General features: G+C 41.1%; 2 protein-coding genes across 4 annotated transcripts; both read left to right on the top strand.

The window, feature by feature from the left end:
• The first annotated feature begins 47,551 nt into the window (after positions 1–47,551).
• Positions 47,552–110,012, top strand: RSPO3 (R-spondin 3). Its single transcript, XM_065734053.1, has 5 exons — positions 47,552–47,848; positions 83,981–84,172; positions 85,518–85,664; positions 87,982–88,179; positions 108,977–110,012. The coding sequence occupies exons 1-5, from the start codon at positions 47,752–47,754 to the stop codon at positions 109,168–109,170; spliced, it is 828 nt and encodes a 275-aa protein (XP_065590125.1). The 5' UTR covers positions 47,552–47,751; the 3' UTR covers positions 109,171–110,012.
• Positions 110,013–131,610: 21,598 nt separating this feature from the next.
• On the top strand, positions 131,611–141,251 carry RNF146 (ring finger protein 146). Of its 3 annotated transcripts, none has more exons than XM_065734073.1 (3): positions 131,611–131,708; positions 135,938–136,094; positions 139,482–141,251. In XM_065734073.1, exon 3 carries the CDS (start codon positions 139,483–139,485, stop codon positions 140,539–140,541), a length of 1,059 nt encoding a protein of 352 aa, XP_065590145.1. In that variant the 5' UTR covers positions 131,611–131,708; positions 135,938–136,094; position 139,482; the 3' UTR covers positions 140,542–141,251. The 3 variants fall into 3 exon arrangements, with proteins under 3 accessions (XP_065590145.1, XP_065590136.1, XP_065590153.1); XM_065734064.1 differs by having other exon boundaries at positions 135,935–136,094; XM_065734081.1 differs by lacking the exon at positions 135,938–136,094.
• Positions 141,252–144,179: the final 2,928 nt, after the last annotated feature.

Below are 144,179 nucleotides of genomic sequence, written 5' to 3'. Positions count from 1 at the left end.
GTGAGGGGTCTGGAGCACAAGTCTTATGAGGAGCGGCTGAGGGAGCTGGGATTGTTTAGTCTGGAGAAGAGGAGGCTCAGAGGAGACCTTATTGCACTCTACCACTTCCTGAAGGGGGGTTGTGGTGAGGAGGGGGTAGGCCTCTTCTCCCTGATAAGTAATGACAGGACGAGAGGGAATGGCCACAAGTTGCGCCAGGGAAGATTTAGATTAGACCTCAGGAAGCATTTCTTTTCTGAAAGAGTGGTCAGGCACTGGAATGGCCTGCCTAGGGAGGTGGTTGAGGCACCATCCCTAGCGCTGTTCAAGAAGCGTTTAGATGAGGCGCTAAAGGACTTAATTTAGTAGTTGGGTAGAGATAGTGATAGGAGGATGGTTGGACTAGATGATCTTATAGGTCCTTTCCAACCTTATGAACTTATGAACTTATGAACTTATGACACTCTCTTCCACCTGTCCTCCATTCTACAAGTCATTTCCTTACCTACTTCTCCATTATTCTCTGTCCCTGGTTTAAGTTCCCCACTCACCCTGAGTTTCTGACCTGTAAATTCTCCAATGTCTTATAAATCAGAGCACAAGCTTGAGTGTCTTCTGAATTGTACTGGAATGTTATATTGAGGATTTCAAAGAGAAGTCACTGTTTAGCTATAAAATCATCCATTTGTTTTGATATGTACTAGCTACAGACTAGTTTATTACAACTGATTTTTATCTTGTTTTGTCATGATGTCAACAATGTAGTCAAGTAATCGCACAGAAACAGTATGGCACACAGGAAGTTTAATTTTCATGTTGGTAAGTAGCGAGCCAGGCTACAATACAACTCTGACAACTCTGATTGAGATGTAAATTACAAAAATATTCTCTGATTCTTCCCAGATAAATTATTTGTGTAATTCATTAAACTGTGTGTGCGTGTGGGTCTGGAAAAGCAGGGATTTCTCAGTTTAAATACAAGACAAGACTGCAGAGCAAAAAGTGAGACTGTCATGTGTAATGAAGATAAAGTGGCTTTGAAGTAAATTTAATTATTCACTGAATTGCCAACATGGTGTGCAAAGAAATTGCTCAGGGTTCTCAGGGAAGACTTTCATTCATTTAACTTGCATTCTTGAGAGCTAGTAGTCAGAGTCCTGAGAGAAAATATAAGTGTTCTTTGATTCTTTAAGATTTACCAGATATTACAGGTACAAGTTGGTTAAAGCAGTTTAAGAATGCAATGGACAAGAAAAAATATGGAACTGAATAATGTAAATATATTTATTTATTTATTTAGTTAGTTAGTTAGTTTCCGCATGGTGTTCAAACATAGCATCTTAGATTTTTTTTACCAGAAGTATTACAGATTTATTTCACCATTTATGAACTTTCCAGTGAACTCATTGCCCATGTCTTGGGTGGACTGGTTCAAACAGATGTAGATCTCACAGAGACTTTATCTGTGTGACAAAAATGACCATAAACGAAGTGATAATGCTTATATTGCTCTTGTATTCACAATCAGCTGCTGTGAATAGAGAACACGACCAAAGAGCATTTAAAGAAACGAGATCATAACCGAAATTGATATTATTTTCCTTTATATATATATATATATTTATTATTATTTATTTATTTGTTTATTTTTTAATATCTGCCTTTCAACTCAGAAGTCCAATTGCGAAATGGCTAACTTCACTGTTAGAATCGCTGTTAAAATGCTAGTCAGGTAGTCTACCTTCTATCTGGTTTGCATCCAACTTGAAAGATAGGCACACCCTAAAAACACAAGTCAACAGATCTTGCAAACTTTTCTTTTTCCTCCCTCCTTATTCTTCGTTTTTTTTCCTTTTTCACCCAAATGTTTCCTTACTACCACCTTTAACCACATGACAATAATAGGCTTGTATGCATTTCTGGGTACAGTGACCTGTATTTTATTTTGTTATATTCTGAAAGATCCTCACTGACTTCAGCAGAGCTCAAATGAATTTGAACTCCCAAAAAATTCAACCCACTTTTCCTTAAGATCCTTTGTATATATTCCCCTGAGAAGATAAAAATCATCTCAGTATTTTCTTGTAATTGACAGTCCCATGTGCTGCAGCCCCTACTGTTGCCTGTCATGTTGGTCATCACAGGAGGTAATAAGGTGGTCTGTGAGCATCCCACATTTTGTTCTGTGTTTGGCCTGTAAACTGGTGGTGTTATGCTGTACAATTTTGTGGCTTGCTATATACAGATTTGGGCTTGGCTTGTGCTCACTGTGGTATAAAGTCATGTAGGAAGGATTAGAAATGGACTCTTGAGTAAGATGGTTTAAAGCCCTATGGAGGTTTTCTTGTGAAAGGGGAAAAAACTCTCCCTCACAACCATCTCTAAAGAAGGGATTACCTGTTTTCATTTACCACTGAACCAAACCCGAACATCTCCAAGATGTTTTTGTGGCTAATGCACAGCTGGTATTGTGAGAAATGCTGAAAGTTGTGGCTGAATCCTGTTCTCAGCAATGCCCATGTAAGGCTGAAATAACTACTTTTTGTGAAGGAGTTATCCAGTTTTACACTAGCATAACCAAGGGCAGAATTTGCCCCAGTGGTTAAATATCTGTCTCAGTGAAGAGACTAAACATAGTGAAATCAAAGCAGCCAATGAGCCCTCCTCAGAGGTGCTCTAGTTTACATTAGCTAAAATGATCCTTCATACTCAGTCATGATTTTGGAAAGCATTTTGATGTGTAGCTGAGGGCAGCAAAGCAGTTAAATGTGTTTTGAATTTCACACTGATACTCCTGAGATGACAGTGCTAGTCATGAACACTTTTCAAGAGCTTCTACCATGCTGCAAAGCAATGGAAATTCGGTGAACGTGTTGGGTGTCACTGCCTGCCCTTCACTCCTGCAAAGCAACCTCAGGGGCCAAAAGGATTGTAAGTTTGTGTGAACCAGACAAGCCTGCAAGCATGACAGCTCAGTGGAGCTGCTGGTGGCTGTGGGCAGGGCATTCACATGATCAGCTTCTGCCTCATATTTGTAACTGGGAATGATTTAGGTGGGCTCATGGTACATTCATCATGGCATGAGTCTGGCCTCTTTTCCATGTTTCCATGTTCTCTTCAGACCTTTTCCGAGACCCCATTTTCTGGACAGGTGAACAAAGTGTTGCTGTAAGAACATAGCAAACTATATATTCCTCCTTTTGTGTTTTTTTCTTTTTTTGTTTTGTTTTGTTTTGTTTTTCATATATGGCATGGTATTTGGCCATGTAATATAAAAAGCTCTGTATTGCACAGGATATTTGTCAGCTCTTACATTGGTGTATGAGAGCTGTGAGTTATATTAAACTGAATGTCCAGACTTGAATTTATGGGGCCTTGCCTTGATACACAGCTGGGACAAGATTCTCCCAAACTCGTATTAAAAAGAGCTATTCCTTCCTCTACACTTTCAGTGTGGTTGTATGCAGAAGATATTCTTCCCCTGAAGTATCCTGCCAAGTGTGTTCAGAAAGGGGTTGCATCCAGAATTTGCATCAGAGTAAGATTTTGGCAATGTTTTGCTCCCCACAGACTCTAACTCACTGAGTGAGAAGGACCGTTACTTCCAGTGTCCAACCAATGAAACATACTGATAATGAAGATCTGTGAACCGTGTATGTCTATAATTTGTCAGCTGTGGGTCTTTATAGAGTCATAGCCTGAACTCTAGGATAGCTGTGTATCAATGGCTACAAAAGTGTTTTCAGTCAATTAAATAGTGGTTCCTGTTTTCTCCTCCACCAAAATGTGTTAGTAAGGTAGTGATACTATGGAGACCAGAGATTTGAGTGGGTGGGTTATTCAACTTCCAAAAGGCCATAAAGTTAAACGAAGTGCCTACCTATACCTCATAACTGAAAATAATAATAATAATAATAATAATAATAATAATAATAAAGGTCTCCATTCTTTTCTGCATTACAATTATCTTGTTCCAGACCTCATATACCTCTCTCTTCAGTAGGCAACATACTGAAAATTTTAGATAAATTTAATATTCTTTTGGCATCCTCAATTCCTTCACAGAGGTGAACTTGGTGTTGTAGACGAGGAGCACAGTACTACACTGATGTGCAGACACGCTTACTGTGCAAGCAGCATAATTACTTGAGATCATGTATGCTTTTAGTTTCATAACAGAACTGCTAAGGTCAGAGACAAAACTGCTTGCAAAACATCTCAGGGCATCTAGAAATTTTGGAACAGCCATATTACACCTTAAGGAGCCTCAGTGTTTTTCTTCAGGGAAGTAAGCTCTGCTTATAACAATATCATGCACTGGTCATTGTACAGTAAAGTATGGGCTTTTTCCCCAGTGTCAGTTTCAAGCTTTGGTTTTCCCTTGACAACTCTGATATTTTCACAGGCCATAACCTATTTGTGTATCTCATATTGAGGACTAGTTTTGTTGCAGATGTTAAAATGGCATCATACTGTTTTGACACAAGCTCTGAAATCAATATTTGTAAGAAATGCCCATACCTCTTTTTCAGCATGCACATCACAGCAGCATACAGCCATACTTAACAAGGACGCTCATGGGACAGCACAGATCTGCTTGCAGCAATCAGCCCCAAAATAGTCCCTGATGGAGTGCTGGGGCTGTGATGAAATCTACCCCCATTCTAGAGTATCCTTTCAGAAATATCAGAAATATTAAGTCCTGCTGAAGCAGTGGAAATCTTTTCATTGTTTTACATAAGGGCATTTTGGTCTGGCTTTGAATTAAATGTGCTTAGGTGGATGTGCAGTATGGGAGAAACCTTTGAGAAAATCCCAGATACTGCAAGAGAACATCCAAATCAATTTGGCAGTAGGCAAGATGAGTGAACTAATTGAACTTTGAGGAAACATAAAAAAGCATGATTATTTTCACATGTAACTTTCAAGATATGAAGTTCTGTGCCTCCATAAAATAGGTTCAGAAGAATAAAAATTCAATGGAACAAGAGATGTGGTGGAAGCCCTGCCCTGGAGATGTTCAGGACCAAGCTGCTGGGGACTCCGAACAGCTTGATCTAGCTGTGCATGTCGCTGTTCATTGCAGGGAAGTTGGACTTGATGAACTTTTTAAGGCCCCTTCCAACTCTAAGGATTCTATGATTCTGTATCTTTTCAAAATTCCCTTCAAAAATAGGCAAATTCTGCATGTATGATTTTGTATGTAGCCAGTTGAATACGATGAATTCTTTCCTTAGCAACACAAAGAGAGGTCCCTTGGAATTTCTCTACAGAAATATATATATATGCCCAGAAAACTATGGAGTAGATAACTTCGGAGCTTTTCCCTTTTTCTTTTTGTCCTGCTTGACTTTAGCACCTACTCCAATATGTTCAATGTGTGTTATCATTTCACTTTCGCACTGGATTACATCACAGAAAAAGGGATGGTGGTGTTGTTAAAGCCAGAATGCATTATGTGCCAAAAATTCTTCTTCCCCCTCACACTGAGGGAACGTGCTGGATTTCGAGGATATTTTAATGTCTTCTATTGGAGCTGCTCTGAAGGCAGAACTAGTTTATATATAGCAACTTAGAACAGGGAGGAAGGGCAGCATTTGTGCACTGTAGGGACAAGGACAGATCTACTCAGAAGCATCATAAAGTAACATAGCTTGATGACATGAAAAAAGGGGACCTGATTAATGAACTAAATTGTTATTGCAACGAATGTTTATTTTTAGAGTTACAGAGGTATATTTTTGAGGATATTAGTACAAAAAATAAAAATTAAAAGAAAAAAAGGCGTGGGGCTGATTTTGCTTAACATCTAACCACATACTTCTGCCCTGCAATGCAGGGAAACAAGGAGAGCATTGAATTTCACAGATAGCACCACAGACAGCTATTAAGGTCTAATCCAGTGTCACATTTCTGCCCAGTGCTGGCTAACGACCAGCCCAATTTGCTGTCTTCTCTCTCCCAGTGTTTCTTCATTGTTTCAAGCCATGCAGAGACTTATCCTAATAACGGGTCAACCCTCAGCCAAATGTGTTCAATTGAAGGCCACCATGGGAGAATGGCAGGATATTGTCTTTCCAACAGCAAGTGAATTTCAGGCAGCTTAAGGCAGTATCCATTTCACTATAATGCTGGTTTATGTTACAGCCCTTTTCAAACTTCTAATTGCCCTGTACTGCTGACATTTATAGACATCCCCTACTTTAAATGAAAACACAACACTGAGGTCAGAAGGAGGTTCTGGGACAGCAGAGATCCCAGGTGAGGCCAAGGGAGGAAATTACTTCAAAACTTCCAAATGCCAAACATGTTGGGGTGGGGGAGAGGAGAAGAGAGAAGAGAATAAAATCCAGAGGTGAAGGAGAACTTGTTCACAGCCCCAGAGGTATGGATGAATAATAGTGACTCTTGCTTAGCCAAACATTCAAGGCTTTGAGCACAGCTAGCCCTCTCTCCTCTCACTTTCTCCCCCCAGGTATAAACATTTTTCACTATTTGTTCATCTGAATGCATGTCTGTTTTGGCCTGGCTTTTCATCTGTGTTAAACTGGTGGATCCCCAGCAAACTCAGTTATTTAGGACAGACAGAAACTTCATCATACTGCAGTGAGAAAGTGATCTGCTGAGCAAAGAGGGGAAAATTCCCTGATTTTCTGTCCTGTTCTGGCATCCTCATCCAGAGGAAACTGATTTAATAGCTGCTGACAGTAGAGATATGGTTACATAGGTTGGCACTTGCTTTGCAGCATGCTATGCAACCTACCAGCCACAACATGAGGTGAAATCCCAGTCAGAGGTCAAGCTGAAGCAAAGCGAAATGTCATTCCTTCACATGGGTATCTACTGGAGTGGTAGATCTTGTTCTTTTCACATCATTCCAACAGTGTGATATTATTGTTCTAGTGCCACGATCCCAGGGGGAAAATATCTGGTTAGGACAAAATGGAGGGTCACTAATGTGTTTCAGTGAGGCGCTCTTTATTCTCCTATAGATATCTACAGCCACTCTTGAGCAGTTCTGGGGAGTTGAAGCTTGGGAGCCTGGTTGAGCAGGGCAAGGCAGGGCGGAGTAAGGTGGCAGAAATCATGGGCAGGACCAAGGAACACACATTTTTATTCAGCCTGTTTCCCGTTTCTGTAAGGATTTGGGTGTGGAGCATAAGATGCATTCTTGCCTGCAGGAGTGCAAGGCACAAGCTCAGAGATCATGTGCAAGAGAAGATAAGACAGCAGGGGGGACCCCTTGGTTCTCTGGTTTTCCTACTGTATCAAAGGAACAACCCCTTCCTGATTATGAATGGAGAGAAATTCCAAGGGAGTTTCAAGGACTGAAGAGATTATGATCTTCTGGTTCTGTTCATTGCTAATCACCATAAAGTGATGTTACATTGGAAATTTATTCTTCCTCTCTTTGTTTTATCAAACACAAGCAAGAAATAAACTAGCTTGGAAGTAGAGATTGGGATGTGAAAAAATTGCACTCCTACTTGGTGCTCTCTTTGAGCAGGCCATTTCAAGGACTGCAGCAGATCAAAACAGGAGCTTCACTTCTTTCCGTTTTAGTATCACCTTTTGAAAGACAAGATTATGACCTATGACACTGCAAGGGAAGATATATGACATTGAAGTAGAATTTGGACTATGTACCAATAATACTACTCTGGAACTGGAAAAAATTAAGATAATTCTGTCCCAGTTATGTAAAAATATGCTGAATCCCAATGTAGACTGATGAAAAACAGAGAATATATGGCTTATAGTTCAAATACTTTTAGGAGTACTTTTATAGTACAAGTACTTTTAGGAACATATCACGTTTTTACTTGAAATACATTTATATATAATTCCAAAATTCTGTGATTATACGTTGCTATAATAAATATTTGATTTTGGAATAATAATTGTATAATAATATGCTTTTGTACACCAGTATAAAATCTTCTAAACTGTCAGCAATGTGCTGACTTTGAAGTCCCATTGTTTATCCTGCCCATGGATACACTTCCACACCTTTCCTGGTGTCTTGCAGGATCTGGCAGATATGCACCAGCTATTACACAAGATAGTCAGCAGACACAAGGTGATAGGTTAGAATGCTTCAGACCATTTGCTGATTATTAAAATGTAGTTCCAGTGATTTTCAGTGAAAGAATAGTGACAAATGTTTTTGAAAATCCTATTACAAGCATCTCAATTGCTTTGATTCGGCTGCTTGTACACAGATAACTAGCATTGCTCCAGAGATCCTATAATATCTGAGAGAGGATATCTGCTATGTAGGACTGGCAGATATCAATAGGACCTCACAGAAGTTCCTACATTTCTGGACAAATAAATTGAATATCTTTATGATAAGATTTGGGGGGGAGGTGAGGGTGTAGCATATTCTCCATGTTCAGGGGAACTTAGCTCTGGGTGTCAGGCAAAACCTGTAGATCCGACCTCTGTTGGTCATGGCAAGTTTAAATATGAATTATCAAACTTAGAGCAATTCCTGTTAAAGAAAGTATACATTCATTGTACAGGAAGAGGTTCACTAATTTGGCAAATAAATAAAATAAAATAAAATAAAATAAAATAAAATAAAATAAAATAAAATAAAATAAAATAAAATAAAATAAAATAAAATAAAATAAAATAAAATAAAATAAAATAAAATAAAATAAAATAAAATAAAACAAAATAAAATAAAATAAAATAAAATGTGGGGAAGGAGTCACTTTCTTCTTTATCTTGAAAAAGAAGCATGAATGCCACGTAGCAATGTGAGACTATCTGGAGGAGATCTGTTCAATTCAGTGGAGGGATGATAATCTGCAGCTCTTAAGGAGATAACCTGGAAATATTCCTCTGCCTGGATTTTTGCAGTTTTGTCTTCTGACCTTTCCTGGGTTAGAGGATGAGGAAAAACTCAGATTCCTTAAATTTGGTGTTTGCAGCAGTTTGGAAGAAAAAGTTTGAGTTCTAAATATCATTTTATCAAAACAGAGAAGTTTAAGACCTTACAAGACCTAAATGAAACTTAGAAGCACACCTGGCACTAAAGTATCTATTTCTATATTTGCATCTGTTCCCATCTCCAGACATCAGCAGAAGATAACTGAAGTTCTTCCTAGTAGGCACAACAGCCACATCCCATAAAACTGCAGTGGTAGTTTGGAAGCTGAGCTGTTGATGTGAAAGGACAACTGAGCATCGGACAGATTTCCTTCTCCTTCCCTCCTGGAACTGTTCTTCATGCTTTTTCTCATTACTTACAGAATCAAGACTTAAAATCCTTCTCCTCCAGCATCCCACTGTCATGTCAGGGTTTGTCAAGTAACATTCATGCTGTGGTAGGCTTCCTGTGGCTTTTCTGCTCACACCCTGCAATGCCTCTACCACTGAAAACTTATTCGGTTTCAATTTCCTCCTGATCCATCCTGATCCCATGATGCACAGAAAACTCCAGAGCTGGAGAGAGGGAATGAGTAGGGAGAGCTCTTGCAAATATGTTCATGCATCTTTGCCTTTTTTTCCAAGGGTGGTGACAACCTGAGTCCATGTTATTAATAGCTCCAATGCCTGCAAATAATTTCACCTGTTATTGTACTCTATTTTTGTGAGAGATGATATTTCCATTAAAAATTCTCCAGCTCAAATGTATTACCACAATACATAAAGTACATTTTTTATTTCTTCTCTTAATTTCTCTCAAGTGACAATATACTATCTCAGAAAGAAAAATATCAGTCTCCTAATGGGATGTGTCAGTTTCCTTAAGCCCTAGTAGGTTTTTATTTGAAGCTTTTGTACCCTTCTGACTCTAGCTGTTCATGAAAAAAAGAAGCCTTTTCCACACAATGCTTATCATAAATATTTTTATGAATGGGAAACCCATTTCTAATGCAACTCCTTGTTCTTGCACTATCATTTCTGAGCAGAAACTCTGATCTATGTTTCCACTGTTTTCAGATTTCAGCTTGTTAAAAGGAGTATTTGGTATGTAGCACAACGTTCTGCCAACATTTCATTACATTTAGGGATCCAATTACCCATGCAGAGAGTATTTTTTTCTAACTTGGTGTAAGTTTCCTTTTTCTGGGGAGGTTTTATCTTAATTCCTTTCAGTTTGCAATATCCTACAACTATTCAGCGATATTTTTTAAACTGTGGCAATAATAAAATAAATTTTCTTTTTTCCTTTCTCCTTTTCTTTTCTTTCTTTTCTTTTCTTTTCTTTTCTTTTCTTTTCTTTTCTTTTCTTTTCTTTTCTTTTCTTTTCTTTTCTTTTCTTTTCTTTTCTTTTCTTTTCTTTTCTTTTCTTTTCTTTTCTTTTCATTCTTTTTTTCTTTTTTTTCTTTTCTTTTCTTTTCTTTTCTTTTCTTTTCTTTTCTTTTCTTTTCTTTTCTTTTCTTTTCTTTTCTTTTCTTTTCTTTTCTTTTCTTTTCTTTTCTTTTCTTTTCTTTTCTTTTCTTTTCTTTTCTTTTCTTTTTTTCTTTTCTTTCCTTTTCTTTCCTTTTCTTTCCTTTTCTTTTCCTCTCCCTCTCCCTCTCCCTCTCCCTCTCCCTCTCACTCTCCCTTTCCCTCTCCCTTTCCCTTTCCTTTCCCTTTCCTTTCCTTTTTTCTTTTTTTCTTTTTCTTTTTCCCTTTCCTTTCCTTTTTTCTTTTTTTCTTTTTCTTTTTCCCTTTCCTTTCCTTTTTTCTTTTTTTCTTTTTCTTTTTCTTTTTCTTTTTCTTTTTCTTTTTCTTTTTCTTTTTCTTTTTCTTTTTTTTCTTTTTTTTTTTTTAACAAATCTGGTAAAGAACCAAATCCAGATGAAATGCATCTACAGGATTTTTTGAGTAAAGGCAACATTGAAGGATATCTAATTAGACCTACAGTAATAACATCACCATCCTTATTACGAGACATACATATATATAAAGGCTTGTGATCTGCTGAGTTAGGAAGTTAGCAAGCTGGAGGGTCTACCACAATTTCTGAGGACCCAATCAGCTACACCACACATTACACACACCATGGAAATTATAACCTACTGTATAGCTTTTGTGTAATCAATTTGGAATGACCAGATTTGCTCTCAAAACAAGACTTCCAGGATGCAAAAACCACCGATCCAAGCAAAACCGCAACTCCCTATATGCAAACTATCACATTTTTATATAGTACACTGAATCTAAAGAATTTAAAACAAGATGCAGAAAATCTCAAATGCCAGCAAACTAGTTCTGCTGTTTGCCCATGACCACAGAAAATGAGTTTGGATGTCCTATGTAGTCTGCAACTTTTTAAAGAACATTTAATGACTATATTGGAATTACTATCTATGAATCTAGGCATATAGCTTCACCAAATCCTAATAAAGCACCTCTTCTTCTTGGTCCTGCTTGACTCCTGAATTCCAACTCAGTCTTTTAAGGACAGACCTCCTTATTCTCTGAAATGTTAATCTGTGCTTGTGAATTTTAAGTAACATCTGTTCCTAAGAATTTCAATTACTTTGTTCAGCATTTGTATCTTTTTTTTTCTTTAATTTTCCTCTTCTACTATATCTATTTGCCATTTTATGCAATATAGAGTTTTAATGCTTTTATTAATTTTGGCAAACAATAGGAAATGAAATATAAATAATTCTAGTCAGTTTAGAGAAGCCCATGACTGTCACATATTGAAAGTGGCCTTTTAGATCAATCCTGTTCAAAAAAACATAGAAGTCAGTATTTTACCTTGTATGTAAAATACCCCTTTATTTGACACATTTCTGTTACTTTATCACATGTTGTGAACACAGTAAAATTAGTTGAAGGAAAATGAACACTGAATGATAAATTTATCCCAGGCGTTGTGGATTACATTCAATGTATATCCTGGACTAAATCTTTTTCTAGGCAGTCTGTTTAATACTCTTCTCTTGCTGATATTTTAAAAGCGAATGTTGTACTTTTTAGCATCTAACAAAGCGTCTTTTACCAATTAATTTCGCTGCAGATGTGTTGTTTTGGTTTTTTTCTTTTCCTTATTTTTGCTTGAGTGATTCAGATTTTAAGCTGTAAAACTAAAGCTCAAGAGATCTGGAATTACCCCCAGACTCTTAAGTAGTCCACTTGTGTTTCCTGAAGCTCACCACATGAGATGAGATGTGGATGATGGAGAGTGGTGCCTTTCCCTCTTTCATTACAATGTCCTCCTGACATTACATGGGCAGAACTCTTCTGGTCTCTCTACTTAAATGATGCTGTTTAGAACGCCGCAAAGAGAGTCTAAGTGCTGAGCAGGCTGAGGCAAACTACAGAGCTCATATGGGTAGCAGTGATCTCCCAGCAAAGGATGTGGCAAGCTCTGGTGGGTAGCAAACTGACAGGGCAATCAAATGACAAGCTAGTCTGGCTAGTTAAGTAAGAGTTCACCCATCCATATCTTTGGTACTTCAAACATAAATTGAAATTATGACATTTCCCCTCTGATACATATTAAGGATATAACCATTGATACCCGTCCAGTGCTTCTATGCAACAGGAAGACATTGGGAGAGATTCATTTCTTCACAGCAACTTGCCCTCAAATTTTTGAGGTCAAAGTTTCAGCGTTCTATATTCAGACAACTCACATTACACTATTAGTACTGTCTTTAGAAGTTTCTTAGTGTCATGAAACTCCAAAGTCATTTGATCATAGATATTAACCTGTTAACTGCTTGTCCTTGTTTCCCTTTATATTCACTTGGGAGAAAAAAGACTATTTACAACAGAGTTTTTTTATAAGACACTTTATGATCAAACTCTTCAGCAGGGAGGCGTAGAAGAGTGTACAAAAACTAGCTGGCAAATGCCTTGATTCATTTAAATGAATCTTACCAAATGAGACAGCTAGGACAAGGCTCTCGGGGGACACTGCTCACAGAACAGTGATATACCAAGGGCATATAGAGTAAACAGTGGCAGCTGAAGCTGTAACCTAGCTGAAGGGGTGTGCATCTAATAGCCACAGCCATCATGTAATACAGGAGCACATGTTGGCTTGGTCAACAACTCAGGGAGCTAAAGCTCTCTCCTTTCCCCTCTGCAGTATATGCATGCTTGCAAGTTATAACTGCTTAGGAGCAGAGAAAGAAAAGTTACACAAAACAAGTGTCTGGTTTGAAAAACATATGAGTAACCTGAATCAAGTGGCAATGCAGAGGTGTCTATTTTGACACATACTAGCAAAATATTTATAGATCTTCTCTGGGCTCCAGGAAAATGTTCTGTTTTCTGTTGCACTCAGTTAAATAGATCTGGATAGTATGAACCCCTTCTGTTATCACTAACATATTTATGCTCCTAAACCCTCACTTCCATTAAATTGTGAATCAAAATGAGTGACCAAATCTTCTGAAACTTTAAACCACTAATCCGAAGTTGTTCCAGAATATGTCTGCAGATAGTCAGAACAGAAACAGTTTTACTACATGTCATGAAGTGATGGGGACAAGAATTCCTTCAGTATTTGGTGTTTACTGGATCAAAATAAATGGTTAAGCCCAAATCATTTCTTCCTCTATCTTGTAATTCTTTGGAGAAATCAACACTTTTCCTGAGCAGTAACAGGAGCTTCTGACGCTTCACTGTTCTCAAACAAGACTGATTGCCCAAGGCTGGAGACCCACTGATCCTGCCCTTGGAGCAGAGCTGTCAAGAATGAAGAGAATTTGCAGAACATGCCTTTGTTTTGCTGAAAGTTTCCCCAATTCATTATATTTTCAGGAAAACAAATACACACATCACACAGAGAGCATTCTACCATCAGGAAAATGTTGGCAGGATGTGTTCACAATAAAGAACAAAGGCATAAAGATAAATAAGACACTGACAAAGACAACTATTCAAACATATTGAAGTGTGTGTTCAGAGTCAGGCATCTTTGTAATTGCTTTCTTGAAGCATATCCAAAATACTAAACTAACTTACTTGTTTTTCTAGAAATAAAGATGGACAATACTGTCCTGGTTTTCTTGCATGCCCTTGCTATCAGCTGCATAGCCCAAGAAAGAACAAAACCCCCTTCACATGAAAGCAGTTCCACTTAATATGTAATTTCTATCCACAGAAATATATCAAGCTTAGAAAACAGATTTTATGTGTATGTGTATGTACAAACTCATCTACACATACAGAGTTTGCATGATTTCCTAAACTGCTGCAAGGTATAAGAAGACAACACAGTCAACTAACCCACTGTAACACTTCTCCCTATCAAATGGAATATAAGTGAACACTGCAGTATAGCTTCACACCGTGTAAGAAAATGCATTAATTAATGCTGAGAAGAGGACTGATGAGGACTAAAAGTGGTCTTATGTCCCTCCTGCACCAGTGTTGGGAACAGTGTCATGTCTGTGCATCTTCTCTCTATACACTTCCTTTCACCTTTTTATAATGTACAAAGAATGTGACGTAGCACTATTTTCAGTCTACAAATGGTGATGATGGGTTGATTGTTGGATTTAATTATTCTATGGTATGATTCTATGGATTCTATAAGTACTTTAAGGAATTTGTTTTCTTCTATGCCGTAAACTCTGAAGTTTTTCTGCCTCAGGCAGAGTTTCTCTTTCTCTCCAATGACAAGAAAAGAAAATTAGAAAGTCTGCCCCTAACTGAAGTACACCTGTAAAGTAACTGAAATTAGATGGAATCATTCTAGGTAGTTCTGATGACCTGCCATAATCCATCTCCACTAGAATTTCAAAATGTATCTTCAATAAAATGTCACTTCAGTCATTCAAACTGTCCTTGCCCTGCCAAAGATTTCACATTGATGTATACTGATTTGTTCACATTAGTCAATGCAGAGAATAAGCCTAGCAGGTAGGCTTACACAGCACTTTATGATCATGTACTTTGGCCACATATCCTACGACTTTTTCCTAGCTTGTACACTGACACAACAGCTAATTATAAGAGCAACATGTAAGCCTATCTGTTTGCCCTTCCCAGTTGCCAAGTAATGTTAGGTTTGACGTGTGACAATAGTATCAAGATGCTTGATCCAAGGTTGATGTATAATAAGAGAATGATGTTGAGATGAAACAATTGCAATATGTAACTTTCCTTACAAGGCAAAGAAGCAGGAAACTACAGGTTGTACATTTGAAATGCTCTATCACTTTAGCAGTAATTTCCATGCTAGGGGATAAATTGTTCTCAGTTTCTCAAAATCACACAATCATTTTACCTTATTTGATATTTATAAAAAACAAAGAAATACACACCTTTATAGAATTTTACATAAAAGAAGAAAAAGAAGAAGAAAATCCATATATAAACTATCCAAGTATGATTTTGGACCCATGATTCTTGAGCTGTCTGGTTACTTAATCTGTGGACTTTGATCCAGCCAGTGTCTACAGTTATGCATAACTTTACATATATTGAACTCTATGCAGACAATTACAAAGATTTTGCAGCTAATTCATAAGCAATTGCAGCTTCACTTACTAAGCATGCAGTCACTAGCACAGCACAGCAAAGATAGTTCTATCCACCTTCATACATCTTTTCAAGTTGGAATAATTTGTCTAAAATTATCTTGATTTCAAAGTCATCCAAAAGCAAACAAAATGAAGTCTTGCTTATATATATGTAACTATTTGGTATCTTTGAGAATTCTGGGAAAAATTGAATCCACTGACTTCCAGATATCTGAAACCTTTTCATAAGACAGAATTTTTTTTTAATCTGCTATGTATCATTTTATACCCTAAACCCACATTAAATTAAATAGACCCCCTCCCCCCCCCCTTAGAATCATATGGGAGAGTTGAACTGGCATTTCTTTTAGTGCTACTCTAGTACTGACAAGTGCCTCACATGTAATCTTTTGCTTTTTAAATTCTCTTAGTTGTCAAACCTAAGCAAAGGTTGGAAGAGCCTGTTCATAATCCTCCTAAACTGTTGTTAACATCTTATTCTTTTCCATGTCCTAAGACTTGAGAATAATTACTATTATCCCTGCTCTGAAGTCAGAGTAAATCCCTGTGAATTCTACTCAAGTCAGAGTAGAATTCTACTCAAATAGAGGACAAAAACAGTGCCACTGATGCAAGTGTGTCTGTTTTGTTGGAATAGCAATACTATTATCAACAGCAGTAGAGCCCTCATTAATTTATAACAGAAATGTATTATGTCTCAAAGAAAAAGAAACAAAACAACAACAAACAAACAGTAAAGCAAAATCTCCTCATTCTCTCCAGTTCATAACCATTCCAGCCATTTATGGCCTGGTCTTTCTACACCTTGTGGAGGCATCCATGTTTTTCCCTGGATGCTTCCATCTGTAAAGAAAGAAGTGGGATTGACTTTTGATTGATCAGTTGAGTCTCTAGTGAGAATGAAAATAAATTCCCTCCTGTGGGTGAAGAAGGAGTTGTTTCAGTGGCTTGACCTGACCTGACATCAGTCTGTTTAGTACATTATCTGAAACACTTATTTTTGGATGTCAGCTATTTATCTCAATCAGTTGAAATTTTTAGTAGGAGACCACTGTAAAACAGTTTTCTATTACAACTTATCAAAGTTTAAATAACAAATGACTATATGGTTAGGATTTGTAGGGAGAAATCTGAAGCAGAATGTGGGATGTATTTTAGTATTTTACTATCATTTTGTGTTGTTCAACCTTGTTTAATTACTCTTCTAATTTAAATAAATAACTAACTAAATAAAGCATGTCATCACTGCATCCAGGAGAAAAAAATCCTTCCACCTCCTCCATGTTCTGTCCAAAGACACAGTTGTGGGTTCAAGAGACAACACATTCTATTTCTGGATGCCAGATGCTCTGCAGGGTAATCATTATTCATTGGGCACAGGGATTTTCAGGCAGACAGCCAAATATCCCATGTGACTCTGCTTATTACCACATTTCTTACAGGAGGGATTTTTCTTGGAAGAGGGGAGAGTTCATGTGTGAATTGCTATGCAGCTCTTGACAAGTTGTTTTTAAAATTAAATGCTGTCATATTTTTTCACATGTACAAAACTTCAAAGAACATGATCTTCTTCCTCCCAAACAATCACACATTAAACTATAATTCTCTGCAGAACTCAACTCTCCATAAGAAGATAGAAAAACTGAGGCCTGCAGCTCAGACCCTTAGGTAAGTGCATGTAAAATGTAATTAACATATCTACTATAAAGAGCAAGCAATATCTTCACTAACATGTACCTTCTCCAATACAAACTGATCTTACCAGATATTCTTCCTAGGTACCTCTATATAGACCGCTATCTTCATCTATGACCTGTACAACATACTCATCCCAAATGGCAGTAGATAAAATAATCTACAGATGAATCTAATTCCAGGATTTGATGGACACGACAAACATATGGTTCACATACTCTAAATCCTGTCTGAGAATTCATGGCTGTGTAGATCACCAGGTCCTTAAACTTTGTTCTATAGGTATAGGATGTAACCCTACAGGGGTAGAATGATAGGACTTCATTTTAAACCAAATAAAAGGTGGTGAAAAGATGAATACATCTGTTCACTGCAAACTTCAAAGGCCCAACTGTATATACTTTAACTTGTTTTATGTTTGTAAGAGTTAATTTCAGCACCTCCAAATGAAATTGTCATTTAGACATATAGATGTACCTAGTTGGGCTTCAGCTTACTTCATGCATGTGTCAGCAATGTAAATGCCTACATCTGAGGTGGTCATCTAAACTCTCCTTTTAGATAGTTAGAGGACATGGTACCTTATAAGGCTCTTCTCTTCCTGAAGTAGATTTCTAGAGTAAATCTTTTAGACACATCTTAAAAAAAGTCCTTTTTTTGACACTGACAATAAATTGAAGCGAAGGAACTGGCCCTAACCCACTGGACAAATAAAACACAGCCACATTTAAAAACTGGAAGGAAGATGGTTTACCTTGAGGAAAGACAGGAAATGCTGGCATATGAATGCAGCCTGGTTAAGCTGAGACAAAAATCCTTCAGGAAATATGATACATATATATATATATGATATGCTAGGACTGCCCAAACTTAACTACATCAGCTGACTGACAATAAGACTGAGTTTGCCTGTGGACAGATGTTTGATCCAATCTCCAACTGAGAGGAAGCACACCAGTGGATAGCAGCATCCCAACCACTCTGTAATGGAACCATTGGGTGCTGCAGGAGCCACTGCCACCTCCTGTGATTGCACTCACTCTAGGAAGTCTCCTTGGCATCTTCTTGGGGACAGATGCTCCTTCACACCCTTCTGTAAGCATAAGAGAGTATTGCTGGAGAATAATGGGAGGGAGAAGGCAGATGGATCCATGACTTGGGACCACCAGGAGCTCCAAACTTCTGCCCTACTCCCCAGCTTCTCAGATAAATAAGGGATCTGAGATTCTTATGAAGGAAAGAAAAAGAGCATCTCAGAACAAAAATGCCTTTGAAATGTTCTCAGATGTTGAAGAAGTCCTTAGGGGAAAAATTAAATTTAAAATGAGAAAGGGTTGAGAGCCACTGGTCGAAATGATTAAGCAGATTTTTCCATCTCTAATTTCTATGACTTCATACTTGTGTGTTGAAATCCAGACTCCGCTGAAACTAAGGATGAAACTCCCACTGAATTCCAGGAGCCAAGCTTTTATCTGTAGTACTTAAGGAGATCCTTTGCTAATTCTGAAAGTCCTAAGTGCTATTCAAGGAATTTCCCCATTGTCATTAAAGCCATTGTTGTCTTCCTAATGCTGCAAGAGCAATTCCAGCTGAAAAGTGATCTGCACAAATACAAGTATTATTATAATTTTAAGCTCCCTTCCTGTTTTTCATTGTCTTTAACAAGAGATGCTTCCACTAATCAGCCTGAGATGTGAAGATGTTAACCTACAGATAGGAAGTAATTCTTGATAAGAGCAAGTTTGGCCCTACGAGTCCCCATGACCTATATTCTGTCTGTCAGATTCTTTTTATACTGAGACCTCCTACTAGCCACAACCTGAAGTGAAGCACTCAGGCTTCACGGGTATATATATAGGAGAAAATAAGGGAGATCTGAAGGGAATGTGGAGATGTCAGCTTGTTTCTTGCTATATCTACCCATCGCAACTTACACAAAATATAGAAGAATTTACATGATTTTTCTCTTTTTGTGCTAGACTCTCTCCTCAACATGAACACTCCACATTTATCCTTTTGGATATGGTCTCCATCCTTGCCTGAGGAGGAGTCACACCATGTTTCTGTGGTTGTTTCATTTTTGAGAAGTGGAGATAGTGAGAGAATGTAATAAACCCTTGCACTTTAACTGTGGCTGTTTAAATTCATAAGCACAGTAAGAGGGAAGCAGCATGAAGGCACCTCTGTGTTTTAGTGGATGATGGGAAGGTGCGTCCTTCTCATGATATTTCTCTTTCCTTGATGGCATCAGGCTCTGCAGTATTTCCAGCCCACCCTCCAATGCTGGAAATGCTTCAGCTTTGAATCCTAGGTGGATCAATGAGTGCTGGGAGGCTCCGGTGGATCAATGCCAGTCAAAACAGGAGGGCAGGCCTTTGTTCCCTTATGTGCTTCTGCTTTCCCCCACGCCACCTGGGCAGCCTGAGAGTGCAGTGGGTCTCAGTCTCCACAATGTACCAATAGCCCTGAGTAGATTCAAAGCTTAGGAGTCACCCTAGTTCGTAATCAAAGAGAGCTAACAATGTGGGTATAATGAAGATAAGAGGCTGCCACAGCCCAGCCTAACATGGTTGTTATTTTTGGCTTTATCCAGGAGCCTTAATTTGGCTGGGCTTCATTGCACATCATCTGTATGGAGTCAGTGTTACTTACCGTGCTTTCCCTACATGACAGTTTGGACAGTATCTACATAATTTTGTTCATATGAAATACTAAAGGTGCTTGGCACTGTTTTTTTTTTTGCAGGATATTTTCCCAGGTTCTTTCATTGATAGTGCTTTCTCTTCCTTGTCTGCTTCATATTTTCCCACATATTTGTAACTGCTTTTACCAAATCTGTGCTTCCTAAATTAAGCATTCAACTCTACATGCTGGAGTGGTCCACAGCAGATAGACTGCAAAATTGTGTTCAAATTTGTTGAGGTTTCTTTCTCTACCGACAAAACCAGAGAAGGATTATGAAAAGAACAAAACCACCTCCAGAACATCCTGATGGCAATTGTTTTGTCCTGCAAATGGCAATTTAATATGACATTTTTTTCATCTGATGTGTAAAATGGTGAGAAAAACATGGGTTTGATTACAACCACGTGCACAGCCGTATGAATAACAGATTATATGGATAACATTTATACTCTTTCTATCAAAAGGTTGGGAGCTTTTTTCTTTACTTTTCCACTTTATGTAAAATTACCATTATCACCAACTTTTTCCAAACGTCAAGGCAACCAAAGCAAATCAGATACCTGTTGAAGTTAAAGCAGGAGAAACACTGCTACACAGAAAAGAATCCTGTGTGGCAACCAGACTTCTATCTTCATTCCCGAGATAAACTAGCATAAGGCTATAGGTTTTGACAGCTCTAAATTTATTCCTGGTTTCTGATTAATGTGATATATATGAATTGATCAAAGTGATACATGTACACCAACCTTCCACATGTGAATTCAGCAAAAATGGTTTAGATTATCACCATATAAATTAGGAATGTGTCATTTTATTGAATGAATTTGTATCAAATTTTTGCTGCAATGATGGCCAAACAGACAAAAAAATCCCTGCTCTGGGAAATTCCTTGGCATCAGCTCTATCCATATTCTAAGAATAAGCAATTGACTGCTTATGTTTAAAACAGCAAAGGAAAGAAAAGGAAACAAATGTCTTTTTGCACAAATTCTTACAGACTGAGCATTCTGATAGAGTATCTTTGAGACTCCTGATAGTAAAATAGCATGAGAAAAGAGACATATTTTTGACCAGAAAAATCAGCAAGAAAAGAACCAAAACGACACTTGTATGTAACAGAAAGCAGAAGTACTGAGGAAGTTTTCTTGCCATCTAACAAATTGGTTTCTAGCAACAAGAAAGGCAAAACTGGATGTGGCTCTGGGCAGCCTGGTCTAGTGGTTGGTCGCCTTGCCCAAGGCAGGGGAGTTGAAACTAGATGATCTCGAGGTCCTTTTCAACCCAGGCCATTGTATGATTGTATGATTCTGTGAAATAACTGAAGAATTACAGTACTTGTAAAAAAAGTAATAAATAAATAAATAAATAAGCAATAACTTAATAATAAATTGAGTTGCATTCTCAAAGTGTGGAAGAAAATCCTGTGTTTGTATTTGTATGTTAAAAAGTGAAAATACTGGCTCTTAATAAGTGAGATATTTTTCACTGCTATGAATTTGCAGTGCCTTAGCAGATTGCATAGGTAATCATCAGAACAAGTCAAAGATGCCTGTCTGTGCTTCCTGGAATCATATTCGCTAGAGAGAACTGGCTCACACTATTAAATAGAATTAAAGCTACTGTGGTAGGTTTAGTAGCTAAACAGCAGAGAATACCTTGGAAATACACTGTGTATTTGTCAGCTCAGTTATGGCTTTCTGAATAGTTCTAAACTACAGATGTGGAAAAAAGCTTTAAGGAAATAAGATCTTGTTATACTCCCCTGTCCCTCGATCCCTCAAAGAAAAAATATAGAAAGATATATATGAAATACTCTAATTTCCCTCTTCTGTAAATTATTTTTCAAACTCCATACCCATAAGAAGCCTCAAAGACTGTATAGATTACAAGCAGCATCTTTGTATTCAATAAATTATGATCTGGATAAACTTCGTAAATCTCTGTGCAAGAAATAGTGCTATAATGAGATCAAGGTCATCTAAGAGGGTATTTTGCTTCCTTTGCTGTGAGATGGTCCTTTCCCTGCAATTTTCCACCTTGGTCAGTACAAAACCATTACCTTCTGCAGCAAAGGAGCCAGAAAATTAAATGGTAAAACATTTTTCTCATCATACAATTCTTTCTCGGTCCCAACATAGGTACGCTGGATTTGCCATCAAAGCTGTTCTTCATGTAACTGTCCTGAGGAAACCTCAAGTTCTAATTATTCATGTCAGAGATCCATATAAATTTCCTGCTGAGGCTGTTGTTTGCATTGTGATTTTTATTTCCAGTATTTTGGGGATTTCCAGAGCCGCAAGTAAATCCACAAAGTTCAGAAAACTTGAAATCTGCTATTCTAAATTAATCCTATTCTCCCTCTCGTAAATAAATATAAAATAGATTTTGGAATTTTTGAAGAACTTCTGTTACTAGCTTTAATTTAGAATAGCAACCAATGAATTTTTAATTTCATATGAAATGTGGCTTTTCTAAAATGATGTGATACTTACTTTGTCAGCATGGCAAAATGCCATTAGAATTGCAAGATTCCTCCAATATAGAGTATTTACTAAGACTTGCTTCTAGGCAACACGTGACAAAGCTCAGTGGTAATTAGTGTAACCCTAGTAAATCAGTTGTCCAACAAAAGACAAATAGATACAACGTCAGCTTCAGTGTGTCATCATATCAGGGTGAAAGCTATTTTACTGGAAAGATTAATACTGAGCTGTGCTCTCGGATACATTAACACAAAGTTGGAATTATTGTGGTTAAAATCAGTCAAATTACTTTAGGTTCCCAAAAAATTTGCACTGTGATGCAATTTTCAGTCTGGTGGAATATAACAATATTGTCACTATCTATCACTTACTTCTAAAAATCTCTTTGTAAAAATCTGCACATGGGAAGAAAGGATTTTTGAGACATTTAATCACTTTGCCTTCTGAATAATAAAGTTTTCATACATCGTATCATAACCACGCACTGCATACCGAGATTTATTAGTAACGGCCATTGAAGGATCCTATCAGTTAAAAAAGAAAAATTACAAAATAGCTGTGACATTTGACAGGATTACCGTTTGCAAGAGAAGAGTTACACAAATGCAAGAAGCTGAAAGAGTAATCACTTTCTTTATTTCATTGTATTCGTTTAATTGGATATTAATCTTCCTATGGTGTTTCCAACCCCAGGAATTATGTGGGGAAACTGTCAAAAGTGTTTTCTGTCTGGCACTAACTGGCTTCTGTTGATATTCATGAATTCAGACATTAATAACAGACTGCCCGACATCAAGCATATTTGAAAATTGCTTCTGCAAGTTACTAGTGACTGGGGAAAATGTTTTCTTCAGGCTGAGCCCTTCTTTGGTCAACTGCCTCAAAATAGATCCCACAGTGGGACAAATGTGTTTGTTGCTTAGATATGGTCTGCCAGATTTTCATGTGGAGTCTTTCAAGCCAAGGAGGGAGAATGACCTGTACCGTGCAAGTTCTTCATGGGTGTTTTAATACCCACAGTTTGAAACCCTAGCTCTGTTTATTTTCTCAAATAAAAACCAAGTGCTTGTTTCTGGGTCCTAGGTTTGGACCAGACCTCCCTGCCAGTGAGGCCTGGCAAGAATGACTGAATAAGCAACTGCTTTGGGTCATGCTGAAGTAACCCTGTGTGACTGACTGGTGGGAGCAGGCAGAACTTGCAGTTGCTCCTGGGCTGGCTGACAACTGAAGCCTGTTACTGCTTGCCCTTCCCCTGACCTTCAGCTTATCTTCTAACTGCTGGCTTTGTTTGGTCCCTGAATCTTCATCCTAAATGCTGACTTGCACCATGTCCATCCTATTGCTGAAGCAAAGGTCGTGTGATATGTTTACCAAGAGTGGAGAGTAAATCTTAAAAGTCTCAGTAAGTCCTTCAGAGTATGCCACCCCTGTGAATGTCATTCAGACGCTTCCTAGCATTTGAGTTAGCTGCATCTGGATGTGAACAGCTACACCAGAAACCATCCTCTAATCACTGCCTCCAGATGTGCACACCTCTCATATGAGGTGCTAGGAGTTGTAAGGACATATCCTGTGACTCAGAGTACTGCCTGAAATGGCACTACTCCGAATTGATTTCATTATGTGTTAGGAGAGAATCCATTCATTTCCAGATGCCTACACTGAAGCACTCACAGCCCACCAGCTCAGCAACATTTCCTTCCTATTTCTTATACTCTGTATTTCTGGCTAGGATTCTTACTCTAACAGATGGCAAGACACAGACTCTACAGAGGGTGCAGACCTGTTCTGGCTGCTTACATTAATCCAGCTTTCATTCCGTAGCCCCAGAGAAGATTTCATGATGTGAGGTACATGCAGTACAGCAACCTGGCATCTGAAGAAGGCATCTTGGTCTTGTTAAGGAGATCATACAGACTGCAAGTGGGTACAGCAGGCTTTAGTAAATACAGCATTTCCTTGTGATGTTGGTCAGTATTGGAACAGAGTACAAAGACTGTATCACTGTGCAAAAGTGAAAAATAAAACAAACCTTTTGAAAACTGTAAGAGGGACATCCTTCCACCCAGATAAGGACACACAAATCAGAAAGACCCTATCATGCTAGAAATTGGTTGCTATTAAACATAATACGAATGGCTTTTAAATATCTAAAAGTTTGAGTTTCACAACATCTTAATGCTGGCAACTTATAGTGATTGGAATGAAAGATATTCTTCAGGTGAGCTACTGCTGGGATAGTGGTATTGTTGAAGACTTCTAAAATTCCTGAAATATTGAAACAAATAAAATATCAGGGCTTTCATCTAGTCCATTGAGCTGGAATTCGTGAAGCAAGAGACAAAGAATCTCACAGTAGCTTACAGTGCTGGCATATTCTGAGGATGAGATGGCACTGGAGTTGCTGAACTTAGCTAAGGAGTGGGAAGGACTCTGGCAGAAGCATATCTGTGTATCTCATTCATGGAGCTCTCCTGAGATTTGGTAACAAAAAAAATGGAAATTAACTTTCTTAGAGAAATTATAAGTAATTGTTCTGGTCCATCATAGTTTGGACAGGTTCTGCTGACAGGTGAGTCAGCAGATGAAGGCATTGACTGTGCTTACGAACACTAAGAATGTCAGACACAACAGATTTGCAGTACCATACTGAGGCAACTCCAAGTGCAAGACAGTGCAGACAGATTATTAGGAACAGCTCTAAGGAGGTCTTGGATGAGATTCAAATCATTGGAATTGCTAATGTGTTTCTGGTTTTGCCACGAGGTAGAATTGAACCTTCAATTTCAACAGAAAGGTGCCTACCATTAAATAATGCATTCTCTGTGACACATCGCTTTTCTCAACTTTCCTGTTACAGCGCTTTAGTCACTGGTTACTTTTACTATCAGAGCCAACTGTTACGTGAGGTTTGTGTGCAGATAGGGTGGTGCGTTTCCTACATTCAAAATGTTAGCTGGAGTCTGTGTTTGCTGCTAAGTAGATAAACCACATCTGAAGCACAAATACTGTTATAAACTGACTTGTGCTTTCTGATCGTTCCTTTTAAACACAGCTTCTACTCAGGATCAGAAAACATTAGCACTTTTCGGAGAAACCAGATCCCCCAGCTCTGACAAAATTTAGCACCCTAATCATTACACAACACATGGTTTCAAAGTGTCTGTTGCAATTTTAAACATGTGTGATGCTACTTGAACTACACTGTGTCTTTCACAAACTGCTCTAGGGAGTTTGTGGAACATATTTTTAATCAGGTTTCTTGTCATTTTAAGTACAGTTTTCTCAAATAACAGGGAACACTGAAGTATAAGATGAAACAAAGTAATGCAGCATGGACTAAGCAGGTGCAACTTTCATGGCCTGTGCTCAGAGGAGTTGTGAATTCACAAGCGTTTTGAGTTATTCCAAGTTGGGTTTGATCTATCTTAGACCGTTTTGGCAATTGGGGAAAGTCTAACAAAAAAAAAAAAAAAAAAAAAAAAAAAAAAAGGCTATCACAAAAGCCAGGAAAGCTGGACAGCAACAAGTTGTTCCCTACTACTTTAATTTCTGCCTTTTCTTTCCGGAACCATTTTTAGGAGGCTAACTCCTAGCAGGGGCAGACAGAGCACTTCCGAGGGAGCATTTGTTCACATTGATACAAAGCCTTTCATGGTCAAAGGAGTGAGTGAGAGCTGACTTGACAGTGGGATGCCCTCTTTGATCCAGCTCACCAAAGGGCCACTTAAATGCTAATGATACCACTAGGGAGGGCTGTGAGAGTGAAGGAGTGAAGCCACAGGACAGGATGAGACCACCACTTCCAACATCAGATTAGATTTATTCAAATGATCCTGGATATGCAGTATGTGTTTTACCCATTGCTCACAGGCACTGAAAAAATCAGTGTGGACTATTGTCACAGCCAAATCAATTCCATTCTTGCAGCTTCAGAAATGTAAAACCATGTTGTCTGACAGTCACAGGAAGAGGCATAATATGGATCAGAAACTGCAGTCAGAGAGAGGATCACAGAATCACAGAAGGGTAAGGGTTGGAAGGGACGTCTGGGAATCACCCAGTCCAACCCCCTGCTAAAAAAGGTTTCCTAGAGCAGGTTGCACAAGAAGACATGCAGGCAGGATTTGAATATCTCCAAAGAAGGAGGCTCCACAGCCAATCTGGGCAGTCTATGCCAGTGCTCTGTAAACCTCAAATAATTTTTTCCTCATATTCATATGGAACTTCCTGTGTTCCAGCTTGTGCTCATTGCCTCTTGTTCTATCACTGGGCGTCACTGAAAATAGTGTGGCTTCTGTTATCTGAAAGTCATTTAGGTGCCTTGTACTGTGAATTTGGATTTTCCAGCAAAAGCTGTTTCCTGTGCATTCCCTTGTGTCTACCTTGCTTGCTTCACCCAGGCCAAAGAACAAATGGAGCATCACTAAAGACCTCTTCTGGGAGCAAAGACAGTTCTAATCAGATTTACTACTGATGTCTGTGCTAAATAAGAGGCAGAATTTAGCCCTACACATGCTAATTTTGGTAGGTACTATTTTCAGAGCTATTATCAAGTGTGGTACCTGCCAAAATATCAATCCCCTTTGTCTTTGTGATCTTTCCCTGGTGTATGCCTGTTTCAGCAAGAGTAAGCTAATAAGGAAAGAACCCCCTGCATTACCTTAGCCAGCTGAAAGGGGAACACGGTGCCCTGGGGAATAGCTCCAGTCATCTGAGTTTTCCTGCAGACACTAATAGTAATTGGCGGTGAAGGCAAAAGACATACATGTTCTCCTGACACATAGCTTAGTGAGATGAGCAAATCACCACAGGGAGCTTCAAACCCGCTGTTCCAGATCTATAGATTGACATCTCTCTCCCTGAAGAACAAAAGTAAATCTCAGCTCTTGGGTAAACAGATATAATAGTACCATTGTCACTGATATTTTACTAGGCTCACCTGGAATATATACATTTACTTTTATGGAGCTTAAAAAGATCTGGTTTAAAATCACACAAGAATCAAAAGCTGCAGAAAACATCACAATAAATTAAATACAGAACTCCCAAATAGAAAAGAGCATTGTTAGTTTGCTGGCACAAATGCAATACAAAGATCTGATCTCAACAGATTTTAGCTTTTCTTAGGCACAGCATCTAGTCTGGGTATCTGCCTCTGTGAAACTTGAACAAAAAATTTATTTAGAGTCCTGTTCATAAAGTCTACTGCGCGGGATAAGCTATGACTCTATTAGAACACTGTTGACTGGCCCTTGGAAGTCTCTTTAAGATTTGTTATCCTGCTCACACTCCTTTCTTCTCTTCTGCACATAACACTATTACCAGCATGCACACAAATTGACCTGGCATTCTTTTTATCACATGGGAAAGATGTTTCATTGTAGACAGTCATGGTGATATAAGACAATATAAGGTTCATAAGATAGTAATCAAATCAGTGAAATCATCGTCTAGTTACAAAAGAAAGCAAACCATATGTGAAATAAATTTTAAGCCAGCAGAAAGAAAATCCAGTGCTGTCATCACCAGAGTACTTTATCACCTGTATAGAAGCAGTGCATGTGTGCTGGATGTTCTTGCCACCCACGTCTCAAAATCATGTTCATAGAGACCAATTCTACTGTGCTATCATAAAGCAGAATTTATGCATGCTACAGCTGTGGAAAGTGTTTAAACTATCCTCATTCAACATGCTTTCTCAGAACGTGCAGAAGAAATAGTCAATAACTTTGGAGGTTTTTGGATCAGGTTTCTGAGCAAGCAAGAAGTCTTCTTTGATATAAATAACTTTATATCTCCAGAGTCTCCTTCCCACCTTCATAACCACTTCTCAGCTACTGAGGGCTGCTGGAAACCCCATACATGGGCAATGGGTTTTGATTATGGAAGAACTATCAAAACTGAAGCAGCTCTATTTTTTTTTTCCCCAAGATATTTCACAGGATGACTGTGAGTCTGGTATTTCCCCAACTAATGTAAAAGCTCCACCTGAGTGAGGTGGGCAGGCACTGACCAGAGCCTGCTGGAAAATGTTGCTGGCTCCTTCTCTGACACTGAACTTGCCCATTACTCTCCAAACCTTCTCTGCATCCCACCACTGGATCGCAGTGATAACACCAGAGCTGAGTTCTCCTGGATGATCCAGATGTAAATGTCTCATCTGGATAAAAATGTGGACAGGCAACATTTGTTCTGACAGGCGAAATTTTGCCTCTGCATGGGATCAGAAGAAGCTTGTCAATGTTTGTTACCATAGACACACTGGAAAGTGACTGAGTGGCTGGAGTGAAGGGATCTGGACCTGCACTTTTCCAAGCTTGGTTTAATAAGTCCTGCTGGATTGCAATCAGTGATACATTAGGTCTGCTCTGGGGCATCTGGCCCAATAGTGTAGCTAATTAATGATCTACCCAAATCATACATAAATAAAAGCTTATGAGGTCAGAGGTTCAAATATCAAATATTTCTACCTTCCTATTTATCATTTTCCTGGCATTTCATCCCCCCTGTCCCCAGTCCCTGTATTGCTAACATAAAGATTTGCAGCATGCAGTGCATTGCTTTTGGCATGTGAGAAAGAGGCTGAGAGACATAAGACAACCTGGTAGCACATGCTTCCTCTCCAGACACGCATTTTCCCAGGGAAAAAGAATGGGACCAGTGGTACATGCTGTGTTGGCCTGTTTTTTTCTCTTCTGGGAGGCAAGATCAAACCTATAGGCCAGATTCTGTCTGCATGCCTTTCTCTGGGCATCCCTCTGTGTTACAGCGGTGTTAAAAAGCAAAACTTGCTTAACAGAGATATGGGGCTTGAATAATAACAGAGTATAGCAAAGGTTGTTTGGAGACACCCACTGATTTTGCACCAGCAGCAATGAAGGTTGTTTCCTCTACAATTCTGCCTAGGAATGGATGCTTCCAGTGAGACCTTATGTCCCTACATCGCCCCATTGCACCACGCAAAGAATGAGCAATGGAGTCAAAGAGCCATGCTCAGAGCCATGCAGCATGGCACTGAGCAGCTTCCCACAGTGCAGCTCGTTTGCTTGGGTCCCTTGCCATACCGATGTGGTGACACCGCTTTTTTCCTGCAGCGACCTCAGCCAGTGCCAGCCCAGACATCTGGCACCATATCTCCTCACACAGACTTGTGTTAACTGCAAAATTTGTAAGTGATAATTACTAGTCCACATTTCTAATTCCCTTTACTACTTACATGTCCACTAAAAACTAGGGAGGGTTGACCATAGGCCTCCACGAAAGAGCTGAAGTTGAACTTCTCTCTCTTTACCCAGAGCCTGTTGTGCACACAGAAGATTTTTGTCTGTTAGCATTTTCTTCATATTTCTTCACCCCTTAATCCTTCCCCCAGCACATGCCAGCCAGACCTTCTCATGGGGGCACATAGTCACCTGAATTTAGTCATGGTGTTTGTAACACAGTTGTGTCATATAAGAACCCACATGAAGCTGCAGTCCTCATGTGGATCCAGAGCTTGCTTTCTGCTGTTGATGCATGACTCCTGTTCTTGAACCTGAGGGCAAATGAGCTGCAAAAACCTCTGAGAAATTCAAAAGCAGAGGCAGTATGTTGTGGCACTAAATGCCACAGAGCAAACTCATCTTCATGAAATGTTCCAACATCATAATGCTTCAGCTACACACTCCTAGAAAGCATCTACCATTAAACCATCCATCACCAGGGGCAGCCTCTCATTCCTTTGCTGCTAAGGCAAAAGTAGGTAACTCATGTGTGATTTAATGGGGAAAACACTAGATGAGTGCAATGCACACCCTGTGCCAGCAGCAGTAAATCCAACCCACTGTGCTCTCAAGGGAATGCTTCGTGCAGTAGCCTGAAAAATATGTGCAATGCCTTTGAAAATCTTGCGGTTGAGGGTTGGTGGAACATTTCTCACCGACGTTCTCTGTGGCTACCTGTCTGTGACGAGAGACTGCTGTGGCTGCTGCCACAGCAAACACTGCCCGGTGTCAGGGCTTGTGCCAGACTTCCCACATCACCTCTGAATACATTCAGAAGGCTACAAAGTTTGTCTGTGTTAATCAAGTCTGTCTTAATAAAAGAGAGAGGGAGAGATGATTATAACTAGCCTTGAAAAGAAGGATACTGTAATTTGCAGGGCTGAAGTGTTTGAAAGTGTTATTCCAAGACTTTGGAGAAGTCCAATTCAAATTCCTAAGAGCATGGTAAAGCAAGCTCTGAGGCTGCTGAAGAACTCCTCTGTAACCAGCATCAGTAAAGCAAATTCTTCTGCATCAGGGCCCTGAGAAGGACCGATGAGCAGTGACTAGAGCAGGCAGCATGACGTTCTCAGGAAAAGGAGGAATTCAGCTAGCTGTCATCAGCTGTAAGTTGTTTTCCGCTGTTATTCATTGGAATGGATTAAAATGATCCCAAACTGTCAAAATACTCTGCTCAACCCCAAATAAGAAAAGGAGCTCATCCCCTGCCATCTGAATAGCCCCCACAAAATGGAGGGACACACAGGAGGTGAATGAATGCCTGGCCTCAATGAACTACAGGGCAGTAGGAGAGCAGAAAGGAAGCAGGTCCCCATGGCACAGCACTGGAATGCGTCTCTGCCACCTCCACTCAGCAGCAGGACAGCAGCCGGGCAGCTTATCCCTGGAGCAGGGCACAGGGCCATATCCTTCCCCAGGGAAGCACCCCTCAGCTGCTTGGCACTCCTGTGACCTGTGACTGCTCCCTGCAGCAAGGGTTTGTTTCTCCCTGTGCTCAGCACAGACTGCTCCAGACAGCCAAGCACAGCTGCCATACCACGAAATGAAGAGCATCTCAACAGCTCATCTGCTCGAGTCAGTTAATGGTGGTGACTACACTGAAAAATAGGGTTTTGTAGCTGAGAATTTGCTCTATCAAATAATATTGTGCTGCTCTTTGTAGCTGTCTTATGGAAATAAATAGGAGATGTTACTTTCAGAGCAACCTACGCATACACTACCTCAGAGGGAAAAGAAAAATTAAATCAGTCTCAGAAATGTGGCAGATGGCAGGTGCTAGCCTCTTTAATATGAGTAATAAAAATAATGGCTGTTGTTAATATTAGGTATCTGATTTCCAGTGTTGAGCAAGAAAAGTGCAATACCTGCCACTTAAAATTACTGTCATGTTTCTATTCCTTCCGTTCCTCCTGGGATTTCAAAAATCTTGACAAAATATGTGTACACTCTTCAAATATTTCCTGAGGCCAGGGGGGGTCCATATGCTCCTAGGAACAAATTTTTCACTCTGTGGGTCATTCCTGATGACATTTAGATTTTCTGATTGGTATATATTGGCAGCAGAAAGCTAGAAGATGATAGGGATTTATTTCTCCTTGCATATAATGCCATACTTTCTATAGTTAAGGGCAACAAAGATGTAATGCAGTATTTCATAAAGATTAAGCAAAACACCTCAGTGTTTGAATTTTGATTGCAGACAAAGCTCCTAAATTAGACTGTCATTGTCAAAGTAAGAATTATATTTTATTTAAACTGCTGCTGAACATATGGTGTTATTTATGCATCAGACATCCACGACAGAAGGAATTTTCTAAGTCTAATTTATGCTGTTAGTGAGCAGCCAGCAAAAAGATGAGACCTCACTGTTTTTACCAACTAACAGAGTGCTGGTTTAGATTAAAATAGTTCAGGGCTGTATTTTTCTTGAAGGAAAAGTAATCTACAGATTTGTACAGAAACCATGGCTAATTTAAGTATAGATCAGTATCCTTCCTACACTATAAGACCTTGCCTATGACATGGTCTTTGTTTATCCTCAGCTACCCATTGCACATCATATTCCATGGACTTTTTTGTTTTGATCTATCTTTTCTAACTTTTCTTGTTGTCGTTGTCATTTTTGTTTCCATTTTTAATGAAAGCATTATTTGCACAGGTTATATGCAAGAGGGGTGGATGTGCCTGTATTCATCTGCATATGCACTGAGATTTATTGAGATTGCTCCTTCACTTAAACGGAAAGTGAAAGTAGAATTTGGAATATGGAATATAAAGTTGAATTTCAAGTCACCTTTAGTCCTAACTAGGGACAAATAATCTAGGGGTAAATGTGGTGCACTCTGGGGATTACTAACTTTTTTTTTTTTTTTTTTTTTTTTTTTTTAGGAAAACAGGAAATAAGACAGAATTTTAGGGAAAGGTTTATTTTTTACAAACAATTCAAATACATTTCACTTCTGAATCCTTTCTCCATTCCTCGCCTTCCCAGTGCTGGGGGAGAGCTTAAGTCTGTATACTTCACCTTGTTGCATTTAGCTTAGCTCTGTAGTTAGATCTCTATCTTTAGAGATACAAAAGCTCACTTCTTTTCAAGTTTGGTCCACCTTCTTGTCATTGCCCTCTTCCACCAGAAAATAGATATATTTTTCTTTAAATATTAGCACTTACTTATATTAGAGAGCCAGACAGGGATCTGCAATAGAGCAGACTGCTGAGTAAATGCAAGGGTGTGCTGTGAATCATTCAAAGGGAGCTGCTAAGTGTGCTAACAGGTGTGAAATAGATGTAAGAACTTACTTTTCAGACAGAACTTCTGAGCTTTATCTGAATTTGCTTTATTAAAATCCTTTAGCTATGTAGAATGTAGCATACTTATACTGAAAAGACAGTTTTAATTTCAATTGCTTGTCATACCGTCCACTTGCACTGTGCAGTGGCTGCCCCTGTGCCAGGCAGGACTTCTCTTCAGACCCAGGACAGGCAGTGCCAGGCCTGAGGTGGCCTTAGCTTCCAGAGTATAGCTTTTAGCCTTCTTCCACTTGGAGGCTTTAAGCTTTTCACAATGATGCAATGAGGTTTTCTCTCCTCTGCCTCCACTCCTGGGTCTAGTGGCCCCACTGAGTGCTGCAAGAGGTACAGGGAAGCATTGGGCTTGCAGGCATGCTATCATCTGCCTCCTTGATCAGCTCAGAGAGAGATCAGCAGGGAAGAGCAGCAGCGACCAGCAGGATGAAATAGCCTGAGGTTTTGGGACAGACTCTTTAGCAGAGCCTGTTGTGATAGGACAGGGGGAAATGGTTTCAAAGTGTAAGTAGGGAGAATTAGGTCAGGTATAAGGAAGAATTTTCTTACAATAAGAGTGTTGAGGCATTGGAACAGGTTGCCCAGAGGTGTGGTGGATGATTCTATGTTTCTATGTTTCTGTACTAAGGAGTGTTTTGTCAAGAGATCCTATTTATCAAAAATAAGCACAGCATTTGTGCCTGTTGTTTGAAAGAAAATGCATGTGCCATTGCCACTTATTTCAGCTAATACAGAAAACCTGTACTCAGGTTTCACTGTCAAAAACATTAAACGTGTTTATATCCAACTCAGCACCATTATTAAGAATTTTCAACAGGATATGAACAAAGTCAATAAATCTGGAAAGCAGCCATCTGACAAAGTTCTCTGACCTGAAGCAAAGACATCCAACAACACGGAAAGGGGTGGTGGTGCTTTCACAGGCAGTGTACCAGCCTGGACAAGCTGACCAATACCCAAATGGGCCAACATCAGAATTATGGTGCACTGCCTTATGCTGACGGTATCCACTATTTCACAAATGACACCAGGGAACAAAATAACTTTGGGTTAGTTCTTCAGCCTGTTTCCTAGCAAGCTCCCAACTCCACCTAAGCTGGTTTTGCTGAGGTACCAAAGCCAAAAGGAGATAGATCCTGATATCCCATTGTCTCTAATGTGCAAGAAAGGCTCCTTAAGACATTGATACTCAAATTCTGTGTTGGAAGCCCAAATGTGAGACACTGATATTTGCCACTGAGTGAAGCAGAGATACGTTGCTGACTCGGACAGGAACATTCTTTCACGCTGGTATTTCACAAGTCATGGTTGACATGAAATGGCCCAGTTACACCAGAATTTTCAGTTTTCTTTATCGCAAGACCACTGTGTTTTTTTTAAATACCTAAATATTTTAAACTCCAGTAAGATGTCACTATATATTTTGCTCTCAATAAACCCTAAATAACTCGACTCAGTGGACTGTTGGTGCATACCAATAGGTGGGATCTTGCTCTGTCCAACATCCTTGGTTGTAGACATGAATAGTAGCTTAGCTCTGTCATGAGATTGTGCTTCTCTGTTTGTTCCCCTTGCTTTGATGAGCAAGAATAAACCTGAGGCTTTGTTCTGACAGCAAAGTACTGATAGTGTGGAAGCCGTCCGCAAACAGCCCCTGACTTCTGGCCTACAAACCTCAGCTATTCCCATCTCCAGCTTCTTCCCAGCAGATCCTGCCAATCATGACAAATAGTGAGAAATTTGCAGTGAATTTGTGATGTGGAGAAAAGTCCGCTAAGGGACTAATTTGATGCCATCAGATGCAATTATCCTATATTACCCTAAGGCAAGATTTAAACTAGTTTCTAGGGGTGAGAGGTGACTCCATTAACCTGCTACGCTCACTGCCACCTAGACTGTCTTGAGCACAGCAAAGCAGAGGTTTTGCTCATTTTCTTGTCTTTTCTGGTATTTTCATCTTAAGGAGGCACTTTTTATCTTCCAGTGGACATCTCTTTTCATATCGGGACTGATAGCCAACTAAAGCCTTTTTTACAGCTGTTTTTTTGGCATGAGAAAACCCAGATGTAGGCTCTATTGCTCCAACAGACCTGGTTAACCCTATGTGGTCTGGCACAGGGAGCCAAGGCCATGGAGGGCAGGGACATGAGGCCCCAAGTGAAACTGGGGAAATGGAGGAAGTTGAGGTGGGGGAGGATGTGGGACACAAGAGCTGGCTCCAGTCCTTCAGGGACACAGCAGCCATTCTGAAATGGAGTCATACACTACATCAGTGACAAAAATAGACAAGGGCTTTTATACTTCAGCTGAACATCTGTGTTTGTGTGACCATATTCCTGTGGCACCACATCCTCCAGCATTCTGGGACAGTGCAAAGCTCTCCCATTTGGCTCCACACAGCTCCAGCACGGGGCCAGCAGTACTTCTAGCTTAGGATTCACACTCAATAAAGCAGCTTCTTTGCTTCTGCATTCCAGCAGGCACTAGAGGCAGTAAAGTCCTATTCCTTTGAAATCACCTCTGAGCTGTAAATCTTCCATGTGGTGCTTGTATGTTTATCCATGACACAGTTACTCTGCTACCCAGATAACTACATAGCAACGACATAAGTGAGCAGATATTAGCACTAACTCCACATGAGATTGCAGAACCACATCTACTGCCCATCTTATGATCATTCAGAATTCAGTTCCACCAAAATTCACCATGTGAAATCAATGCCGCAAATCTGTACAATCATTTTTTTTCTTTCTAATCCCCTTCTAAAAAACTGAACCTAGTTGGGTTCTGTGCCCATGTATTTCTCCCTTTCACACAGCAGACACTGGATGAGACAGGGCATAGTACTTATGTGTGGTTTTGTGAAGAAAAAAGCAGTGCTCAGCAGTGTTTTCAGTGATAAATTAGAAAAGAAGGGACAAAAAAAATTAGAACTTTTCTTTTTAATCTTGGGCTAGAAAGAGACATTTCTACATGTAAGCGGTTTAGCTGTAACAGGGATTTCTGGTGCAGCAGAGGCATAACCGTCTCGAATCTGCAAATATTTCAGTGCTTGTCTTGGGCAATAATTTAGAAGAAGTATTGCAGAAGCAGGAACAAGAATCCCCAGGAGAGCAGATATAACACAATCTGCCCAAGTGCAGTATTCTCCTTGGTTTAAATGGATGGCATAAATTCTGAATGATGAGGTGGTTCCATCACTTTTCAGAAGTCTTTTTAATTATCAAGTAGAGCTGCTAAGTGAACTTAAGTGAGCTAGTTTTAAGAAATGAAATCAAAATATTTGTATAGGGAATTGGATGGGTTTGTCTTCACCTATTTAACTAAATTAGGTGAAGCCAAAATGTTGAAGACTGATGATTATTGCAAAATAATCTGGATGAAGAACAGTTATAAATTTAAAGTTAATTAGCTATCTCTAAATAGTTTTACATATCTGTGGATATTTTTGTCCTGAGGCAGACAACTGGAAAGACTCTGTGGACTGCATCACCTGAGAGCACAGATCTGGGCCACCGTACTTCTGATGACAGGAATGCATTTCTATGGTTAGTTACCACCTTGTGGGGCTAATGCTACTCAGTGTCCTTCAGGAACTGACCAACATCCACACTTTTTCACATTCCCTCTACTCTTTTACTCCTCGGAGGCAGTATGCAAGGCAGGCCTCACTGCCATGTGAAAATGCTTGCAACACCCTCCTCCAGGAAGGATGCATCTGTTTTCAAGATCAGCAATCTCTTTGGGAAGGAAAAAATAAAACAAAAACAACCAGGAAAAGCTTTTTGAACTGAATTACTGGCACTGCTGTTTTCACCTCTTCACAATCTAGCTATGACTTGCAGAGCATCCTGAGTTAAGAGTTCATAATTCCAGCTAAACTTAATGATAGTATTTACACAAGAATTATGTTGCAATAGCTAATAGGCTTGGTTGTGGACAAGTCTGTTTTGCCACATCTCTACTGACTTTGATCCAAAGAACGTTCCCACTGCTGCAGTTCCACCGGTAGGTAGGAACAACTGTAGCACTGATGCAAGTGACCACTGCTAATTTAATGATAATATTGTCTAATTGTAGCCCAGGGCAGACTGCTGTGCTGGCAGTCCTTGCTGGTGGTTGCTGCTGGCTTGCCCACCCAGATCTTCCAGCATCAGTAGTACAATGCAAGTTTTGCTGGTGGGCAGCTTGTATGGAAAATTGTGAACAGATCAACTCTATCTCAGCTTTCTTCACAAACACAGTGATAGCAGTTATAGTGTTTCTCAAGGTTACTGTGAAGACTAACAAACAAATGCATATAAAGTTTTTTTTAAGATGAATTTGTAATATTCTATCCAGTTACAAAAGGCTAGATGCAGTAAAGATAATACACTTCCTTCTAATTTAAGTAAAATGTACTTTTACAAAGTTCTATGCATGTTGGGCTTTGATTGTGAGAGAGAGCAGTCCATCACTGTACATATACATGACACTGAAGGATGAACTTCTTCATGAACTTCGGAAAAACTGATCCATCTCACGTAATAACAAAAAGAAAAATAAGTAAGGGGAGAGAGAGAAAAAAAAAAAAAAGCAAGAGAGAGACAGAGAAAGAAAATAAATTCTTTGAGCCAGAGTAAGGTGTAGGGCAATGTTTCATATTAACCCCTGTTTCCTCTTCATTCAGCTGATTTCTTCAAAAAACACTTCTGTAGCTGATCCACCAGTCCTGTGGCCTGCATTTTTCCTCAGGGAAACTCACTGTTATGGTTAGAAAGAGCAAAAGGAAAAATGTTGCTCAGAAATTTCAACCTATTTTTTTCAGTCTAATATCTTTGTAAGAAAAGGGGATACACTGAAGCTGAAGTTTCTCATTGAAATCTTATGTATGTATGTATGTATGTATGTATGTATTTAGTTAGTTAGTTAGTTTAGACTATCAGGAAAGACTGGAAAATTTCTAACCAGGCTTAGATAGAAACCATTGGACTGCACTGGGTTGAGTTGGGTTTGGCTAGACCAGGGCACCTTCTGAGGGTACAGAGGGCTGGAAGTCAAACACATCTCACCTCGCTTGAAAAAAGAATACCAAGGTGACTCTCCCCAGCCATAGACAGTGATTTCTGATCAATGGCTTCCTCTTTCTCAAATCAACTGGGATTTTTCCAGAAAGGAGACAGTTACAGAGGAAGAGAGATCTCCCAGCCTGCAGAAACAGGCTTGCTGGTTATCCATCTCTGGGGCTGATCAGAGATAGCAATAGTGACCTGAGCTGGCTGCAAGCCACAGAGCTGCTGTGGAGTTCAGCACGTGGGAGAATAGTGATGGTAAATTGCAGAGGATCACCTGCAAAATCCTGCACCAACATGGATGAGCTTATCAGGTAAGATGTTCTTTCAGTTTCCCTCTGCCAGATAAGTAACAATTGTGATGACAAAGAGGGATGCAAGCACAGTCTCCCCACAGAACAAATGTGCACCCATCACTGAGCAAGCTCAGCCAGAGAAGGGAGGGGGAGTAGTGCCTTCCAGGGGCTTCTTCAAAATGCCTCAGGCCTATGTGAAACAAAGGTAAAAAGAATTGTTTGGGAAATCAGGAATATCTGTCAGTTAAGATGCTATTTTGCATGCTCCACCAGTGGCTTGAGCTTCCCTCCGTGCTTTCCGCATCAGTACAGAAAGGAAACTATTTCAGCTAACTTCAGACACCTACACTTACGTCTTAGGGCTCAGCTCTTTTAGACATCTATCCTAAGACAAATGAATCAGTTACAGAAATTCCTGTCTTTCTGATGACTGTAAAGCCAGTCTAGGTGACAAGTTCATATGCAGATATGTGGTCAGATCAGTTCTGTCCACTGCAAACTATGCCCCCACATCCTCCTCATTTTCCCCATCAAAAAATGCAGTCACTCTCAAAGCACAAGGCTCAGCACAAACAGGGCTCTGCCTGCAATCACACACCAGGATGTGTTCATTGATGAGTGAAACCAGGTTGAAATTCAACTGCTAGTTCTGGCCTCCCACTCATTATCTCTGCTTGGTGTTTAGATCTCAGGGAATTTGTGGAGTTTCTGGGTTGCCAGATACCAGATAGTCTTTTTCTGTGAGACAGTGGGTGTAATTCTTTCAATGATTGTGGAGGAATCCCTAGATGGGAACCTCATGAGTCTCTGTCTCTTCTGAATTCATAGGTTGTCTGACAGTGCTTATTTTCTGCTGATGCCAGAAAGCCAGTAGACATTTAGCAGCTGTAATCAGTGGAAGCTTAAAAAGAGCAGAAAAGCTTCCAGTCTGCTGCTGCACTGGTTATGTATGCAAAGTGAGGTTAAAGAGAGGAAGTCTGCCCCAGGAGAGACCATCCCTCTGAATAATTTTTGAGGTAGTATAGTATTTCTGCTTGTCAATCTCAGTATATATATTTAATTCTTAAAAAGAGTCCAGTGAACCTTGCAATGCAAGGATAGTAGGTAGGATATTCAAATAATAAATAAGTTAGTAGGGTGTAACTGGCAGGATGCTACATTCACTTCCAAGGTACATTTTTAAAAGGCAGAGTTGTCATGCAAGAGACCGTGTGCGTCACCAGATACTGAGGTCATACAAAGCACGGTAGAAAATGATGTTCAATAAAAGCAATATCTCCATTTCTTTAGGATGTGAAACTCTTACTTTTTTTTTTTTTGGCTTTTGTTTCCTAGGACTCAGTTTTCTTCAAAGTGAAACTGGTTTCAAGGGCTATTTATTGCTGTGACAGTGACACATCACTCCAAGTAATGCCTCTGAAGTACTATTAGCACATATCTGATCTGAAAACGCACAAACACATTCAAACAAAAATGCTGTATTGAAAGTCAGGTCTAAAATAAATAAACAGGAAGGAAACTGAACATCTTAAAAAAAGGAACTGTATTTGAAATACTTTAAACATAAATAAACTTTTAGATTTGACTCCCTCTAGAGTAATTTTAAGGAAAAGCTTGGTAGAGGTTTCTTTTTTTTTGCTGCAGAAACTCCCTACCGGTAGTCCTGCAGAAACGTATTCCTTTCTAAGCACAATCCCTCTGTGCCTCTCTTCAGCACAGCTCTCTCCCGATGCCATCCAAAGGCAGGGCCTGCACAGCTCAGAGCAGCGTATGTCACTGAGGCCAGAAAACTGAGGAATACGTTCATTTTTAATAAAAGCAGGAACAGCTTTAGTAGCGCATGTTGACATTTTGAGGATAGATCAAATCCTGTCCGTCTTTGTCAACCTTTGGTCTGTTCTGCTGTTAGACCATAGTGGACTCATGTCTACAGGAAACTGAAGCAGTTTCATTCACTTTGAACCTTGGGGTCCAGGATCTCCTGAGACAGGTTTCTAACTCAGTGCAGTACTGCAACATCTGCAGATCCCTAAGGTCAACTTGTCCTCAAAGGAAGATCCGTCACCTCATTCAAAATTAACAGTATCATTGTAGCTACTGAGGTCTTCCCAACTGCTTCAGTTGAACTCCCTCACCTCAGTTGTCCATGACTCAAGAACCACCAGTGTTTGGCCCATGTGCTTGTATCCTCTGCTGATTCCATTGCTTCTCAACTTGAGGAAGCTACAAAGGATTAAGTAGCAGTCAGATATTCAAAAGAAGAACAGGTAGCACATAAAATAAAACGTCCAATTTTCAGGAAACCACATACAGTCTTCCCAAAGTGTTTATGTGTCTGAAGAAAACTGAACATCCAATACATTCTGTGAGTTTCATATGCAACAAAGAAGAGAGAATAAAGGACATGAACGATTTTTCTTTCTTTGCCAGGCATTAAGATGCAAAGATACCTGGAGGGAAAAAAAAAAAAGCTTAAATATACTGCAGCTGCCTGATTTGAAAACACAGATAATACATTTCTCACTAACTTCTCAGCCCACGATGAGTTCTCAGTTATTAACTTTGCAAATACACAGAAGAAAACAAACAAAGCAACCAGTATCTTTCTAGCTATAGAAATGTGCAGACAAACTCAATCCGACTATAGCTCATGTACAGAACTGCAGAGCCTTCAGGAATAAATTTGGATCAGTATGCCATAGACTCTGAAGGGTCAACATGACATATTGCATCATATCCCCCTACACAAAAAGGAATTCACTAACAAATATCACTTCCAAAAGTGCTTCTTTATTCCCCTTTCACATTATAGTTTCTTATGAAATATTTCAGTGGATGGCTTTGGTGCTTTGCCACGTTTCTCTCAATCTATTTATAAATGTTTGGTTGGAAAGAAAGTAAACATTATGGGACAAACACTTTATAAACCTTAGCTATTTTAATATAATACTCAAACTGGAATTGGTTTTGTTTAAAATAATAATAATCCTGAACTGCTGTGCAGAACAACAGAAAATCTCCCAAGCTTATTAAAAAGCAAGGAGGAGAAAAAAAAAAAAAAAAGGAAAAGTATAAACCAAAGGGTTTATACCACATCTACAAACACAGAAATGATTTCTTTTATGAGGAAAAAAAGAAGGCCTGCCAGGTAGACTACATCTTGCTTGGTATTTAGCTGGGAACAGCCTTAAGGGTAACCACCGTTGTTTGGTTATAAATTGAACTAACATCCCACTGGAAAAGCAGCAGCAGCGATGAGCCTCTATGAGTTTTATTTCCTTTCTCCTTCCTCCTTATCCCCCCTCCCCTCCCCCCAATAGCGGATTAAACGAATGTTTCGCACCTGAAGGCTCTGCCTTCCCCCGGAGAAGGAGAGCACACCCGGTTCCTGGGGGCAGGCAATCTGCATACTGCTGTGGCGGAGGGCTCTGTGATGGCCACATCCTTCACACCTCACCGGTCCGGGGGATTCGCCTCTTGTTTATTTAAATGACACTGTTGTTTGAAAGGATGGGGGTTTCTTATCCTCTTGAGTCATGCATTCTCTGTCTGGGATCCTCTGTTTAGGCACTTTTAGCACCTCATTAATTACTAACTGCAACAAAGTCATGCTGTTTTGCAACTCTATTGCCTTTGTTAAGAAATCTCAATCCTGTGTTAGAATGTGAAAGGGGACTGTTATCTGTCATATGCCCTGCCTGACTCCCTCTTACAAAATTAGCTTTCTAGTTCTTGAAATCCGTATACACGTGTTTTTTATAGCCGTACCCCACGGTTAAACAGCCCGGAGGTCACACTTATAGAAGCTACTGGTGTCGATAAAGAGCAAAAGCAAAAAAGAAAAAACACTCAGATCCCTATGTTACGTATAAACGCTTTAGCCAGAAAGGCACGAGTTCTTAAAATTTTAAAAGTCCTGGTATAAAGCTCAACTCCAGATGCCATTTAATGAATCTGTGGATACTAGAATACTTTCAAATAGTTTATTATGAAAGACAAGTAACTAACAAACCGAGCAATTGGAGATGTTATTTCGCTTTTAGAAAACAGGTTGGTGGGGTGCTATCATGTAAGGAACAGATAAACTTCCCTGCTATGTGCTAGATGTTACTACTACATGTAACTGCAAGCACATTAAAGCAGGTTGTCACAAGAAGCCAGATCCAAACGTGGACTTCGATAGCTGTGTGGAAAGCTGTGATCTAAAAATCATCAGCAGCAACAGGTTAGCCTGGAAGTGTGCCATTAAATCCACATCCTTCCTTGTCTGGGGTAAACGCTCTTGGGGGTTCAGCCCTGCAGAGACCTGGAACTAACACTGGCAGGGCTCCTGTGAGAGCAGCTTGAGGGCCAACTGAAGCAGAGCAAAGCATAAATGCTCTGAGGAGCTAGACCGGGCTGCCAGTCTGACCCGTGAACAGGTAAGTTCTATGTAAGTTAGTAAGAGCAAATTGCTTTAAATTACAAGATAGGAGATTTAGCTTAGGTGTCCGGGGAATTTTTCACTGAGAGGGTAGTGAATTGCTGGGACAGGCTGCCTGGAGAGATTGTGGATGCTCCTGTCCACCCTGCCCTGTGCTTTTGTTGCAGAGTAGCTGGTTTTTTTTTTTTTTTTGGTAATTTTGCTCCCCAAACCTGCTCCATGCAAGGTGAAAAAATGCTGGTACTTGTACAAAGGTGGCACATCGTAGAAGACGTCAATGTGTGAGAAATCCACCACACATACCTTCATATGAATTGACTAAAGAAGGCTCTGGTGGTCTTGCATTCCAAGAAATAAACAAGCTTTAGTCTCTTCTTTCAGAAGAGAAAGGATTGTAACACTGTCAATATCGTGGTAGCAGGTAATTGATGACGAGAACTTTGATCTGCTCAACCTATTTGAAGTATGAAGGTGGAGCCTCAACTGTTCATCTGTTCTCTCTCTGGTCCAATAAATCTTACATTTGAAAACTCCACAGCTACAGAGCCTATTCCCATCCTCCTGGGTGAATACTCTGTTTTTAAAAGGAAAATATGATGTTTTGCAGATGGATAAGTTGTATTGGTGTGTTTCTAAGCTTCCCTTAGGAAGGAATTGGGACAAGGAACTGTCCGTGCCTGGGCCAGAGGCAGGCAGAAAGGAGATGTGCCTAGGCATGTGCAGTCTTAGAAGTTCAGAGGAATATTCTTGAGTTCGTTGGAGCTGAACTGCATCAAGATTTCCTAGCAAGTGGGGGTGGCTGCTGAGACCAGATGAAACGGCGGCACAGAATGTCCATGTCATGCACCATCATCCTTCCTCATGCCTGCCTGTTGGTCTGCATGCCTGCAGGGCAATGTGTGCATCACCCACACTACAGTGTGATCGCACACATGAAGACACAGATTTCTCTGTTTAGGGAGGCATAACCACCAAACAAATTCACTGGGAGCACAACCACAGTGAAAAAACACTCAGGCCTCTGACTTGGGTGCTGTGAGTCCTCCACCCAGGATCACAAAGAAGTCAACAATCAGGCGAATGAATGTGTCAGAAAGCTCCGTGAAACCTTAGCTGTTGGTTACTCATATCCTTCAGTTTTACGCAGTCACAGCTTTACCTCGAGGGCTGACACCACTCAAAAACTACACTTGTGTAAAGTGATGTGCAAATTTAGACCAGCGCAGGGATTCTGGTGCTACCCCTCGTCTAGACAGCAAATTAGCATAGATCGTGAAAGAACTTGTGCTAATCACCTCTATTTCAGGCTATTTACACCCAAACTACACTGAGACTTCCACGGCAATGCTGAGCTTTTTACCAGTAGATCACTGTTGCTCTAGGCACAGATTCTGCAGAGACAGAACAAAAAGTTGGTCTCCATCCCAACGGCTTTACAATCCGACGCAAGTCCAAGAGATGGCCATCTGACAGATGAACCGAGAGAAACAATGATTTAGCAACGTTTTGATCATCCTTGCATTAACTGCTACAGCTTTCTCTGTGCCAAAAAGTTCTCCGTTTCATTTTGACGCCTTCCTGTTGGACTTTCTTAACTGAACTGCATCTGGAAGGTTTGTACTGCGGAATCCACCCATGCGTTTTTCCCACAAATACTCTTTTTTTCCTACATATAATAAAACAACAATTCAGCTCCCTTCCAGAGCTGTCCTGAAGACCAGATCCAAACCTCTCTTGGACTGATGAGAGGTCAAGCTGACGGCAGCGGGCTTTGGAGCTGGCCAGGGTGGAGGGATAGTCCAGACCGACATGCTAATTTAGGGCCTGATCCTTCAGGCTTTGATTACACTGAGATTTCATTACAATGACAGAAGTCATTGCACAAGTCAGAGATGGGAAAAATCAATTAGGTCATCCAGTCTGCTTTCTGCCAATGGAGGATTGTTCCCCATTGTGCATTTTATTAATGTTATGCCATTACGTCTTTTAAATATTTAAAGGAATTATTAAAAATAATGGGATTGGAGCTTTAGGAGCTAGTTAACTTTTAAAAAGCACACACTTTCTCATAGTTTTAACCTACTGTGAGCAAAACGTTTCTCATCACTCCGTTCTACTAGTTTATTTAGACTACGCAATTATAATCCTCTGTTTGTGATATTAACAGCTTTTGAGAATGCTCACAATTTTACAGAAGATTAACCTCCCAAACTAAAATTTGACTGAAGAACAAATGGGTTATGTTAGGAAACATTACACACAGATGGAACAACTGTCAGATTTGGAAGTGTGGAAAAGAGCAGTAACATAGACACACACACACGTACTTACACATATGTATGTAAAGGTGATTTGGGTTATTGCTTCTATTTGTGTGCCTCTGTGCATCTTGCCTACTGCATACTTGCCTCTTAGTTCACGCAGAAAAAAAAAATATCTGGGGCAAAGACTGTCATGATTTGGGGTCCTGTGCAGTGCCAAGAATATTGTTAGTGATTAACAAACAGTAATGTGTAGGATTGTGCAAGGTCTGTGCAGGGTGAGCGCTGCAGACCTCCAGCCCTCCCCACTCGGACAGATGCTGCTGCCACAGATGCAACAGCAGAAGTCTCATCTGTGTGATCCACACCCTGAGGAGCACCTGAAAAATAAGGATCTCATGTTTGACACTATTTCATTTTCAAGTTATGTATCAGAAGTAATCCACGGCCTTTATTTCTCCACTACACTTCCCAAGTTGGGAAGGCAAAGTAATATCCCTTTTGTTCACTTACACAAACTATTTCCAGTCTAGAGAAGAATGACAAAGGGGGTAGCATTCAGCAGTCCTGTTCACATGGCTACTTGTGTGATCAGAGTGCCACTCTAAGTATGCATCATATCAGCTCTTTATTGAAAACTATTATCTTCAAGTCTTAGTTTGGATACAGCATGAGCTTACCTCCCCTTCCCAATTTATTTACTATTCTGAGAGTGAAAATTTTCCGGCTATGTAGTGTTGCACAGAGAAACCCCTGGGCAGGAGCTGCAGCAGCAAAACATCACACATCATTTCCCTTTGATGAACAGGCCCTATTTGTTTATTTGCTCCAGTTTAAAAACGGCTCCGGGCTCATCTCACAGTCTCAGATTTACGGAACCAAATGCAGCTTGGTCACGGGGAGGGCTGAGAAATCTCAGATTTCCAGAGCCGATGAGGACCATCCGCCTCTCCAACCGTTCCACAGACCCAGGCCCTCGGATGTCGGCCTGAACTCTGCCACCGATATCTCCTCGGGAAGAGCGACATAAACACGGCACTGCACGCCAGGGCGTTGCTCTGGAACGAGCTCCTTCCACACGTTGAAGTAGTATCGCAACTGTCCCCATGCGCACCGGCACGCGGGAAAGGCTCTGTCCCCAATAAACCCGAACCCGAACCCGACCCGACAGAACGTTGTCTCTCCGCACCCGCGCAGCCCCGCAGCTCTCCCGCCGCGTTACTTCTGTGTTATTGCCTCTCCGGCGACCCCACCCCATCCGGCTCAAGTATCCTGGGTTAGAAAGACTTTTCAAAGGGACCTTCCCACCGCTTTTCAAATCCCTTCCATTTTATGGTAGGGATATTTCACAGCTCCGAGCGGGGCAGAGAGAGGAGAGACCGAGGGTCGAAGTTACTCAGCAGCCGCTGCTCGCAGCGCTCGGGGCTCCCGATGCCATCAGCGCCACTTTATCCGTCGCTCCCTCTACTCCCGGCTATCACCGCGGAGATAAGGAGCGGAGCGAGGAGGGGCTCGGCGAATTCGCCTCTTGCCCCCCAGCATCAGCCTCCCCTTCCTCCAAAACAGCGGTCACCGCCGCAGAGAGGAAACGCGATACCCCTCTGTCCGGCAGCGGCCGCGTCCCCGCTGTGCTGTCTGACGGGCTCCCGGCGGCGGCTGCAGGCGCCCCGGGGCACAGCGGCTCTGCCCGGCCCCGCGCACCCCCCACCGGCCCCGGCGGGACCGCTGCATCCCGTGCTCCTCCGGAGGGGCTTGTCCCGGACTGCCCCGGTCAGGCAGAGGAGCATCTTGGGCAGAAACCCTCACTCTGGTCAGTCTGCAGACCCCACTCCCGCCTTCCCATCTCTATCTGGATCAGGGACGCGGGAGGGCATTTGCCAAAGGGGTGCCGCACTCCACACTACAAAAGGGCACGGCACGTCGACCCGGCCCCAGCGAGGGAGGTAACTCGGAGGGCACGAGATCCCGAGAAGGCCGGCGGCGGAAGGGAGGCGAGAGGAGCCCGGTCTCGGTCCGGCCCGCCCCTCCGTGCGGCAGCGACTGCAGGCTCCGCTGCCCCCGCCGGCCCCGCCGCCGTCGGAGGACGCCCCGAGGGAGCTCACCACGCCGTGCCGGGCGCCGCAGGCTCGCCTCCTCCCGCCCCTCCCCGGGGCCGCTCCCCCGGGTCCCCACTCCGAAGCGCCTTCCGCACGCGGCCCGGCGGGGGCTGCCCGTCGGCGGGCGGGGGGGCCCGGCCCACCTGCGCCCGGCGGTTGCTCCGGAGCGGCGGCGACGGGGCTGGGTCCTCCTCCTGCCCCCTCCTCCCCCCCCTCTCCCGGCGCTCCCGCCCTCGCACACTCCTCTCGCACCGCCGTCGGCCCGCCCGGCCTTGTCGGCACCTCGCCCGCCCGCCGCACGCACGGCCGCTCTGCCGCACGCCCACCGGCACCCCCCCACCATGCTGCCGGCATGGACCCCGGCGGCGGCTGCACGGCTCCTCTCGGCTGCTGAGTGCCCTCTGAGGTCCGCCGCAGGTAGCAGCGGGGCGGGCGGAGCTGAAGTGGTATAGGAAGAGCAAGAGGGGCGAGGAAAATAAATAAATAAATAAAAGAAGAAGGAAAAAAAAAAAGAAAAAAAAAAAAAAAAGGAAAACGGAAAGAAAAGGGGGAAAAAAGCGCAAAAAGCAAAAGCAAAAAAAAAAAAAAAGCAAAAAAAACAAAAACAAAAAAAGGCCACCAGCTCAGCCAAGCCTGGCTTTGGACATCGGCGCAGGTATCTGTGGCGCTGTGCTCATCCCACGCCGCCTCGGTTTTTTTTTCGAAAGGAAAGGAAAAAAAACGAACGGAAAGGAGAAGTAGAACTCTCAAAGGGTTACTATGCAATTGCGACTGATTTCTTGTTTTTTTATCGCTTTGAACTTTATGGAATACATTGGCAGCCAGCACGCCTCCAGGGTACGGCGACAGGGAAGAAGTAAGTGCGAAGGGCTCTCTTGCTTTGCCGTGTCCCCGCTCCCCGCGCCGTGCCGCCCACCTGCCCGGGAGCTGCCGCGGTGTTCCCGAGCTCCGCGCCGAGCGGACCTGCGCGCGTTCCGCGGAGTTCGGAGGGACGGAGCGAGGTTCGGTTCTTTCCTCTTTCCCCTGCCTCCTCAACGGCACGAGCAGCGCCGGCTCCGGGATGAGCTGCGGATGTTCCTCTCTGTGCCAGTGTCTGCTAATGGGGAACCTTGTTTTCTTAGCGCTTGGCAGAGAGGGAATACGGTGCAGGTAACTTTCTGACGCGATGTCCCGAGAGTCTTCGTCTTCCCCCTCTCGATCCCATTGCGGTGATCGGGGCAAGCCGCAATGCGCAGCGCCAGGACCTGCCGGGACGGATCGCCGCCTCACAGCGAGCGGAGTCTCCCGCGGTGTCGCCGTCCGGTCAGCCCCCGGGGCAGCAGCGCTGCCTCGCTCTCCTTGTGATGCCGAGTGGGCTGAATGCAGCCGTCCCTCTCGACCCGGCCGCCACAATGCGCGCCGCGGGCAGCCGGGCTCCGGGAGCCGCCCTCGAGCGGTATGGCTGCGGCTCCCGGAGGTGGGGGACGAGGGAGGCTGCTCCGGGACGGAGCTGAAGCGAACGGAGCGAAGCCCCGGTACAGGTCGCCCCACGCAGGGCTCCGAGAGCAGTTGCGCCGTGCCCTCGCATTGCTCCGCTCCGGACCCGAGGGTCGCGGCCGCCGCCGATCTCGCGGGGGAGAGAGGCACTTTTTTGCACACCTACCGCTCCTAGGTTCCCTTCCCCTGACAGCTGCGGATAGCGGGGAAATGCCATAAATCGCGGTAGCCTGCGTTTAATCAGCGAATAACATACATCGAATTACTTCCTCAGGGAGAGGACGCGGGGGCTGATGTAGAGCACGAGTAGAGCTTGAAAGGCTCTTTTGTCCGCTCTGCGCACAGGGTCCGATTCACCCGGCGTGCCCCGAAGCGGAGCGGGGCCGGGGCCACAGCACACTCCCATCCCCGCGGCAGCGCAGCGAGCGCTCGGGACTCGGATATTGCGCTCGGGGCTCGAATATTGCGCTCGGGACTAGGATATTGCCCCTGGTACGGGACGGCTCCGCGGTCTCCCGCGCTAACCGCTCGCTCCCTTAAGCCCTGGTAGCCGCGGGCCCCCCGCTCGAGGGTCTCCCCGACGGAGCTCGGCGGAGGGACATAGACCCCCCCCCCCCCCCGGGGGGGGACGGGAATCTGCGCTCCCTCTTCCCCCCGCGGTATTTCCACGCACCGTTTTCCGCCGTCGGGGCCGCGCATCGGTGCATACCCGGGAGCACCTTGTGCGAACCGCGCCGTGCCGGGCCCACAGCCGGGCCAGCGGCGACCTCTGCTGTCCTGAGCCGCGGCGGGCAGCCGGCGGCAGGTGCTCGGCACGGCACGGCACGGCTTATGCGGTCCTACCTGAGACTTAGCCCCGCATGTTGAGCTGTGTGATTTTCGGAAGCTAGAGCTGGAGTTGTTGGTTGCAAAAAAAAAACAAACAAACAAACAAAAAAACCAAACCAAAACAAAAAACCAAACAACCACAGCAAAACAAAAAACACCTGCAACGTGGAGAAGGTACCGAGAACTTGCTCAAAGTTTTCTATTTAAAAGATGGAAGTTAAGCTAAACTCGCTGCTGAGCAGTTGGTGGAAAGAATCGCGGCTATAGATAGGATGAAAAGCTGCCCCTTGGCTTTGTAAGTGAACGGCCATACACATCAGAACGACTCACCGAGATGTGGTTGAGGTCCTCAGATCAGGATGGCTGTAAAACATGCTGAGGTGTCGCTACCGCTTATTGGGTGTGAAGCGAGAACCAGACCGTGAGTGTTTATGGAAGTTCTTATAAAAGAGGCTAGGGATGCTATTTGCACTGATTGTTTCAGCTATAAAATTCTGCGGATCTTTGTTAGTGGATGCTGCCACTTGAAAAAGTGACAGTGTGTGGTAGAAAAGACACCTGTCCAATTTGTCTGTTACGTGAAGTCTTTATCTGCGTCTCTGTCTCTTTTTTTCTGGTCAGTCTCCTTTAAACATAAATCCCAGATTCATTGCTTGGAAAGTGCTTCCAGTTTTCCATCCCGCCTATGTATTTTCAATGCAGTTCAAACTATTTTCATCGAGCCATGAGCCAGTGACACTCTGTTCCTTCACTTTGTTAGATATCCAAGGCCCTATCCTATGTATTATTTTGTATGCCACCACATATTAAAAGAAAATAATAACAAAGCTTGAACTTACTAATTTGGAATATGCTGCACCAAACTCAGCTCGTGTAAATTGACATTTCTTTCTTAATTTCCCCCATCAGAAGGGCCTGGTGCTGAAGCATTACTTATTTTGTGCCTAGAGACAAAGTAATCTTAACTGGGGAAAAGTCCCGGCGTTCTCCCACTTAAGTTACAAGTTGGAGTATCCAAAATTTCTTTCTCATGACAAATCATAAATGTGTTGCTGATGGAGTAGAAGTAGAGATAGAACTCGTCCTGAAGTCAACAGTGGGGTGTGGATGGGGGTTGTGTCCATAAATAGATGCAGTGGACGTGATCAATAAAAATTCAAAAGCAAACATACCATTAGCCAAGAGTTGCACGTGTTCATTCTGATAAGAGCACTTAAGATTAACAAATTGAGTTGCTTGTTGGGGTCCTACAAGAGAGATTAATATGCAGCAAGTAGAGACTAGCATACCAACAAATGGGAAATTCTGTTTATCTGCCACTGAGTGGTTTTCTTAGACAAGTAGTAGGATTAAGTCAATAGTTGCAAAGTGTTTTGGCTCTGCAGACCACCGCCAGCCCTCCACACTCCACGCTCAGTTGTGCACCTTTCTCATTGACCTTTTAACTGCCGGAAATGGAGCAGTGTTTGATGTGGCTCTGTCAGTGACCTCCAGAGCGTTGCTGTGACCCTATGGACTACGAACAAGCCATGGGCTAAATTTGGGAATCAACGGGGTAAGCAAAGTGACAGCAGACAGATAGAAAGTCCTGGCCTCCTATCACGGTCCTACATCTGGGTGTACAGCTGTCAGCGTGACTTATGGAGCTGCAGTTCGGGTGCAGAGCTGCCATGATGCACACTGCTGGTGGCCCATGGTGCCCAGCATTGGCATTGCCTCCCACCTTTGTCCCGAGAAAGGAAGGAGCAATTACATTACTAATTAAAATAACATTGTGTTTTGGGATCTATTTTTGTAGCAGTTCACCATCAGTATGCTTATTTCTAGCACTTAACGTGCGTGCTTGGGGTCGGCACGGCACAGAGGGTAATACAGTATATTCTAAACATGATAGAGGTGTTATTACTGATTTTTTTTTTTTTAAGAAATCATTTAGTGTCTGAGTGTAATAACTGAGGGTAGAAGTTAGGTGCGCAGTAGCCGTCAAGTGAGCTGAATCTGTCCTTGGGCAGGATTAAACTGTTCGCTGTTAACTCTCATACAGTGTGTTTCCGTGCCGCTGATACATTTTATTTTTGATGATGTCTGCATCTTTGAACTGTCAGAGTAAATACTTTACTGGTGACAAGTGCATACATTTTTTATTGTATTTTTTTGCAGTGAAACTATATTTCTCATCTGTGGATGAGCCCGTTTGTTTTTAAATACTGTAAAATTCCTAGGACAGTCATTAAAAGCAAAAGCTGCCATGGAACAGTTTAATCGTACTTTCGTAAACTGTGAACAGTTTTCATAGCAGTGATATCTTAAATAATGAAATAGTGAAAAAGCCCTACCCCTTGCTGAAAGCATTAGAAGAATTATAGGGTAGCTTGCTTGGGTTGTTTTTTTTATAACTGTGTGCATGTAGACCCGTGCTTGAAGCATACCAGCTGCTGGTGGAGCAGCGTGTATCCCAAGGGCGTCAGTATACGAGAGTAAAGAATGCTACAGACCAGTTCCCATTTCATACCTGACAACTGAAATGGTGATAATTTTCATTTATTTTCCTTCCAGCTGATGAGGGCATTTCTTAGTCTATTTAGAAGTTCTGCTATACTGTAAATACACGTAACACCGCAACTTCTTAAAACCATTGATGGTGCATCAGCAGATATATATAAAGCCGTGTTTCTCTTTGCAGACAGAACAAAATATTGCTATTATTAGTGTGATGACTTCAGAGCTTGAACCTGCCTCCATAGTTTTCAGTGGAGAAGGTTCCGTGGACTTCCCTGAGCCGCAGAGGGCTCTTTTTTCTGCAGGATCCCAGGAAAGATTTTGAGTTTTGAAGGATTCCTGTGCCAGAATATTTGCAAAATGTCATTATCCAAATGTGTAAGATACCTACACAGGAAAACACAATACCCTGTACTTTTCACAATGAGGACATATCATCTGCCTGGGGAGGCAACCTCTTTCTTAGGTGTATGGAAATGACAGCTATTTTTCTACTTTCACTTATTGAGCCAACTGAAGCCAGTGCAGCTAATGCTGGGATGAATTTGTTCTCTTAAGCTTGTTTTCAGTGTATCAAGCCTTTGCAAATCCCTGGTACATTCCTTCTTGTACATTTTTTCTTTTTTTTTTTTTTTTTTTTCCTGAAGACAATGGAAACTACTAACAGAAATCGAGCTAGGACTTAAAAATGGGACTTAGTCATTATCTGTTGCTTAGCCTGTTCATTTTCCCTTCCAGTTAATAAAGCAAGCATGCTGGCTGGACTATGGCTCTTACCCACTAACACTAGTAAGCTGCCTATCACTTCATATTCAATCATTTATAGGCAGTGACTAATGGGAAATCTCATCCGTTAAAGCCACGGGGGTTCCTGAGAACCTTTTTCCCCGACAATAAATTGTCCCTTTTGCTCTTGAAATTAATTTAAAAGTTGCGAAAGTCTGGTGAAAGAAATGTAAAACTAATAAAAAATAATATTTTTGTCTCTTTTCTAATTTTGGATTCTGAACAATTCAAAAGTGCTTTGCCAGTTTTTTTACCGAAATAATTCAGAACAAAGCAATCTTATCAGATGAGAAGAGGCAGCTGAAACCATACATGTTTTTAAAGAAAAATCTGTCTGCTATTACCACAAACAATGCCGCAGTATCTGTTCATGCAAAACATGCTCTGGCTCTCAGAAAGAGAAGATCTACAACTTCTTTTTTTTTAATTTATTGAATAACTGGGCTTCTGACAATGGCAAAACAATTACTTACTGGACACTTTGTCATAATGAAATCCAACAGGATTTATTAGCAGTCGCTCTAGCCATATTTTTGCTGTTAGTAGTGAAATGAGCAATGCTACTTAAAGAACAAAAAGAGCAATTGCACCATGACTATAGAATAGTTGAGGAATAGACATCTTTGTGTTTTGATTTCTAGATTATGAGCTCTAGAATATGCACTTTAAAATGTTATTATTTGCTTGTGTCATTAAAAATAGCTCCCACTCAATAGAAGGAGCAGCAAAACATTTGCACAAGGACTGAGCTGCAGGGGTTGGAGGCAGGGGTAAAGGGTGTGGGGGGAACCCTAACTTCTGGCTGGGGTAGCACCGTGCTCCCCGCATTGCATAGTACTTTTACTACCCCCAGCAAAGTCATTACTGGGAAGAACTTAACGAGATGCTTATGGTGATATTCTTAAGTGAAAGTAAAACCCTGAACCACAGGTCTACGTGGAGCTATAGTAGCATGCTGCTACAAACATCCTTCTTTCAGGCTTCTTGTCGTGTGTCAGCTTTATGTCCTGACACATTTTGTGTGGAAACATGAAAAGTTTGAGATGTGGGACTTCAGATGCTGGGTGTTTCCCACAGGGTAAAGCAGATTTTGGGACACTGTAAAATAATACAGGAGCTCATTGATGGGTGTTGGAATGGCAATGATGTGTGATTTCTGTGGCTTCCTCTAAAGTGCTGGGGGAGAAGCAACAAGGCTCAGATCCAAGAGTGGGATATAGATGCCTAAGGTGTGTCTGGGGCAGGACTGGAACACCTGAGTCCCTTACTTAGAAAGCCACCTCACCCTTGAAGCAGGCAGCTCTCAGGTGGTTTGTTGTTTCTGTGTGAGACGTCAGCTTGCCCACACGGAGCATTCATCTGACATGGGAGACTTCTGAGGTCAGTGCTCTTCTGACATTTTCTCTCAAAGAAACCCTAGGTAAAAAAGGCAATAAATAATACCAAATAATAAAAATAGTGATACAAATTTCTTCTGAAGACAGCATGGGTCTCACTCATCCTGCTGGTGATTGCTTCTAGATGTGGGAGTACGGTCATGCACATACGCATCCCTGTAAACAGCTCACTGACTCTTTTGTCTCCTGTGCTGCTGGCTGCAGCCAAACCACCTGAGATGACCCACAAATAAGCGTCAGTTTATTTGGGCAGATCAACTTGCGCTAGAGCTTTGTGAGATAACCTTGTTTTCCAACTCCAGGTGAATACTTTTGCTGCTAAGTTTTTGGATATGTTAAGGGTAACAATACTGCTCCTTCCTGTGTTTCAAAGAAAAGAGCGAGGCCTCCTTCACACTGTTAAAGAACGTGTAGGCTTGCAGGGCTGGGTACCAGTTCCAGGGAACCAGACACCACAGATAGCCAAGATCTGAGGCAGTTCCTGGCCCCAGCTAAGAATTCCTTGCTCAGTGTGGTCTTTTCTGTTACCTCCTTTTCGAGCCCCCCTATGCTTTCCATGTGCTGAAAGGTAACTTGGATGCCTTGCTCAGAGCTGCTGGCACTACTGACACAGGCTGAGGGCATCGCTGCACAAAGCAGTGATATTCTAAACGGCATAAATCCCTTACTGATCACCAGCTCATCTGCCCTGCTTCTCTCCAAATAACTCACCAGGAAGCAGCTTCCCTGGTGACAGTGTTTTGGTGGGAAGTTACAGAACAGGTAAGGTTTTACTGTCTTTCCCTCATCTTTCCTGTGAAGCGAGGAACAATATTCCTTGGAGGAGGGAAGGAGAGAAGGTTCCTGTGAACCTGAAACACAGGAGCAACCAGCTGGTGGAACAAGATTTCTATTGCATTTCTTGTTAACATTTACAAACATCGGCAAGAACCAGAGCCACTAAAACCTGACACTTTAATATGTTTACAAAGTTTATATATGTTATCAGCACATGTAATACTCCCAACAGGATTTATTACAGGTTCCTTTACCAACAACATTTTTTATTCATAACAGCTCAACTGGTCAGAGAGAGGAAAACAGCCAGTTTCTTCAGAGCTTGCCTCCCACACACACTTGCCCTGCATTATTGGATTGCTTATTCATGAAGATTACAAATACCAGTGTCGGCAAGTGTTTCATAACCTTGTTTCCTAGAATGTTCATAATTAATTTCACTACACCTTTTTTTTTGTGTGTGTGTGTGTGTGTGCACGCCACTGAATAGGAGGCTGGCGTTTTTATTTTGCTTTACGTTACACTGCTGAATGAAGAATTATTCCCTCAAAATAGAACCAACTGGGACCAAGAAATATTTATTTGACATGGGAGTCAGAGGACGTTAAGTGTTTATATTTAGTAAATCCATGGAGATGGATGAAGATTACAGAAAGTTTTAGTAAAACACAAAAATAATCAGCTAAGACCTTCTTGCACTGGTCATAGCATCCACAGATGTCATAAAATGTGGAAGACAGGACTGTAAAAGCAGGAAAGATAAATAAATTACACAGTCTGGTATTTTGAAAATAAGTATGTTCAATTTTGTGGCCCAGAACGAGATAACACATTTGTGGTTTAGGTTTCTGCTTTATGAAGAATTGAACGGTTAATGAATTTCAGAATTGAGTGCGTATTAAAACTGAATTCGGAATTCTGTATGAGAGCACAGAATTTTGTAACTTGTGCTGCATCCTGGACAGGCATTTCTAAGCCCAAGGCCCGGCTTTTAGGACTAAAACATCTTAAATGTGCTATTTGATGTATCTGTTGAGGGAAAACTTCAGCACTGTAAGAATTTATCAGTAAGGTTCAGGTGTAAGTTAATATCAGCTAGAGGACATCCACATGGCTTATGAGGTCATATATTATTTTCTAAGAAAAGACGGAAGTTATTCTGAGTAGCAGTTAAATATAAAAACAAATTCCCCTGGACAGATTGTGGAGAAAAATATTTTTATTTCTCTGTTGGTATCATTTATTTCTGCCAACAACCTACGAAATTCATATGATTTGAGAATGCTGATTTTCTTCCACAAATGGATACCACGTGCTTTATTCTCAGTAACTCACTTAGATGTTAATCATGCTTTAAAAAAACATCTTCTTTCAAATATATATCTTAGGACAAGTAAGCTGTTACATTCCTGTTACATAGCTCTGAAGAAAATGTATTTTGAGAAGTAATGTGACAAATGGTGAAGTATGTTTTAGTTATGTGGTCTCTTAAAGGTCCAAGTGGGCCTGATCACTTCACGAACATAATAATTATGGAAGAGATTTCACATAGGCTTTTCTTTGCAATTTATCTATGGGCTGCGGCTGGATGCTGATGAATACAAGTCTCCCCAAGCTTTACAAAAGGATGGGATGTTGGTCTTGTTCCTGTTTGCTGGGATCTAGCTCTCCACAAAAGTAAATGAGAACTGTACCCCTCCAAGATGGGAACAGGCTGCTGTTCATCTCTTTCTGACGTAACACAATTTCTCAGATAGCAGGAAAAGTCCACTTCTTCCTCATTGTAAATAACAGCTGAGTCCACATAAAATAGATTAATAAAATGAATTGTCTTCTCTTGCATTTCACAGATTCATTGATTATGTAAAAAAAGTAGGTTACAAACCATTACTACCACTAAAAGACCACTGAGCATTACAAAAGTCAATCCATAATCCTCTCTGAAGCCTTGCATAACTTGTTGAAAAGTCAGTTATTCATCTATGGAACTTCCTGGTTGAACCTTTCATCCTGGTTTCCCAACTGCCTGTGGTTACTGTTGTGAGCATCAAAAAGGGCCTGCATTTTTCATCTGGGGAATGCAGAGAGCTTGGACATATCTCATCCAAAATAGATCAGCCACAGAAATTGCAGTATCGTATATAAGAGAGCTTATTCAGAAGAATCTTCCATCTCATGGTCACTGGCTCCTAATTCTCTGTTTTATGCATTTTATTTCCCAAAATCACACAGGCCTACAGCTGTCATCCTTGAGCTGGAAAAATCTTTAACACTGCCAATGATCTGCTAAAAAGATCTTTTCAACCATTAGCATACATAGCACTTGACAGAAATGTCAAAACAAAAAAACAGACAAACAAACAAAAAAAACCAACCTTACCTACCTATCAAAAAAGCAGAACGGTGTTTAAAACTGTTTGCAAAATGTTAGCAAAATTCATAATTTTGATTGAAAATGTATTTATACATGCTCATACATTTAGCCAACTCTTTTCCCCTTCTCTGCAATACATTCATATTTTTATCTACACACACATTTTACATAAATATTTGCATACAAACTGCCTAGATACAAGCAAGAATTAAAGGTCTTGACACGGTCTTAAAATATTTTCACTTTGACATTATTTTAAAATATAATTAAAAAGGTCAGTCACCCCAGGTACAAAAAAGCATAGTTATGGTCTGTCTGAAAACTTGTCTTCTACTCTTTTCATGTTCTGTTTGGTCACAGAGAACAGAATCATTTAAATCAAACACTTAATTAAAACAAAAATAATTGCATTGGAAATTTGGTAGAGGAGCCTCTTTTTATTTATCCCGGTGTGCTTAAAACTACAGCAGAAATTTAAACAGAGCCTTCCTTTTTTGTTGTATACAGGTCAAAGCTCTCTGGCTTCTCATAAGGCATCTATGACCTGGTTGGGAATTTTAGTCAGTGAGGAGAAAAACAATGTTTCTTGAGATGGACCCTGGGCAGGGGAGATTGGTGGTGCTGGGTCAGGGTGTTCGTGTTCTCTGTAGCAACTGAGCAGATCTGCTGCTAACATTATTTGGGGATGTCCATGTATATATGTGTTTGTGTATGTGCTGAGGGAACATCAGGGACTAATAATTTTTGTGCCTTTTATTAGAGAAGTGCTGTGATTATAAGGCACGTGGCCAACTAACATAGGGTTTTCAGTTAGAGTCCTGGCCTTGTTTTTACTGGGAGTTGGTTTAAGCAGCATAAACATCTCATAAAGATTAAGGGATTGATTGCGTTACTAATTGCAACTATTGTCAAGAAGCAAATAGCTCAAAAAGCACTGCCAATATCAAATTTGCCTATTGTCAGACTACAGCCTAGATGCTTATACAGGCTATTAAAAAAGAGAATATATATATATATATATACACACACACACACATATATGATAGGGGATTTTTGTTCTCACCCAGCAAAGGAAGGAGCAGCAATGCAATCTGCACTCCTCTTCGTGAGGTTCTGGTAAAGTTCGTAAGGCTACTCCACCCTTTTTTGTCAAAGTACAGCTGTGATTTGCCATTTAGAAGTGTGGGAGGAATCCTTTCACTGTTTTCTCCATGCTGTACTTTTTCACTTTGTCCAGTGCTCATGAGCTTTCTCCATCTCTGTTATCTCCTCAGCTACAATTGCCAAGCTTCCCACTTCCTCCTCTTCCTATATCTATGAACTTGGTTACTATTTCTGAAAGTAGTGACTGAAGTAATTTGCAGAATGAAAACAACCACCACACCAGGCTAGCATGGACAGTGGAGAGCTAAAAGAGTGGGAACACTCCTGCAGTATTCCCATGCACACGCTCCCTGTTAGTAGCTATAAGCAAGTTTCCCCTTCACCATTCCCTTTTGATGTCAAGCCAGTTTATTGCAACTTGTGCTTCTGAGTACAGGGTCTTGAGGAACAATGGTGAAAAGGGAACAAATGTCACTGACCCATGGTATGATGATATTGATGCTAGCAGTGAGGGAAAAAAAAAAAAAAAGTAGTGAATGACTTCTTTGATTTACAAAGCCACGTTGTAAAAATAAGCTATGAATCTCTGCGTGTACACGAAGATGTGAATCCTTGGGGCAACTGTCAAACATGGCCTGGTAGAGAAGTAAAAAGTGAGCTGGAAAAATTTGTGTGCTGAAATGAAATACATAGCCCTGAGGGCTATCAAATGCAAAAGCATGAAAGGTCCTGTTGGAAATTTGTGAATTTCCAGTTGACATCAAACATAGATGGAACTGTTTGATCAAGCACAAGTACCAAAACGTTCACCCAGTTTGTCTACTGCTCTCCAAGAAGCAGGGCAGGAACCTTCAGAGACCAGCAGAAAAAGTTCACCAGTTACAAAAATACTTTAGGGAAGGGGAAAGGAAGATCCTCCCCTTAATATTCTCTATAATGTTTCCCCAAAACTTTGTCAGAGAGTGCTGCTAAATGCTCAGATACCGGAATAACTGGTCTCAGTTTAGCAGGACTCTTAGAAAATTCTCCTTCACAGCTGCAGAATGGATTGGCAGTGGAGTTTAACAGCCAAACTGCAATGTGTTGCAGTCTATAAGCAATTCCCAGCTTTCATAATGCCTGATCGTCCTAACTTTCTGTATGCCAAGCCCTTTCTTCGACACATTGAATTCCTCAAAGCTCTGCACATCTCTGTTCTCTCTTGTGACAGCAGTTGAATAATGTCTACAAATGGAAATATCTCCTCCTCTTGGCTTGCTATGGAACAGTAATCCCCTCCCCCAGTACACTCAGTCTAAGCGAATTTACAGAGTTAGTCTGACAGTTTCTGAAACAGAAAACCTCTGGTTAATGACAGAACCCAAGCACTGTTCTCTATATGGGCGGGCCAGTGCTTCTTGCTTCTCCTTAAGATGGACTCCCTCTGATGACGTGGGAATGGAAGAGATACCACACCCCATCCAGCCGTCGGCCTCTTGCTGAGACAGCTATCATGACTGCCAGTTCTTCTTGAAGGTTTTACAACATGGACAGTTTCAAACAAACATCAGATGAAAGCAATTTTGAGTCTAAACCAAGTGCAGCCAGGTTTGCATCGGTGATTTATTGGTGAAAGTCATAATCTCCTATTACCTACTTCATGAGCCATCCAGTTCTTTGGCTTCCAGCCATTTTTAGGGCCCGATTCTGCTCTTATTGAAGTTAATGGCAGGTTTTATCACTGATTTCAGTAGGAGGCCTTTTACTTTCCAGTATTCTGTCTACAGAGGCTTGAAGTGCTTCCAGATTTCCATCATAGTCTGCGGTTCTCCTCTTTAAGTAAACTGGAAATTAACAGATTGCTTGTGCCCACACCTTTGGATATAGGAGAGCTGTAGATCTGATTCAGTTCTCACTCACACACCAGTTTCATACCTCAGTAGAGTTACTCCTGATTTATACTGGCAGGAGAGCGAGGTCCAATGTTCCTTACGCCTGGGTCATTGCCAGCAGAACGCAGAGAGAATTCAAGTCACTTGTTATCCCTTTCCCTGCACCCCTCAATCACAGCATATGCATACATATATATATGTGGATATATTAGAATCATCTGGACTCTTTTAAGTTATTCACCATTGAAACTGACTTCAAATTTAAATTTTAAAGTTGAAATAACAAAGAAGGAAAAAAGAGCCAGAAGGGAGCCAGCTGCAAGGGTACTCACAATTTTCATCAGTCTACGGGACACTCCTAATAACATACTTTACTACTTTGTAGTGAACTTACTTTGTATCTGCCATAAATATATTCCCTGTGCTGTAAATGAATAGCTTGCAAGCTCAGTAAAGTTAATATAAAAGAATAAATCTTAACTACCTAATGTCAGGTCAGAAATATAAATCTTATCTAATATGCCAGGTCAGAAGGAAATAATACTTTTAGCTGAAAATAGCAAATACTTTCCAGTGCAGAGTAGGAACTTATTTTTCTCTTTAAAAAAAAAATATGCTGCCCCTAACAAGATGAGTTGAACAGTCTCCTTTTAAAATCTCTACAAGAAAAATAAACACACAGAGCAGAGTTAATTTATAAAATGCTCCAAAGTTTATTTTGGCAGAACAGCTTTAGGCAGTGAGATTTCTCTCCCTCTCGCACTTGCATTCATACACACACACATTCACATACGCGCGCGCGCACACACACACACACACACACACACACACACACACACACACACACATCTCTAAATCAGGGCAGGGCCTTACAATGGCAAATACTACAGAAAACTTCTGTATCTGGACAAATTTACAGATTCAGGCAGAGCTCTCATTTTAAAATCAGTGGAATTTTTTCCAAAGTAAGACAGCAACCCTCTGAGCCTTTCTGTGATCTGCTGTTTGACAGAGATAAAAAGCTGCACAAGTGCCTCTTGCCTTTGGTCCCCCTCTACCGGGCATGGCACCAGTGCAGCTGACATCCCCTCTTCCTGCTGCCAGGGCCCCATGCACCAAGCACTTGTCTGGAACATTGTTTCTTCCCCTGGGGCCACACGTTCTCCCTGCTGCCCAGTACTCTTGTCCCTCCTTCACACCTCCTTCACATGAACAGCTGTGGTTCCTGAGGCCGGTGTGTGCCTCTTACATCCTGAGGTGGAGGCATCTGTGCTGAGGGCAACCATGTTACAGAAGGCAGATCCTGACTGTTAAAACCCCACAGAAGAACACAGTGAGCGGGTTTCTTTTCTCTTTCCTTTCTGGCTCCTGGGAAGATGCCAGTAATTTCCAGCATTTGGTCTGACAACTCTTCTACTGTAAATATTTAGAAGAATCCGTTAGAGATTAAACAAAGTGTAAGTAACTGCTCCTAATTGATAGCTCTTATTATTGTTTGCAGCAATAGGCACTTTACAAACTTATGTGAACATCCTACCTCTGGGTTACTTGTAGGGAAGGACAAGACAGAAGTCAGCAGGCAGAACACAGTGTAATTTGAGCGTCAGTGTGTTATCATTATAAATAACCAGTTCAGAGACAGCATTCTGTAATGTGTGTACCATGCTCACAAATCTTCAGGACAGCAATGGGCAAAGTTTGCTAAGAAAGTGTCCTAACTGATGTATTTTAACTGATCTGTATCAGGCTGCAAAAGTACTCAAAGTCCTAGTTTGGACTTCTTTGTCTTTCTGTTTTCTGCCCCCCTCAAAACAAAAGATACACAACAAAACACCCCCACCACCGCCACTGACGAAAATACACAACTCCAAGCCCTCTCCCTCCCAAGCCTACTTTCATCAAGAACAGTCTTTGCAATATTATCACATGATAAAGGGGAAAAGATGAGCACTGCTGTGGTGGAATATGTCACTTTCATTACACTTTAAAATTCCTCTGATTGTACAATGTCTGAAGTGTTCACTGTGCAGTGTGATACTGGCAGCAGATAATGGTGTTTCTGGGCTGATTACAAGATAATTAAAAAGTAATGCTGACAGAAGTCACTTTCCAGTGGTTTCAGATTTGAGAATTAAAAGGGCCATATTTACAGCTTACTTACTAAAGATGCATAGTGCATCTAGAGCCTAGCCAATTTATTTTTGCTGATAAAAATACATGATATACTAAAACACAGTGAACAGAAGGCATATGCCTATGAAGTGCATAGCACTGCAAGATTTTGTGTTCCAAGAAAGGTTGGTGTTACTGTTACTCTTTTTCCTCATATATATATAGATATAGGCAGTTTGCATTGAGAAGTGTGTGCTGGTTTGAAGATAGAAGGGACAAAAATGGATTACAGAGTTTGACTCCAGTGTCGTGTTGTCTTTGTTGGGTTCTGCAAGAAAAAAGGCCTGCAGCTTATCCAGGCCACTTGTGATGCTTTCCTAGTGTGGTAATATCTGATACTCAGAAATATCTGGTATGTAAGATAGCCCTTTTGGCATTATATCTAACTTTTGAAGTTGGTAGCCTCCTTTCAGTTTCCTCTCTCTCTAAATGAAAATGTCTAGATTTTCTCTTGGAGTAATTTGTGTTATTCATCATTTCATCTTAAGTTTCATAGTCACATCTGAATTTTCAGACTTTGAGTCATCATTTTCAGTATGCAAGTTTAGAACTTTACTGAAGAAGTGAGTAAAAGCAAGCTGGGTGACTGGTGAGTTAGGTGAGAACTGCTGAGCAAGAGCATGCTGGCTCATTGGATGTTCCCATCACCTTGTGATGTGGCTTGTGGAGTCACAGGCTTCAACATCACAGCAGGGAAAATGGTGAAACTTCTTAAAGACGTATCCTGCAGGTTGCCTACATAGTGAAAAGGAATTGTACAATGTTTGCATTGACCTGAAGTAAGCCTCAGAAAGTTAAATAGAAAGGAACGTGTCAAAAGATGTATTTAACATCCTCCTCACTGGTTCGGATATTGGAATGGTGTCTAGACAGATGAAGGTGATACTTGCTCTGGCTTTTCCTCTGCGTGGTTGACTAGTACCCAGATCAAAATAAGCAGTGTATTTTAGTATAGGTTCACAAGTATAAGATAACTTGAAGCACAGGTGGAGTTGCACCTGACTCCAGTAGATGCAGTGCATTTTTCCAAGATGGCAAGACCATCTCTGGCATTTACCTGAAATCAGTAGTCATCTCTCAGAGAATGACTGCTACAGAATTGGTCTTGGAGGGAGTTCTGACCTTTCACTATCACTGGACGTCAAACATGTCCAAAAGCAGCAGACAAAAAGCCATATTTGGTCCTTGCTCTATCTGGTCATGTGTATAGGTTTCCAGATGCTGACACTTCCTTCCCTAGAGCCATTAGGAGTGGAGAACAAGGGTATTGTTTAGTGTTTCTTGACAGTGGCAAGGACGATGAATGTCAGGTAGGGAGTAAGGGGGAACAGCTTCTATACTTCCATGTGTGCATACGGAGCTTCAGGACAATAGACAGAACCGAAGCTTATGCTCTGAAAAAGCTGTGGAATGGCAGACTAGATGGTCTCTTCAAGGAAGAGGTACATAAGTAAGGAGTGGGCTTGGATAGCTGAAAGCAAATTGAGTTGTTCTACACTGAACTCGCCTAAGCAACTGTGAATCTGAAATTAAGGCCAATTTTTGAATTTCTATCTGGAGAAATAGCTTATTTTCTGACATGTGTTGATACTGTAGAATCAAGATGGTCAAGAATCTTTTTTTAACATTACAGAAAGCAACATTTTTAATAGCATAGTCAAATTAATTTAAGAGTTGTGCTTAGTATCACAATCATCTTCACTAGTGCCAGCAGTTCTGTTAACATTCTCCTTTTGATAATACAAAAAACCCCACACAAATATCAGTCCATTTTTCATATTTATCCTTCTGAAAGTTTTTCAGTAGACCATTGAGTAGGCCATCAGTTTATGAAAACCATAAAGGAGGCAGAGAAATTATTTTCTAATTCTAGTCAGCAGTAATGATCTCATTTTAAGACACAAGGATCACTTACAATTCTTGCTGGAGTCCCGAAGGTCATTCCTCTTTTGTTTGTTTTGGTAATCAAGGAACAGTTGGATAACCATTGGATAATTTGGCAGGTCTTTGTTGATGTTTATATTTGACCCAAATAAATAAAGAATTTGATCAATTCCTTTGGCTGCATGCACTGAAACATAAATATCAACGGCCAAGCTAGTAATTGGACATAAAATAGCACTTCCTGCACAATTTCATCCATAGGTAGAGGTTTAAGATAATTCAGATGGAATGACACCTAGAAATGTTCAGTGACTACAAGGCATGGTGCAAGCCCAGGGGACTGTCCACCTACAGAAGTGTTAAAAAGAACCAGAAAGACACTTGAGGAGACTGGAATGCTGATTGCCTAGAAAAAGGGAAGGTGAATCCCTATGTAGGTCCCTAAGTGCAGGCACTTCGGTTTTCAAAATTGGGTAGAGACCTTGCAGAAATGAAAATAAATAAATAAAATAAAATAAAATAAAATAAAATAAAATAAAATAAAATAAAATAAAATAAAATAAAATAAAATAAAAAACAGTTGAAAGGGAACTGAACCTCCAAAACTCCTAGTTCCTGTAATGGAGAACACCTGAGTATTGTGCTTAAATGTTCAAGTGCAGCAGACATTTTAATTCTCCATCTCTTCAGGGGAATTGTTGGTATATCATCTCCCTTTTGACTGTGATGCCATTCCTACTTATCTTACAGTGTTATGACCATGATGAAAGTGATTCTCAAAATTTGCTCCAATTATCATATGGTTGATCATATCATAAGCACATGCAATATGAGTGTGAAACACATGACTGAGAGTAGGAGGGCATTACAGACACTTAGCTCAAATGTGAATAACTACTCTGCAACTAGTGAGAGCTGAGGTGTCCAGCTTTATATTTCCAGAACAGGAGCCCAGTTTGCTGGGAATGAAAAAGAAGTGCAAAAAGAAACTATAATAGTAAAGTTCGTTTTTCTCGTTTTACTATGAGCCATGTTCACTGAGTGGATATGCTTTTTAAGGCAACAGTTTCTCCAGATTTTATATAAGACAACACCTAAAACGCATCTCAGAAACTCTAGTTTGAAGAAGCCAAGTGAAATAAATGCTGTAGTTCAGACAAGACAGGAGCAGTGAATAACTTGGCTTGTTATTTCTTCTGCTTTTTGAGCAAGGAGGAGTATTCCATCGTTTCATTCCAGTTACACATGAAACAACATTCCATTTTTATATCCCCTTTAAAATACTAATTCATCAGTCCTTTCTTAAATTTCTCAGATGCAAAGAATAAACAAACTGAGGAAGAGACCATACTGTTGAAGAATTTTAAATAAATGTTTAGATTTTGAAAAACGAAAAGGTACTGTTAATTTTCTTTTGTTTTGTCAGTAATTTCATATGTATGTTAAACTACATTAGACAAGCGGCTAAGATTATGTGAAATTAAAAGGATACTTCCTTGATTTCTCCCCTTCTCTGTCCTGCACAAATATATTGTGGTAAAATCAACAAGTTTCCTACCATCTGTTTGCTTACACTGATGCTTCATCCAGCAGATATGCTACATTGAAACCTTATGAGACATAAAAATCCAATTTTGTTCATAAGACAACAATGTGGAGTTTGTTTTAAGGAAACTGGAGTTTATTTTATTTCTGAAAACTCCTGTGAAGCAAGTAGTTCTCAAATCACAAAGAAAATATTGGATCATCACTCTATATTAAAAATATGACATTTTAATTTGCTTTTATCCACAATTATTTCACTCTTTGTTCTATGTCATCAAAATCAGATTGATGAGCATAATACTGTGAGTAAAAAAACGATGATATTGCTGATACCGTCTGAAGACAAAATGCTAACACACTGCTGAGCCCTCAGAGTATGCAGCCCCCACTCAGGGCTCTGACTGCCCAAAAGTGCTCCTCAGATGGAGAGAAGTACACATCTGAGAGCACCACCACAGTTCTGTCACTTGCACCATCTGCAGTGCCTTGCGGACTGTGTTACCTGAGGGATGCTAGGAGTTTTAGGATTAGAGGGCCTGCTGGGAGAGGGTAACATGACTGCCTGCCTAGCAAAATCACTAGGACCTGATCAATGGTTCCTTTCTCAGGCAAAATAATTTATGGCTGAGCTACAGCATACTTTCAGAAAGATGTCTGGCCTCTTATTTGAGGCACACATCTGACCAAGATCATATGGCCTCCCCTGAGGCCACTGCAGTTATTAACTATGAAGGTGTTCTGAACTTGGCTCGGATTACATGATCGAGACTCACTGATTCTTATTTCCAACCACTGATCTGCTGTATCTTACTTACAATAGCAAATGGTTTTATAGCATCAGATATTTTAGAGGCAGCTCCTAATTACAGGCTTTTTTTTCCACCTAGAGAAAGGTGCTGTTCGAGGGTTTGCTCCAGGAGAGGTTGGTTTTGTAGAAAACACTTCACTGATCTAGATACAAACGTTATTGTACTTTTTCTTTTTTTGTCTCTAAAGCAGGCCTGTCTGAGGCTTTAATGTATCTGTTCTCGTGTCTGTTTTATGCCAGTATAACTCCTTAGGTATTAAACTTTCAGAGAGCTGTTCCTTGCTTATAAAGTTGCAATAGAAGAAAGAATTGGAGAAGGATTGGGTTTACCAAAGCATTTTTCCTGTGTTGTGACCAAAAACTATGTTCCTGATATAAGTGAATGCCACAAAGCTGTGGGCTAAGAGCAGATATCCCAATGCAAATTGCCTAATGGCTGTACTCTGCCTCCAGCAGCTCTCAGACATTATGTACCATCAAGATACTTCAAAGCTTGGAGATCTTCAGAGGGGCAAAACAGCAGTGAAGGAATTCACTAGCTCTTCTGAACGCCCAGTACTGAACTCTTGCTTCATTCTGGGCATTGGGATGGTCACATCTCTTTCATGTAATATAAAGCGAAATGAGGCCAACAGCAATCATGTTGAGTTTTGGTAAGAGCCCAACAGCTCTAGAGGTTTCCCATATTTGATCAGTTATGAATGGTTATGTTAGTTATCAGGCAGACAGTGTATTCCTTTTTTTTTTTTTTTTCCAAACGTGCTGCTTGAAGTGTTGCTTCAGTGAAGGAGGGTCAAGATAAAATCATTCCTAATCACTCTCACATCATGGAGCTGGATGTTACTTGATTGCCTTGAGGACCTCAGGATAAGTCCTACAGACTTGCACATGTATTTGGAGCATTACTGCTACTGCTACTGTTGAGATTAGGTTATATCACATTCACAGGGCTTTTAAAGGATGGTTGAAATCACAATATGGTTTGTGATAATTTTATTTTTCTCATTTTCACATCAGTGAAAAATACTATAATAATTTTCCCCGATCATATGACCTTATTTTTCTTTGGCTTCCTTTTGAACATCTCTTTCCAATTTTCTGTGAGAATACCTTTGTTGTTTCCATATGGAGTGTTACATATGATGTTGGTATGGCAAATATTACAGAGTAAACAGTGGATTCAAGCTGAAAAGGACACTTTAGGGAATAGGCTTTGAGTCTGTCTTTCCAGAGCACCAGTTGATACTTACTGAAATCAAATAAATCTGATTTTATTCCTACCAGAATATAGTTGAGGAGTTTCTTGATAAAATAAATAGGTGATCTCAAATTTGAAAAACTTTATATTAAAAAAGCACCAAAATTATCAACTTTATTGAGAGTCTCCTGCAGCAAAGAAACAGGGCTGCTATCTCTAGGCACTGGAGGAATCTTACTCCCACATATTATGACCATGATTTAAAAACAAAAAAACCCTATTCATTTTAAAGAGTTAATAAATTAATACCACACTGTTCTCATAAGCATTTTGAATTCACATAACCATGCTTCTCTCTGTGGAATTTGGAAGGAGATCTTTTTAAAAAAAGAGTCTTCTAAATAGAGGAAAAAAGAGTAATGTTTTTTTTTCCTCTGAAGCACACTGAAAACATAATCTTGTTGCAAACACTTGAAGCTTTTTGTGCTTTACAATGAAATCTAAAAATATAGAAAAAAATGAAGAATGATTTAGTCTTTGCATCATTTAAGGGATGAGAAGTTCAAGGCATTATTTTCAGTGTTTAGGTTAGTGTGTTAAGAGTCATGCTTTTGCCTACTTCAGGAAGATATGTCTTGACTACAAGCACTAGAGCCTCTATTCAAGGATGTGTCCTTAATTTTAATCAAGTATTTAAGTCTAATAGAAGTCAAGGGGCCTGGGTCATATATGTGAAGGTACCATACACTGATGTGCTTTTTGGAATGGGGAGGAATTTAAGCAAGGGCTTCCATGGTAATTGTTTAGATATTCATGAAGTTGGGTCTGGTTATGCAGAAAGTAGCATAGAGTGGATCAACAAACATTAAACATTGTTAACTTGGTGCTCAGTATATAGAAAAAAAGGGCATTTTATTTCCCTGAAATTTCTGACCTTTTTTGTTATTTTTCTTCTCCCTGCTGCTCTTTCCTCACCAACCACAGTTCTAATTTGCTGTGGACAATTCCCAAAGGGAACATTCCTTGCTGGAGTAACTTAACCATCTCTTTCCCTTCGTTTACTTCAAGTACAGCACCCCTTGCCGGATGCAAAGCAGACCCTTTGGCCTCAAGCCACCACTAATAGCATGTTTTCCAATAATCTAATCTCTTCAGTCACCGAACAGAAATCAGAAAGTTAAAAGAACTGACTTCCCAACTTGACTCAATCTGACTTTGAAATCTATACTTGGAAATGTCATATGATTGGTTAGAATAAATGGTTACCACGCTTGCACCCATGACTCAGTAGTTGTTTTCGTAACAAACTAATGTATATGAGAGAATCCCTTATAAAGCAAGGCTGAACATGATGCCAAGAACAGTTACACATGAAGGTTTGTGTGTGCAAAGTAAGAAGCCAGAAATTTCAGCCAAACTTGAGAACATATTGTAAACATCCATGAATTAAACACCTCAACACTCCTAAGAGATAGGTATCATTTCTCCTTTGCAGCTGAAGAAACTGAAGCCTGTAGCTGACAGAGCCAAAACTTTTATGTTTGGCTCTAGGAGTGAAGCAACTACTCTTTGATTAGACTCCTACATAAACAGCTGCATTTTCAGATAGCCAATCATTTGCATCTTCTACTGTCATATTGAAATTCAGGTCATGTATTTGGGAATTATGCAAGGGATTAATTATCTCACTTGAGGCCCTGGATTTGAAAATGTTGATGTTATTACTTTCAAATTCACGATGCTAGAAGATAGAAAATATTTCTGAAAGGAGCTGCCTGCTAGTGACTTCATCTACCCTCAAACTGATAGCTTTCCCCAGTAAGTACAGACCTGTGGTGCTGCTAGTGTGTCTTCAGAAACAGACAAATACAAAGTGACTAGATATTGAAAGTATACCTGTTACTTCTTTTTTCTTATTGCTTATTTCTGTTTGCTTTATTTTTTTTCTCTACTGGAATGCATGTAAGTTTCCTTTGGTGCTGGGACCTCATGTAGCTGCAATAATTTTTCTTCAGTTCCTAAAATGATGAAGATTTCTCTTGGTCTACAGAATACAAGTTGATACCTTGGTCCATTACTCTGCCCCAGGACGCACTCCTGTACATAGTTTCACTTGAATTCAGTCACCAGCAGTGTGTGTTTGTGGGGAGCTGATAGCTCATTTTGACAGCAAACTGCTTGACTTGCTTCATGCCACTCCATGAAGTCACAGAGTTGGTTAAGAAGGATGTTTTCATACTAGGGCACAGTTCAACCTTTCCTTATACTTTTTCCTTTTTGGCACCCACATGTGTCATTTTTTATCATAATTTTGCTGCAGCAGCCCAGCATTTGGAGTGGTGTTGTTGCGGTCGTTTCATATCCGAGGCCTGTCTCATGGCAGCCCGACGTGATGCCGCAAGCCACTAGCCACCAGTCGAGCTGCCAAACATTCATCGTATTGGATGCTTTAAAAATAACTGCTGTGATTTCATGTTTTTCTAATATCTGGGGGATGTTTGGTTTTCACTGAAGCCCAGCTAATTGTTGGTATAACTTATATTAGTTCTATTTGCAGCAATGGCTTCTATTTCTATCATTCTGCATCATCTTAATTATTTTACACTGTGACAAAACAGAACAGTCCTTTCTTGCTCATTATTGTAGTTATTAAAAAAAATGTTCTCCAACATAGCACTGCTGCAAAGTGCCAAGAGTATTTTGCAAGCCAACTAAGGCATCTGACACCTGAAAAGGCAACCATTTCAGTAAATGGATCATTTAATTACAAAGCAAGTTGGGTAGGAAGAGCTGCTTGACTGATTTGTACTTACTTGTACAGTGTAAGGTTAACGTGTGCCCTCCGGATGCTGCTGTGATTCAGCCTGAATTATGTGACACACACTACTGCTAATGGTAAAATACTTTAGCAAAACTGTATTTTTAAGACCATTTGTTCAACTGTACATAAAAAGTGCTGGAGAGTACATTTGTTGTTCATCAGCAGTATTAAATAATATACCAGACAAAAAAAAAAATCCTAGCCGTGAAAGTTCTGATTCCTAGACTAACTATTAAGCTTTTAAATTGCTTTTGTCTTCAGTTTATGTTAAAATGATTTTAAAGACAAAAAAAAAAAGTAACACTGAAACAGTTTGAAAAACGTTGACTTTATAATTCTTTGAGATAGTTACTAAAATTTGTAGCAGTGACCCTAAGCTTTCTAGATGTTTAATTGTAGGTTTTATATTATATACACATTTGCTTTGTTTTGTTTTTCTTTACTTAGTCTTGTCAGTAAGTGTCCTCTATTTAATTTTTTTCTGTAGAATTTCCTTTTTCTTTTTAATTTATCATATGTTCTACCATTCCATATCACATTTAAGTTATTTTCACTATTTCAAAATTCAATAAAACATGCCACACTCTGTAAACATAGAAATATTGCGTAAAAAAGTTTTAACAAAATTTTGTTTCAGGATTAAAAAAAAAAAAAAAAGGATTTTGTATTTTACTTACAAGTAAATAAATAAATCTCATCTTTAGGAACTGATTTTTTGAAGATTTAATTCTGAATTCTTTTTTCATCTTGACTGTTCCATTTTGATTTCTTCGATGGAATATGAAGGCCCTAAAAAGTTAAATTGAAATCGAATATTTCCACCAAGTTATACTAGATTTTTTTAATGCAGCATTTCATTTCATGATCTTTTCTTCGTGTGTCAATTTTGCATGAATCCCACTTTCAAAAATTCTTGTGGAACAGCTTTTCCAGCCTTCGATCCATAGGGGCAGACATCTGAGCAAGAACTGCACTCCGTTGGCCAACTGGGCCAAGCTCCCAGTGCTGGCCATCCTCTCCAGGCCATTCTCACACAGCAGGTGCCTCCAGCACTGGCAGCCTGGTGCCTTGGCTTCTGCCCGAGTCTCCTGCTACCATAGCACCCATCAGGATTGATGCATGTAAGTTAGCTGTAAGGGAAGACGACAACAGATTGGCTTGTGCTAAGGCTGTGATGCGCCTGTGCCTGCCCTGTGCCAGGTCAGGGTGTTGATGCCATCAGTGACTGCTGCCATTTGCTCTTTACGAGTGCAGCCTTTAGCTGTCTGGAAAGTTTGCTGCTGCATGTTGGTGCAGTGATGGTAGATGTGTTATAGTTTTAACGGAGACAAAGATGCTTGGTGTGAGTGAGAAATTTCTTTCATGTTGGCCAACATGTGAGGGGCACCAACTTCAAAAGGTGGGCAGAATGCACACAGTGTGATGAAGCAAGCTCTAACTACATGCTGTTCACATTTACTTCACAAAGAGGGCCAGATGCACAGAGCTGTTGAACTAGATCTGTTTGTCAAGAATCAGACACCTACATAAATTCCATACAACCTATAACTTAATCCCACTCAAAACAGGCCATGTAATCACACTGACCTATAAAAATCAGGTAATGGTGCTCCAAACCATGGGCTACCCTAAAGTTGTTGACTAATGAGTGAGATCCTCACTCCTTCTCTTTAGGAGTTTTGCCATTGACTTTGGTGGGTCAGGTCAGCAGGAGGAGAACCTGAGCTGGCTGATTGTGAAGTCTTTTACCTTTTTTCTATGATAGCAGAGTTTGATTTCATACTGTAACATCCATGCTTTGCATTCAGAAACCTGTGTCATTTTTTTAAACTGTCAGAATCCTCAGTGGCACAAGAGAAAGGTGAAGATAGTTGGATGGATCATTTGCTGGGTGTTGACAGCATATGCATCACCACCCAGTGTTACAGCAGAGAAGCAGTCACTAGATCAGATAATTTACTGTTAAACTGAACTTGAATTTTGGTCAGTGTCTTGTGTCACAGACACAAGATGGGAAGATGGGTCAGCCTCAAGAATTTACCTCCTTTTTATTTCCCCTAGGAAAATTTGAGATTGGCGATTTTCCTTGTTGCAAACTGTAGAAACCAATTTTTAGAGATCTTCCATCACTGTGGTATTTCTTAGTATCTATATTCGGGATCCAATGCTTGATATGAGGCTTGAATCTAAAGAGACAGGTTCTGATTCAGTGGTTGCAGGCACTGATCCAGAATAGTTCCACTGTAAACAACATAATTTGGGTCTTCCACTTAGTTTCAATATGGTACGAATTTAATCGTCATTCAGGAAAAAAGAAATAGTTCATTCAGTACAAAATTTTGATCAATACCACTTAGAGGAAAATATACACAGTTGAGAGGATACTAAGTAACTGACCAAAGACACATCTGAACAATGCCAAGGTAGTGGGCTTGTTTTCTGTTTGGCTTATTAATTTTTTAGCACTGTGAACATGGTAGTAGAAAAAACTTCTACATGGGATTACAGGCTTTTGCTGTCTAAATCCTTCTCCCTAGACCCTAGCATGGAAAGTAAAATCAGTTACATCCTGCTGTTCTTTCTGTGGTTTCTAAAACAAAATTTTGAGAGAAAAACTCTGGTCTCAAAAGACCCTGTGGGAAACGGGAAACTTGCAAATGCTACTGTAGTTGTGTAATGTTGACAGTATGAGCTGAGTGATCCTTAAACAACTTTGAAGTACACAAGTATCTGTGTAATACGCAATAATAAAAGTCTCCAGGATGCTAAAGTAGAAAAACAAGCAAAATAAGCTGGGGGGGACAGGCTCTGGTGCTGCCAGCACAACTTGACCATCAGTAAGCTTTGTTAGAAACACACACATGATAGATGGAAGGCTAGCCCTGAGCACAGAATGTGCCTGCATATTTCAGAGAATGAGCATGTACAAAATAAGGGTATGGTTTTTTTTACCTGATAAGAAACAAGTGCCTCTTGTAAGGAAGGGATCTGAGAGTCACGAGAGTCACAGTGACATTTGTCAACTTTGGTTTTAGAGATCTGTTCACCTACAGATTATGTAAAATCAACTGGTGATCTTCAAGATGGCATCTTGAAGGATTAGACTGTTAAAATACTAAAATATTTAGACACCAAGTAAAATCCCTTTCCAGAACTCACGTCTCTTTTTCACCTTAATACAGATGCCTTCTGTGCATATAACTTGAGTCTAGCAAGCATCATGACACACTGCTGATACAACTATTCGATGATTCTCATTATGAGGGCTGCCCCAAAAGTAATGCCTTCTATGTTATTCTGTTGGCCCATGCCACCAAAATCAAATGTTCCTGGTATGGCAGTAGAGCCTGAACCTTTCCACCAATATTCTGTTCCATTTTCTTGCTCTGTGACAAATGGCAGAAGGGCAGTCTGACCGAATGGTATCTGACATGGAGGTGCCTATGGAGCAAAGGAGGGGAACTAAATTCCTCTGTGCAGAAAAAAATGGCACCCATTGACATTCACTGAAACTTGCTGAATATTTCTGGAGACCGAACAGTGGATGTGAGCACAGTGATGGAGTACACGGTACAGTTGAGTACTGGTGACAGTGGTGCAGCTTGTTATGAGCATGGCATGTAGGCTCTTGTTTTCATCACTGGTGAAAATGCAGAGATAATGGTGGTGTCTATGTTGAAAATTAGTGGTTTGTAGCTGAGAATTTACTCAATCAAGTAGTCTTATTGCGGTCTTTGTATTTGTTGTAGTTTCCATGGACATAGAATTAGAATCATAGAATGGTATGGGTTGAAAAGAACCTCAAAGATCATCTTGTTTAAACTCCCCTGCTGTGTGCAGGGTCATCAGTTACTAGACCAGGCTGCCCAGAGCCACATCAAGCCTTGCCTTGAATGCCTCCAGGGATGGGGCATCCACAATCTCTCTGGGCAACCTGTTCCAGTAATTCACCACCCTCCAAGTGAAAAACTTCCTCTTAATATCTAATATATCTTCCTCCTAATATCTACTCTTTATAGATGCTATATCTAGACTGTAAGAATTTGGTAGTGTAATTCAGTTTCACATTCTTAGAGTAGATTCAACATAGTATTGAAGGTTTGTTATTTGGGAACAACTACAGCTGACTTTACTGGTAAAAACTGTAGTTGCTTATAGGATTTAGAACTTGGTATCAGAAGGTATTGCATGACCTGGTCCTAATATTTCCATAATCACAAGACTATTTAATGCATCTTGCCTCAGGAAGCCTGTTGGGTCCCTATACTGGTTAATCTCCCTGGATTCCTGAATTTTGGTGATGATCCATAGTACGTGGGAAAAAAAAGTCCATTTCCCTTCTCTCTTCATAAAAAGAATTTTTCAGTTTATTTACAAAACTCTCTGGAATGAGAAGGAGCCATTTGTGGTTGCTGTGGCTGATTTCTCTTGAGCTGAAGATGCTAGGAGGCTGCACAAAACCCTGTACCCTTGGTGAGATTCTTCAGCCTATTGATGCTCTTTCTAACTAAATTTGAGGGAAATGTGTTCTGACAACTAGTGCATTTAATTTTCAAGATCACTTTGCCAGATGTGTTTAATAATGGTGAGGCATCCCCCAGTGAGATCGTGGCTATATTTAATGAGGTACTCCTTGCCTGTAGATACCAAAAGAAGATGGTTACAGATACAGCCTTAGACTGTGGAATAGTTCCATATTCATGTGTGTGTGGCCCTTTAGAAATGTTGACCCTTCATGAACAAAAAGAGGTTAGTTTCCTTTCCCTCAGATAGGAAATGCATCTTGAGGAAGTAAACATTCTGTCAGGCCAGGGAGATGTTTTAGGATTTTTTTTCAGTCCTTATGAGATCTTTTTCTTACAAAACACAGGTGGACACTCGAGGATCTTCTTTGTTGCATATTTTGTATTCTAGAAGAAAGTAATACTCTGAAGCAAAACTGAAGTCAGCCAGATCTCTGAAAGAGATAGCATCCTCTTAGAAAGTAATCTTAAGGTGGTTTTCACACAAATCACAAAGAAAACTTTAATACTTGACTTTTAGACTGGTTTTCCTGTTTGCTTTCTGTGGCTGTCTCTCATTTCAGGGCTTTCTTAGACTACTGTAAGTCCAGAGGAGGCAGGATGGAGAGTCCACATTCCTTAAGCATCACCACTGGTCCTGTTGCATCTCAGTAAACTTATGGCCAGTCAGACATAGCAATTACTGTGTATGGGTCTACCTCCCCTGCTGAGCCCAGCTGCTGCCCCATCGCAACATGTCAAGTCCTTTGCCTCCTTGTGGGTGATTTAAGGCCAAGCCATCAAACAAGAGTTTAGCCTGTAAGACCGAGCTCAGGTTTCATCTCAGCCAGGCTGGCAACCTATTTAGTAGTGATAATAGAAACTAATCAAACCCATATGTACTTACTCTCCCAGTGCTGTTCCACCACTCTTAGACTTTTCCTGTGTTCTGCACTGTACATTACCTACACATTGGTTCAGTGTTTTTACCCTACAATTGTCTGTTCCATTTCTAATGCACTGCCACACAGAGGAATGCTGTCCAAGAAAGAGTATGAGGAAATACACTGTGGTTTGCAAACTGAATTCCTTAATGACTTTCTCATTAGAAGAGCTCACTGCCAAATGCTGTTTGCTTTTGCCTGAAGGACGATCCACGTGATTAAGAGTAATTCTGCTTTACACAAAATAGTGTTTTCAGGCCACTGCCACAGACAGCTGCTTCACACTAAGCAAGAGAGAGAAAAACAAATGCCAGTGAACTCATGGAGTGATAAAATGACATAAAAACTCAAGGGATATCCTATCTCAAATCTCCCCATCACCAGAGCTGGTAAATATGGGTGTCCCATTTGGTAGGGACACTGAACCTGAGGCAGGGCTCAGGTCTTGCAGTGAGGTCCACCCAGGAGAGGCTGAATTCCAGGATAATTCTGCTATGAAATTATTTCCTGTGAGCACTCACAAGCCTGAGTAACCAGGAGTAGCAACAGCTCTTTAGCAGGGATAGATTTCATATTTCTAGAACATCCATTTCAAGAATGATCTTATAAATTTAATTCTGGTAATTGAAGATTAATGGTGAGACAGTGTACCTCAACTGCATCAAGTGGGAATGTAATATTCCTTTACACTGAGCTTGTCCCCTGGCTGTCAGAATATACAATATACTGAATATTACTCCTGCCTGAATTTCTCCTGTAATTTTTTCTTTTCATTTTTTTCTTTTTTTTTCTTTTAAATCCCATTAATTCTAATATATATGTAAAGTAAAACTGAGTGCAGAATTCCATTGCCAAAGTTTTAAGAATGTCTTTGCTGCATGCTGTTAAAATCACCTATCAACCCTACCATTTAAAGTTTGGTTTCAAATTCAGGTTATTTCTATTTTTAACTTGGAAATCACAATTCATTGTTTCCAGAGTAGGCTAGTGTAAAACTGTGGAAGATATTTTGAGAAAGGAAAAGTCCCCAATGATTTCACTTGCTAATGAGGCTGAAAACTAATAAACTGGACAAACAGCTTGAACAAAAAGAAAACAAAAACAAACACACACACACACACACACACACACACAAACATAACAAAAAGACTTACAGCCAGGCAGGAGAATAGTTCAAGATTACTTTAGTATTTTCTCTCATCTCTAGTAGTTAGACTTTCTTTATAAAAAGAAAAACTGAGAAATGGATTCTGGGTTTGAAACAAGACACAAGACTATACTTACAAACTTTAGTATTTGTTGAGAGTCAGCAGCTCGCTGATGCTTGTATAAGAGGTGGATAAGAATTCCATGTGGATCTCTGTGCTTCACCATGTACTGTGATTATTGATGTGCTGTATTTTCCATCCTTGAGAGTGTAGGATTTCATGATGTTTAAGGAGTGTTTGAATACCAAAGAACTGATTGCTTGACTGCAGGTAGGAACACCTCTGGGAACTGACATTGCTCCTAGCAACCCACTCACAGAGTATCTTCATTCTAGCTTACAAAAATAAGTTCTGAAGGTTGTGCAGGAATTTCTATGTTGCATTTTATTTTGTCTTTATAATGAAGCAGTTTGCAGCAAAGGCCAAATGGTTACAAGTGAGGGTGTTCCTTGGACCTTTTTGCAGTGTCAGAACCTTGACCATGCTCTGCAGCCAGTGCCTAGTCCAGGCAGCCACATTGCTTCCTGCTCTACCATATCAGTAGATATCTCTCTGCCTGCCTTCTACAACAAAAAGTTGTGGCTAACTGGAGTGGCCTGTGCTCTCCAAGCAGTCTTTCATCAGTAGTCTTCAAAGCACTTCTTAAGGTGGATATGCATTTCAAAAAAAATAGGAAAATGAAAAGTATAAGCAGAGGAAGCATGGATTGGTGGATGAGTGGCTGAAGAAGAATATAGGGATGCTGTCTGGATGCGCAGGGATGGGATTAGGAAAGCCAGGGTGCAGATGGAATTGAACTTCGTGAGAGACATGAAAAACAACAAAAAGGGTGTCTTTAGCTACATTGGGTTGAAGAGACAGGCTAAGGTTAGTTTACCCTCTCTGATAAATGAAAAGAGAGCTGGCCTCCTCAGACATGGAAAAGGCTGATGTACTCAAAGAGTTCCTTGTCTCTGTCTTTACTCCCAGTTAGGCTTCTCACACCTCTCGTGTTCCTGAAATTCTAAGCAGGGGTTGGGGGAGCAAAATCCCTCCCAGTGTAAGAGTGGAGAAGATCCAAGATGACCACATGAGGCTGAATGTCTACAAGTCTCTGGAGCCAGATGACATGCATTGCAGGGTTCTGAAGAAACTGGCTGATGTGGTTGCTCTCCATCATATTTGAAGAAACAGTGCTGTTAAGTGAAGTCCCTGGTGACTGGGAAAAAAAAAGAAGGAAACATCCCTTCCATTTTCAAGAAAGGAAGAAAGAAAGACTCAGGGAACTACAGGCTGGTAAGCCTCACATCTATGCCAGGGAAGGTCGTGGAGTGGATCCTCCTAGAAGAGATGTTAAGGCATATACAAGGTAAGGAGTTGATCCAAGACAACCAGGATGGCTTCACCAACGGCGGATCACTCCTGACCAATCTGATGGCCTTCTATGATGGAGTTGTGGCATTGGTGGACAAAGAAAAGGCAACTGATGTCATCTACCTGGACCTGTGCAAGACTTTTAACGTCCCACACCATATCCCTATCTCTAAATTAGAGAGAGAAGGATTTGAATGATGGACTATTAGGTGGATAAAGAATAGATCAGGCAGTCATAGATGGAGGGTTGTTGTCATAGGCTCTATGTCCAGGTAGAGGCTGATCAATAATGGTGTCCCCAGAAATCCATCTTTGGATTGGTGCTCTTCAGCATCTTTATCAGTGACATAGACAGTGGGACTGAGTGTATTCTCAGCAAGTTTGTTGATGATACCAAGCTGTGTGGTGCAGTTGACACAACTGAAGAGAGGAACTCTTTTCTGGAGGGGCCTGGACATTCTTTGAAAGTAGGCACACAAGGATCTAATGCAGTTAATGAAGCCAAGTATGAGGTATTGGGAGGTCCTGATGGGCAAAAAACTGGTGTGCTATGCAGCCCAGAAGGCCAACAGTATCCTGGGCTGCATCATCAGGGGGTAGCAAGCAGGGCAAGGGAGGTGATTGTCTCTCTCTGCTCTGTCCTTGTGAGGCCCTAACTGGAGTACTTTGTACAAGCCTGGAGTCCTCAGTGCAGCAGCGTTGTGGAGCTGCTGGAGCAGCTCCAGAGGAAAGCCATGATAATTATCAAAGGGCAGGAAAACCTCTCCTGTGAAGATAGGTTGAGGATGTTGGGCTTGTTAGCTTGGAGAAGGCCCATTCTATGGGCCATTCCATGATTTTGTGATAAGTATAGGAATTTGAAATGCTTGCACCAGGTGTAACCTGGTTAGATTTCACCACTTCCAGTTGCTTCTTCATGGTTACAGTGTGCGACTGCTGTCATGCCTGAGATCTGCAGGCACCAGCAGCTTGCTGCTCCAGGACAGTTCTGTACTGTGCACAGTAAGTTCTATCCCTGTGGCAGAAAGGTGTTTCTGTTCTTTTCATTTCAGTCTCAAATCTGTTTGACTTGGCCTTTTCAGGAGTGGAAGGAGCAGCCCTGGCAGTCACTGATCTGTGTTACAGAGCTCAGGCACATGATTGGCTCAGAGCCTGAAAAGAAGGCTGAGAGGGGAAGAGATCAAAGTTCTCAGCTAGAACCTGGAGTTGCGTTTTGTCCAGCGTGCTCCCTCATTTTCTAGACATGAATGTTTTCCCTCCACCATTTATTTTTTCCCAAGTTCAATGACAAAGCCCAGTGAAGGGTTTTCATGTAGTACCATTTTGTGAGTTCTTTGCCCTGCTTTTCTTCTTGCCTGAGCCAGTACAGCAGCCTACCCTGGATTCCACGGAAGCATAATGAAACAATTTCATTACACAGATACTGGGCTTAAAAAATATCAGGCACAACAGGAGACAATAAAATAAAAGAGATCTTTTAAATAGCTTTTAGGATAAAAAATAAAATAAACCTTAACTTAAAATGTCAATTCTGGCGTGAGAATTTTGCTGTCTGCATTTCCAAGAACAGAAGCTTATTTTGTTTCACACATTGAGTTATGACATGGCATGAAATCAACCTTTAAATGGAGCTTGACTTACATGTTTTAACCTATTCCATCTTCCATAACACTAACAGTATGATTCAGTGGTCAAAGGGATGGAACAATTTCCCTTTGAGGACAGGCTGAGAGAGCTGACATTAACAAGTGTGCAAACCTGAAGAGAAGGCTCCAGGGAGACCTGAATAGAGGCCTTTCAGTATCTACAGGGGGGCTATAAGAAAGAAGGGTGCAACATCTTTAGCAGTGTCACTGGTGGTAGGACAAGGGGAAATGATTTCAAACTAAAAGAGGGCAGATTTAGATTGGATATGAGGAAGAACACATATACAACAAGGGTAGTGAAGCAATGAAACAGGTTGCCTGGAGATGTGGTGGATGCTCCTGGAGACATTCGGAGTTAGGCTGGACAGAGCTCTGAGCACCCTGATCTGTCCGTCACTATCTGTTCATTGCAGGGAAGTTGGACTAGATGACTTTTAAGGATCTCTTCTGACTCAAACAGAGCTATGATTATATGGTTTTCCATTTAGAACTGTCTGCTTTCATTTTTTGCTGGTCTATTGTATGAGATGCATCTGCGATGAACAGAAGAAGGGAGAAAGTGTGAAAATGAGAACGAGTACATTTTATTTTATATTTAATGCTGCTGGAAGTAAATTGGAGATGGAAATTGTCCATGTAATGGATCTTAGCTATAGAGAATTATCTTCTTTTGGCAATAAAGTACTGTATGTCTGAAGGGCTCGCACACAAATCTTGGCCTCTGAGCAGTTGCATATGTAGTGTCTTCTCTGTCAAGCGACTCGATGCATAATGATCTGCCACTGGTTGCTCACACATTATATCTTCCCTGTCAGAAGTGATCATCCATATTTCATTTTGCAGATTTGATGGCAAATATTTTGTACTTCAGCTGCATTTTCTTCCCATTGTCAGACTTAATGAAGGAAAATCATGGATATCTTTTAAATAATGTCAGCTTCTTATATAACATTACTGTGTCTGCCTTTGAAAGTAGCCTTCTGCAAGAGCCACAACACAAGAGCAAGAGAGAGGAAGACATTTTCATGTCTTTAAAAACTTTTAAAAGTCACTTTTTAGGCTCTTAATTTCAGAATCAATATACCAATTCAACCTTTGGAATCTTCTTTGAAAAAAATGTTCTATACTTAGTGAGCATACTTAGTGTCCTGGTGGTAAAAACACTTCTCACAGTGTTGTTCTACAAAGTGACTGACTCAGAGACAGAGAGAATTAGGTTCTTATATTCTTACTGAAATTGTTTACCCCCAGCAGGGCCAAAGTTTGTTGTTTTCCTACCTGTTCAGCTCTGTTGAGAGAAATAACTCATATTCTGTATTCTACTAATGAAAGAGAAAAGGTAAATTTCTCACATTCTAAGACTGGTCACTGAAATCTCAGAGCATGAAGGAATGTTTTTCCCATTCCTGGACCATGCCTTTTTGCCATAACTCATAGGTTCATAGGTTCATAAGGTTGGAAAGGACCTACAAGATCATCTAGTCCAACCATCCTCCTATCACTATCCCTACCCAACTACTAAATCAAATCCCTTAGCACCTCATCTAAACGCTTCTTGAACAGCGCTAGGGACGGTGCCTCAACCACCTCCCTAGGCAGGCCATTCCAGTGCCTGACCACTCTTTCAGAAAAGAAATGTTTCCTCAGGTCTAATCTAAATCTTCCCTGGTGCAACTTGTGGCCATTCCCTCTCGTCCTGTCATTATTTATCAGGGAGAAGAGGCCCACCCCCTCCTCACCACAACCCCCCTTCAGGAAGTGGTAGAGTGCAATAAGGTCTCCTCTGAGCCTCCTCTTCTCCAGACTAAACAATCCCAGCTCCCTCAGCCGCTCCTCATAAGACTTGTGCTCCAGACCCCTCACCAGTTTTGTTGCCCTTCTCTGAACACGCTCCAGGGCCTCAATGTCCTTCTTGTAGTGAGGGGCCCAAAACTGAACACAGTACTCGAGGTGCGGCCGCACCAGAGCTGAGTACAGGGGGATGATCACCTCCCTGCTCCTGCTGGCTACACTATTTCTAATACAGGCCAGGATGCCGTTGGCCTTCTTGGCCACCTGGGCACACTGCCGGCTCATGTTAAGCCGAGCATCAACCAACACCCCCAGGTCCTTTTCCTCTCTACATTCTTCAAGCCATTCTGCCCCAAGCCTATAGCATTGCATGGGGTTATTGTGGCCAAAGTGCAGGACCCGGCACTTGGTCTTATTGAACCTCATCCCATTGAGCTCAGCCCAGCAGTTCAGCCTATCCAAATCCCTCTGAAGGGCCTCCCTACCCTCAGGCAGTTTGACACATCCTCCCAACTTGGTGTCATCCGCAAACTTACTGAGGGTATATTCAATTCCCTCATCTAGGTCATCAATAAAGATATTAAAGATATTAACTCAACAAAGCATAGAGGAATTCCCAAACCTCCCTGCTACCAGCAAACTCCCCAAGGCTAGAAATTAAGAGTGGTGGTTTTCAGCCTGTGAGCCATGGATTCACATGGGCTTCTGGTCCACCACCAAGGGATACACAGAAGGGAGCCAACAAAAGCAAGCTCATCGTTTATGTGAATTATTTATCAGTGTCTGAAATAAACACTGAAATAGGTGATGAAAGTATGGCACATATATATTTATAAAAGTATTACAGGCTTGAGGACAAGGCAGAACAAGAAGACAACAGTATTTATACATAAGATTTACATTTGTAAATCTTATCTTAGGTCTGGATTTCTCTTACACGTGAAATATGCGTATAACCAGATGTCTGAAGTTGAAAGATGAAAGCTTGCACTCAGAAAAGTGTCTGGGTTTTTCATACAAGTAGAGATAAAAAAACACACTTGGAGCTACTTGATGCTTAATTTCCAAACTCTTATTTAAGAATGCAATCATGAAGTATTTATAAGTAGGTAAGAATTTCTACAGTACTGAAAGATTCAAAACATTCTGTACCACTGAGAAGTAATTCTTTGATTAACGACTACTACTGAAAAGACAGTCTGCAATATTTCTCCCTTCTCTGCTACTTCTAAGCCCTCAAATAAGAACAGAACAGTCTTAAGCAGTGAGGGCAATAAGTTTTCCTTTCAGTATCTAAAGATTTAGAACAATCCAAATGAAAGAAAAATGTAATCCTACCTATGCTCCATGCTGGGACATGGTAAATGCCACAGTTATGTCTGAACATCAGGTTGTGATTGTTAGGGATGCTGGAGAGAACATTCTAGGGAAAAGAGGAGGGTGAGAAGGATGGCCCTCCTGAGTCTTTTTATTAGTACAAATTAGCATAATCTAACAGGGGCATATTCCTGCGCAGCAGAACTCAATCAAATGTCACTTAGTCAGTGAAGGAAATGATAAAACTAAGTTGTTTTTTAGTCATCCAGCTAGTAAAAGCAAAGACAAATGAACAGGTATTTAACTGTCAAGCTGTATGTAAACAAAGTTAATTGAAGAAGCAGCAGAAAAGTCATTGAAAATAATATGAAAAATAAGTGTTCTCTAGGATGCTACTGTTGCATAACATCTATTTCAAATATACTTTACTCTTAGTTGTTTCTGCAAGATGTGAGCACATCAGCTGAGTCTCTCAGTTTTATGGAGATGAAATAATCACTGAAATGAAATGCTAGGTAATAAAAGACACAGCTAAAAATGAAGCAATCTGTAAGAGCTGTCAGAGAGGAGGATGGCCCACCCTTCCGAGCACAGAGGAACCATTATACCATGGTTGTTTTGAAAGAAATTGTCTAACTTATTATTCTCTTCCTTCCCTTCCCTGTTTTTTAATGCTTGTCTCCTCAGTGCATCCTAATGTGAGCCAGGGTTGCCAAGGAGGGTGTGCTACATGTTCGGACTACAATGGATGCCTGTCATGTAAGCCCAGACTCTTTTTTGTTCTGGAGAGGATCGGCATGAAACAGAGAGGAGTATGTCTCTCCTCATGTCCAAGCGGATACTATGGGACACGGTATCCTGACATTAACAAGTGTGCAAGTAAGTGCTGGAGAAGGGGAAGCACATAGTTTTGCTTGTTCCCTTTTGAATGTTGTGCCTCCTTAGAAGACAAGTCAACAGAGAAGCAGATGTACAGGCTGAATCTTTATTTGTTCAGTTCTTTTATAGTAGTGCAGTAAATTTTAACCGAGCAAGGAGTTAAGGTGAGACCCCACAAAACTGCCTAAAGTTTAGGGCTTCCACTCTTCATGAATCACTTGCCCGGATGCTGAGAGCTGGCCTCCTCTACACACACACAGAAGTAGATCACCTGCAAGTTGCAGGCACTGCCCTCCAAGAGGTTGCTCAGCAAGTTGGAGTGGTAGCTGGGCTGAGAGAAAGCTGAGGGCCACTGAGCCTGGGGCAGTTTAGCCTTTCCCCTGAGACATGGGAGGTGGTGGCTGGTGGCTCTCTGTGGATACATGTTTTATTCTGGTCTCATTTTAGCTCATCTTACATGCAGTGTAGTCCTGTAAATGCCTGTACCAGATGGCAAGGTCTCAGCCTGGTTTGGGAAGTTTACCTGATTTGTGTTGCCTGCACGTTGGGAAGCAGAGAACCATTCTATTCTAAAGAATTTTCTTTACCATTTGGGCAACATTTTGACCCCATTATGTGTTTTGAACCATAAATTAACTGGTTTTGCCATATCTTTACTGTTCCCTTTCTTTCCCTCCTTCCTGTAATTTTTGTTGTTGAGTTCACTTTTTAGCCCCACAGGTGACATAAAAACACAAGTGCGACAGCCAAGACACTCTTCCAGATTCTACCTGGTACCAAAACTTATTGAATGAACAAGCCCTGGAGCAAAATCTTACAGAGTAACAACACTGTAAAGTACTTGCTCACTTTTCAGCAGTGTGTGACCTTGTGTATCAAACATGGACTGTGTTATGCACAAATTTTTGTTTATTTATTTTAAAAACACCTGAGAACTGGGAAATATATATGTGCTGATTTAAAGCAAATTCTAAATTTTAACATATTTTATTTCTTCTGGATGGATGGAGATAGTGTGGAACTGGGCCCACGACCTATACCTATATACACTATAACTGTTGTGTTGTTATTCTGATGAGCTGTGCTCTGTCTTCAGTTTGTATAGGTCTGCAAGAATACATGAAGCATGCGACCATTCAGCAGCAGACCATCCTTATTAATTTTTGACTCACACTAAATTCAGTTGTTGTTGCCCTCAGTGTATCTTCAGGTCACAAGGAACATCTGAAAATAATTTTACATTGCTTGAGCCTTGTAAAGTGATTTTACCTTGACTTCTATTGTATTTGAGTCTGTGGTGTTTCACGACAAGGAGCATCAGTGTTTTGTCCTCTTTGCATTTCAGAATGTAAAGCTGATTGTGATACCTGCTTCACCAGAAACTTCTGCACAAAGTGTAAAAGTGGGTTTTACTTACACAGTGGAAAGTGCCTTGAGAAGTGTCCTGATGGGCTGGAAGCCAACAACCACACAATGGAGTGCGCTACTATTGGTAAGTCCAGCCCCACATAACGGCCCAGCCCTGCCTGGTTTCCTCATGGGACAGGGGATCTGTGAAGGGCACGAGCTGCAAGATCAGTTACAGCTTTGGGAAAGGGGAGCCCAAATCCACCCAGGAAATGTTCTGCATGACAAGGTGCATTCCCCAGCGCAACAAACTTACAATGCTTCATAAAAAGCAAGCTCGGTTGTGCTCCAAAATACAGCCCTGATGCTAAGGGCAGTTCTGCCTCAGGAGAAAAGGCCCATTTCATCCTGCTGGTTTGGCCTGCCCTGAGGTAGGACAGCATCCACCTTTAGCTTAAACTGTTATAGTGTTGGCTGCACCACTACTGTCAAAGGTATAAAAATCCCAATCTAGGCCCTACTCTTAAAGTTTAAAATACTAACTGCTCTGATTCCAATCCTTTGTGCTATCCGTGCCTTCACAGCATGCGTGCATCAGCATTTTGAAGCTTACATTTCCAGAGATGAGGGCTAGAAATTAAAATGTATTTGTTGCATAATGACCAGACTCTAAATAAAGTGAGGATTAAAATCAGATGGCAAATAGCATGGTGCTCTCTGTGAAGGAGTGAGATTGGCGGCAGTGCTCTGGTGACTCATGACTGCAGAAACGAGACTTGCTTTTATATCTCTTCAGCCTCTGACTCACAAACTCCCATTCTTCAGGCCAGGGTGATTTTGGAGGCCACCACACCTAGCTGTCTGCTCCATCCCTCTGCCACCCCTGCACCTGAAAGCAAGAAGAGTGATGTATTTGTCTGTGAGCTGTTGCCGTTAATCTCTTGCCACGATACGCTGGGGCTGCAGCAGGGCTCAGCTTATTTTGGTACACTGGCCGTGAACTGTGGTGGCTGCGGGCTGCAAGCCGCAATGGGAGCAGTAACTTCTTCAGCCACCAGCAGCCAGGGAGCACTTAGGCACAGCCTGGACATGCTGGAAATCTCCTCCTCCACAGCATCATTCACACAACTCTCTCTGGCATAGACCATTTGGCAGGGAAATCAACTCAGGAGTAAAAATAATGTGGACTGCTTCAGTGTTTTCTTTCTCAAGTAGTTATTAGTTCAGGTGGTAGTGATGGTATTTACGGTTTTATTTTCTAGCAAAGACTTTCATCTTTGGAAGTGATTCAAGGGATAATTTTTGTTTCTTGGTGGCTGTTTCCAAGTGCTGTAGATTTAGCTGCTTTAACAATGAGTCAGTCTTAACTCGGAAAAGCCATTTAAAGTTATGGAGGAAAAACAGAACCTTTTTGTGCACGTGAAGGCCAATTATTTTAACAGGAGAGCTCCAGCGTAATGTTAAAAACAAAATTACCCACATGACAGTTTACTGGAGGGAGGCTCAGAGATTGCCTGAAATCAGATTTAGTTTTAAGTTTTGAAAAATTTTGAAGTAAATTCTGGAGCTGGAAAAATGTTGACTTATTAAATGCTCCTTATAGAGAGGCAAGACATTTTTTCTTCTTTAGTGGAGGTTTAGATTCTTAAGCAACACATGAGAAGGCAAGTATTTACTACCTTTTATTGAGAGAAGGATATTGAGGAGGTGGCACAGAAGTAACACAGATATTAAAACCATTTTGAAGCTCCAAGGTGCCCACATTTTTGTCTGTACGTTTTGGGCAAGTGTCCAGTGGCACACCTTTGAGTTCTCAATAGTATGGGATGTGCATATAGTGCAGATCACTATAGTTTAGAAAATACAACTTATACTTTCCTAAAAGGTTACACTCTCCATTGGCACCAAATCTCCTCTGCTTTGCTAACTTACACCTGATATGTGTTACAGATGAAGCACTATTTAAATTGAATGCCAAGCAAGACATAACCAAATATGCTTGATTCCTAATGTAATGTTTCTTATAACAATTATTTCATTATAACTCCACTGATTTCCAATTTCAATAACTCTATGATCAGCTGCATCAGCTTGACACAATGATCTCCTTCTCCTCTTTCCTGTTTAATTCCACTAAAACAAAAAGGAGCTCTATCTCCACAAAATCAAAGCAATCCAAGAAAAGACCCCAGTAACTGATTTCATTGAGACCACTTGTTTTGTTGCTGCCCTGTTTCAGGAAAAGCAGGTACAAAATAACATCTGACATAATTATTTGACATTATTTTATACAATATACCTTCAGTAGTCCAGATTTACTCAATTCACTGCTTTAAATCCTGATTCATTTCATTTGTGTTTTTGCTACCTTTTGGCTGATGCAGAATAAGATGAATGTACCATATGCATAATGTATACAAAAAGATATTGGCCAAGATCAGCTTGTCCTGTGTTTGTTGCAGTGCACTGTGAAGCTAGTGAGTGGAGTCCATGGAGCCCTTGCACAAAGAAAGGAAAAACATGTGGTTTCAAAAGAGGAAATGAAGTAAGGGTCAGAGAGATCGTACAGCATCCGTCAGCAAGGGGCAATCCTTGCCCAGCTACAACTGAGAGCAGAAAATGTATGGTACAAAGAAAGAGATGTCAGAAGGAAGGAAAAGGTACCACGTTATCATCATCATAACTTGAGTTTTGTATTGTACTTGTTTAAACATTCGCATCTGAATTCTTAAGCCTCAATTGCTGGCTTCCCCGAAGCTCCCACTGATGTGACATTCTTTGGGCAGGAGGGAACTGTGCCCTTCCCTGGTGTAAATAAAGTCCTAATGCTGCTGAAAAAATGCACTTTGTGTGGTCCACAGAGCACAGGGTGGGTTGGATGGGAAGATGCACTCTCTGTAGGTTCTGCTGTAAGAACTGCCAAGATGAGGTGTTGCACATGGCGCAAAAAGGCCCATCTTAAAACATGTCATAATGAGAGTTGTTTGTTGAGTATCAGACAGTCAAATTTCATGCTTCAACCATAAGATTCCTCCAAACTGGTTCCTGTGTCATGCTGCTATACAGGTAGGCGCGTAACTCCTGCTACTGTAGTGCTGTGACCTCTCTCACACCTTGACCACTTTGTACTAGGTTTGGTAGAAAAATATGGCATGATCTTACCATCTGTGTGTGGCTTGTGTATGGCATGCAGAGTCCCAGCATAGGGAAAAGACCACAGTACTGTGTGGCAAGCAAGGGAAACTCCACTTGTTTTTGCCAACTAAGCGAGAATGAAAGCAAAACCACCCCTGCATGCAAGCCACGATGTTAGGCTTATTCTTCATCATGGATCTTGTCCAAGAATGTTCAAGAATGAGAGGTGCTAAGAAGTATATGAAATTAGATCTTATACAAATTTCATGCAATAGAGTTTGTTTCCCTTCTTATAGCAGGGAAGTTACTTGCTCTGTCCCCATTGCAGTTACACTGGCTGGCACAGGAATGCCAACAGAACATTTACTTTTCCCCATCCCTCCCATTTTCCCCATTCTTTCTGTTTCCATTTCTTTCCTGTTTTCCCCAAAACTCTCAAACTCAAAAGCAGATTTTCTTCTTTTTAGAGAATGTGTGGAAGGGTGGAGCAGCTGAATGTGTGTGAGCCAGCATGAGCTGCTGGTACCAAGTAGTTACCTGTTGTTTGTTGTTAAATTACCACTAGGATGGCTGTAGATTACTTGAAGAAATGTAAAATGATTTTGGAGCTTGTAATCTTTTTGAAGATTGGCTTGTTCCCTCAGGATATACCTTATGAGAAGGGAAATGTTAAATGCAGGACCTTAAGAGTCAGAGATATTTGGGTCCCTTCCTCTCACTGAAGAACTGGCTAAATCTATTCATATATTGTAGAATCATAGAATGACTGGGGCTGGAAGGGACCTGAAGGATCAAATTTCAACACCTGCCATAGGCAAGGTTGCCAAGCACTAGACTGAGTACTAGACCAGATTGTCTAGTACCCCATCCAGCCTGTCCTTATCACCTCAAGGAACCGGGGCATCCACAACCTCTCTGGGCAGCCTGTTCCAGAACCTCACCATTCTCTCAGTAAAAAACTTTCCCCTGACGTCTAATCTAAATCTCTCCTTTAGTTTAAAAACATTCCACCTTGTCTTATCATTATCTACCCTTGTAAAAATTTGATTTCTTCCATGATTATAAACTCCCTTTAAATACTGGAAGGCCGCAATGAGGTCTCCCCACAGCCTTCTCTCCTCCAGACTGAACAAGCCCAGTAACTGTAAGAAAAGAATAATTTGTACTTTTTTTTCTACAATAGTTACTTTGGTCAGAGTTGAAAATATAGTTCTGAACTTTAATTTTGAGACTAAAAACTGTTGGTTTTCTTTGAGGTGATAATGATGTTATGTATTTGTTTACGGTAATTTGGTGGCATTCTCAGATTGGATTTTTTCTCTTTGAAAAACGTCTGTTGTTCACATATAGTAAGTACTTTAAAAGAAACTCCTCACCTACTTTACTGTCAATCCATATTTTATGAGATCTGAGCCAAGCCGTATTTGAAAATACTGCACACCGCAAGAATTCCTTCACAGTCATGAATCTTTATTTTTCCTGCAATGTGCATAAAACCATTATTCTTTTCTTTTCAGCAAGTCACAGACTATATTCTAGTCTGTTTCACATGCAATAGACAGTTCTTTTGAAATTAATGCAGCCAGATGTAACTTACGTTCCAACAACGATCTTCCAATACTGCTCAAGCCTTTGGGATTTACATGTATATGGCTGGGAGTACTTCTTTTTTAATGTTCTGAAAGACACCACTATATAATCCTCTGTAATATTATCCACAAATGTCTATCCTATTCATTTTTGTACACCTTCAAAGAGAGATGAGTTTATTTAAAATAAAATAAAAGATAATCCTTAATAAAACTGAGGAAATTCACACATGAAATATTAGGTTAAAATAGCTGGAAGGGATGGATTAAGCTCAAAGTTTCCCTTATGTTTCTACTGGGATAGGGAAATGAGGCTTTCCAACTTAATCTCCAGGCAACTTATCTTCCCTCCTCCCACTGTCCCTTATTACTCCAGGAGAAAATTCTGAACCCCTCCAAACAAGAGAGTGCTTGTACAAAAAGCCAAAGCAAGCTCTGTTCTTATGGCTAGGTAATCCAGCCAATGAGAAGAGAGGGAGTTAACAACAAAAACTCCTTTGGACAGAAAAGGGAAAGTGAGTACATTTGGACTTACTGTTAAGAAATATTGAAAATGCTGTTTTGCATTGTACAACTCCACACTGCCACTTGGGGATTGCTTTGGAGACTAGTTTCCACGGCATCAATTAAGTCTAGCAGCAGACCTAGCAATTACTAACAGTGCTGCTATCCTTCATCCGCAACCACGAAGACAAAGTTAGTTCAGTCAGCCTTTGCCATTTCCATGTTGACTGTATGTCTGTGGCCGAGGGAGTAAGGGCAAAGACCACATCATGACAGGGTATGCTCGTCACAGATGCCTCAGTGACTTTGCTCAAGAAGTTGCAATCAGAGACAGGATGTTAGTCAGTTAAATTGCTGCTATCTCAGAGATGCAAGTACATGTTTCTGGAACAGTTACACAGAACCAGATAAGACAAACGAAGATGGCTTTTTGTTTCCATCTGCTTGTATGCCATTAAAGCTGGTGAAATCCAGTAGAAAACATTTTTTCTTCCCCTTTCACTGGCTAGTAAATTGAGTTCTACTGGGAGGAGGTGCGAGGGTTTGGGGTGTTTCTTTTTGTTTGTTTCTTTCAGAATGAATGCAAACAAATGGGAATAATTAGGTTATAAATAGCCCTACTAGCTTGAAGGGTTTTCCTTACTTTTTGCACTAAATCAGCTGATCCTAGACTGTTTTGACCTACCAATTTAACTGTGTTTCACATAAAGGTTCTTTTTATTATTCAGTTCCATCCAAACCTCCTTGAAATTTATTTCATAGTTGTCCTCTTCTAAACCTGTGATTCAAAGCTCTTTTTAGCTTACAAGAGTATATCATTTCAAGTTCCAGTTTCTTCTTCCCTTCTCTCCATCATACTTTCAGTGTACAATGCACTGCTGCTTTTACATTTTCACATTTAACATCTTCTTGGTTTCTTCACTGATACATACACTTTGGTAATCAAGTGTTTCTTGTAGACACGTCTATAAACAGCAAATGTATTTCTGGATGTACTGGAAAAAAAAACCCTTATGAGCATGGCAAACATTGGAAATTATCAATCTGTGTTATTTGTTTGCCATAATAATCGTGCTCTGGCTGAATGCAGATCCCTTTGTCTGCAAATAGGTAGGCGATTGACTCTTACTAGGCAAAAGACAAATTCCAGAATTGCATACAGAGGTACTGGTGGAATTGCACAAGTAATTCTGCCAAGATCGCACATCCAAATGAAAGAAGAAATTCAGCACACAATTTTCTGTTCAGTCCCAGCTAACCCCCCAGAGTAATCAGTTTTAAATGCTATCAGATAACATCTTCTGATCAAGTTGAAGAGACTGAAAATTCACACCAAAAGACAAGTGGGGATTCTTAAACAAGAAAAACATTTTAGAAAGCTAGGTGCTTGCAGGCTAAGAGGCTACATCGGTCACACAATTACATTGCTCTAAACAAATAATATATTAAATTGTTTCTTGTTGAAATACTGATGAATTTTTATGTTGGCATTTAATGTTCAAAGGAGAGAGCAAATGCTGTGTCCATTCTGTGCAAACACGGACCAAATAATGTTTCTATTTCTAAAAGGCAGAAATTCAAATACTAGATGTGAAAAAAAGGCAGTGGGATGAATGTAGAATAGAATATTTCTTTTTCAATGTAGTGCATAGGAATTCAATGCAGTCCAAAAGCAGGATATTTTTTACAAGACTGCAGCCCCTTGAAAGCAAGGTAGCTTGTCAGTTAATGATTTGTGCTCTAAGGAGAATGCAGATGTTTTATGCTGGTTTCTTTATCAGTGCATGGCAGGAATAAGATGGAAAGCAGTACTTCTGAGACCAGCAGCAGAATTCTAGATGAAGACTAACATGAACCAGGGAAGTAATGGAACAGGATTTGGTGCTGAGCAGTTTTAATGAGGAAAGCATATTTGTATGGGGGAATTACTAAAGCTACATGGTAAAAAAAAAAGTTCTTATATCTTGCATCGTATAAATATGAATATAAAAAAAAGTAAGGTTTGATTTTAATAGATAAGAAGGCTGATACTCAGGTCATCTCTGTTGTTTCTTTTAGTTAATTTCTCTACCCTTTATTAGTGTGTGTCCACAAAATACTTCAACCATATTGATCAGATCATGTTCATTGCTAGGAAAATGCTGCCCATGCAGTCCATCTTTCATTGGCCCAAGCAGATGGAAGTCAAAAGGCACCAAAACTGGATTGTACTGTGGGTGTAACAGGACAGTCCAACCAAGATTGACAGCGTGCTCCACAGCAAACAGGCTTGGGGCCTGGCATTATGTTATGGTTTTATGATTTTTGTTATATTATTGATATTCCACATCATCACATCATGGAGTGCATTAAGAGTTAAGACCAAGAGCATTAACTTTAACTCTTAATGCACTACATGATGTGATGATGTGGAATATCAATAACATAACAAAAATTATAAAACCATAACACGTTATCATGTTGCAAAAGGAAGGTTGTCTTCTTCTCAAAGTTCAAGCCTTCAGCTTAGCATCGCAGTGCAGTGGTCAGAGTTGATGGTTTGTCCAGTTTCTTGGAATTCTGGAAGGATCACTACTTTTGTATCTTAAAAGACAGTGCTCATCACTTTACCCACTGAGGGCTGCATCTTAAACTTTTCCTTCAGTGGGGAATTCACATTGCCACTTCATGCGCTGCTATTTTGACTTTAGCTTATGGTGGTGATAGCACATCTCACAAATGGTAATGATGCTATTCAAGAAACTGGATCAGACTCATATTGGTTCAATAGATCCTGACAAACTTGCATATGTTGTTCTTTCTGTTCCTGTGTGAGCATTCAGGGGACACACCTTGTGCAAACTTTGTGATATTCTAACACTGCCACCATCATTTCCAACACAGAGTTACTGATATTCAGCTCTGTGTGCAGTTCCCTGTTGCAAACCAACAATTTGTGGGTAAAGACATTCTTCATTTCATGGTCTGACAGCTGTCCATGACCATCCAGAACATGTCTTGTCTTTCATGTCAATGTTGCCACTGCTGAAACACACTACCCACTGCCTCTGTGTTCACATGCACTGTTTGGTCTCCAGAAACACTCAGCAAGCATTAGTGAATGTCAGTATGTGCCATTTTTTCCTGCATGGAAGAATTCAAGTCCGCACCTTTGCTTCATACACTTTTCAATGTCAGACACCACTCTGTCAGATTGCCCTTCTGGTGCTATCTGTCACGCAGCAGCAAAATAGAATATAGATGGGAAGGTTCAGTCTCTACTGTTGTGGCAGCAACATCTGCCTCTGATGTCATGGACCAACATAATAACATAGGAAGCATTGCTTTTGGAGCAACCCCGTTATTACACAAAAACTACTTACATTCAGTTAACTTAAACTGATTGAGTTACCCACCCTAATGCATACACTTTGATGCCTAATGGATTAATGTAACAAAAGAGCACAGAAGGCTTCTTTAGCATATCTAACAATAGCAACAAAATCTTCATTTAATGTCCTTTTAAGGTGCATCAGTTTCATTAATGGACAGATAAGTTGTCCCAGGCAGCACAAAGAGAAAGAGAGCCTCTATTAAAATAGGAGAAGATGCATAAGTTGTATTACAATTTTAAAGTGTATGTGTAGAGTAGGAAAGGAAGCCATTTGAAATCAGTAGAGTTTCACTCTTGGCACTATTTTTGAACCATGGCCCATAAAATCAAGGTTTTGAAATCTCCACAACACAAAGAAATGCCTCTGTAGCCACTTGGATAAATATTTGCCACAGCAAAGTGTTTATTCCTGTAGTGATATCCATTTCTTCCTGAAAATTAGGGACTTTGCAGTAGTTGCTTACTCATTTTGTGGAACATTTTTTTCACACTGGACAATTTGAATTTGATGTACACTTGATTTTTATAGCAAGGGTTTTGCCTTCTGAGAATTCAGAAAAGGCCTGATAAGATGGGAGTCATCGCTGAGCCTCTGATAAAAATTAGTTGCTTATGTCTAAGAAGGTCCTTGATGTATGATATTAAAGGTGGGATACTGCTCTTGGAGAGGGGGGATTCATGCACCATTAGATGGATTCTAAGAAGGGCAAAAGTTTTATTTCTCCAGAAAGGACAGCCTAGTGTGAGTGACATGGATTTTACCTGCTAACTTCTTCAGCATAACTACATGGGAAAATAAGATATTTCAATCACAGCTCATCCTGAAAGTCAGATCCTCTCCCTCGTGTATAACTTGATGGTATTCAAAACAAAAGGATAGCAGCATGTGGGCCAGAGAGCCATCACAGTGCACTGTTCTCTAGACTAACTGTGAGAGATGGGGTGTCCTGTGTGAAGGTCACTCCTGTGGTTGTGGTTAATGACCTTACCCTGTAGTGGGTCACAGGACTTCTGAAGCTTCAAGATGAACACAAAGCTAATTACTGCATCCCTGTGTTTACATTCTGCATACGCCAATGGGTCGTAACTCTGGCCTTTGCGAGCCTGAGTTACTATAATTGAGGAATTGAGTTTGGTTGTTTATTTTCTGTTTGTTTCTGCCAAGAGGACCTCTCATTTCCTTTCCTCGCAGGGGTTTTGACTCTTTAACTTTAACACATTTCCAGCCCCCAACAGCAGGGCTGTAGAGACTGGGAATTCCTTAGTTGCAACATCAAGGGAAAGGGCTTTCCGGAAATACCTTGAGCAAGGCAGGACATGGACAGCACAAGGCTGCCTGCCACAAATGGTCACCATTTAGAAAAGAGATCTTGAGGGAGAAGGGCTAAGAAGGAAAAAAGAGGATCAATATGAGTCAGAGAGATTTGTGAGTCCAAGATAGCTAATAAGCAAGTATGTACAGCTCAAGAGTTCAAGGCTGGAAAGGCAGGGAAAACCCATTTTTAAACTTTAGGCAAAGCACTTCCAAAATTTAGTTGAAGTTAGGCATTTTTGAATGTTGTATTATGTAACTAGCTGCAAACTAAGACCTTGAAATCCAAACTGATTAATAGCAGTGTAGCATTTTTCTACAAGTATGATTGCTCTGTGTTAGGACAAACATGAAATTCTCGCCATACCTCACAGTTCTGACAGACATGCACACTGTGAAAGCAGGTAACACAAACCTGCTGTGAGTTTCTGCACATACAGTGCTATATGGTGTGGCAGTCATCTCAAAGCAGAGAAAGAGGTGGGTGGGTGGTCAACTCTTCCAGTACAGGAAGTGAATAATAATAATAAAAAAAATGCCGACTGTATTCCTTTATTAAAATGTGGATGACATGAAAGCACTTCTCCCTAGACCACTAGACCAAATAAGGGATAAAAATCAGCTCTTTTCCTCTCCTCAGTCTTCCCTTCTGAAGGTTGCTTGTGCTCCAGAAGTGGCTTGTGAACATTTTTAGAAGTCTGAGCTCTGTAGGAAAAACAGGATATCACCAACTCCTCTCCCTCCGCCCGTACAAAGTGCCCATCCATTCAGCACCAGATTTCGAATATCTTTCTAGTATCTATATCTAGTATCTTTCCTCTTGAATAGAAATGTGTAGATTGAGAGGAGTAGTTCCAACTTTAGAAGGTGAAACCCACACCTGTGTCAACACTGCTAAGGAAAAGTATGCAAAGATGCGCTCCTTGACCACAAGGCCAAGGAGAATCTTTTGGTTTGCATCCAGACTAGTTAGGGCTACTCTCCTGATTTGCCTGGTGGGGAGAGAAAGGGAGCTGGCGCAGGTCAAACAGAGTCCTAAACCAAACTAGCAGTTATTCAGTGCAGACACAAAAGGGCCTTCCTTCGATGCACAGCTCTCCGTGCTAAACCATAACACCTCCGTATTTGGTGACATCACAGTACTGTGTTCCAAGGAGAGGAAACTGTGGCTATTGTCTCCTGTCAGCTGCAGGGCAGTGATCTTATGCAAAAGAACATAATATGATTTTCTCTTACCCCACATAGTTTCCTTGTTCTGCCTGATGGTCCTCATTTGTCCTTTCTCTCCACTTCTCACAGCTGATCCTTCCATAATCCTTGCCCTAACTTCTAGCACTGTAAGGAGTGCTTTCAGGGGGACTTATTTGTCACAGCTGGAAGAAGAAATCAGCCTCTTGTAGGCTGTGTGCCATGGCCAGATATCTTGATAACTTTCTCCTCTCTACTCCCCAGAAAACCGAAGCAAGCTGTTTACTTTTAGGGCGCATTACTAGAAAGTAAAGATGAAGGGAAGTGGCCACTTGGCCCTTGTCATCTGGAGATCTAAAACTCTATTTTGTCCTATAGGACAAACTGCAAGAGAGCAGTTTGATAGTACATCCACCGAATTTAGTCCAAAAATGCAAAATATTTGATGTATGTGAGCTACAGTGTAAATCTGGCAGTTGGTGTTTCAAGTTTTAATGGTGACACAGAGCACTGTTTAATCAGCTAAATCCTGAGCTGTGGAACACTTCCATGTATAGCAATGGTCTTATAGCACAGAAAATTGTGGAAAGCAATGGCAGTCATTCACGACTGTATTAGTTGCTTAATTCTTTTAAAGGGCATTGTCCAAGACCCGCCAAAATCTCATTGACTTCAAAGTACTTTGGATCTAACTGCAAAGAAAAGATTTTTCAACATTCCTTTGTAACAAAGTGAAAACAAGCATTTTTTGGCTGCTGTTTCTCCTCGTCTTACTGGATATTTATCTGTTCTTCCCCACCCAAGCAGCTCTGTTTGCTTTTCCCCACCCAGGTCTCTGCATCTCCAGCCTCCTTGTCTCTCTCAGCACACTCTCTCTGCCAGCTGTGACACCTGTTGTAGCGTGTGGTCTGTTTAGGCTGCTGCTTCCCAGCTCTCTTCCAGCCCCCTAACTCTGACAAAGAAAACATTTGCTGCCATAACTTTTCATTATAAAGAGCCAAAGGAGCTTTGTATTGTTCCCAATGAGAGGATAACATCCAGTGTTGTTATCAGAGACTGTAAAGATCAGGAAAGAGGTTGTGGGAATCTCCATCATGGAAGATTTTTAAGGAGGTTAGACAAACATCCATCAGAAACAGTCTAAGTATAGCAGTCCAGCCACAGAGTCCAGTAAAGAACTAGATAATGCTTTGATAAGCTTCCCTACATTTCTAAAATAACCACAACATTTCCATAAAATTTTTTCATGCCTATTGCCTTCAGTAAGACCTCCACAGGCAGACAGCATACTGCACATTTACACAGCACTATATCAAGCATCACTGTCTATTGACGCATTCAGTGTAAAATCTCCTGTTGTCTTTACCAAGCTCAGATTTTCATTTGGGCCTGAATGAGGCCTAAACTAAACTAAATGGAAGAAATGGTTTTTCTTCCATTAAGTTTAGTTTAGGTATCCTGTCTTGCTGGTATATCTGCCATGCTCATCTTTGCACTCACCAGCATGTACCCACATACATGAGTCAGTGGACTTGTCACACTAATTCACCAGAGATGAAAGCTACCACTACTCTGCCAATGAACCTATGTAAAATTTAATAGCAGACACAGATGTGGCCCATGAGGGGAATATTGCTGTATGTTTAGCTTTGTTTGTTTGTTCATTTGCTTTAAAAGAAGGTTAATTTTAAGGACAGGTGAATATTTTTCACTAGTGTTTGTTGAAGTAATATTTAAGTGGCAAGGATTTGAAGAGAAGAAAGAAAGACATCATTTAAAAATTTGGTGGCCATATTCTTCATGGAAAAATCAGAAAACCATTTCCAAAATGCTTAGTGTTTACTTCCTTGAAACAAGAAATGGCTGCAAAAAGATTTGATCAGTGGTCCACAAGTGAAACATCTTCAGGCTAGGATTTAAAGATTAACTCTGGGGATTTTTCTGGGGTTTAAAAGCAAAATAACCCAGTGATGAAATTTTTTGAATTTAATCTAATCCTCCCCAATACCTATAGCAAACAGTAGCCCCAGCAAAAGATTTACAACTACCGTTATGTCTCTGCTTTGTTCTTAAGCATGTATTTACTTCTGCCCATTTGCTTTCTGAAATTCCCTCTCTCATTTGTCATCTGAAGAACTCTGTTTAAAAGGAAAACAGGCTTCAGACATGAAACACAACTACATTCCTGAAACATGAGATGAACAACCTTTAATTCACACAACCTTTCATTTACAGTAATGTTTAGTGGATCACCCAGTCTCATTACGAACGATGCCTCTCCTTGTCATTAGCCTACAGAAAGGTCTAAAACACTTAAGTGTTTAAAGGAGCCCTGTTTTAGCCCCTGCATTCTCTCCTTTCCTCCCTCCCCCCACTCTTCATATCCCTGTCAGACTGCTCTTGTTCTAAGTGCACGATCTAAATGCTATACTCTGCAAATTGCACTTATTGTTGGCTTCAGGCTTGGAAGGACCCTTCTGAACACTTTTTATACAAACCCTAGCAAGGTCACAGTTGGAAAAATCTCAGCTGGTGGACTTGGATCCCATGAGCTAGTGACCATTTATAATTAATATTAATGAATGGCAGACGACAGATGTTTATTGCTTAAGTAGAAATGTGCATTGCTAAACCAGAAGGATTTTGTTTAAATCCAGAGGAACTAACTTTATTTCTTGTAGGGATGTGGGTGGTGGGAGGGAATGCCAGTAGGTGATCTGCTCCCCTCTACCTTTAAGCATGAGCAAGGAAACAATTCTCCATAAAGGACCTGAGCTCTCTGTTTGATTGAAGCATGATGTTCAGTTCCTTAAAACATTAACTGAAGTAAGGACGAGTGCTTTCATCCATTTCAGTGGCTTTAGCTTGCACTAGTAATGGTTTTCATCTGTATCTGTCAAAGCATTAACCATAATTAAGGAACCATTATCTCTGTTTTATAGTTGTGGAACATGAGGATGTTATAAAAACTGCATTATATAGAAAAAATGTCCACCATCAAGATGAAGGATCACAATCCCAGCCACAGTCTATTTTATTTGTTAGATTTTTTTTTTCCGAGTGCTTTTAAACAAACTAAAGCTATAATGGATAAATTAATTAAATTTAAATCTGACATAGTGGAAGATGCAGCATGGAGACGGAAGAATCTCTGTGAATCTCTGTGAATACTGTAGGGCTTATTCAGGTTTAAAGTTGATGGAACTTCTGTTTTCTAGCTGAAAGCAATGCACTCTTTCAGAATACAGAAAATAACTTCCTGTGACATACAAAAAATCCTGGGTAACATTTTCAAAAGTACATGAAAAGCTGTAAGTAATTTCTGAGAATTTATGGTCGAGATTGGAGTGGGAGCTCTGGATTCTTTGTGCAGCATGTCCTACCTCATTACTATCTTGCTGTACCATATGTGGGCACCAACTATTTACTGTTTTCTTGCTCCTGAGATTTCTACACATCTGTATAACCGCCTATGAAGTGTTTCAGAGTATGCTACACCAAAACCTTGCAAAATATTTTTGCTTTTAGTGGTCATAGAGTTGGTCTCCTGTATTACAGAAGGGTGCTTAAGGAGGCAAAAGCAGGAGACAGTCAGATCTGTAGAAACAGTGAATTGTTTCATATTTGACTAATCTGAAAACTCTTACAGGAGGCAGGAAAGTGTTTAATTAATTGGTTTTAAAGAAAAACATGAACATAATAGTTGATTTGTGTACAAGATCTTCCTCAGATGGAGGCAGGAGGTGGTTAGAAGGAGAGACCTTTGCTGGTGACCGCAGTCCCTGTTATTAGAGTCCAGAGAAGGTCCTGACTTCTTGCCACATGTCATACTAGAGGAAATTTCACTCGTTCTACTTTCACTTCTGGTTCCCTAGAACCTTTTCTCAGCCCTGCAATATGGCATTTGTGACTGGCCCTGTTTACAGGCTGTACACACCCCACAAGCACACTAACAAGTGCAACACCTAAGATTATAACGTTACCAGCACTTCTGTAGCACTCCTAGGCCATGCCCTGAGCGCGAAGGAGTGAAACTAACATATGCTTGCAGCAAGTTCTGCTGGGCTACCATTATCTACTTCTGGCAGGAACTTGGGGCAGATCTCCTGGGGAGGTGGCTAAGGGGTTTCAGACATTCCTCAGCACAGCTTGGAGTTCTGTGCCATAAGAGGTTGCTTTCTTTTCCCACTGGGAGCTTCATCTCATCTAACTTCTGAGCCATCTAACCTCATTTGTTCCCCATCTAAATGGCACGGTGGTCAGTTTATAAAGTATACTAAATAAAGTGAAGTCCAGTGATGCATCATCACATGCAATACTCATTCTTCGCATTCCACTTGAAGCTACTCATAAAACCGGCTGCTAACTTCAGCGTGCAAAGCCTGCGTTACTACAAACAGCTTCAGATCCAGCGTTCATTCTCAGAAGGATTTAAAAAGAATAAACTTATCACATTCTTGGAAAAAACAAGAAAAGGCTAGAGAGCCTGGATAAAATTTACACAGACTTTCTATCTGTGACACATTGCAAACTGAGGATTTACGGGAAATATTAAAATAACTGCATTCATTTTTTATTTTTTTTCCCATCCATGTCCTCCATGACCCCCTTAGAAATCTTTGGGTTTTGTTTTTAACACATTTGAATTTTCCAAAGGAATGGAAAATACCAAATTATTGAACTCGTCGTGTTTCCCAGAAAAATATTGATTTCAGCGAGGACCCAGGAGAAAGTGGGCAGGTTTTGAAACTACTTTGCCTTTGTGTTAAGTTTCTGCCCAGTATTCTCTCAGCTTGTCTGATGGGCTGACAGTCCACCTGGCAGGCTGACAAGGACACAAGAGCCTGAAAACTTGAGATCCCTCTGAGAGCATCTTGGTCATCTAAGCTCTCCAAGCTTCATAGGCCTCAGCTCTGAATCCCTCTGTCAAAAAAAATTTCCTGAGCCTCTTTCAGAGGCAGCTCAGGAGACTTGGTGTTCCCAATCCCCTTTTCCTCAAGTTTTCCTCCCCTTTTCCTTTTCCTTTTTGCTTGCTGAAGTGCCAGGCATTCTCTGAGTAGGTGAAAAAACCTCATGGAACCACATGGAAATGGCAAATGTGAAATGCCATGTCACTGTTGTTGAAAGGGGACTTTTGGATTCGCTGATCTGTGTGAAAGTTAGAAACCTGACCTGTCATTTTAACCAGGGTGAAAATGTGTTTGGAAGTATCGGCACTTCCTAGAGAGGGGAAGATCAATGTTTTGGCCAACAGAAATAGTACACAGATGTTGGAGACACGAAACAGAAAGAAATGGTCATTTTTCAACACCTCGCTTGTGAAGAGTACCCTTGAAAGCATATTATTCCTTCATTTATACCAGAAAACAACCTTGGTGACCTCAGTTTGTTTAAGCAAGTACAACAGATGGCAGAACCAAGCCTCTGGCATATTCAAGTAATGGCATCCTGGCTCTGGGCTGATGATTGTGCTGAGTGGATCCATCAGGAGCTGCCTCCCACGTGTATGTGAGCCACTGCTGACTGGCTGATCAATCAGTCAGGCTGGCCAGGATTACTGCGAAGTGCGCACAGGTTCCCATCCACCTGTCAGCACAGGCATCACCACAGGTGGGAAAGCAAACAAATGGAGCAAGATGAGGGGACAAATGAACTATGCAAACAAAGAAGGGCCAGCATTACATCCTGTTGACTCTCCATCTTCTTTCACCTTCTTGGGGCATCAGAAAATTTAAAGAACTGCACTGAGATACTGCTCCAAAACAGTACCTGGCTCAGGACATCACACACAGGTGATGGAAAGCCACCAGGCCTGAGAAGGAAAACTGCCCTTTGAGGTCCACCCACCTGGCACTGTTGTGCTTTATCTGAGCTTCAAAGCAGTGGAGTTATATTTTTATATCTCTAAAGACGTGTACTGCTCACACACGTTTGTGTTTGCATGCACACACACGGTGATGACACCAAATGAAGGTCCAGTAGTAAGTGAAGCAGGTCCTGGAGATAGGATCAGTATTAGCAAACCCACTTCGGGATCACCAGCATAGCCCAGTCTCAAACTGTGTTCATGTAACAGAAAAAGCATTCTGCATTGTCTGTGTATAGATGCATCCAAATATTTGGATTGTATGACCGAGTGATGAATTGACAGGTTACATTAAGGAAAGTCAAAGAAAAAGGCCTCTCTTGTTTATCCTCTCTTCAAAAAAGCTTCAAGTAGAAATTTGAATACTGAAGAAAAAAATTTCTTTGAGCATTTTCTCCTTTTTACTATTGTACTAGAAAGAGTTCAAATGTCTGCTGAGGCACAAGCATCTGTCTCTTATCATGTATAACTTTTCTTGATTATTTCTAGAGAGGCAGACTAAACATGCAACTCTGACATAATGCAGCATCACATTTTTATTTCTGGTTTGCTCAAAAGCCTGCACCAGCTGAAGTCTCTAAAAAGGACGATATTTATTACCTCAGTGTGGGCTAGTGGGAGGACATGGATTATTGGTGTCTTTAAGGAAAACAAGCTAGTATAGATTTCTTTCAATATCCCACAGCTACAGCAGGGTAGGATTTTCTGGTACCAATCACAACTATCTCCAGCCTTTCCATTGTCATCTGATTGCATTAGTCTTAAAAGAGAGTTATACAGAGGATTTGGACACTCATCTACAATTCTGTGAATTTTAAGAGAGCTGTAAAAATCGAATCCCATTCAGAAGTAACTCTTAAAAATCTCAATGCCAGCTCAGTGTGAAGGTTGGAGGGAAAACACTGCATTCCTAAATACCAGCATGGTGTACGTCACTTCTCATCCTAAACAATTAGAGTGTTTTTTGCTCAGCTAAATAGCCACGAGTTTCCATTCTTTGGAAACAGCATTGAGCTTTTATAAGCTGTGGGATCTTATAAGATGAAAACTGTTATGTAATTATAAAATTGCTGTTGTTAGCACAACATTAGTGTTGATTAAAACAAGGCTGCTAACAAATTCCCTGAGTCCCAACAGGCAAGTGCAAAGGAAATAGATGCCCACAGGCTCTGTTTTGAACAGACAGCAATAAATGCCTCCGCAAACAGCAAACAGAACTCATTGCAGAAATCCTCCTCCTCTGTTGGCTTCTTTGACTGGAGGATTTTCTTGGGTTTTCAGGCACTGTCAATGTCTTTTCTATGGCACAAGAAAGAGCTTCAACTCGTTTCTATTGCTGAGGGTGTCAGGAACCAGTTATGGCAGGGACTTTCCGTAAAGCCTTGCTTATGAGCTCATGAGTGTAGCAGTATCATTTCTCAAGCAACCCATGGAAGAAATCCTTTCCTACTTCCTTATACCTAAGTGGGGAACAATTCACTCTTCAGCTGTTAGAACAGCAAATTCTGGTATCTTTTTCCACAGCATCATTCATGTGCTCAGCCTCCTTTCTTTCCTGTCTGCCTGCTTTATGCAAATGGTGTTGAGCAGGCCTGACCTATTCCTGTATTTAGTCACAGTGTTCTCATTCTTACTAACGTGCCTGACTCAATGCTGTCCTTTCCTTGCAAGGACAGGCAAGTACACATGAGATTAGTAAGAATATTTTTCAAGTGAATGCAGTTCAGTAGTACAGATCCTATTATTTTCAGATGTAGATGAAGATCAAGGACCCTAAATCTCCTGAAAGACTACTATAGGTCTCGGGCTCCAACATTACCTTCCATCTGCTACTAGAGAAGTATTTTCTAGAGGAGACAAGCAGATAAGTTTTGCATCTTCAAGAGGAACAACTAAAAAGACAAAATGCACTGAGCCTGGTATTAAGTAGGCAATTCTGAAATAGGTCACTGTTTTGGTCACCTGCAGATCTGACGACTATGAAATTGGGCCAACATAACTAAAAAATAAATGATCACTGATAAGAAAGCTATGCTGTTTAAACTTCAAAGAGTCTGACCAGATGAATCACTCACTAATGGCTCGTGAATGAAAGGACAATGTCCTCTGCCTCACTGGGCAGCTGTGGCTTTGGAGGCTTGTTATCTCAGTAAATAGTGTGAGTACATGCTACAGTTTGTGTTCCAGAAAAAAATGTGTCACTTTTCATGGAAATGATTGTGATATGCCCATTTGCACAACATGACACGACTTTATTACAGACAGAGCTGTGCTAAGTGATGTAAGAGCCTGGCAAATGCTCCCCTTACTGGTACCTTCACTTGGTGCAGCTTCTTGAAGGCTGTTAGGTTGCTATTCAGGTCAAGCAGTGAGGAAAGGGTGACATTCCTAACAAGGCTTACAGAGAGAGAGAAAAGTCTCTGAGAAAGGTGAGGATAGATGGGAAGGAGTGTGGTCACGGAGTGGGGGCACTTACCCCTCAGATTTGGTCTCCACACGAGAGCACTGAGGGGTCAGCTGAGGCTGTGAGGAGTGTGAAAGAACACTGTGGCACGTTGCAGCTGTGGCTTGTGGTCTCTTATTATAGCTCTTCAGCTGATTACAGTGTAGTGGGGAGGATTTGTGGTCCGTGGTGACATGCACAGTGGAAGTACCAGGACCCTTTCAGATAGGGGCTCATTATGTATGTGCCTGCAACCCCAGCAGACACAGTTCTGTTTCTTGTCTTGTCCATTCTTCTCTCCCAGGGTGAATTTCTTCATAGGAGTGATCACCCCCAGAGAAGTACAATCAATTCAAGTGGATAACATCCTGACCCCTATAGGATTTCCATGATACTTCTCCTATGACAGCCCCCACTGGAGCAATGCAGTTTGCACAATTGGCTTGCACACCATTTTAACAGTGCTTTGGGATTTGTCTGCCCACAGAAAGGAGAAGTGAACAAATGCACTGCTCTGAGTTCCTTGTGGTAATTGCAAACATATTAGGGTGAGATTAAGCATAAGTCTAAAGAAGACAAAATCTGGAACCTGCAGTGATTATTCCACATCAGCAATGATTCACTATCTTCTAAATCCTGAGTTTTCCTAAACCATGTTCCTAAACTCTTGCCCTTTTTACACCGTAAGATACACTTATAGGTCTAGTGGAAACTCCACATCTGGTGTGATAATGCAAAGACTTCTCTGAAACAGCGTAGTTTGCGCATATTAAGATGTATTCCAGCATGGATTATGTAAATGCAGATGTGGGGATTTCTGAGACTGTAGGCTATAAATTAGATTAATAAGAAGTCAGCACCTTTAAACTGACTTGACTGATTGTAATTATATCATTCTCTGAATTAATTTCACCATCTGCAGTTAATTTGAACTACTGAACTTCTCAGCATTACAGCATGTCTGTAGGCTTACTTCAATATACAAAGCTGTCACTACTAGAAGTAGCAAAGCACCTCCTATCTACAAGAAAACTGACAAAACAGACTAATAACAGATTACTCCAGTACAGTTGGCTGTGCAAAGTTTCTGTTTAGAAGAAAAGCTACTTTAATGACAGTCGTTTCGCAGAGCTATTAGGCTCTCCAGAATCCACTTTTTCATGAGCAAAACATTTGCTTGGAAATGTTGGACTATCTCCTATTTCTAAAGACTTGTCCTCTTATTTTTATTTTTTAATTAAGCTTCAGAAGGGCTTATTGGATACAAAAGAAGAAAGAAATGTTGTAGTGTTAGTGCATCACAATGAGGGAATTTCAGAATTCTGTAACACACGGGAAATGGCAATAATCCTTTTTTATATCCTCTTCCTGTCAAAACAAACAAACAAACAAACCCCAAACAAACAAAAAAGAAGGAAAAAAAAAAAGGAAAAAAGACGTTCCAATATCAAATAAGAAAGGAGGGAGGGAAAGGACCGCTAACTTTCCCCGGACGCTCTGAGGGTGAGAAGGACGGCCCGGCCTGGCTCCCGAGCCCGCCTGCGGATGCGCCATGCGCGGCACCACAGCGCCCCCTCGCGGTCGCATGCGGCGCTGCAGCCGCCTCCTCATGGGGAGAATATTTTCGTCTAAAATATGTTCTTGTATCGCGTTTGTTTCTTTGATGGGTTTCAGCTTTGTTCCTGCCTTTGCCTCGTCTTCTCCGAGTGCAAAGAATTACACAGACAAATTTTTAAATTGAATAGCCTGTGCCATTCTTGCACTTTAGCCAAATGCCCAGATTTCCTAACGGTTTCCACCACTTCAGGAGTTCTGTTCCGTGTGTTGTGGAAAAGGATCAGGAGATTTGCTCTTGTATGAGCAGGGAGAGAGATGCACACAGGAATTTGTCTCTAGCTACAACCCGGCACTAGCAGATGGCATAAAGAAATTCATCTGCTTGTAGAATCTTCCTTTGGGTCCAAACTGAGCAGGATAAAATGAAGTAACACTAAACTGACAGGAAACTCCCTTTTCTAAAAATACCAGTGAAAGGAGCTAAACAACCAGCCTGGACAAAGGTAACCCTTCAGTGCTTCACTGAAGGGTTACCAGAACAGAACAGATATAGAAGAAAGTTAAATTCACAAATAGCAGCAATGTGGAGACACTGGTATAAAACCATGCAAAAAAAAAAAAAAAAAAAGTGCACAGAGAGTCTGAGCAGAAGAGAAGTACTACTGAATTTTAAATATTTTATATACATCAATTTAATTTGTCTTATATAATAAAAAAATCAGTCTCATTAAAACACAAACAGTAAAATCGTGCCTAGATGAGTCTCTAGCTTGGTGTTAGATCTCCCTTGAAACTTGCAGACATGTAGCCATGTGTATTCTTAATATAGTCACACGTGTATATAAAAATACATACATCTTGATCCATGACAGAAAGGGAAACCATTAAATATTTTCCAACATGCTTAAATTGTGGGTAGGAAGTCACAGCTGAAGCTGATTTGGCCAGTCTCCTAGTGAACAATGTCAAACACTGAATGCCTGGACGGTTTCCATTCAGAAAACATTTCAACTTGGGCCAACTGTATTTACAAACCACTGGAATGAAATTCCATGCTGTCATTTATCCATTACTAAGAGACAGTGTTACAGATGGGTAAGATGCACGCTTATTCTGAGTGGAACTCTCCCAGTGGTGGCTAGCTCTCACTGAGCCTGGCATGCCCATTCTGCAGGTCTGCCCTGCTCACCCCTATGTATCTTATATGGCATTGCCAAATTCAGAAAGGGATTCTGCATGTATGTGGGGTCATTTCTGACTAGTTACTAGAAAACTGAGGGGCCATTTTGCATAAGAAGCAACAGATGAACAATTCAGATGTTTGTCTGTACTTGACTCAGTAAGTTAACAAGACTCAATAAGTTAACAAGACTTTCCCTTGTTGGTGAGGATTAGAGAAGCTGTAAAATTAGACTATGTAACTGCACAGTAAGAAGAGGATACAGCATATCCTCACGTCTTTGTCTTGCTCTTTGCTTTCTGCCTCTTCTTCTCCTCTGAATCTTTCTCCCTTTATCCAGTTTACTCTATCTTGGATGGCAGAGTGCTTCTACTCTGTCTGACCTCGGATGGTCGTCAGTTCTCAGTGTGAAGCCACTGTACTTCACCTACTTCTCCACTGTGTCCTACTCCTGTAGAGCCCACTGAAGTGCCAAGAAATCCCAGCTCTGAATTTGGAATGGGTGTATTTCTCATCATTCAGCATGGGCAAAATTCTGAGTATTCAACATTCTTAAAGATAAGGGCTATTGTCAAGTTTGTGTAACTCCCCCAAAGTCTGTGTAGGAAAGTCTGGATCATATCTGGATCATATGTAAAAGCAGAAGGTGTTTTTGCTGTTGAATAAAATGATAGATTATTTGCAGTAGTATTGTAGTTTATAAAGTTTACGAAGTTAGACCAGTCAGCAGTCAGTGCTACCTGGCTTAGAAGCACAGAATGAATCATAGAATGGCTTGGGTTGGAAGGAACCTCAAGGATCATCAAGTTCTAACGCCCCTGCCACACGCAGGGTTGCCAGCTGCTAGCTCAAGTAGTAGGCAAGATTGCCAAGGGCCCCATCCAACCTGGCCTTAAACACCTCCAGGAACGGGGCACCCATAGTCCTTCTGGACAGCCTGCTCCAGCACCTCACTAGTCTCTCAGTTAAAAAAGCCATAGAAGTTCCCAGGCCATGTGTGTTTTGGTGGAGTGCATGGAGCTGTGCCCCTGGCTGTGCGAGACAGGAATACATTTAATGCTGGCTCTGAAATATTGAATCTCTCCAGGGAAGTTTCAGCTCTTTGTTTGGAATCAGCCTGATGGGAGGTGCTAGTCCAGTGTACTAATTTAATAGGTTGATGAAGAGTTGGACACTTCCAGACACTGGTACTAGTGTCCAGCTTCTAATGGGAGGTGCTAATCCAGGGCAAGTTTTGTAGTCTGTGGCAAAGCAGGGGATTCAGAAATTGCAGCCTGAGCAAATCTTCTAATGTGTCATTTTTATTTCAGGGAAAAAAAATAGGGAGGAAAAAAGAAAAAAGTCCAGCAAAGATGAAAGTAAGGAGTCGAGACAGGAAAGCAAAGGGCGAGCAGCCCGAAGACAAAACCGAGAACAGAGGGAAAACAACAACAAAACGCAGCCGAAGAAACGAAAGGCCCCCAGTAAAGAACAGAACCTGGCGCCTGTCGACACTGCACATTAACAGCCTTCCATGATTGTTTAAGTCTTATGATGCTGCTATCTCTACCAGATCGCCCTGAAAGGTGCCCCAACCATTCAGGCCGCAAATGGACAATGCTACCAGTTACTATTAAACTTTAAACAACATTCCAAATACTTCCTATATTCTCCAAGCAAACATAGTTTATTAAAGAGATTGAGATGAGCCAAGAAAAAGTCTAATAATGGGATACTTTAGAACTGTTATATTATATGCTTCCATGCATCTGTAAAAGGCAATTAAGAAATTTTGTATATATTAATAATAGGGTATAAAATATAGCAATATAATAATGAATGACATTCAGATGAACAATGTTCTTTCTCTTTGTAAAATATTTTTCAAGTTATTGTTTAAGTATGAAGCAAGAGATATGTCTAAATCAAAGAAGCAAATAGTATCCCTTCATATATTGTACATAACTATTACGAGAAGGAGGAAAACATTTCTGAAGAGCCAGCAGGAACCAAGGGTTTTATAACCTCTGGTGGAGCAGTGTGGAATTGCCTGTGGTTCCCTGGTCCGTGCTCCACATGTTGGTGAGAAACACCAGGGGAAAGCCTGCAGGGCTTCAAAAGCAGAGGGAAGAGATGCAGAAATGTCTGCAGCTTTGAAGACTGAATCCCTGAGGCAGAAAGTGACAGTGCTGAGCTTGAATAGCGCTCTTATCTGTGGGACAACAGAATGTTTTCTGGTCAAAACAGTGGTACAGTGTGTGCTGTTTTATGCTTTTTATACCTATGTGTAACTTAAGTCTACATTTCAAATCTTCTGGTGAATGACAAATCATATTTGTAGGAGACAACGTTGAGTTAATAAAAAAACAGAAAGACCACGTAACTGTGTTTCTCACAGCGATGATGTCTCCTTTTCTGCAGGGGGAGGGAAGAATTTAGTAGCTTCACAGAGAGAAAAAGACAACCTCAGCCACAACATGCATGGTGTAACCACAACAGTAAGTACACTGATGAATAGAATTTGCCAACTTTTGTCGAGGTTTACTTAAATTCTTGTCCCAGTTCTTCTATCTGACACAGAAGAGATGAAAATGTTCACTGATCAGGGGACAAGCAAAACCCCTTGGTAACATTCCTGCTAGGGTGACACTCAAGGAGGGCATGGGTTATCTAATATGCTGCCTCTCTGCTTAGAAATGGATTTACTCTTTACAGAAAAACACCAAGGAACCAACTGATCACATTTGCTTAGTTGCCACACTTTTCCCAAGGGTAGTTTTCATGGAAGTAGCAGCCTACCTAGTGCCATGTGGTCTAGAAAATACACCGGGCAAGCCTTCCTTGCCAGTTCCTGACCCTACTCAGCAGTCCTTTCTCTAATGACTTTGACTAGACAGTCTGTTCTGGACTTTGAAAACAACCCTATCAAACACTGGCATGGGGACTTCAGATGGGAGAATGGATTTTGATAAAGTTATGAGCAAAACCTATAAAAAAAATTCAGAGGAGAATTAAATAGATGAAAAAGCAAAACAAGGCAGCTAAACCTAGAACATCGCTGATCTCAGTTACTCTCTGTTACACCATTTGGAGTCGACAAAGGAATGCCATTTATCTGGCAAAGACAGATGGAAGACGAAAAGCAGTATGAAGAACAACAGATTGAATTAAAAAGAGAGTGAAAGGAAAAGAAGTTAGGACGCAAATGTGAGTTTTGTCTTATACTGCCATATAAACCTTTATTACAAACTCTGGTGTGTCTCTCCTTTCTTACGCAAGTGGTACTGACAAAGATGGTTTGTCCTACCAAGGGCAGGACTTGGAATACTATAACCTCTCAGCCAGGATAAAAGTGTAAAAGGAATCTGGCTTGTGCTTGTAATAATTTATAGCAAGAGTACCTGAAAAAACATGATACAACTTTTCCTGGAAATGATCAAGGAAGCTGCTGTCATGTTGTTCACTCCCACACAGGATAATGTTTGATAATATTTCCTGTAGCCATGGTGAAGCACTAAAAAGTACGTCCAACTCATCTGGGCAACTAAAAGTTTATCCAGTCCTGGCACTGAATGAAGACTACACTGACTGTAGGTGAACTACTCCACTGGGACTCCCAAGAAGCTGAAGGAGAATGCAAACCTTTGTAGGCCAAATATATTGCAGTGATACTTATTGTCCATCAAGCAATAAGTACATAAAATCAGCAGTCAACGAGCTTACGTGCAAACTGAGTTAGAGCTAATAGGGAGTCATGTTGCCATGCTGGAGAAGGAATAAGTACTGCAAATGGCTGTGATTAAATTTGTGCAACAGTGACAATTCTTCCTTGGTTGAAACATAGCACAAAATCTTAAGATTTTGATGGCTTAAGATCTCCAACTTTAATTCCCACAGTAGGACTGTGAATAGAGTAGACTGAAAACAACTTTCTCATAATCAGAACTAAATCAAGCAGGTGTTAACTGTTGGACAAATTCACAGTGGTCTAATTATTAAAGAAAAAAATACTGAATGTCAGTTACAATCAACAGAAAAGAAAAAAAAAACACAACACTAATGAGGTGCTATTCTGACAATAAAGCGACTCAGGGAATTATAATCAGTAGCAAAAAGACAGAAAATATAATAAAAAACCCCAACAGTTATTGTGACCTAACCAAGCTATACCTAGTTCTCTCAGCTGGCTCCATGTTAGTATAGACCTGAGTAAGGGATACCAATAGTAAGATATGAGAAACAATTTAAGCTCTGTTGAACCTTTCAATGAAATTTTTGCTGCAGCTTTATTCTGAGCCACCACCACAGCAGAACTATCAGGCTAATCAATGCACTGAATGAGTGATCCTTCACTTAGCTGGGTTTTACTGCATGCGGTAGCAAAGCAGCAGCAGAAAGACCTATCAGCAGGAGGGGACCATCATCATCCAGCCCTCAGAATGAAAGTCTTGTGTCATATCCTCTGCCATCTGACTCTGGATATTTGTGGTTGTAATGCTGATGGGAAAGCAGCACATGAATATTGTTATTAATTCAGAAGTATTGCTCTATTGACCTCATGAGTCACTCATTTCTTTTTTTATTTCTGTGGTTTTAGGCTCTGAAACTTATTGAAGCTTAACTTAATGATGCAGCTTGAATGTACAATGACTCTTGTACTCGAGTGCTATGCATTGTTATTTTCAGAGACAGCACTGATTTGTATGGTTTATGTGAATTTATATCAAGCAATAAATCTGCATAGCATGACATAATAGAAGATGATGGGAATCACTCTTTACAGTAACATTTTGTAAGTGGCTCTTAAAGCTGCAGTTTCAGACTGGCTTAGATCTAACAGGAAGGGCTTGGGTAGAAGTGTCATATTTTCAGCTCGGATCTGCTACTTTGTTGTCTTAGCACAGTGCTTATACATTAAAGATCTCACATTCTTTCACAGCAAGTGTACCAGGGAGAACTGACTTCAACAGAAAAGGGGAAGGCTGAGTTCAATGAGTTCTTTGCTTCAGTCTTCTCTAGCAGCCAGGCTTCCTATGCCTCTCACATCCCTGAACCTCTTGTCAGGAGTCAAGGGAGCAATATCTCTCCCTTTGTAAACTCGAAGCAAGTCCAACATCACCTCATGAGGCTGAATGTGTACAAGTCTATGGGGTCAGATGATGTGTATCCCAGAGTGCTGAAGGAACTGGCTGATTCGGTTGCCAAGCTGCTCTTCATATTATTTGAAAATCTGTGGCTGTCAGGATAAGCTTCTGGTGACTGAAAAAAGGAAAAAAAAATCCCTCTCATATTCAAGAAAGGGAGAAAGGAAGACCCAGGGAACTACAGGCTGGTGAGCCTCGCCTTTGTACCTGAGAAGACAGTGGAGCAGATCCTCCTGGAAAAGATGTTGAGGTACATGAAAGATGAGGAGATGATCCGAGACAGCCAGCATGGCTTCACTAAGGGCAGATCATTCCTGACTAATCCAGCAGCCTTTTATAATGGAGTGATGGCATCTGTGGATGAAGAAGTCTTGTACAAGGCTTTGACATGGTCCCACACATCTTTATCTCTAAATTTAAGAGAGATGGTTTTGAAGGCTGGAGTAATAGATGGATAAAGAATTGGTTGGATAGTTGTAGCTATCGGGTTGCTGCCAATGGCTCTGTGTCTAGGTGGAGACTGGTCACAAGTGGTGTCCCCCAGGGGTCCATCTTGGGGCTGTTGCACTTCAACATCTTATCAGGGACATAGACAGTGGAACTGAGTGTATCCTCAGCAAGTTTGCTGATGACATCAAGTTGAGTGGTGCAGTCAGTACAATAGGAAGAAAGGATGCCATCCAGAGGGACATGCTGAAAAGATGGGCCCATGAGAACCTAATGAAGTTCAACAAGGCCAAGGGCAAGATGTTGCACTTAGGACAGGGAAATCCCAGATATGTGTACAGACTGGGAGAAGAACTCATTGAGAGCAACCCTGAGGAGGGAGCTGGTGGGCAACAAGCTGGACATAAGCCAGCAGTGTGCCAACTATATCCTGGGCCGCATCAAAAGAAGGTGGCCAGCAGGGAGAAAGAGGTCATTGTCCCCATCTACTCTGCCTTTATGAGAACCCATCTGGAGTACTGCATCCAGCCTGCAGACTCCAGCACAAGAAAAATGTGGAGCTGTCAGTGCAGGTCCAGAGGAGGGCCACCAAGAAGATCAAAGGTCTGGAGCACCTCTCTTATGAAGAAAGGTTGGGAGAGTTGGGCTTGTTCAGCCCAAGAAGAGAAGGCTCCAGGGAGACCTTGCTGTGGCCTTCCAGTACTTGAGGTAAGCTTACAAGGGAGACTAACTTTTTACATAGTCTGACTGTAACAGAAAAAGAGGGAATGGCTTTAAACTAAATAAGGAGAGATTTACCTTAGATGTTAGGATGAAATTTTTTTACTCAGAGGGTAGTGAGGCACTGAAATAAGTTGCCCAAAGAAGCTGTGGATGCCCCATCTCTGGAGTCTATCAAGGCCAGGTTGGATGGGGTCTTGGCTAGCCTGATCTAATAGGTGTCAACCCTGTCCATGGCAGGGTGGTCTTTAATGTTCCTTCCAATTTAAGCCATTCTATGATTCTACGATTCTATGATTCAAGTCTACTTTGCAGATCAGTCTCAAATTATTCTCTCACTCAAACTCTTGTTAAAGGGGGATTAGATCTTCCCTATAATTTTGTGATAAATTGGTATCATTTAAATAAATATTAAGTAATCATGTTCACCATTGCAATAATCTACCTGTCATTTATATATTTCTTACCTTAGCTGTGATACCCCTAGTGATTTTAGGGTCGCTCTTCTGCTCCAGAATTCTAATTACATTTACCATTAGGAAGCAAGAGTACACAGTGATATGTTTGGCATATAAATTTCTGGTTTTAAATGATTAGTTGGAATGTTTGTTGATACTGTTCTATAGAGTATTTCAATAAATAAATAATGTCCATTTCAACCCCTCACACTCAAAATGATTCAATTTCTTAAAAGAAAACTCTCTGTAGAAGTCTGGTTGGAAGAGCATCTTGCTGAGTAGCATGTACTAACCATCTCTTTAGATATAAAGCTGTCTGAGAATGATGATGTGCATGTCAGTAGGAAAACAGACCTTTAAGGATTTTTGAAATTGGCCATCTGGTACTCCTTTTTAGATGGTACTGAGTATTTCCTAGGAGTTGCCTAAAGTGTATTTCAGTGTCTTGTGGCTCCATTTCCAACTCAGCCTTACCATGCCCAATCTGGGCTGTTCATAGGAAGTTTAAAAAGAAGTATGGTACATTCTACCTTGCTTTCTTAATACATTCTCACAAGCCTGCAATTGCACTGTGCATACACCTGTAAGCTAAATTACATGTAGCTCAATACACCCTATAGAATCATAGAATGCTTTGGGTTGGAAGAGACCTTTAAGATCACCTAGTTTCAAAACCCCTGCTATAGGCAAGGACACCCCCCACTAGATCCCCATCCAGCCTGGCCTTGAATGCTTGCAGGGAGGGGGCATCCACAACCTCTCAGAGCAACCTGTTCCAGTGGCTCACCACCTCCACAGAAAAGAATTTCTTCCTAATATCTAGTCTAAATCTACCCTGTTCCAGTTTAAAGCCATCTCCCCTCGTAAAGACTCCCTGAGAGTCTTTAACCTTCTCCTGGATTTTCTTCAGGTGGGTTCCCTGTCTCCAATTGAATTTTGGAAGCTTTAGTCATTGCAGCTGTACAGAGTGATATCACATTCACCTCTAGTCTTATCTCTTCCTTGTGTCCTCTCCACTTTCCTACTAAGTGACCCTTTCTTATTCCCTGTTCTTCTGTACTACCACCAGTCCCTTCCTTCTTCTATGCTCATTAATGTCACAGGCAAATCTGCTATTCAAAAAGCAATGCTATCCTTGTATTTGACTTCCAGTGCTCTTCAGACTTTTTCATTGTCTTCACACTTCTCACATATTTATTCTACATCAACAGTTTCATCTTATGAAGGCTGGGAAATAAAGAAGTTAAACCAAACAGTTTCAGTACCAGATTCCCTTTGTCAAGGTTTTATGATATATATATTTATGATTTATATATTACAAGGTGTCCCCTTGTAATGAAGGAATCTGAGTCTGGGGACAGGGGAGTAGGGTAAAAATCCTCTAATGGATGAAATTTCCACCATGACATTCTCAGTAATAATTACTGTGGAAGAAGATTTGCAGGCACCACAAAAATAGGATGCAATAAAACAGGAAAGGGAGGGAGAGGAGTTGTTAGCTGTCTGTCAACTTTAAAAGAGCGATGTGAGCAACATTCATCTAGCCATAGCTAACTTTTTTTTTCCTTGTTTTCCCCATTGTATAATGAAAATAAAGGACAAGGAAAAACAATTCCAGAATGAAACTAACAGGTTTCTAATTATTTAATTCATGATGTAGCTATAAGAGGGAATTAGAGAAATGAGAAATTAAGGCAGATATGGGAACAGCAGGATGAGTAAGAGGTTGTAAAAACATACTGTCACTATTATTTAATATATGCATGAAATAATCTCTACTGATTCATAGCCTACTCCAGCGTACCTATTGCTGAGCTGGTTAATAAAGTTCTACAGATGTCTGGGGCAACCAGTATAGGAATCCCGACCTTGCACTAGTGAGACAGGTATTCCTCCAGAGAAAGAGATGAAAGAAATGATTTTGTGTTTTATTTCTTTGTGATTGTCTAAAGAGCATAGAGGCAGTTCCTCTTTCTACCCCATACTATAGCACAAAATACATGTTTTTATGGATGATTTGATCCTTGTAAATAGTATCAATGTACTTTAGACTTTCCTAAAATAAGCTTCTAGGAAAAAGGAATGATGAATGAAATTTCATAGGTAACACAACCTGGTCAAGGGTGTTTATTTTCTTATGAGAACTCTAATATTGTTTTATTCTGATGTCAACGTTGAACAATGGTGCACACTTTGAAAAACATCTTACAGCAAAAGTGTAATTCAAAATGATACAGGAAGGTTTACTTCCCTGTGACATTCTGTTCATAAAAGAAACCTCCAGTGATTAAATGACAGCAAATCTGCCATGCAGCTACTAATAATTCTATGATTTGGAACAGGTTTTATAGTCTCATACAGCTGGAGAGGACTAAATATGGGTAAATTGCATCTACATGACACTGATGGACAACACTGTATGACTGCTACTTATTGGAAGAGCAATGCCCTAAACAGTAGTCATCCTATCAACTGTTTCTCTCTGCTGTTACTGTTCTACTAGCTGGTGGAAGGGAATCTGGTTTTTCAAACAGGAAACCCTGGGCAAGAAACATTTACTCACCCTGCTTTTAAAGCAGATTTCTTGAACAGCGGTAGATGTGCACAATTGTCATTTTTTATGACGTTGTTTCCATGTCAGATGCTTAAGTCTTTCTGCTATGTTATTCATTAACAGTACCTGAGACATTACTGCTTTTCCATCCTCTCCCTTCCACTGGAGAGTGACTATGACAGTTCCCAGAGTGCAATAAGCATTGAGTTTTTCAAGGTTCTTTTTACACCTTTCTAAATCACATTCCTACCCACCAGCTCCTATCCCAGACACTTTCTGTCTAGTAGGTGGACCATATGTAGGGTAGATAATTCACGCTGCTGACTGCGTAGCTTGGAAGATCCATGTGCACATGTATGTGCATTAGGATCAAGGATGGAGGGACTGGGGGAGGATTAGGTTTTTGGTCACACTCCTCTAAAAGAGATGAGATGCCATTACAATTTTAAACATCTTTAAAGCCTGAGAGAGAGCATTTACACGTATTAATCTCCCCTAGTCATCCTTGAAATGAATCCCAAGAGCCGAATCCAATCTCTTGGACAGCAGGCATGGCCCATTTCTATGTTTGTAAAATACCACATTATATCTGTATTATATCCCCACCGATGCTCAACTCACTTCCTGATGGGATCTGTAGTAACATACGTTCTTCTTCAATGTTAATGAAGTCGCTTGCATTATTGTTAATAAATAGTGAGGGCTGAGCCACTCTCTGTTCTCTACCTAGACAAATCTTTTTTGGAGAAGCTTTTGGTGATAGCTCTTCAGGTGATCTGAAGTACAAGCATATATCCTACTCTATGGGGGTTCTTTTGCCTTACTGACATTTTCTGAGCTCCAGTAGTGCATCAAATCATGTAATTACCATCTCTCATCTATAGGTGTTTTTTTTTTTTTCTTTCACATTTTGTTTCCTATAACCTTACATTTGTGGTGTCTAATGCATTACTGAAGTCTAGACATATTGTACTTGCTCCTTGGAGGGAAGGAGAAAGACAATCAAGTATTCCCAGGTTAGTGGAAATTTGCTTGAGAGATCATTTTCTTGTTTTGATTTGTTTTGCTTTGTTATACAAGGGAGAAATGTCAATATAAGATAATTTCTTAAGCACATGAACCCCAAGACTTGCAATTTAAAGATTAATCCCTGGGGAAAGAAAAGCCTGGTAATTAAAAGTAAGTATTTGAAAGTCAGCTGGGCACCTTAAGCTGAGATTCTCACACACCATTAGGGGGCCACCTTAATATAAGGTCTTTAGAATGAAGCTTTTAGAAAGACTTAGAAGTTTTATTCAGGCGAGGAACACTTGCTCAGGGATAAGTAAGAATTCTTTGCAATTTTCTCATGGGTCCTGCAGAATCCTAGGAGCAATTTCATACATTAGAAAGTGCAGGTCCACTGCAGTTCAGTTACTGTCAGTGGGTGGTTAAAAAGCACAATGCCTGCATTGTACCTAAGCCGTAATTAAAGAGGTATCAACTATTTTTCAATATAGAAAGCTTTGTCTTCTGACTACAAGAAGTAAGTCATTGGTCAGGAATGCTGGATAGTCATAATTTCAGGCCTATAAATCCTGCTTAGTGTGTTTTGTAACCTGCTTTTACTGAAATATTACTTCATAAAAAATCACACTAATAGCACCAAACATTGTATTGTGTATTACTAAGAGCTAGAGCTGCAGAAGCAACCTCATCATCCTTCAGCTATCTCCCTTCGTGGGAAAGCAATAACTGCCATGGTTTCAATATGGTTGACAGTATCACGAGGAATTTCAATATTAATTTGAAAATGGGATGTTCTTTGCAAGCTATAAACAAGCATATATGTAGTGGCTTATTTAGAGGATACACTGACAGCACTGCATGATTTCTTAAACAGCTTTTAACTTGATTTATTTTAAATTCAGTGACACAGATCTTCAGTTAAGGTTTCATTGCATGTTACTTTTATGTAAACAATAATGATGACTAATGTAATTAAAGCTGTCAGCACAACTTGTGCTGCCTTGCGTGAGATCTGTTGCCAGTCCATGAAAAAGTGCTTGGGACACTTCCTTGGTGTTCAGTAGGTTTGAAGCATAGGGAGTTCCTTTGCTCAGTGAAGCACAAGAAGGAATCTTTGACAAGTCTTCGGCAAAGTCTGAGAAGATTCCCATGGGTATTTGTGAAGCAGCAAGATGAAATTCTGCTAGGCCAGAGAAGATCAGATGGAAATGTTACATCCTTCAGGTATGTAACAGTGGTCTTTCAGCAAGTACAAGCTAAAGAGATGTTACACATTTCAACTACAGAAAGGGGTATCTGGATGAGGCATTAAAAGCAATATTTTATGACAAAAGGAGGGAGTCAGTGGAAGCAATGCCATAAGGCAACTGTGGGGCCTCTGACAGTGAATCTCAGTAAACAACACAAGTTAGAGAAATAGCTTCTAAACAACAGAGGTGTACAGTAGTCCTGCATTAGAAGAGAGGGATGGACTATGTAAATCTCCTAGGATTTTCCCTTGCCATCCTTTCTTATGATTTTCCTGTATCTAACTGTATCTATGAAGCACATAACAGATATATGACAACGCTGCTGAGGCCGAGATGGGAATGGCCATGAATGAGAATCACTCGGAGGTCAGCTGAAGGAAACAGAGCTATGGAGTTCTTTACATGTCTAAATCTCACTTCTCCTTGTTCTGTACATACTAAACAATAACACTCAGTTAGGGCAGAGAGCAAAGAAAGCTGCAACATGTGACAAACACTCTGAGAAATCTAGATAGATAAAACTGAAATATCACTTCTATCCCACCTGTAGCCAGTTTGTAACTTTACCTTTCCTCATAACGTGCAGTGCTTGCACTCACAGCTCCTGTTCTGGTGCATTCAGACAAAAATACTCACAGCTTTTCTTACTCTTTTACAAAAAAACGTTAGCCTCTCTGTTTCTCAGTGACTCAGATGAACACTGAAGCCTCCAAATTCACAAGGAAAGTACAAAACATAAATTGTATAATCTCCTTTCTTACAAGAACAAAACTTACTACTGTCATGATGTCCACCTGTCAGCCAGCTATCCCAGCTACTTTCCAACTTTCTGGCCAGTTTAATCCTGACTTGAAAAAAAAATTATAGAAAATTAGGTTTATTCCAGGTATGCACTTGATAGAGAGGCCTTGGCTTGTCAGCCAACACATACAGAGCTCCAGTGCTGTCTGGAAGAGGTGGAAAAAAAAGAACAGCTGGGGCCAGAAGACGTGAATTCAAAGGAAATTAGGCCTCCTTATTTTGGCTGCTCATGGAGAGAATTCTTTTACCTTCCAAACTTAAAATACATAATTCATCTTCATGATTTTGGTGAAGATGGGGAAGGAAGAGTGCAGACAACCAATTTACATTGTCTTAAATCCTTGGCACTATTTGTGTATAGAAAAATTCCCATGGGATCAGGGATACCTGTAAGCAGCCAAAGTTGCAGCTTTACATTGCACTATACATTGCATCTAAAAGATGCAAACTGGAAGGGCAGAGCCTTCTCTGACATTACCCATATGGCCACTCCCACAGACAGTGGCAGGACAGATTTGTAGGACCTTTTTAATGACCACACACGTACCATAACTCAGAGCAGCTCAGGCAAATTTTCCCCAGCATTTTCTCACCGCAGGAAGTGTTGCAGCTTTCTCCAGCAAGTGTGAAGAGAAAGCAGCAGAGGGAGCACAGTCACTGCTGCCCCACTGACTCCCGAGGAAACCTACTCCTGTGCCCAGCACTTGGCAGAGGGATGGATGGGATATGTCAATGTAGAGGCAACCTCACTAGTTGTTTCTAGGCAGACAGATGATATTATAAGAACGCTTTATTCTGCCATCTTAAGGTACACAAATACATTATGTCTACAATTAATGAAAATGCAGAACTTTACACAGACACAATGATCAAGCAGGTTTTCCAGCTGTAGCAGAAGGAGAGTCAAATATAGCCCTGAAGAATGTCTTTAAGAATGATTTCTACCTATTTTCATTGTCTCTAGAAAAGCCTGTGACTGCTGTTTGTCAGGCAGAGTGCTCATGTACTGTTTTCTGGGTTCCAGTACCAAAAAGGGCCTCCATCCCCTCCAAGGATATTTGAAGGACACACCAATGAGACTTTGTCTCACCTGGCAGTGTCCTGCTTGGCAGCTGGGTAACGAGACACGTTGCAGTAACTTGGCTGGCTCACAGCATGATGCCTCCATAACCAAAAGAGAGCCAGGCAAAGCTATCCTTATGTGGGAAAACTGTGAACCATTGATTCAGGGGTTGCTAATTGGAGATCTGAGATTCAGAGGGGCCTAACACTATCATTTTCCTCATTCTTGTTTTGTGGGCTCATGATAATAGCTTAATTATGGTTTTAATTCTCAGAACATAGATTATTGTTCTTCAGTGCAAGGGGTAGACAAATAATGATATCTCTGTTGCAAGTCTGGCAGAAAACAATGCTTCTTGTTTACGACAGTGACTGGATAATTTATTTGCATGCAGGGTGGTTTGTTCCACTGAATACCCTTTAGCCTTTATACTGCTTTTGCTCTGAAATAACACAGTATATTACAACTATCATTATATTACAATAAGCCTTCAATTATTGAGTAAATGGATTTAATCAGACAACAGCATAGTTCATATATAGCTGCAATTACCTGCTAAGTTATGGCTACCAGTTGTTAACAATACTGTCTTTCACTGCATTGTGAGAAATGTTATTTCCTAATTTAAACATGCTCAATTATCAGTAAGAGTGCCATTGTTAAATAATATTATGGGAGTCATTTTATTATGGTGTTATCCCACAGACAGCCGCCAGCGGAAAGATGACCACTTTGGCATTCCTTGTTTATGTTGAACAGCCCCCCATTGCCATGGCCCAGCAGGAATTTTTATGCATAGCTCATAATACATAAAAAAGATCACAAGGGTAAGCTAACCTGATGCAATTCTTCAAAAACTGCCAGTGGGATAAAAATGCTTTTGCAGCTTCAAACAGTTTGGCAGCTGCCAGCCTTGCTAGCTGCAGCCTGTCTCTTGTTCACAGCTGCCCTAAAAACCTTTGGGTTCTCCCAGCACATTCCTGATGGGCACGGGCAAGCATGATTTCCATTAAGAAACACCAGTCTCAGGTGCTTACCTAAGCTTACCAGACTGTGGCCCATCAGCCTCTCACCATTACTGTTCTAGTTCTGAGATAAAGGTTTGTTCTGAGATGAACTTGCCTACTTCTCAGGGTCTACACAGGCTAAGTATCTAAACTCCTGTTACTGTTGTCAGGTGAGTACAGACAATACAGACAGCAGACCCTAAAGAATAACTCAGCTGTCAAAATAGAGATGACCAGAGACATTTTACATTGCCTATCATACCCAATGCAACTTCCAGAGAGGACATGGGTCTCCTGCAAGGCCCATGTCATACCTGTGGCAATGCATAATTCTTACATAATCTCTGAAACATAATTAGATGTCACAGTAATTGCTTCCAATCTTTGGTGTCCACCCTAGAATAAGCTGATTAGTCCCAGAGACACTTCTGACTATCCTGACTAGGAACTGAGGCCAGCTGCCAGAAGCATGGAGTGCCATTTGAGAGGCATGTCTGGTGTCCAGGTACTGCACAGGGATGTGGGTATCCCAAAGGCCCTGTGTTGTATCTGTCAGCCCCAAGTTTGATTCTGAGATACTACATGGCACCTCAAAATGCTCAAGACACCTGTTCATGTGAATCTGGAGACTACTTACATCTCCACAGATGGAAGCAGGTAGTTAGGCATCTATAGAAATCTACATATAAAGGCTGACTTGTTTTTGAGACTCAGATTGATTCTTAGTGTGACCTAGCTTTGATTTACTTCCTTCTGGTTTAAGAGATTATACAAAGGCAGTTATATGTACTCAACTGAGACCATCAGTTCTTAAGCTGCCATAACTGAACTGTCTACTGAACTGTCTGTATGAATAAGTCTAAAGTGAGATGACAATTTTAAATGCATTTAAAATAAAAGTCACACCCTACCTACACTTCTCAGTCTAACCATCATCTCAGGTTCCTCTCCAATATGAGCTTACAGGTTTTCCGGATGGTCCCTGACTGCTACAGCAGTTTAACTGTGTGATCAGTTAAAGGATTTTCCTGCAGAAATGTCTAGCTCTTTATAAAGCTGGCTCTCTCACAGCCTTGTTTTAGAGAGCTTTCTACCCCACTAGTGATGACAGTATTATTCAAAATGCACCACCGTAGAATCTGGGCTCCTGAAGAAGATTCAGTAACTCTTCAATGAATTGAAGAGGAACGATGATAGATAACAGTCCCTCCACTGAAGGATGTGGCCTGATGATACCAAATAAAACTACGCAATGAGAAATCATGCCTCTTCCAAACTTTTCAGCAGAAAGATCCAGCTTTCACATTCAGACAGTAATCCCAAACTCCATCTGTCCAGATATCCTAAGTCACAACTATTCCTCTGCAGAGCTGGCAAATCTTTCTTCTCCTGCACAGTTCTGCGATTTATTCCTTCTACTGCTATTTTACAGAGACTAGCATCTGAAATTGCAGTAATGAGTTATGATAAGATAGGTAATGCAAATGATTGCTCAATCAACACTATTAGTCAACATAAAATCAAGATGAACCAAACTCACCAATGCTAATTTACCTCAACCTTCACAGTATGTAAAGGCAGAGTGCTAAGCTAGAGCATCACAGTAATTTTGCCACAGAACACAGAGCAAGATGCATCCATGACTCCATATATGAGGATGCACAAAACTGTGCACACTGCTTAAAAGCATATGGGTGGTTTTCATGCTATGGAAATGCAAGTAAAAGTACAAACGGTGTTCTATCAAATCAAAGCACTAGGCCTCCTTAAAAAGTGTACTGCTTAAACTTTGAAATTTGTAGACTTGCAGAGTCTGTAATACGAATCAGAAATAAATTAACCTACTAATTCACACCATAAAGCTCTTCAAGCCTTATGACATTACAATCCTATTCAAGTTTCTTTCAATACCCCGTTGTATTAGCTCTTTTTTAGTCTTGGATGAAATCATAGGAATCAATTTGTCCAACCCAATGTTGCTTCACTCAAGGAGTTATGTTCTTACAACACCAATGAATTTAATTCATGCTCAGTGGAACAACATAGCTGCAGCATACTGCTTTAACATGAATTATGAGGATGGCTTTGAGTGCCCAAGTAAATTGATGTCATAAATTTAGCTTTGGTATAAATCTAGGAACTTATACGGGGATGGAGGCACCAAAGTCATCTTGTCATTCACCTGCTCTGTGCTTTAAAGGCTATGCATTATTCATTGCTGAGGTAAGCACCCAAAAGTCTGCTAAACTCCATGGAACTGCACTTGGCTATGCTAGCTGTAAATGTGTCCTTATGACATTATCCAGTATGCAGCTAAGTCAGCAGTGTCAACTGGCAACGCAAAAATGAGACGTGCAAAATCAGATTTGTCAGAGATTGTTTTGAAGTTATTGGAAAACCTGTAGCCTTCACCTGAATTTAAAGAACCCCATCACTACTTCTTTGGAGAGAGGATGACAGCAGTGACAGAAGTGACCACCATATATCTGAAAGAATTAACTGAAAGCAGAAAAACAAATTCTGGAGGAGAGTGCTAGCCAGAGAAACAGGGGCCAGAACTGAGCTCATAATAACATCCTATTCTAAACCAGATGGAGTGGTGAACTGAGGCCCCTCAGTTGTTTGCAGTACGAACCCCTCATGGCCTTTGATGGCCCTGCCATAGGTAGAGAAACAGGAAACATTGTTCTTTACCCCAGCATTTAATGCTCCACATAATTAGAACTCTTTTTAATATGCAGTTCATGTGAGAACTTGGAATAAAATAACAAAATATCTAATCTACTTACCTGACCCTTTTGAAAGAATACATATTCTCCCATATTAATGATGCATGAAAACATCAAAAGCTTTTCAGTTTTATTAAATTAGAACTAAAACCACAAACAATCTCCAATCTAATATTTCAGATGCACCAAATAAATCTAATTCATTCATCAGGAAGCTCACCCATAGGACTCTCCATCTCCCTTTACTTCCAGTGAAACCAGTAATTATGAGTTGATGTGAAAAAGACCAGCTCTCAGGTGTAGTGACTTCCAGGGCAGTATTACCACAAACTGAACAAATTAATTTTTTCTTGAGATTCTATCAACCTAATTGAAGAGAAAAAAATGCCATAAAGGAAATCCAAGCAATTACAAGCTCAAGCACACATAGTAAAGTATAAATGTAAGTAACCACAACTGAGAAACAACTGCTTTCCTCAGAGCATTCCCTGATGATGCTTTGGAGCCTGGAGAGAACGATGATGTCAGCAGAATACTACCATTTGTTCTTTCCATCTTCAAAGGATTTTAACTAACAAATCCTACAGAGGCCCCCATGAGACAGGTAAATATTAAAATCCATCTGACAGAAAGCTACATTTACTTCTGATTTGGGAAAGTTCATTCCAGAGCAAAGATTAGAAAGCTGTACCCTCTGAAGTCTGAGTCCCAAAGGCACAGTAATGTTTTTGTGAACTTTTCCTCTCGGCATTCTGCTTTCTGCTTACCATCTTCCTTTGGGCCCAGGGAGCAATATGGCATTGTTGCTGCTAATTTTTGTCGTTCTTTGAAACCCACAAAACCGACTCACACTCAATCAGAACAATTAGGACCACTAGAGCTAACATGATGAGCAGGAAGTGGCCGACATTTAAGTCACCAAGCAGACAACGTGAAAGGGCATTGCACTCTGGGCTGCAGAAAATGCATTCCTTCACTTGAGACTGCAAATCATTTATCTTCTGCTGAAGTACCTCTTCCTGATAAATGGTGCTAGTGGGGAAGCCTGTTGGTGACATTTTTCAACTAGTTTCTCAGAGAATTAAACCAGAATGTAGGTCTGTCCTTCTCCTCCCCTGGGGAAGATGCACACAAGGTTTAAAAACATTTTCAGATCATTTCTTGTCTTCTTTTGTAGGAAGAAGAGGATGTAGAAACACTGGCCTGGACCACTGTAAGGGGATTGCAAGGCAGCAGCAGTGAAGCACACAGATATCCACTGGGCAGACTATCCCACTGGATTGAATGAGGCTACGTACAAGCATAAATAAAAGGTTGGTGTAAGTACTGTGTTGGAGCTGTGTGGGTATCAGAATGAGGAGCCTTTAACTTTATTCTCCGATAATATTCAAATAGTGCTTTTGCAAGTTATATTGATCATCCCGTAAGCACTAAGGATGCCTCAAATCCTCAAGAAATCCTGTCAGCTCAGAGTTCATGCCACTAAGAAATGCACTTTTCTCGGCTACACTGTCATACTCACTGAGAACACCTTATAAAACTAATGTGAAAGAAGGTATTATCTCATAGTTCCCATCTGCAACATCAGCTTTGCTGTGACAGTCCCACGTGGTGTGGCTCTAGAGGTAACAGTCACAAAAATGGAACTTGGAACAGTTAAGGTTGTGGTATTATTTTAAGCATTGATTGACATTAATTTCCTTCCCATATTTTGTCATAACAACTCTGTCTTCTTTTCCTTTTTCATGGAGAAAAGACTACAGCCACATTTACCCCCATTATACTCTTTGTACTGTGCTGCTATTCTTTCCTCAGTATACAAAGAGATGCTGTCACAAGACATAGCTGCACATTGTAGCCAAGAAGAGCATTTATTTGTGTGAAATATGTATTTACTCTCACTTTTCTCTACTGTAGCTCTATATACAGCCTTAGAAAGCATATTCTGTTGGAGATTTTAAGTTCTACAAAAAACCTGGTCTGTTCCCTGATGCTGGAAACTGAAACATTCTTTTGGAGGTCTTCTATTCCACTGCAGAGATCATAATGAAAGATGGACCTGACTGTCTGCAACTCTTCTCTCCTCTTTCACCTTCTCAGTACAGTGCTGAGGGATTAAACATGACACAGCATGGCCCCACTTCTCACTCTCTCCCCTCCTGAGACCTGTTTCCTGTCGCTTTCTCCCCATGACTGAGTGCCTCTAGCCCTGGCATTGTTAATCTTTGTCAAAAATTTTTAATGTTATTATAGACACTAGTGACATTATGAGAAACTACTGTGAAAGGTTTAGATGACACTGCGCATCACAATGAAGAGCAAACAGCAAAACAACAACAGAGCAGCAAAGAGCAACAATAAAAAGGAAAATAAAAGCAAATAAACAGAGATGACCACAAAGCAAAGTAGCTTCTGAGAACATGACGTTTTTTTAGAAAGCACTGTGAAAATTTTCACTTCTGAATGGAACAAGAGAAGTGAGATTTAACTGTGGAATATACCTATAAGTCTCGTCTACAGAACTGTTTTCTGATCTGAAGCTTAGAGGATAGAGTCACCCAGAGACATTTTAGTTTTTAATGAGAAACTTTCAAGCTAAAACATAATTGTAATTGGAAATAGGAAATAGCTCCACTTCAGGCATTGAACTGTTCACCAAAACAGTGTAAATTGTTCTTGGTTATTTTATAAAATAATCGGACAACTTTTCAGGTGTAAATCAAAATACAAGGGTTTTTGCTAGCAGGTATCTTATTTGGTGTAACTCTTTTATGTCCCAAAGTTGTAGTGTTACCAGGTGCCAAAATGAGCACAGAAGGTTTCTTAAATCACATCACCCTTTTAAAGGATTCAGATCCTGATTTTTTTTTTCAAGATGCTAAAATTCATATTTTTATTCATATTATTAATTTCTGGGGGGGGGGGGAAGACTTTTATGGAGTTTGTTTTGACTGTGTTTCCCATGTTTGTTCCATTATTTCCTTTCTTCCTCTATTTTCATATCCTAACTATTTTTATTCCTCTTGTTTTCTTTTGTAATTTCTGTAGATGTTGGTTTGATTATGCTACTGTAGCAATCAAAAGTATTGCTGGTAAAAAGAATAACATAAAACTAGCTGCTTGCATAGCAATTATACCAGATTTTATATAGGCATAATTAAAATTACAAATCTCTACTTCCATTTTTAAGAACTTTAATGAGAGCTCGCTATAAGGTAGCTCACAGGGTCTAAGAAGTGCAATTTGAAGATTTTGTCAATTTTGCAATAAAACATAGATGTCTTTGAGTATTTCAATACAGACTTTCTCATTTTAAATATAATTCTAGGATAGAGACCTATATAGTGCTCTGTTCCGCTGCATACATGAGCACAGCTCAGCTGCTGAGTGCACTGTTCAGTACACCTATAAGTTTTAGTTCTTGTCAGGAATAGTTTTGCATGCATTTACTCTGCAAGGCAGGAGGCTGCTCAGCACATTAGCTGGACTGAGAGAAAAATACCTGTATCCAACACTGTTCTGAAGAGCAGAGTTTCCCTACAGTTACCATATACCATCTAGTGATACAAAAGGAAACTGCAATTTCTTTTTCAATATTTTTTAAATGAAAGATAACAATCATAACAACAGACTTGTGATATTTTGATTTCTTTCCATTAAAATAATATGTAGGCATAATAGTGCTAGCTCTAATAGTTCTTTATCTAAAATCTTGTGACTCCAGCTAGTTTGCAAGATGTGATTTATGAAAATGTATTATTATAGCACAAACTCAACTTCAACTACAGTTAAAATACAATCTGCCTTAAAGCTATAAATACAGATTAAAAAGATGTAAAACTCAGGGGACAAAATTAAAAGAAATCCAGAACCAAACCTGCTCATTTTTTTAAACTTCATGATTATAAAGATCATGTTTTTAAATACTATATTCTCTCTGATGGGAAGGAAGTTAAAGAGGAAGAGATTTTAGAGGTCTAGACTCTAGGACATGAGATTCATTACTGGAAAAATCACAGAAACACAGAATCACAGAATTGCAGGGGTTGGAAGGGACCTCTGTAGATCATCTAATCCAGCTCCCTTCAAAAGCAGGTTCCCTACAATCAGTTGTAGAGGTTATTTCTCCACATGTGTAGGACTCTGCACTTGCCCTTATTGAAGCTCATCAAGTTCCTCTCCGTCCAGCTCTCCAGACTGTCCAGGTCTCACTGACTGGCAACACAGCCTTCTGGTGTGTCAGCCACTTCTCCTATCTATGTATTGTCAAGAAATTTACTGAGGGTACATTCTGTCCCTGCATTTGGGTAAGTGATGAAGATGTTGAAGTAGGTTTTAATCCTGGGAAAATTGCTGTAAGGAAAATGAGGGATTTAAGTACACTGTATTATAAGGCAGTAGTTGGGGCTTCTTTGTTGCTTATTTTTCCCTTTTTTTTTCTTCTGCTTGTCTGCATTGCTATATGGATGATTTCAGTTCAACAGCAATATACACTGTGATATGATTCTGACAGATGGAGTTATGAAAAAAGTCAGTGTTTACTTACTGGTGGAAGAACATTTTACCTTTCCTGCCAACTGGGGCAATAAAATAAGTTTGTGTGCATTCTGTGCAGAATTTTTTATGGCCTCTAAATGCAAGCAAAATAGTACAGATCTCCTCCTGTGAGTTCACAGACAGAATGGGTACAGATCCAGTGAGAGTCACAGGTTAGGAGAAAAAGAAAAAGAACTCACCCTCAGCTCCTCTTCTCACACTTCTTCTCCTCAGCATCATTCAACTTTCTGTTTCTAAAGCAAAACGGATTGTTCCCATGACTAAACAGCACAATTCTTCCAAAACTGTTAAATAACAGTCTATTTGGCAGGCATCGTTACATATCTAGATGATGTACGCAAAATACAGAAATTATACAAGGTACGGTAACTGGAATTTGACAATTCAAGCCATATCACTTTATTCAGAATCTACAAATTGTGACTAGAAATCAACTTAGCTACAGCACAGCAAGACCAGTATGTGGAGTCTGCTGGCAAACCTCAATAGTTTCCAACTAGTCAGAATGAAAACCAAGCTGTAAGCCCAAGCTTATGCTTTGGAGAGCCATTGATCACCTCACAGCCAGCTGGGCCTTGCATTTCACCAAAACAACTGCACTTTTGGGGAGCTGATGCAGAGGTACATTTGTCTCAGAGACCATCATACTGGTTTATCATACTGCTGTGACAGTACTCACCAGTGTCTGCTCCTGAGAGCTAGTGCTGCCAGGGACCAGTGGAATGGCCTGATGCTAGCTGTACAGCACAGGACCAGCTGCCAGGCCACTTGATACTTCAAATACCTGCAGCATCAAGGACAAGTTTGCGTTGAGTACTGTAAAAACAACATATCTAACTTTCAAAAGGAAAGGATTTTGGAGATTTTCCATATCTCAGCCAGACCTCAGTGATGGTAACAATATATCACTTTAATGAAAATGTTAGAGCCGCGTGGGGGGAGCTCTTCAACAGCTTAGAGGATAGGAACACAGTGAGCTGTAAGCAACAGGCTTTCATGGAACAAATGTGTCACCAAAACACTGTCAGGATTTTTGCTTTTAATGTTTCCACTTGGGATCTCACTTCTCAGCCCTTCCTCTGGCCGCCTGCACACTGTCACTGTAGTGGCATGTTGGTGGCTTCACAGCTCCTCATTCTGTAGAGAGGGGTTGCTGAAGGTGCAGGTGTGTGGAAAAGGGGGGCACGATTCCACAGCCCATCCCATTTATGCCTCAACACTGGAGGTGCCCAGGACCAGGTTGGATGAGGTCCTAGGCAGCCTGAGCCGGTGCGTGGCAGCCCTGCCCATGGCAGAGGGTTAGAACTGGGTGGGGTGTGAGGTCCGTTTCAACCGGAGCCATTCTGTGATTCTGTGATCCACACATCACCCACTTCTTTGCTGCTGTGACCTAGAGAAACCTGGAGCTTCTCTAAAATCTGTTTTGATACAGACTCAAACCACATCAGGAAACTGTTTTCTCCCATCTTTGCCTGGCTGTGCAGCAAGGACTGACCTCATATCATATCTGCATATCTGCAAAGGTTTGCATAGTAACACACACATCTAAGGAAGCAAAGTCTTTATAAATAGAAACACTGAAACAAGATTAACAGCCCTCAATTTCCAAAGCATCAGCTAAATATTAATGGTGGAGGTGTAGTTGCTTGCCAGGAGAGGTGGTGCCTTTTCAGGAGTAGCCTGGTGAATCTTTCCTTTTCAAGCCACTGTGCACATTAATAATTTGGTGGCAAGAATAAGACACGAATTCCAGATTGAGGACGATGTGGGCAACGGTGACAAAGAGAAACGAAGGAGGGCACAGAGCTGTGAACGAAGCAGAGGCAGAAAGGCGGAGGCGCTTTCAGTTGCAACAGGTACAGCTGGCCCAGGGGGACGTGCTGGTGCCACAGGAGCTAGCACAGAAAGAGATGTGCACACAACATACGTTGGCACTGAACTAAAAGCTGGTAATGAGGGCTGATGTTAACGTAGGTGCCATTCTTCGGTTACCAGCTCCGGCACAACCTGACATCGCCGCCAACGGCCTCTTCAAGAGAATAAAACGCAGCCCCGGAAGCGGCTGTGGGAGTGGTTGGGGAGGGGGTGGGGGAAGGGGGTGTGTGCGCGCTCCCGTCCCCGTCGCCATGGCGGCACCGCGGGGGCGGGGCGCGGCGGCGCCATGGCGTCACCCGAGCGCGCCCGCCCGGCGGCGGAGCCGGTTGTGGCTCCTCCCGCTCCGCGGCGTCACGGTGGCGCGGTGTGCCCCGCTCTGCTCCGCGCGTGACGTCGGTGCGTCCCGCGGAGGCGGCGGCAGGTGGCGGCGGAGCCGACCCGGCTCGGCGGGTGAGTCCCCGTGGAGGAACGGGGTGCGGCCGCCCGGGATCGGGGCCGGGACGGGAGGCGAGGCCTGGCCGGGCGGTGGGCACCGGCCGCGAACAAAAGGCCGGCGGGCGGAGCGGGCCTGCCGCGGCCCAGCGCCCTGCGGCGGCAGGGGAGGACCCGCGGGCACCGCCGAGGGAGGAGGCGGCCGTGCGGGATCGCGCAGGGCCGCGGGCTGGGCCCGGCGGCGGGGACGGGCTGCCGCGGGCGGGTGTCGGTTGCTGCCCGCACGGTGCCGGCGCCGGGGATGTCGGCGAGCACAACAGGAAGTGCGAGAGGAGCGGCCGGCGGCGCCGCCAGGTGCTTTTGTTCCCCTGTGGCTGACGGTCCGGGCTCGAGGTTTTTAATCGCATCCTTCGGGAGTGGTGCGACGAAGAAATAGGTTCTGCGCGCGGTGCGCTGTGTCTGTGTCAGCGCTGAGGGATGATTGCGAAATACTCTGTGAATAGGAGATTTTTCACGCGAACCGCTGTGGATGGATGTCTGCTTTCCGCATCCCAAGAAACCCCAGTAAAAGTGGCTGATTTCTGCCTTCGCGTAACTTTTCTGCCATGTGAAGCAGAAATAGGGTAGAGCTTGTTGCTGGGAGCGCAGCGTGCAGTGCGCAGAGGGTAATTACAAGGAAGAATAGGGAGCGGAGCTTTAAAGCATCCTGTCGCATTTGTTAGCTGCTGCCTCTGGGCAGTGGGTTGCTTAAAAATAGGCCTTAAAGTGCCTCTAAAAACGCATCGCCAAAAGTGATCGCTTGTGGTAGTACCGAAGGCACGGTAAAACCAGTGTACTGATGCGGTCGTTTTCAGTAAATCTTAAATATTTGATGTTTGTGCAGACTTGCTTTATGGTCCTGTGCGGTTAACACCGTGGCTTCTTTCCAAGCGAATCAAAGTGCCGGTTGTTTCAGTGGCCGAGTGAAAGTTTTATGTCCTTCCAAATCCACGGCATCGATGTAGATGTAATGGAATTGTCATTTTCCCAGAGAGATGGAGCTGCACGACTCCTGGAGGTGGTTGAATAAGGTTTGGAAGGCTCTTGGAGTTGCTGGGGAATAATCTTTATTGGAATTGATGATTTTTCTGTGCCATGTTAATCAAGTCTTTGTGTAACAATGTTCCCATACTTAATTTCTCTGTCAGAAACATTGTGAGCTTCAGATGAACCCATTTTTGCTTTGTTTTCCCACAGGAATTTTGTCACTGTCCTCTTATTTGAGTGTGAAACCGAGGTTTTCCTCACTTAAGTGAAATAAAATAGGACACTGGCTCCAGCTATAGCACAGAAGAAGAAACTGATTTTGAATAAATGTGTAGCAGTTCAGTCCCGAAATGGTTGACTGTTCTGCACTTGACTACTTTTCTCTAACTTGGATCCAAACCTTTATATAAGCTTTTATAAATTAACCTGTAATAATGTTGTATAAGGAATGATGGGCAATTTGAAGCCTTAACACATCCATGGTTTCTGAAGGTATTCTAAGTGAGAGAGAGAGAAGAGGTAGTGAGGTTATTTACCTGCTGTGCTGTTCAGTGCTCAGTGGCAGTTTCAGATGCACCAGACAGGCTCTACACCTATAGTTGATACTGTACTGATGATAATAGGCCTCCAGATGGGAGAGTGATTGTTTTTATTTTTAATTATTATATTTTCTCCCTTAGATCACACCCAGCATTCCATCCTTTCCCAATATTTGGTTCATGCTGTCTTGCAGGGAGAATTCTGTGATCCTTTTTCCGCTGTTTCTACCTTCCCCTACCCCACCTCCTCAAGAAGAATGTTTACCTTTTATCATTTCTTTTGTGGTGCTGCACCTGTTCAATTTTCAGCCTCTGGGGAGACAGGATGGGTTTGTGATAACTGTTGTAAAGTGGTCTGTGCGGTGTTGCAGAACTTGAGATCACCTTTCATTTGAGGCAAGGTTTAAGTAATAGCCTTCAGCAAGTGAGAAACTGGCTTCAGTTGAATTTACTGATGGTGTTTAGCTTTTTAGACAAAAAACAAACCAAACTTTATTTACAGAAATTTCCTAGGGCCTTAAGTAACAGACACGGCACTTATATTTAGGATCTGGCTTTTTTAATTATGCAAGTTTCTGGAAATTTGTTTATTGTTGCTGTTTTTCCTATGGCTCAGGTCTCTGAAGTAGTAGAAAAACTGAAAAAAAAATAAAATTGTCCTAGCTACGATAGGCTACTGGGAACTTGCTAGGCAGCAGCTGACTGATCTGACAAGAGGTGGTTTCACTCCATCTTGGCGTGGTAAAAGCTTGATGTTCTTAAGACCTCATGCCATTTTTGGTTGTTGGGTCTGCTAGAAGGGCCACAGCTTTGGCATCCTAACATGGTGTGGAAGAAGCTGGCACAAGGTTCCCCAGCAGGCGTCCTGACAGCCTTCCAAGGAAACGAGGAGCGGCTAATACTGGCTAAGCTGCACTGTGGGACCAGTTGCTGCCCAGCTGGTGATGCCAAGTTTAAATTCCTGTTCCCAGTCAGTGGGATTGTCCTTCATCTGCTGTGGGCTGAACGTTAAGAAGTCGGTGTGCAGTAGGCCTCGTGGGCTTGGTGACTGCACGGGAGGAAGGGACGCTCGCAGGTTGCCACGCGTAGCGTAGCTCCTCATACTAGATGCTTTTCTAGCGTAGGAAGTTAATTGCTAAGTATAGAACCCGGCTCTCAGCCACTTTACTTCAAAGGAGCAGGAGTCCAGGAAGGGGTGTGTGTGTAACCACAAGTGTCTTTTATCCCGTTTAGTAAAATTTCCAGGACTGGCTTAATTAAATAAATAACAACGTAACGAAGCATGGAGGTTACCTCAAGTCAGTATGTGAGCTAGTTCTTTTTAATAGCTGTGCAGCAATTATGAAGTTGCTGTGCCATAATCCTATAATTATGCCCTAATTGAATTCTTCTAGGTATAATTACATATGTTAAGTATGTGCATGCATTTTTTTCCCCAAGAAATCTGTCAGAAATGACCCAACTTCCTTCTCCCATCTCCACATAACATTTGGTCTCACAATGCACTGCCTCTAATAGCGGATCACAAGAGGTAATAGATAAAAGGCTTTGAGTGAAGCCCACAGATGTACCGTAGAAAGCCAGCCCTAAGATGAAGGACTGAACGCCACATCCACAGCACTGAGCTTGTTGCAGCTGTCTCTTTGATCATAGCAAACACCATATCTTGTCTGAGCGGATTAGTAGAGCCAGAATTTTAATGTGATTGCAGCTCTCCAGATTGATGTGTATAGAAATGATGAGGGGAGATCTGTCTTTTGAAAAGGTGCTAGGACAAACAGATAGGCACATTAATTTTTGCATTTTTCCTTAGGAACGGTCTCTAAAAATAACTGTACTGAACGCCACGTGAAGCTCAGCTGTAGAGAAAATACCGTTTGAGTAATGTGTCTTAGACAGAAGTCATCTGAACACTTCATTCTGATGTTATTAATGATAAGTGTTCAATCGTTTGATAGGCTGTGGCACAGAAGATTATAATACGGAGTGTTCTGTGTTCTTTCAGAGACTTACTGCTCCTCTGTTTAGCTCTAGTCTCTACCTAAGTCTGATATGCACCATATTTCTGCTGAAATGATTCTTTCCTTGAGCCAATGGTATAAGGAAGGCCCTAAGCAACAGACTGCTTGAGTGGTGAAGAGGGCCTCGGGGAAGTCCCGTGTTCACACGCGCTGTTTTCTCCTCAAACATCTGCCTGTTTAGAGACAAGACTAGATAGATAGTCCTTCGGGATAATGTGGTATGAAGTGTTTTTTCTGCATATGGGTTTGGGTAGCTGTGTTACATTTGAAAGTCCCAGAGTACAAGAAGTCATATACTAGAGGTTACATTTGCATTAGCATAACATACTCCTATCTTTGATCTCGTTTCTCCTTTTGTGTACATAGTTACTTTATGGAAATGAGGCACTGACTTAGCAAAGCTAAAGATAATTGCCTTCTGTAATACTTCAGGAAAAGATAACTTGCATAAATTAAGACATCAAAATAACTGACGTCAGACCGTGGGCCAAAATGGGTAATGGCAAACTATAAGACTGACAGTAATATTTCTATACATTGAAAATAGCCTTTGTCAGGCAAATGAAAGGATAGTAATTTCATTTCTGTACCAGGACCCCGGCGTTGTATTTTGCTTGCTCATACCTCTGTTGTAATGGTGACACTGTTTGCTTTCCAGTAGCGTGCAGAGAAGCCGAAACACAGTAGCGTACCATTGGGCAGGACAAGTCAGGAATGAGCCAGCCTTTGGAAGGAGGACCTGCCATCCTAGCTGGAGACATCTGAAGAGAGGACATCTTAGTCCTGTGGCATGTTCCAGTAGGAATTACTCAGAAAAAGTAAGCTGCTGTTGCTGTGTTAATGGACTTCTATGTGCCAGCTCCTTGACAGACTGTCTCATTGCAGTTAGTACTTGACCTGGAGTCTGGAAAACTACTCTGTTTTGGGGTGGTTTTATGGGAATTCACTTTCTCTTCAGATAGAGTCTCAGTAGGCCAGAGGAATTTTCATAGGGCTCTTACACATTACCTGGTCCATAGCAGCATACCTTGTGAATTGCTGAAGGCACCCAGTGAAATGTAGCTTTAAATATTAATTAAAAATAATAGTAATAATAGAGGTGAGAGGAGAGGACATGAGATCTGGCAAGACTGTGAACAGCTCCTTCTCATTTGCTTTTGGGCTGTATTTATGTTAAAACGCAGTGTTCAAATGCTTGTTGCTCCCTTTCTTTCATACCTGAACTGCTTACCAAAATAGTTTGGATAATTTTACTTTTTGGAAAGCATCAGTGAGTTTGGTTTAACTTACTTGATAATGTAATTTTCCCTATTAACCATAACAATTAAAAAAGCAGAACTTTAGTATTTGAAAGCCATTTTATATATTAATATTATTAAGGCTTCATATTAACAAAGCCTTTTTTGGTTAAGTCTTGTTATAAAGCATTACTGTTAATTTCAGGGAAAATAATCTGTACTCGGTTTTGTTCAGTTATCAACATCACAAAGCTGGAAGAAAGAGCTTCCACAGTCATAGCTTAGCAGAAAGCAGCCCTAGATGTTTTTCCTCCTTTCCAAAGGGCTATCTGTTCCATAGAAATCTACGTATATATGTCATCACACTAGCTTATAAATGTGTATAGAACTGTGAACTAGGCCTGATAGTTAAAAAGGTTAACAGTAAAGGATTAATTAGGATCTTTCTTCAGAAACAAAAGGTGAGACAGCCTCAGTTTAGTTGATCTGAATCTTCAGATGCATAGTTGTCCTGCATTCTGAGCACATGCAACTGCAGTTGTGCTTATCTGTTATTAACAGTTTATGTTGCTGGGTAGTGCTCGGTTAGAGATAAAGTGTTATTCCTCTAGCTGTATTAATTTTACACACAGTGTTTTCTTCCAAGTCATTAAAAATCACTGAAGACTTTTGAGATAAGACATTTATCCTTTCTTTACATTCATGTGCTGTGTTAAGGTTTTGATGTGTTAAAGACTCAGAGAACCCCCAAATTAATAGGTGACCAGTTGAACACAGTTCAGGTGCTACAGAATTTGCTTGCAGCAAACAGGTAAGAACTCTCACTGCTTTTAGTTTAACTCTTGTGTTAGCTCATGATACCAGAATTTGATTTGTCAAAATGAATATTTAATCCCAGCAGTCTGCAAATGCTTAATTATGATACACAGTTTATACAGTGGTTACTACTCTTCTGGTTGTTTCTCTTTTATTTGAAGAGGATAAGCTTGTAAAATGTATTTAGGGGAAGGGAGCCTTTTGTAAAACTGTAGCACGGAAACAAAAATCTCAGCTGCGCCTTTTTTCACAGTAGCATGTTATTATGGGAACATTTGAAAATTCAGATCCTTTTTTCTCAGTTGTGCTTGGCACAAATTAATCGATACATGGATTTGTCTTTCAACTCTTTTGTTGCGAGATACTGATCAAATTGTTTCTGTGGGTACTCTGAAATCTGAATAGTTTTTTTTCCCTTCCTTTTTCTGATAAGTTTCTTACAACAGACTAGTTTTGTTGTAAAGTTTTGTTCCCAAATATAACCTGAAATGTGTGAGGCTGCCAGAAAGCAACTTGTTCACCACCCTGCTAGCATGGACCTTGCATGCAGATGTGTACTGTACAGTAAAGACAATTACCAGGTAGTAACATTGTGTCTGCAACTGGCGCGCTGCATGAAGAGCTAGTGCATGGATTAGAGTTTAATCCCAGTGAAAAAATTAGATACCAGACTGAAATACAGAAGGACACAATCATGTGCTAATTCAGGAAAAATATGAGCTGCAGAGCTTTTCAAAAATTATTTGATTAAAACAAATTTCAGGCCCCATCCCCCAAAGCCTATTCTTCCTTGCTTAGTACTTGGTGTTTTGTTTTGATTGCTAGTGAATAAGAATATAAAGGGAAAATTACCATGAAACAGTCTGCAAAAGACAGCCATGACTAAAACATCTTTGAGCAGGTATTTGCATGACAAGCCTAGAGTATTTCACTTAATGGAATCCTACAAAATTTGGTCTTATCCTCACTTTTCATACAGTTGGTTAGAAAAATCATCTTTAATGACAGAAATAAGGCATGGCCAGAGAAGGGAAAGGCAATGACTTCACAAACTAATAAGATTCTGGCTGTGTGTTTCATCTCCTGTGATACACTATCCCTTCTTCTGGGCTAGAACAGTTCCATTTGAGGTAAATCAGCGAGTTCACCTGCCTTTTAGGAATAAGAAATCCAAGACATCTTTCAAAAAAGCCACTTTGGTTTTCAAATCCACTTCTTTCTGTTGCCCTGTGGCTGTTGCAAGCCTGTGAGGAGTAGTACACTGGGGTGTATGGTGACTAACTATAATACTATAATGGGATGAAAAGTACTGCCATAATAAAAGGGTGGCAAGGGCTTTAGCTACAGCAAATGAGAATGAGCCAATATGCAGCAGACACAGAAATGAAGGAAAGGAGCTGCTTACCTTTGGAAGGCCTCAGGTAGGCAGGGAATCTCCAGCAAGAGATACCCTTGCCTCCTCTGCCAAACCTTAAATGAGGTTTGGGATGGTGTGGTTCCTGGTTCCACCCCTTCCAGTCACTCAGGTGCACTGCATGCACCTGAGCTCCCCTGGGTTGGCCCTGCCTTCCATCACTGGTTCAGGCCCTGACTTAGCATTTCAACAATAAACATTGTGGGAATACAGTCTGCTGCTGCTGCCAAGTGCATGTTGTACTATGGGAACCTACTGTGGAGTACTGTTCCAGTAATCCCCTAATCAAACTTGTGAACACCGCTATTGTGAAAGTAGATGGTTCTGTGGTTGGGTTATCCCCCTGGGAAAAGAATCATAGCTTCTTTAAATTTTCTGAGGGTTCTCCAGAATAACTGGCTGGACGGACATGTAGTACCTTTAGGCTGCATCAAGTTCATCCATCAGTGCTGCTTCAAGAAGAGGACCAAGGAAGTTCCAAGGCATGGCGTGGTATTTTATTAAAAATGAAGCAGAAATATAAAGCTTAGCGATTAGCGTAAGAAATTCTCGCAAAGTTTAGCTTAGTCTGTTGACTGAGGACACAGGATGTCAACCTGTCAGCCACTTCAGAAGTTGAGCTTCGTAAGTGATACCTCAATCTAAGGCAAACATCTCATTATGTGGACAGCGAGGTAGAGGTACTAGTTCAGGCTGACTCAATAAACTGACTTAAACCTCTCTCTGATCTTCTGCAGGATGGCTGGCTGTGGTGAAATAGATCATTCAATCAACATGCTTCCCACAAATAGGAAGACAAATGAGTCGTGTGCTAATGCTGCACCTTCCCTGACAGTCCCTGAATGTGCTATCTGTCTGCAAACGTGTGTCCATCCAGTAAGTCTGCCTTGTAAACACGTGTTCTGCTATCTCTGTGTCAAGGGAGCTTCGTGGCTTGGGAAACGTTGTGCGCTCTGCCGCCAGGAGATCCCAGAGGATTTTCTTGACAAGCCAACCCTGTTATCACCAGAAGAACTCAAAGCAGCAAGCAGAGGCAACGGAGAATACGCTTGGTACTATGAAGGGAGAAATGGTTGGTGGCAGTATGATGAACGTACCAGCAGAGAGCTGGAAGATGCCTTTTCCAAGGGTAAAAAGAGCACCGAAATGCTAATTGCTGGGTTTTTATACATAGCAGATCTTGAAAACATGGTTCAGTACAGGAGAAATGAGCACGGACGGCGCAGAAAAATAAAACGGGACATAATAGATATACCAAAGAAGGGAGTGGCCGGGCTTAGGTTGGACTGTGACACTAACAGTGTCAGTCTGGCACGAGAGAGCTCTGCCGATGGTGCGGACAGCACACTGACTGCAGGGGCTGCAGCTGTACAGCCTCTGGTGCCTGTTTCTGCTAGGCCCCTGCCATCGCTGGATGGTCAGCTCGTGAGTCCTTCCACACCCTCTCCTGATGCAAGCACTTCTCTGGAGAACTCTTTTGCCCACTTACAAATAAATGGAGACAGTATGGCCGAAAGGAGTCATAGGGGAGAGGGAGAGGAGGACCACGAATCATCATCTTCTGGTAGGGTGCCAGCCCCCGACACCTCTGTGGAGGAGACTGAATCGGATGCTAGCAGCGATAGCGAGGATGTGTCTGCTCCCCTCCAGCAACATGCATCCTCTGCCCAGCAGAGACACTTGAATGCAAATGCAAACCAGTCTGGAGCGGAGAGACCAGTGGCAGGGGGAGGGGTGGCAAATGCAAGCGTAAGATCTAGGAGGCCAGATGGACAGTGCACAGTCACTGAAGTTTAAATCTGGAGCCATGTGATTTAAAAACTTAGTCTCCTATCTGTAAATTTTCTGTCCACATTGGCATTGCACTCAAATCTAGCAGTGTGTTTGGTGGGGGGGTGGGGGGGAATGAAGGGAAGAAACAGATTTGGCCTAACTTAAGTCTTTTAACGTGTCTTAGCTGGAAGACTAACTGTAAGAAACTGGGTTGTACTGTTAATGGTTTGAAAGCTGCTTAGCAATACCCAGTTTTCTTGAAAATGTCTTGTGTTAATTTTGTAGCATTTTCCCCTTCAAGATACTCTATCCCTTTTTGGCCAATGTATATCTACTGTACAACTCGAACTGTCTTCATTATTTGATTGTTGCATTAAGTGTCTTACTACTTTCTGCATGGATTGATGTTTGAAAAGAACACTGAAGCAATGCGGGAGCAGACAATATGTTGGGTGTGAGCAGGATGCTTAATTTAACGTGAGAAAAATAGATGTGAGTTTGGAGTTAAAATGTGTTTTTACTAGACAAAGAGCAAGCATTTTCCTTCCTTCAATGGAAATGTAAAAATGCTGTTAACTTTTGTTGCAAATTCTTACCTATACACTTCATGGCATTTTCATTGGCTTTGCCATCTAGTCCTTGTAGTTCTGTTTTTGAGGTCTTTCTTGATCTGTCTCGTTTTTGTTACAGAATTTATAATTTAATAAAACTACATTTTATCAGTAACCATCTTAGATACGTCTCCAATTTCATTGAACTTAATTGGAGGAACTTTAAGATGACTATCATAAAGCAGCTTCCTTCATTCACCAAAGTTTTAAGTTCTTATGTTCTTGACTGTATTTCAAGCAGAACACTGATACAGGAGGAGCGTGTCTTTCTTGCAAAGAATCACAAGTAACAGGCTTACTGCTTATGCAGGCTTCGCTCTTCTCATCTGAAGTGCTGACCAACTCACTTCACCATTGTGGTGGGCCAAAGAATTACACAGTCTTACTAGCAGCAGCACTGTTGAGAGATAAGACCAAAAGTAATCATGCTTGACCTTAAATACAGAAGACACGTTAAGGACTAGATTGCTGTTATCTGTTTGTCATAGCAAAGCTTCCTAGCTGCAATGATGAGCTAATTTGGGACTTGAATTTGAAATGCGCCTCACGAATTGGCCCCAGTTACTACAGAGTGATTATTAGAGAAGTGTACAAGCCAGATCTTAAGTACAACTTGTTTTTATTATAGCAGTTGTTTCTCATTTTTAAAAAAAAGAAACATTTGTTCGTTGGGCTCAGCCTTTAAAATAAAGCAAATTAAACCCTGGTTCTTGGTGAGTGTGTCCCTGAATAGAAAAGGCTGATAGCTGATTCCCGAGTTTTTCCAGCCATCAAACAAAAAGGTGCTGTAGGTATGCAATCATTTGAAGAGAATTGAATGGGCTGGTTTTTAAGAATGGTGGATTTAGGTTTCTAAAATATTCTTACACAAACAAAAGCTGACGTGTTTTCTTGGGCAGTGGTGTGCCCATTTCTGATTTCTCTGCCCACAGGTGAGACGGCGGGTCAGCAAACAACAGAAACTGCATAGGAGACTGAGATAGATGAAAGAATATTTCTTGCTTTCTCAGCTAGGAAGGGGTAGTCTGAGTCACAGATTTTCACCTTCCAGATCCATAAAGAACTAAGCCAGCAATGTGACCTTTGGAAGGAAAGTGTTGGGAGTGCTTTCTTCTTTCATTTGTTAGCTGTCACCTTTCTGTTCTGAGTTACCATATGCTAGCTCTAATCGAAGTCAACTTTGTGCTATAAAAGAGTGAGAAAGAACCCTTCCAGTATCTGCATGCATTTCACTTAGTGTGAGGGCATGTGCTGTTGAAGCAAAGTACAGGACCTGCTATATACCTAGTTCGAGGAGTTTCAGTAAAAAACAAAAAACCCCACCATATATACAATGAATTTTACCAGTGATTATCCACTGGGGTTTTTGATCAAAGCAGAAACAGACCAGGCCAAACATCCGTCTTAGTTTTTGACTCCGCAGGGTTGACTGCAGCTGTGAATTAATAAAATTAAAGTAAGGCTGATAGGAGCTTAACAGCTAATCATCAGAGCAGCGAATGCTCTCCCCAGCTCTCGCTAGGAAGGAGTAGCAGCCAGTAATTCCCACCTTATATTTAAACCATTACCTTCAGTAGGAAACCACTGTGTCTATTTTAGCCAAGCTACAGCCCCGCCACATCTATTTTTCTTTAAGGAAGTAGGTGTTCAGCAAGAACGCCTAGCTTACCTGGGCTGTTCATTTGATAAGTATGTATACATACTATATTATATACACAGAGGCAAGAAATAAGAGGCATTTCAACAGTGGAATACAAAACCTTGTTTGCTGAGGAGGGAGCTGGCATACTAGCCCCTAGAAAACACAAGAGCTAGTACTCCTTTTAATTAGGAGACTGGGAGGATCAATTTGTGTGTTTAGTGCCTGTTCAGTTTTAGATCATTCCTAAAGGAGAAGCAGCACGTAGTCTTTAATAAATTTAAAGCAAATATGAATGCCTATCAGCTGCTGGCTACAGGTATTTGGTACTTCAGGGCAATGAGCAAGTGCTCTGAAATTGACCACTTAGGTCTGAAATTGCTAAAATAGGATTCCATCTCATCTTAGTCTGGAGCCCTCATGATAGCACTCAGTAATTTAGTTGGTCCGATTTTCATAATGAGGGCTGCCCTTATTTTTAAAATGGAAAAGAATAACAGATGTTGTGAACAGCCTAATACTCTTTGATCAAAACAAACACCTGTAATTATGAGAATCTCCTACAGTAGCGTTCAGCGTATCTGTGATTCCAAGAGGACAGAATGAGTTTCCTGTAACCTTCTCTGGAATGTCTTGGCTGTTCCTAGCACTAATTAATTACTTGTCCTGTTCTTAGAAACAGACACCGAGGATTGCTAGACAAATGCGTTTGCTGAAATGAGAAGCTCCACAACTACAAATCAAACTGGAAAGATGAGTCCTGTAGATGTACATATCTAGTTTCCCTGATTGACAGCACAGGTCTAGTTCAAACCGCATACATAAAACAGATGCAGTGTCTCTGCCGCCATTTCCTACCTTTCTCATTTGTATCACTCCTCTCACAGAATGTCCTATGGGCTGCCTTACAGCCTGACACGTGGATACAAAAAAAATATATATATATAAATGGTCTTTCTTGGGTTCTAAGTAACATTCACAGCTATTTAAAAAAATCACCTAATCATCCTCATTTCTAAAGGGAAAAGTCTCCCTGATGAGTTATCGAGTTATTCGCACAGTCACTAGCATGGTGTAAGAACAGGAGACGGTGGTTGCCTTTAACCAGCTTTGAATCATCCAAGGAAGGCAACGGACACAATCTGGTCATAAAGGAATGGCTTACCCCTTCCCAAAGATCAGGAAGCTCCCAAAGGAGGCAATCTCCAAGTAGAAATGCTTCCTTTTGTCTTCCAGCCCTCAAATGAGGTTAGGGAATGGTAGACGTGGGTTTGCTCCTCCTGGTTGCACCAGGGAATTGCTTCCACCTGTGCTCCCTAGGCTGGCTATGTCCCTTCAGCAGGTGCTCAATCACTGGTTCAGGCCATGACCTAACAGTTCCCATTCACATAGTTATTGAGTTTCAAGTGGTC

This window comes from Cyrtonyx montezumae, unplaced genomic scaffold (genome assembly GCF_038088225.1).
Source record: "Cyrtonyx montezumae isolate F1298 unplaced genomic scaffold, pur_monq_1.0 scaffold_0, whole genome shotgun sequence".
NCBI classification, from domain to species: Eukaryota; Metazoa; Chordata; class Aves; order Galliformes; family Odontophoridae; genus Cyrtonyx; species Cyrtonyx montezumae.
The sequence above is the reverse complement of the archived record's forward strand: the minus strand, read 5'-3'. Positions and strand labels throughout refer to the sequence as shown.

What these genes read in the sequence shown, in the direction of transcription:
- RSPO3 (XM_065734053.1), top strand. Translation starts at nt 47,752, where the DNA reads ATGCAATTGCGACTGATTTCTTGTTTTTTTATCGCTTTGAACTTTATG. An exon ending in GGTACGGCGACAGGGAAGAA is followed by an intron (nt 47,849 to 83,980) that starts GTAAGTGCGAAG and finishes TTGTCTCCTCAG; the next exon opens with TGCATCCTAATGTGAGCCAG. An exon ending in TGACATTAACAAGTGTGCAA is followed by an intron (nt 84,173 to 85,517) that starts GTAAGTGCTGGA and finishes TTTGCATTTCAG; the next exon opens with AATGTAAAGCTGATTGTGAT.
- RNF146 (XM_065734081.1), top strand. Translation starts at nt 139,483, where the DNA reads ATGGCTGGCTGTGGTGAAATAGATCATTCAATCAACATGCTTCCCACA.